This window comes from Sebastes umbrosus, chromosome 16, assembly GCF_015220745.1.
Source record: "Sebastes umbrosus isolate fSebUmb1 chromosome 16, fSebUmb1.pri, whole genome shotgun sequence".
Lineage (NCBI taxonomy): Eukaryota > Metazoa > Chordata > Actinopteri > Perciformes > Sebastidae > Sebastes > Sebastes umbrosus.
The window spans coordinates 446,577-586,056 of record NC_051284.1 but is presented as its reverse complement, the minus strand read 5'-3'; the positions used below and the strand labels follow the sequence as shown (position 1 = coordinate 586,056).

The window sequence follows — 139,480 nt, the reverse complement described above, 5'->3', positions numbered from 1 at the left end:
GTATATTGTGTGAGGTGAGAGATGTAGTTCACTGAGCGCTTTCACACTAAAATAAATGATACTACGAAAAAACAGAGACTTTCTGGACTTGCAAAATCATCTTTCAAATTGACAAACATCATATGTGTGATTCATGGAGCAAGTCAAACAGCATCAACAAAACATTTCTCACCTCAACATCTTTCACCGTTCATATTTTTTCTGAAATAAGGTCCCATGGGTCGAGCGGAAGGGGCGGGACTTCGCTTCTCTGATGGGCATTATTGTGCCTCCGCATAATTCAAAAAACGTTGAATCTATGTTAATGACTGATTTAATGCCCGCCCCGGCGAGCAGTAACGTTTACTCAGAGTACTTTTTTATTTATTTGGTCAGTTTTGTGCCTTTATTCGATAGAGACAGTGACAGTTGTGAAAGGGAGAGAGAGGACTCCGCTCCGCTCTACCAGGTGAGCTACCAGGGCGCCCTCAGAGTACATTTTAACCTGCCTACTTTTTACTTTTACTTAAGTACATTTTTACACAAGTACTTTCACTTGAGTACAATATTCTAGTACTCTTTGCACCTCTTCCATAAAGTTGAATTACCTCCTCTCTAAAACTGTACATTCTAACCTTAATGAAGGGAGGATTTACTGCAGGACTGTTGTTAGACTACATCACTTTTACACAGGTGGATCTAATAAAGTGGCAACTGAGTGTATGAGGAAATACTTCCATTTTACACATTCAAACATTACTAATTGCTCTTTAAATAAATTGACAGTGCTTAAATCATCACTTTACTTTAATCAACTCATTTCATGTTTCAGGCCAGTATAAAAGTAGCAATCATTTTAAAGCATCGGCTACAACAGCAGCTGTAGTGCTTACCTGCACATTTTTAGCTCCAAAAATCCCGCACACATGAGAAGAAGTAACAGCAATAACATTGTTCTTGTACCTTGTTTGCAGCTGTGGATATAATAAGCTAAGACCTTGCATTCAAATGAGTCTTAATTCAGTTTGTTTCATGATTGAGCAGATTCTCAGAGTCAGTGCTACAAGTCATCTCCCCCTTTGCCGATCTGGACCACAGTCTTTCCGCGAGCGTGACCTTTCTCCAACTTCTCGAAGGCCTGAGGAACCTGGGAAAAGCTGAAAGTGTCCTCCACCACTGCCCGAATCTGAGAGAGAGCAGACGGAGGTAGGCAGAGGTCATGCATAGATAGATAGATAGATAGATAGATAGATAGACAGATAGACAGATAGATAGACAGATAGATAGATAGTAACTTTATTGATCCCGAGGGAAATTCAAGGCTGCATACATGCAAGCCTACATACTGTATTTACCCATAAGCCTGATACTTTGTGAATCATGGATTTCCCAAAGTCACTAATGCCTAGAACATTCTTTAACATAATTTTTACGAGAACGTAATGTGCACTAGGGGTTAAATTGGGATTAATGGTGAGGGGTAGCCCTTGTCCAATGAGGTTGGGGATTTGTTGGTTGGTTTCCACCAACCACATTGTCGACACTTTTCATAGGGACTATTCCTTAAACCTGCAGTAGGCAGAATATTTTTGGCATCATTGGGTAAAAAAAAACATAATAACCTTTCAGCAAGTGTTCTGAGAGAAAACTAGACTTCTGTTCCTCCTCATGGCTCTGTTTTCAGACTTTAGAACATCTAGCCCGTGACGGGACACTTTGGTCAATCACAGGTCATTTCAGAGAGAGACATTCCTGTTGGCTGTGCTCCAGCTGGTGGGCGGCGCTTGGTATTTCCTCAGCTGATCTCAACATGGCTGCCGGGTCAAAAATGTTCTCATTTTACAGCTAAACCGTGCCTGCAAGATGTTTCTGAGAACATCTGAGGAGAGAAATAGTCATTACAGTAACAGAATATTGATTGATATTTGATCAGCGCTGCCTAGTTATAGGATATAGGATATAGTGACTGTTTTGTAAAAATAACTTTTTTTAATTATATTTGCTCCATTTCTACCTACTGCTGCTTTAAGTAGTTCCAATGAAAACTGTAGACATTGTGTTGTGTGGATGTGGGCTGTCCAGTGTAACGATGGCAACCTCAAACTAGACTCCATTCATCTCAATGGAACTGGTGACATTTCAGAGACAGATATCTCACTATCTAAATGGCCAGATACCACTAGGGAGAAACAAGAACATTTTACTTATTTATTGGTAATTTGGATGACGCAAAGGACCATTTAATTTTTTTAGCTTTTGCATTGAATTTATGGTTCATGAAACACTGACATTCTTGTCCATGCTAAAAATAGACCACTTTGTTCCCACTGATGTCCCTGAGTAAACTTGGAATCTGTGTACAGATCAGCCTACCTGTTTGCTATGCAGCATATGGAATAAGGCTACTGTAAGACCACAATGTCACAACAGAAGATTTCAATAATGAATGAAGTTACCTCTGCTGTGCCACGGGGCTAAATTACACGCAGCTCATCTCTCCCTTTGGAGACACTGCTGCTTTGTGACGGCCACAGCTACACAATGAAGTCAAGAAAAGGAGCCTACATTCTACATTTGTTTAGTCAGCGTGAGAGAGTGTCTGAAACTGATGTTTCAAGCCAAAATGATGATACTGAAGGTGGGCTCCGGCCCAATTTAACCCCTGATGTGAACACAATGATGCTCACTGTCAGTCCCTTAACAGCTTAGAGAATAAATCGGGTATTGTACCTGTCCTGCATCCACTAGTTCCCTGATTTCATCCAGTGCAGGACCACTAGGTGCAGAAGAATCCCCAGCGGTAGTGTACTCCTTTGACAAGGGTGCTTACAAGAAAACAGAATGAGAAAAAATGCATGAAGCGTCATTAAAACTTGTGTAATTGTATGCATAGCAGAGACTTTACTGTTGATGATGTTGACTTGACAGTGCACGATTGTAAGGTCTGAAGCTGTAGGAAAACAAGTCACATTGAACTGCGGAACATCTCAAATATACTCATTATTTGACTGGCTTCCTACTTCCCAGCATTGTGACTTCATGATGTCAGTGCTGTTAGTTCCTGTCATAAAGGATACAGTAATAGTAGTGAGAACTATAGGTCTAGCTACTGTACTTTACAATGTGTGTCAGATCATTCTGATTGACAGGTTAGAATTGTTTCTCTTCATAATGTGTAATTAATTCTTGCTTTACATTTATAGAGTGCTCCATGGATGAAGTATTTCTGTAGGGCAACCAGGAAGTTAGCATCACCCTGGTTCCCTCGACAAAAAGCTTTTGGATTATTGCAGAAAATCAGCTCTGAGGCAAACACACATTTATGATGCTTATATGTTTTGTTCAGCAAGATAACCTTCACAAATGAACACCAATTTTATGATTTTGAAGTGTGAATGAAATCAGCAGAAGTAAAAAGCTAACTTTAGGCTGTAACCAGCTACACACGGTCGCAATGAACGTGAGTTTACACAACGAGGCTGTAAAGGAGGACGAGTCGGCGTGATGACGTTTAGTAGTCTCATTTAGACACTTGTTAGCAACCGCCTTTTTTAAGACACGTAACAAGCTTCAAAAATCACGACTGGAGTATTTACTAACGCATTTATATCGTAGAACAAAACGTTAAAATCTCTCAGCTTGTGTTAACCACAGACCTGATTTCAGCATCTAACTAAAAACCCTCTGACGTCTAGACATGGGAACCAGAAGTGCTAAATGCTAACTCACTTCTGGGTTTAGGACTCATTCCTGTAGCACTCTATAAAAAATGGCATTACTCAACGTAGTCCTATATCCAAAGTGTCTCACGTGTGTCAGCTGACTGGGTGGAGATGCATCCCATTTTCCCTTAACAGCTGGGTAGGATTCACTGCAACTCATGACAAAAGGAGAAATGAGTTGACTCAGTCTTTTGTTATATTTGCACCTCTGTGTGTGGGGACTTTCGATATCAAGGAGTTACTCAACGTGTTTCCGTATTTAGAAATGAGGACACTGTGACGACCAAGCCAGGTGTCGGCGCTCTAGTTTTCCTTTTACTAACAAAGTATACAGTGTGTGTGTGTGCGTGTGCGTGTGCGTGTGCGTGTGTGTGTGTGTGAGTGAACAAAGAGGTGTGAGACCTGGAGGTGTACAGTGTTTTTTGCTTCCTGTCTATAAACCCTCAGGGTACATCCCTCTTCCATTCTTTTTACTTGCTTTTAGGTGTCATCCTTCTGCTGTGTACAGTATGTATATCAGCTCTACGAGAGAACAGCATGTCAACTCTGACTGAAGACACAGTCATCGCTGAAAACAAGACACCTCTTGTTGCGTCAGTCTGAATAATCGGTGTCAGATTGTAGTTCTGATAGGAGAGATAGTGTGGGTGCTAATGAGAGACAGTCCACTTCTCCTAGTCTTACTTAATATTACATTGTCTGAAGACAATGTGTGACCAGGAAAAAACAAAATCAGCTGAGCCCCTAAACAAGTCTTTTGAGGATTCAAGTCAAGATGTGTAGTGTGGGGTATATGTCTGATATGAACAGCCATGGGCCATTTTCTAAGGCGGCATTAAAGCTGCAGTAGGCAGTATATTTTTGCCATCAATGGGGAAAATTACCATAATAGCTTTAGAACATCTAGCCCTTTGATAGGAGACTTTGACCAATCACAGGTCATTTCAGACAGAGGAGCGTTCTATTGGCTTGAGCTCCAGCTGGTGGGCGGTGCTGGTATTTCCTCAGCTGTTCTCAACATGGCTGCCGGGTCACAAACTTTCTCATTTTATAGCTAAACCGTGGCACTACAAAGATTGATTCTGAGAACATCTGAGGAGAGAAATAGTCATTACAGTACAGAATATTGATTCATATTTATCAGCGCTGCCTAGTTTGACCGTTTGGTCGGAGTTCCTGAGTGATTGACAGCCTGCTCGCGAGACGGCAAGGCTTCCAGCTCGGCTCTGATTGGTTGTTTTCCTCGGTGTGTGAAATCATGCAGATGCCGTTAGGAGCACTGGAGGACACCGGAGGACACAGTGACACATGAATGTTTCAGATTACCTGTCTCATGTACTACTGTCAGGATATAGTGACAGTTTTAAAAAAATAACTTTTTTTTAATCATGTATGCTTCATTTCTACCCACTGCTGTTTAAAGCGTCACACTACATTGACACACTATTAGTTACACCCCAGCAAGAAGAAGGGCCAAAGCGTTCAGGATCGGTAGAAAAGGAAGAAGAAAACTGGACACTAACTCTCTTACATGCTGGAAAGGAAGTGAAGAAATGTAGTAGACTGGTGAAGGAGTATTGTAGTACACAAATATGCAGCTGCTACTAAACTTGTAATCCTATATGTAAATGCTATTCTTTTCCTATCTCTTTCTGTCAACCTTTGGGGCAATAGTCAAATACAAAACTCTACTTTTGGCAAGGAAAAAAAGAAAAGGGCAAGTTTCCCTGGGGCTGATCCCGGCCGTAATAATACCTTTTTCTTAAGTTTCCAGTTCATGACTCAGTCGAGTCCAGCGGCTCTGTGAGGTTTGTACTTGGGCGCGGTGCTACTTTGAGCTAATGCTAACGTCAGCATGCTAACACGTGTTAAAGTTAACAGGTAAGCATGTTCACCATCTTAGTTTTGTGTGTGTTAGCATGCTAACTAGGGCTGTCAAAGTTAAGGCGATAACGCGTTAACGCAAACTCATTTTAAGGCCATTAAACGCATTAACGCGATCGATTCTTTCAGAGGTTGTACCGGGCTCAGTTTTAAAGCTAAAGTGAAGATACTGGCATCATATTAAACTAGTAGTAATCCATTGGTACCAACCATGTCATACTAGCTCGTTGCGAGAGCTTGACTGCTGTTTGGTGCTGGGCAGGTGCATACAGTCGTTCAGAGTTTTTAAGCTTCAAACAGCTGTGTCCTGGGGCTAGAAACAGGGCTACTGAGAGCATTTTTAGTGTGATAAAAGCTGAGAAAAATGTTCCGTAAAGCTAGGACAATTTTTCTGTGGATTGTTCACCAGAAGTGACACCTTTCACATTACTTCCACCTCCACATCCCTGCTTCAGGTCAAATGTGTCAAGACACGGTTTCCCTTGTTTACTGAATGGAATGTAAATAAGTTGCATCATGCTCAAATCACTTGGACTTACCACATAGCACTAGTAGTGCTTTAACTTCCAAACAGTACGAAATGTGTGCTCCATCCACAAAACTGTCCTTACCACTAGATACCATACATCTAGAAAACCTATACTTCTTCAGCAGGTCATTCGTGTAAAACATAATCCTAAATGACCTCAACTGATAAAGTGGGACACACCTTTAGCTTTAGGTGTAACCGATCATTTGAACCAAGAAGAAAGTATAAGTGTTTTGACTTTGAACAACAGCGACACATGCTTGAGTCAGTTCGTACTGTGGTGTGTGGTTGAGACTTGAGTGGAAAGAGGTGGTGACGGTAATGCACAAATGGGACATTACACACGCACTAGCCACAAATGCACTGCATGCAAGCTTTGCTCTGCATGATGTTCACCGCAGCGGGCACGCCGACAGGATGCCAGTGAGTTTGTATGTGTGGGGGTAAATGGTGTCGTATTTTAAATGTGTCCCCTGACTATAACACCATATATGCACTGCGCATGCATTGATTAAGTTATAGCCTCAGGTAAGATGCTGTACTCCAGGTAACACTGTGCGACTGAGACTGACTGAAAAACACTGTAGCCATAGTAACTGCAAGATTATCACAGAGTCTGTGGTATAGATGAACGGTTTCCTCCCTTATCTGAAAGGAAATGACTGACTGTGTGAAAGCTAGTCAGCTGGTATTGGGGACCAGATCACTAGACTATGTGATTAGCTAATCACGGCTGAGTTCTCTGGCTGGGTCATTTGTGTTGGATATTTATCTACTTACAGTAGTTCATTAACACACTATATTTTCAGTTTTAAAGCCAGAGTGGTTTGATTGAGGACCTGGAAGGTATGGCTGTGGGCTGCTTCTCTAAAGGAACTTTGTGCCATTGTTTTGTTAAAGGACAGTGTGTAACATTTCGTAGATCATATTCAGAAACTATGTTTTTTTTTAGGTATAATCAGCTGAACTAAGAATTGAAGTGTTTTCGTTAGAATTGAGTCCATCATATCTACATAGATGAGGCGGGTCCTCTTCATGGAGTCCTCCATGTTGCTCCTCCATGTTCTACAGTAGCCCCAGAACGGACAAACCAAACTCTGGCTCTGGAGAGGAGACTTTCAGCAGTTTTACCGTTACCTGAAGGTCACCGTAGTTCTCTGACCCGCTTGTGAAACTGCGGTAACGTGGGCCGCCGAGTGCTAAACCGTGATGCCGCCAGCCGCCGTCTGACTACCGTTGCTCCTAAAGTAGTGTTATTATGGTATGGATGGCTTATGGATAGCGAGGCGAATGGCGTTACCACGGTTTTACACTCTGCAACTCACATTACCACAGTTTTGGTAAGGCAGGAATGAGCGAAGGGGTTCTCACTTGATTGCAATCTGCAACCACACCACTAGATGCCACCAAATCCTACACACTGTACCTTTAATGTTACAACAGAAATATGTAAAAAGGGCCCAAATGCATTTATTGATTTATTCTCAGACTTACACTATACAGCCAAAAGTATATGGATGCCACTGTCCATGTTCTGTTTCCTAGTTTGCTTTGGGGCTGTTTTTATGGTTTGGTCTAGGCCAGCTATCTCTCCCACTGTTATTGTGTGACTTTAGTGTTTTACAGGGTTAGTTTGGATTAACCAAAGTCACACAATAATACAAACTAACTAACATGATCGAGGTAGCGGTAGGCCAGCTGCTTCCTATGTTCTGTGAGGTAAAATGTCGTGACGATGTCCAGGAATTTGGTGGCTTTGAAGAGAGGCCAGGTAAAGCAGAAAAATATTCTAAATATATGCGTACACTTAAACTGATACTTGATTGTTTTAGGGTCTAAAATCTGTTCTGCTGCTGCCCCCACTGCAGTACATTGCTTTGCTCCAGTGCTGGTACTCCTGTCTGTTTCTTCCTAACTGGGAGCGTGCCGACGGTCATCTACTGATGGTAATACACTGACTATGGAGAAGTACCTCATACAACCCCACTGAAACACCCAAACTATGCCTTTAAGCTGCACAACCAGTCCATTCTTTAATAAATATGTAACTAATCAAAACTTCATCTGTTATTCTACCCATGATTTACCTTGAGGGCTTTGGTTGGCCATTGTGGCAGCAGTCTGCATCTGCCATCAGCAATGCCCAGTCTTTGTCAGTGTTCTGGAGGAACGTGTTACAAGGGTGACATATTTGGCACCACACCAAGGCTAAGCAGATTCAGTGCCCAGCGCGTCCGTGTCCCCCCCCGACATTATCCAGGATCAGGTAAATCTTGAGGAGAGGGGTAGGGTTGGTGAAAACAGGAGACACAAGCAAAGATACATACGTGTGAGGTTTGTTGGGCAAGAAGACAAAGCAAATGAAAGAAGAATCTGTAGGTGTGGAAAGAAAAGGATGATTGGGGTGATGACAGAAAGGGAGAGAGAGAGATTAAGTGTGAGTGTCATTAAGTTCGTTAGAAAAGGGAAGACTAATGAGCCGACTGCAGCTAGAGGGACTGGGTTGCCTTGGTAACAAGTGCAACAAGTTCGCACGCACGCGCGCGCGCACACACACCCACACACACACACAACACACACACACACACACACACACACACACACACACCACACACACACAACACACACACACACACACACACACACACACACACACACACACACACACACACACACACACAGACAGACAGAGAGAGAGAGTCCAATTAAATACCAACATGAATGAAAAATGACTGTGGATGTGTGTGTGTGTGTGTGTGTGTGTGTGTGTGTGTGTGTGTGTGTGTGTGGGGAGTGTGGGGGGATTTCTCCACTTTCTCCAGTGCACTGAGCGGGCTCCTCAACAGGTCCAGCAGTGTAGTCCACCACATGGTCCCGCCCCAGGCCCCTTACGAACCGCTCTGCATTCTGGGAAGCAGGTAACAGTCACATGGGCTCCCCAGGCCTTCAGCATCTGGACACAAATGACAGTAGCAGCTGTTTGTTTGTACCATTTATAGGGCTGTATATATTTAACGCCATAATAAACACATTAACGCAAATTAATTTTAGAACCACTAACTTCATTAACGCATTACACAACTTGTGATTTGTAGGTTGCGCTGGGCTCAGTTTTAAAACTAGAGTGAAGATACTGGTATCATGAAACTAGAAAAAACCTAAGAATCCATCGGTACCAACCATGTCATATTATCCTTACTAGACTAGCTTGTCGCAAAGGAGGTCAAATAACGCTCCAAAGTTATGCTAAATTTTGGTGAGGAAAAACTGGCATGGTCATTTTCAAAGGGGTCCCTTGACCCTCTGACCTCCAGATCAGTGAATGTAAATGGGTTCTATGGGTACCCACCGAGTCCTCCCTTTACAGACATGCCCACTTTATGATAATCACATGCAGTTTGGGGCAAGTCATAGTCAAGTCAGCACACTGACACACTGACAGCTGTTGTTGCCTAGTTGGGCTGCAGTTTGCCATGTTATGATTTGAGCATATTGTTTTATGCTGAACCTGAACCAGGTCGTGTGCCAAGGCCGTCCACACCTGGTTCTTGGCTTCATTATTTTTTAATTGCTGTATTCCTGTGAGGGTTTCTGGACAATATCTGTCATTGTTTTGTGTTTTGTTTATTATTTACCATAATAAATAATATACATACCTTTACATAAAGCAGCATATTTGTCCACTCCATGTTGATAAGAGGATTAAATACTTGACAAATCTCCCTTTAAGGTACATTTAGAACAGATACAAAATGTGCAATTAATCCCCAATTAAATATTTTAATCAATTGGCAGCCCTAATCATTTATGTTCTAATAAAATCAATGTTTGGGTTCTTGTAGGGAGCAGAATGTTACCCAATGTTTGAGAAGCACACTGAATGTATAATTAATGATATATCAAGCTGTGTAATGTGAGCTACAGTTATCAGGTCACCAAGCAAAGTGTGGCACAGACTGAAACCCGACAGGCCAAACAGACTTTTTATAACACCGCTGTTATTTCATGATCAGTGTTCTTGTTTATATTTAGAACAGGCTGTTCTGGGCTTGATGCACTTAATAATGCTACATAATGTGTACGATATGCAGCTTGGCTATCAACATCATCCTCCTCCTCTTCATCCATACCTGTATAGCAAATGTCCCCACTCCCCCCGGATCCCCCGAGGATCAAAATCCTGTGGGAAAGAAGCAAGCAGACATGTACAGTGAGTGTTTTGACAATGTTTTATACGCTATTGTTGCACAGACTCTCCCTCATTAGGATTTCATGTCAAATGCACTCCGGGCTTTAGCGTGTCAAGTTCACTGCAGTGTGAGGGGGGGTCTGAGCAGCTGCCAGAGAACCGCGACACATCACCCAGAGGCTCATACGGAGCGGCTAAGCTTAGAGGGAGTGCCAAGTGGAATAATTGGTTAGATCAAAGACCGGGTGCTTCTTCAGGGTGGACGGGGATTAACAACAAGTGGAAATTCTGTGTGTGTGTGTGTGTGTGTGTGTGTGTGTGTGTGTGTGTGTGTGTGTGTGTAGTAATGTGGCAGTGTTTATCCCCTCAACGCTTCTTAGCACAGTTGTCCTTGTTGAGCCCACGGTGTTGACCAACGCCGACCAGGCAGTGGTTGCCACATAGGGAATGGCTTGCTGCCTCTGTGTGGCTCAGTGACTCTGGTTTGCGGGATACCTGAGCACAACACATATTGATGATAACAGCAGTTATAAAAGTAGCACGGCCTCGAACCACCTGTCAGCAGTACATCTGCTGAGTGCATGATGAAAAAGCATCTGAACTGAACGCAGCACAACCGTATCAATATTGACCTGATCATCACATACTTATAGTTGTGTTTTTTTAGGACTGTCAAAGTTAACGTGTTAATGCAAATTCGTTTTAACGCCAATCAATAATTTATTTAACGCATTTTCTTGCAATTTTTAGGTTTTGTCAGGATCAGTTTTAAAACTAGAGTGAAGATACTAGTATCATATGAAACTACAAAACCTGATGAATCCATCGGTACCAACCATGTCATACTAGCTAGTCAGCTATGAGGTTAAATAACGCTCCAAACGTACACTGAATGTTGGCGAGGAAAAACTGTCATGGCCATTTTCAAAGGAGTACCTTGACCTCTGACCTCCAAATCAGTGAATGTAAATGGGTTCTATGGGTACCCACAAGTCTCCCCTTTACAGACATGCCCACTTTATGATAATCACATGCAGTTTGGGGCAAGTCATAGTCAAGTTAGCACACTGACACACTGACAGCTGTTGTTGCCTGTTGGGCTGCAGTTTGCCATGTTATGATTGGAGCATATTGTTTTATGCTAAATGCAGTACCTGTGAGGGTTTCTGGACAATATCTGTCATTGTTTTGTGTTATTAATTGATTTCCAATAATAAATATATACATACATTTGCATAAAGCAGCATATTTGCCCACTCCCATGTTGATGAGAGTATTGAATACTTGACAAATCTCCCTTTAAGGTACATCTAGAACAGATAAAAATGTGATTAATCGCGATTAACTATTTTAATCGATTGACAGCCCTAGTTTTTTTTTTGCATGCAATAAATAAAAAAAAAATTAAAAATTAAATAAAATACATTTTTGCAAGTAATAAATAAGAAAATTTAGAAGGGGAAAAAACACATTGCTGCTGTTGAAACTGATCAAGTGCGTGACTGAAACAAACCGCAATCAACAAAAATGAAACTCACTGCACAGAACGGATATTGATGAAATTATAAACTTCCACAGAGATAGAAGCACACCTCAACAACAACATTAGCTCAAAGCAACAGTGTAGTCCATCAGATGAACAATACCTCATTGGCACTCAGCACCACAAACTCAGCCAAGCTGCCCTGCTTCCATGGCGGGATGGCTGCCCACACCTGCAGGAGACACACAGCAACACGACACGCATTGACCAAAGACATAAACAACTGTGTGTCTACATTTCTATACAGTTAGTTCACAATAGTTTAGTATGATGAGAGTAATGTATCAAATCAAAAGTAGTACATGTGTAACGTCAAACACTGAGTCACCGTCTATTTTAGCACTGCCTGAATTAGTCAACAAATGTGTGGAGACAAAAAGCTAAATATGACTTCATGAAATGCTGAACCAGTTTAAAGACCCAGTTTGCCTTCACACAAACCTCATGTACGACCTTGATCATATCTGAGATGAAAACTACATTGTAAACGGAAATGAAAGTTGTTTGATGGCAGTTGAGGATGAACTGAAAAAGCCAACAAGAGCTGAAACTCATTTAAAGCAGCAGTGGGTAGAAATGGAGCAAACATGATTTAAAAAAGTTATTTTTATAAAACGGTCACTATGTCCTGACAGTAGTACATGAGACAGGTAATCTGAAAACAATCATGTTCCTCTGTGTCCTCCAGTGCTCCTAACGGCATCTGCAAGATTTCACAGACCGGAGGAAAACAACCAATCAGAGCTGATCTGGAGCCTTGCCGTCTCTGAGCAGCTGTCAATCACTCGCGAACTCCGATCAAACGATCAAACTAGGCAGCGCTGATCAACTATGAATCAATATTCTGTTACTGTAATGCCTATTTCTCTCCTCAGATGTTCTCAGAATCATCTTGTAGTGTACAGTTTAGCTGTAAAATGAGAACATTTTTGACCCGGCAGCCATGTTGAGATCAGCTGAGGAAATACCAAGCGCCGCCCACCAGCCGGAGCTATCTTTCACATTACAGTAACAGAATATTGATTCATATTTGATCAGCGCTGCCTAGTTTGACCGTTTGATTGGAGTTTGTGAGTGATTGACAGCTGCCTCCGTTGAATGAACAGCCAATAGGAGCGCTCTCTCTCTGAACTGACCTGTGATTGGCCAAAGTCTCCCATCACAGGCTAGATGTTCTAAAGCCTGAAAACAGAGCCATGAGGAGAAGTCTAGTTTTCTCTCAGAGCACTTGAATTACAATATGCTGAAAGGTTATTGTGAATTTTTTGCCCAATGATGGCAAAAATATACTGCCTACTGCAGCTTTAAAACCATTAAATAATGGAATTTTTGCTTGAAAAATTGTCTTGATGAAAATGTTTTTGTCTAAATTAAATTTTCAGTTAATTTCATTTTCAGTTTATTTCCAATTGACTTGTCAATCGATGAATCAATAAACTGACTAGTTGCAGCTCTACAATGCATTCTGTTTCTTTGATATATTTTCAATTAAAAATACTGTTAGGAAACAGTTACTAACAAAAGTTGACTCCATCCGTTTTGCCACACTGGTTTAAAATGCTCGACAGCATCTCACAGCCCAATCCTCTTCGACCACAGAAGACTTGAGTCATGTCTTGTTCCTGAGCCAGGTGGAGGTGACGATGCATAATCCTTGTGACAAAGCGTAGACTGTGACCAGGATGGATGAACTAGGTCACACTGTGATCATGATGCTCAGTTTGCACTACAGAGCCTAATATCAGCCAAGAAAACACTCCCACACTATTACACCACCGACTGCTCGCTTGTTTACAGCACCATGACTACATGCTTTATTCATACGTAACTCACTGTGTGCAGGAACAAGTGGTTTTCGTAAACAGGGGGCTACCTGTATGTATAATGAAGTGGTTACTGAATGTGTCTCGTCTGCTATTTGCTTCGTTTACCTCATCCTTTTCACTGAAGTACTTCACATCCAGGCCGCACTCCATGATGACCCCCGACACATCCCTTCCCAGGATGAGAGGGAACTCGCTGCCTGACTGCTTGATATTCAGAGGATCTCTCTTCATAGACAGGGTTGCAGCGCCGTAGCCACCTGACAGGGAGAGAGTTTCGGATTACAGATAATTTGCTGTAACAACAGGACAAGATAAAAAATGTACTTCTGAGGGCTGCTGCATGGACTAACCCAGCTAAACCTAACAAAAAGACAGAAAGAAAGCACGAGATCAGAGACACCAAGAAGAAACCTTTACTTGTCATAGAACATACAGGTACATGGAATTTGACCTCTGCATTTAACCCATCCCAAGTATTTTAGGAGCAGTGGGCTGCTGCAAGCGCCCGGAGAGCAACTTGGGGTTTAGTGTCTCGCTCAAGGACACTTCGACATGCAGTCTGTAGGAGCCGGGGATCGAACCGCCAAACTTGTAGTTAAAGGTCGACCTGCTCTACCCACCGAGCTACAGCTCCAGTTAGTTGAAGAGTATACAGTTGTCAATGCTGTTAAAATATACATTAAGAAGAAGTAACTACAATCAATGATTACTTTAATCTGCTCATTGTTTTCTCAAATCATCGGTTGGTTGTTTGATATATAGAATTTTAGAAAATAGTGAAAAACACCCATCAAAATTCCTAAAGCCTAATGTGTTTAGTAAGTGTCAGTGTAATGATAGGCCCTGAAACCAGCTTCAAATGGTTCAAAAATATTGCTGTTAGATTGGTAGGCCGGAGGTTGTTGAGACACACTCTATCTAGTACTTTTGAGAAGAATGGTAGGTTAGAGACTGGTTTATACTGTCAAATCTGACTTAAGGTCCATGGCAGTCTTCAGTATCCAGCATTGTGGGTCCCAGAATCAGTCAGACTGAAAGCTTTAAAAGATTTGTCTGGTCGGGGATCGAGGAGGCAGGAAATAGGTTTGGCAGTGAACAGCTGCTTAGACAATGTTGCAGATGAAATTTGTGAGAACGGGTATTATCTGGAAGTCATTGTATACATTTAACAAAACAGGGTCTGTACTAGAGTAACCAGTCTTTAATGCACATTTTTGTCCATTTTTAGATTATAACTTACAGTCTTTAATGCACATTCTTTTGCAATATGTACATATCTGTCACTTTATGTACATATTCTATTATGTACATAAATACCTGTCACTGTAAATATAAATCCTGCTCACTGTAGATTCAACATTTAGACATCTCTACATGGAGCCAGTTGAGGTGGATCGGGCATCTAGTAAGGATGCCCCCTGGGCGCCTCCCTTGGGAGGTGTTCCAGGCACGACCAGCTGGGAGGAGACCACGGGGAAGACCCAGGACTAGGTGGAGAGATTATATCTCCACTCTGGCTGGGGAACGCCTGGGGATCCCCCAGTCAGAGCTGGTTAATGTGGCCCGGGAAAGGGAAGTTTGGGGTACCCTGCTGGAGCTGTTGCCCCCGCGACCCGATGCCGGATAAGCAGTTGAAGATGGATGGATGGATGGACATGTGCATACTGTACATTATCATCCAGTCCATATAATGTATATCCATCTAGTATTTATTTCTTTGCACTATTTGTATTGTTTACAACTTCCAGAACGCTTGACTTGTATATGGACACTTTATTTTTATTATTGTATTCTTTTATTCTGCTATTTCTATTCTGTGTAAGTACATTGAGAGAGCTGCATAAAACCGGAGTCAAATTCCATGTATTTATATACTTGGCGAAACAAACCTGATTCTGATTCTAATTTAATCATCAGTCTAATATCATCTATTCTTCTGCAAAAACAACTAAGAAGTCATTGGCAATAAGGTGGGTAGCTAGTGGAGGGTTGCTTTACAGTAAGTCTGGCTACATTATTAAAAAAATAGGATTGTGTTTTTTGTCACAGATTATGCAAAAGAAAACTGTTGCTTTGACAGATAAGACAGATAAGACAGAGCTCAGATAAGACAGAGCTCAGATAAGACAAGCTTCATATAGACATCCCTAGGCTATATGATGACAAACGTGCATGTTAGGGACAAAATAACACTTTTAATATGCAATAATCAAAGTGCAATGCAGCTAGTGAAACATAAATTTCCAAATGAGCAACCTCAAAATCTATCACTGCTTTTGCCCCTTTTCTCCACCCACACACTAACCCACCACCTCCTTCAAGATCACAGAGTGGTTCAACAGGCACTGGCTGAGTGGGGGAAGGATGACGGGCTGCATGATTATAACCACAGCAAACGTCAGTCTTACTCTGTTTCCTCACTGATAGTATCTATTCTGCTCACAGAAAAAAAAATACAAATCAAACTATATTTCATTCTTAAAGCTGCAGTGCGTGGAAATGGTTAAAAAGTGATTTTTTAAAACGGTCACTATATTCTGACAGTAGTACATGAGACAGGTAATCTGAAAACAATCATGTTCCTCTGTGTCCTCAGGTGTCCTCCGGTGTTCCTAAAGGCATCTGCAAGATTTCACAGACCGAAAAAATCAACCAATCAGAGCTGATCTGGAGTCTGCCGTCTCTGAGCAGCTGTCAATCACTGATCTTTGATCAAACGGTCAAACTAGGCAGCGCTGATCAAATATGAATCAATATTCTGTTACTGTAATGACTATTTCTCTCCTCAGATGTTCTCAGAATCATCTTGTAGTGTACTGTTTAATGGTACAATGAGAAAGTTTGTGACCCGGCAGCCATGTTGAGAACAGCTGATGAAATACCAAGCACCGCCCACCAGCCGGAGCACAGCCAATAGGAACGCTCTCTCTGAAATGACCTGTGATTGGCCAAAGTCTCCCCTCCCAGGCTAGATGTTCTAAAGCCTGTAAACAGAGCCATGAGGAGGAGCAGAAGTCTAGTTTTCTCTCAGAACACTTGAATTACAATATGCTGAAAGGTTATTATGGGATTTTTGTCCAATGATGCCAAAAGTATACTGCCTACTGAAACTTTAAGTTTGGAAATGCAGCCACGTGTCAGATGGATTTATTTGTTGAATTCATTGCCATTATACAACACTTTTCTTAATGTCAGTGTGCAGGTTAAAATGTGATGCCACTGTCAAGTCAACCTGCTCACAGGCTCATCACTCACCTCTCATGCTGACATCCAGTGGGTTCAGTCCTGCTGCGTGCACTTTCACTATAACCTCATTGGGGTAGTGGATGACGGGGAAACTGGCATTTTTAGTAAACCTCAGCACATTATTGCTTCCATATTTATCAATGACCCAGGCAGGCATAATAGTCCTGCTGCTGTTGGTAGTGCTGAACAGTCTGGTCTGCCTGCCATGCCAGCACACTGATGTGTTCACACTTGGTGATTTACTGTGGTTTAACAACCAGCGACTGTACACGAAGGATCTCACACAACTCATATTTCAACACTGTTCATTATTGCCATGTAAAACAGTGACTCTGTAATCTAGCAGTGCTTTAAATCCTCCCTGTTACAGACGGGAAGAACTCGACCTGTACAGACACTAGACTGAAGTTCTGTAGAAAGCACGACTACATGCTGACTACCGACATGTACTTCTCTTACATCCACACGGCTAGAGTTAACTAGTGAGCCATTTGGCTAAAGGCTAACGTGTAAATCCAGAGTTTATATCAAACCAGCGTCCTCTTCGTTAACATGCCACCTCCTGGACTGGGCACTGGGACTTCACAGCGCTCGCGCAGCCTCTCCACCAATCACAGCGCGGTTTCCTCAACAGCCGTCCAATCACAGAAAGCGCTGTTAGACGGTGATTATGGAAACCAACATGGCAGCCTGCTGGAGCTGCACACTGTTGGAAGGTTGTTAGTTTAAAGGTTGTCACAGAAAGAGAGTGTAGAGATGCTCAGCCTGACGATCACAGAGGATAAAGGTTGTCACAGAAAGAGACTGTAGAGATGCTCAGCCGGACGATCACAGAGGTGAGTACCACTGCTCCGCTTCTTCGTTTTATTCACTCCTGAGTGTTCAGTGTGTTCACCGCGTTTACCTGCAGCTAAACGGCCTCTGGACCTTTGATGCTGTCAATACACAACTATATACAATATACATACAATGTATAACATACAATAACAATACAATAACATACAATAACATACAATAACATACAATAACATACAATAGCATACAATAAAAATACAATAACATACAATAACAATACAATAACATACAATAACAATACAATAACATACAATAACAATACAATAACATACAATAAAAATACAATAACACAATAACAATACAATAACAATACAATAACATACAATAACAATACAATAAAAAATACAATAACATACAATAACAACACAATAACATACAATAACAATACAATAACATACAATAACATACAATAACAATACAATAAAATACAATAACATACAATAACATACAATAACAATACAATAACAATACAATAACATACAATAACAATACAATAACATACAATAACTACAATAAAAATACAATAACATACAATAACAATACAATACACAACTAGCTGAAGGGAAATAATACACAATGTGTAATACTGTTGCTCCCTAACTAGCAACAGCTCCAACATCTGATCAGGCAACCGTTTTAAAACCTTCTGTCTGCTTATGTGCTTTCTGCATATGATGAGAACTAGTAGAACGTAGTTGTATGTACAGTATGTAGTAGAAGATGATGCAGCTGATGTGAACTAACCAAGTGAGCTAGACTGCTCAACCATCAGGCTTTATAAAGTTACTAACGAGATGTGTTGGTGTGAAGGGAAGCAGTCCCGTCCATCAATGAAACAATGACACCACTGTCTTTCATAGGTGTTGAGGAACTATACAGGTATTTTATTAACTTAAGTAAAATTAGCAATACGTTTATTTAACCTTAAGTAAGTAAAGGTATGCAAGAATTAGCAGATACATGTACTAAGTGTAAAAAATAAGGTATCATTATGCAGAATGACCCCCATTCAGATGTGTAATTTATAATTAATATATTATTGGAATACTGACTGATTGATAGATAGATTGATAAATAGATAGATAGATATACTGTAATGCCTATTTCTCTCCCAGATGTTTCAGAATCACTTTGTAGTGCACGGTTTTAGCTGTAAATGAGAAGTTTGTGACCCGGCAGCCATGTTGAGATCAGTGAGGAAATACCAAGCACCGCCCACCAGCCAGAGCACACTTTCTCATTTTACGGCTAAACCGTGCACTACAAGATGTTTCTAAAAAATCTGAGGAGAGAAATAGGCATTACAGTAACAGAATATTGATCATATTTGATCAGCGCTACCTAGTTTGATCGTTTGGTCAAAGTGGTTGACAGCTGCCTCGTTGAATGAACAGCCAATAGGAACGCTGAAAGGTTATTATGGAATTTTTGACCAATGATGCCAAAAACATTCTGTCTACTGCAGCTTTAAGTGGAGTAGTAATAAAAGTATGATAAAATGTCATCTCAAATAAAGTAACACAAACCTCAAAATTGTACTCAACTACAGTATTATGCCCTTTTCATGGAAGGTATTTTTAAGATAAAAAGTCAAGAAAGCACCGGGATGCTGCGTCAGTGTCCTGGTGTTGTGCATGCTGGCTCGCTGTCATGGCTTACACTTGAATAGTACATGGCCAACCTTAATGTAAGAGTAACACCTGTGCTGTTTCCTACTATGACAAGCTAAAATGTCTGCCTGTGAAAGGGGTCTATTGAGTAAAACTAGAATTGGCACTTGGAGAGCGCAGACCTCCGCCCCCCTCTTCGCGCAGCTTGCGCGCCATCATCCACATGTATTTTAGTTCGTCGAGATCAGCTGTACGTACGTAGCATCGTAAAAACACTTCATTCAAACTGGACAGAAACAAAATAAAACTCACCCTAAACCGTTGTTCTTACTCTTCCAACAATAACCAAGTGTGCTTTGGTTGAACTCATCTGTAATTTACAGAGCTTAGTTGTGAAAAAACGCCGAATCTACAGTTGTCCCCCCCCATCCCCCCACCCCCGCTCTCTCAGGTCATGCGTCATCACGCAGTCATCAGTTACACTGTGCATGGTTATACCCAGAGGTCTTAATGTTCTGATCGGAATCCTTAAAAATATTCCTGAATCCGGATCATGATCCAGATCGCCACCAAAATCTAATGGATTTTCATGTGCCACACCCCACCCCTCCAAAAAATGTCATTCAAATCCATCGCAGACTTTTGGAGTATCCTGCAAACGGACAAACAACAAACCAACCGCCGGTGAAAACATAACTCCTACCTAGGCCTTCGGCCTTGGCGGAGGAAATAAACTGATTGACATTCCCCCACTGGTATTTCATCATTGTTCTTTCTCAGGTGTCTTGGCGCTCAGGAGGGAAGAATCTCTCCAACAGAGCTCTGTAGGAAGTGTCTGAACCACATCAAGAAAACACAACATCTTAATGCTTAATCACTGTGACAGAGGAGGTTGGCACTGAAGCAGGCTCAAGAAGCGAAGAAACCAGACTGCTGAGAGGTGGGGACAGCGTGTATTTCTATATATTCTGCGTTACAGTCGAAGGTGTTACTGATCTTGTTTTTCCCTCAGGTTCCCCCAAAGGTCTACTGGATGGAATCCCATTTACAGTCAAAGACAACTTCTGCCTACAGAAAATATCAAGACTACATTGTGCTTCAGGATGCTTAAAGGTGTGTGTGGAACCTCAGTGAAAGTTGCTGTGTCTTTTATTTTCCAATGATAACCTGCCGTTACTTGTGCTACAGACTACACTCCACACATACAATGCTACAGTGGTCAGAAGCTTTTTTGACCAAGGGGCTGTTCTTATGGGAAGTCCAACATGGATGAGTTTGCTATGGGGTAAGGCCATTATTATCAATGTCAGAATACACAGAAACATGTTAAAAGTTATGCAAGACAGTAAAGGTAAATCTGAACGGTGATGATACGACAATATAGACCCCGTTTATACAGCTCAGCTGTTTATGCATGCCATGATATTTTCACACTTGTCTTGTTGTGTTACTGTATGGAGCCAGGCTTCACAGTCAACTGTCAAACCTGTTGCATCGCTATATAAACAAGCACTGAAAATAATGGATCAAAAACAAAGGAAAAGGCATCACTGTATAATTCTGAAAAAAGTATAATCTGCTCAGTTTTGATAGTTTTATCAAGTTTTCTTTTATCCAATTGATTTTTAAATATGTGAACAATCTCTCCCCAGCTGTACTTTGTCCATATGTCACCGAAATGAATACCAATAGAATAGCCACTAGGGGATCAATGAATGGTAACTGCAGAGTGACACAACGCAAAACTACCTTCCGTCAGTCGTCTTTTAAGTAAAAGGAATAAATATTTGGAACACCCTACCAACGGAAATAAAAATACAACCTGACCTGAAAATGTTTCTTGAAAAGGTGAAACACTGGCTGAAACTAAACCAAAACTGTGATTGCTGATTATTGATTGAGAACAAACATATGTAAATTGATTGTAATATACACATGTTGTATTATATTATTTTTATGTATGATGTGCTATTATATAGCTTATCTTTTTTTAAAAGCCTAACCTGGGACAAGGTCTGCAAATTAGCTACGTCTAGAAGTCCTATATACTGTACATTGCATCGGTTGCACTTAATTAAGTGTAACATCCCCTACATGTATTGTCCCTGTCAAATAAAGAAATAAATAGAGCTGTGTACTCACAGCTTGCCTTTCATTAACAGCTAGTTACAAATCCCAGTCTATTTTACAAATTGCTTGATGAAGCTGTTACTGCTGTGCAAACCTACAGTTAGAGACATTTTTTAGATTACTGGTTGTCATTGTCTTATTATACCCCCGCGACAACGTAGTCGGGTATGCAGCGCTCCGCGTGTCCGTTTCGTTTCCAGAGCAGAACTCAGAAACTATTTAACTAATGAACTCAAATTTGGTGTAATGTTTGACAGTGTGGTCTAGTTGTGCTTTTGGGGATTAGAATTGAGGAACATTCAGGAAGGTGAGCTAATAACAAGCTACATTGTGCTCAGTAGACTAATTCCATTAGTTCATAAAGGGCAAAAACCTTTGGCCCTACTTTAGAGTAGGGGTCAAGCCAGTGATCGGGGGGATGTGAGCCATGCTCACTTTTGCCTTGTGTATTTATTTGTTTATTTGTCTCTCAGTGCAGGCAGTACTGACGGGGCTTTCGGTCCGGTGAGAAACCCCTGGGGCTATGCGGCTCCCTACAGAGAGCAGACCGGGGCAGCGCTAGACTCTGACTGGGTCGTCACTGGAGGAAGTTCAGGAGGAAGTGCTGCAGCTGTGGCCTCACTCACCAGCTACCTGTGAGGGAACACATTCATATGCACTGGTTACAAAGGAAATATTTGATTGAAAAGGGTGATTACAAATCAAAATGTACTGTTTTGGTAATTACTTGGCAGGGCTTTGGGTTCAGACACAGGTGGTTCTACTCGTAACCCCGGAGCACTGTGTGGCGTTGTGGCCCTGAAGCCCACTTATGGTCTGCTGTCCAGACATGGTCTCATCCCCCTGGTCAACTCCATGGACGTCCCCGGCATTATGACCCGCAGCGTCAGTGACGCAGCCATCGTCTTAGGTAGGACACTATTGATGACCTGTCATTAGACGAATGTTGAACGTCATCCGGTCCTACATAAACAAGACTTGGTCAAAACCGAGCATATGTCTGGATTGTGTACGGTCAGTCTATGAATATGTGGCTAAATTGTTACACAAATAGTCAGTGGTCATGTCTGTAATGTTAAATCCAGTACTGGTACATCCACAGCCTCCGTCCTTTTAATGCTTCCCATTCATTGTCTATGTAAGCAGCCGTGCAATGCATTCTGGTAGCGTGGCGGCGTGATTCAAGAGACGGGGCGCCGCAGCCGCTCCTCATTTGCATAAAGTTGAGGTCTAGGCTACTTTATGCAAATTAGGTGCACTCAATCGGCATGACTCTCGGCATGACTCTGGAAACTCCTGAGAAAATTTTAAACTAACCGTTTTTGATCCAAAATAAACCCAATCCAAATTTCTTTTTAAAGCACATTTAAAAAATCAAAAGTTGACCAAAGTGCTTTACAAAATAAAGACAGATTCAGCAACTGCATGGCTTATTTCTGACATAAAATGTTTATTGAACTGTTTTCATGATGTAAGAGAGGAAAGTTTCCTAAGGAGCTGCCATGTTGGTGTCACTCAGTCAACGTCAGGCTGGCCTTCTGCAGTCCAGCCAAAACCCTTTCTTGCTCTTGAATATGGTCATTCTACATTTCCAGCTCTTTGAGGGCTTTGAATTGCACTTATCTGGTTAAAGGGAATGTTTGTAACTTTTTACACGTATAAATCACCCGGGTCGGTTTCCAATGCGCGCGCGCATATGCGCGCTCGCGTGTGGCTACTCTGTTCAGACTCCCTGTGGACACATACCATCAGACTCCAACTGTCGCGGGGTTCTACTTTAAAAAATCGCGTACAACATGAAAACACTGGCGTAGTCGAAAAACGCTGTAGTAGTGCCTTTATTATGCCGGCCTCCCAAAGTGCAATCAGTGCTTAATATTTACAAAAAGTGAAAAAATTGGAAAATAAGCTATGTACACGAAACATCAAATAGCACTGAAAATTGAGTTCCTCAATAACTCCATACTTTCTGTTGGAAACAGGCAAAAAAACAATCCAAATGCAACATATTTATGCTGATCATATGACATCAAAAACGCGCCGAGAGGCGCCCTTTTTAACGGGGGGATTTGGTACGGCCCTGTTTCGCTCGTCAAACCACATGAATGGGACATGACAGGAGGACAGGCAGCATTTCAGCTACTGGTCAGTGAGAATAATGTTGTTTGAATATATGCTTATAGGAAACAGCAGAACAATCAAGTGTGCATGTCGCGGGGTTCTATTTCCAAAACTCCGTACAATATGAAAAACAGTTTAGGGGAGAGGGATATGTCGCGATGGTTTTAACTTCGGAGTTGAATCAGGAAGGCAGCGGAGAAATGTTTGGCGTGTGTGTGTGCTTGCTGCAGCAGCAGGCCAGTGGCGCAGCAGCGCAGCAGCGCAGCAGCGCAGCAGCGCAGCGGAGAAATGTTGGTGTGTGCGGCCTGAGGTGATGTGTGTGCGCTGCCCACAGTCAGTGACGGGCTACTCCGTCACACCAACACAAACTACACGGAAGCACCAAACCCGCCAAGTGTATCTAGTGAAGCCCGTCTGTTAAACAGTGTTGGCCGTGGTCGGAGGACACGGAGGAGACCATATGCTTTGGTCTCCAAGGACCGGAGTCTCTGCTTACTCTGCTCCTCTGCCTGCCTTCACTCACACACCACGCCTGTTCTCGCTCCACCTCACATGCATGTCACGCACAATACACACTGCAGAAGAGTTAGTTTAGCTCGGAGAATATCTAGTGAATGTTCAGTGGCGTTTGTGCAGAAAATAACCTGCTGCAGCTCCTCCAGACCAACAGAGGTTTCCCGTGTCTTGTGAAGTGACGGGGCTCCGCAGAGAGAAACGTTATCGTCTCCGACCGGTTGCCGGTGGCTCCCTCCGGCCGCGGTCGAGAGGCTGAAGCAGGAAAGATAAGATATTCCTTTATTAGTCCCGCAGTGGGGAAATTTGCAAACACTAGGATCAGCATTGATTCATGGAGAGACCTTCGTCTGGTCAGCTAACATTACTGCCAAGCAGCTGAAAAATAGAGTGATATTGTGCTTTTAGCTGACGTGTGTCGCCTCACTGTTTTGAGCGATGCTCGTTCATGTCTATTTAGAGAGAGCAAGCGCGAGCAGCAGGACGCTGACTTTCGTTGACTTAACGACCACAGGTGTCACTGTTAACAAGCATTTCTGATTCTTACAACAGTCCCTTTAAATAAAGCAGAGGTTATCAATCTTTTTTCAGCTAAGGACCCCTTACAAGATAGAGAATATACCGGGGACCCCCCGTCATGTATGTCCCTTGGAATAATTTGACGTAGCCTATTATTTTGCACTTCTATAGTCTTAGTTATGTGAAAGAATACAAGAGAAATGTATTAGAAAGATATTAGACATGTATTAAACATATTTTTTAATCTAAAAGTTATATATTTGTTAGATTAGGATGTAATATAAGAACTATTGTAGATTTAAAAATGAAAATATTATTCTTTGATTTATGAAGCTTATTGTTAAAAAAGAAAATTCTATCATGATAATTTAAATGAATGAATCTGAAAACTTTTCACGGACCCCATGCCACGTTTTTACGATAGTTACAGATCTTGTTTGTAACAAGCACACAGTTCTCATCCTGCAATGTAAACAATGTACAATTTAAAATGTTAAAAAAGAAAAAATGGCTTCGTGAATTTTTCACAAGGAAGGAAGTGCATTCAACACATTTGTTAGACCTCAAGGATACAAACAATGTGTTTTGGTGAGACAACACTCCACAGGGCACCTTTGAATCTATCCATGTAATGGAACAAAATGTGACATTGTTAATGAATCAGTATAGCAGCTCAACAGTGTTGTGCATTTGTCATACTGCGATCAAATAATGGACCTAACCTGGGTTTTGCTATGTCACACAGGTATCCTCCAAGGCCTTGATATTAAAGATTCAACAACAACTCCTGCTCCCTCATCACTGACAGAGTTACCTGAACACTTTGATGTCAGGAACATCTGCGTAGGCATTCCTAAGGTGAGTTTAGCTCAGTATTAAAATCATCTTCTCCACTCTATTATCTCAGCATCACCGGCACCACCTTTTCCTTCAAATTAATTGGAATAGTCAAAGACTTAAGCATTTCAAAGGTAGTTTCCACTTGCAAAGTATTATACAAATCTCATTTTAAATGTAAGATTTTTAAGTTTTGTTGTAAATATGAAAAACTTGAAGAGTACTGCAGTTCTAAAGCTATCAGAAACAAAACTTATGATGCGTAACAGACTTGTACTACATCAAATACGCAACATTACAGTCATCAATCTGACTGGAGAAGAAACTGTTGATATTATGATGATTTTTGTTACATATCTTCTGTTTTTTTTAGATGAAAACTAGGGCTGTCAATCAATTAAAATATTTAATCGTGATTAATCGCATGATGGTTCATAGTTAATCACAACTGATCACAAATTAATCGCACATTTTTTTATCGGTAAAAAATGTACCTTAAAAGGAGATTTGTATATAAATATTTAATACTCTTATCAACATGGGTGGGTAAATATTCTGCTTTATGGAAATGTATGTATATATTTATTATTGTAAATCAATTAACAACACAAAACAATGACAGATATTGATCCAGAAACCCTCACAGGTACTGCATTTAGTATAAAACAATATGCTCAAATCATAACATGGCAAACTGCAGCCCAACAGGCAACAACAGCTGTCAGTGTGTCAGTGTGCTGACTTGACTATGACTTGCCCCAAACTGCATGTGATTATCATAAAGTGGGCATGTCTGTAAAGGGGAGACTCGTGGGTACCCATAGAACCCATTTACATTCACTGATCTGGAGGTCAGAGGTCAAGGGACGCCTTTGAAAATGGCCATGACAGTTTTTCCTCGCCAAATTTAGCGTAAAGTTTGGAGCGTTATTTACCTCACTTCACAACAAAGCTAGTATGTCATGGTTGGTACCGATGGATCCCTTAGGTTTTGTAGTTACATATGATGCCCGCTACAACCTAAAAATTGGCAGTTGTGTTAATGTGTTAAGAAATTAGTGCGTTAAAATAAAGTTGTGATATCGCGTTAACTTTGACAGCCCTGATGAAAAACCATGCATGTCCTGTACTTGAAGTTTGTGTGTCTTAGCAGCGATATCATCAAGATAATTCTTTGTAGAGTATATTATATGTAATGGTTCTGATTAAAAAAAAAAAAAAAAAAATGTAATATCTCTGTGAACACAGATGCATGGCTCAGAGGGGTAGAGCAGTCGTCCAACAATCGTAGGTCGGGGTTTGGTCCCCCGCTGCTCCGGGTCACATGTCAATGTGTCCTTGAGCAAGACACTACCCAAATTGCTCCCGAAGGCATAGCCAATCGGTGTGTGAATGAGTATTTAGATTAGATCCTGATTGAGGTTGGTACTTAGCAGCCTCTGCCATCAGTGTATGAATGTGTGTGTGAATGGGTGAATGCTGACATGTAGTGTAAAGAGTTTTGAGTGGTCGGAAGACTCGAAGGAGCTATATAAATGCAAGTCCAATAACCAGTGATTTCCTAAAGCTGCTTGTCTTTCCTGTCTCCTAATGTGTGTCAGGAGTACCACGCCCCGGGGCTGTCTGAGGAGACTGTAGCACAATGGAGCCGTCTTGCTGACATGTTTGAGAGGGCGGGGGCGCAGGTGAAGCAAGTATCCCTTCCCCACACCCAGTACTCCATTGTGTGTTACCAGCGTTCTGTGCCATGCTGAGGTGGCATCTAACATGGCCCGTTTTGACGTCCTATAATACGGTATGAACCAGTATGCAATATTTCAAGGTTGCAGTGTGGAGCATTTTACACATTATGCACACCTTACTTTACACTGTTGGATTATTTAACTGTAGAAATCAGAAAAGGATTGCTATTGGATTTCCATCCCTCTTCTGTCAGGCCATCGTAGCGAGGTGGACAGCTCGACGGAGGCCATGTCTGCCTCGAGCGCGACACGAGGGCTTCAACGATGTAGTGAGAAGGAGGATAACTGTCTGGAACATACTTCCTGCTCAAACAGTAAGACAACAGATTGACCTGCTTGCACCCTTCTGCTTCAGTTCATTAACTACACACCAGTGTCAAGTGACAGTGTGTTCACTTTATCGCTTGACCTTTTCTCCCTTGACTCTTTTTATGAGCACATTTTGTTATTTGATTCTATTTGAAGAAAAAGTAACGCCTGCACACTACTGTGCCACGATATTTGTATTGATGTTTCAATCCTGCTTGATCTTTGTCAGGTCAAATGTTTAAAAAAGTGGAAACCACATCCATATTTTTACAACAAAGACACCCGATAGGCAAACTAGCTCGATGACGGCAGGTGTAGTTCATCCAAAACACCAGTGTGATAAAACATCCGCCAAACAATTCACAATATTACGTAAAAACAGTAATACAAAAAGCATACTTTAAAAATCATACTTTTAAATATCAAACATGTTATTTATAAACAATTATGTCATATTCATCATCACATATATCAGAAAATCCATCACCTACGTTGAAAAAAGTATTAAATTACGTTGAGTAGAGGAAAAAGGAAAGAGAAATGTTTAATGGTCAGTGTATCATATTGGTCATTCCATTTTCCTTTCGCAAAAGTGATATTAAAATACACAAAATTATGTTATTTGATTTTCATTTTAAAATAAAAATGTAAATAGAAATACAAGGTGTTTTTCATTATCAGGGTCAAAAAGGGATAAACTAAACTTAAAAAACAGGTTGATTGACAATTTGTATTTCTAAAAACAAAAAATAAAATCACTAGAAGACAGAAACAAAAAACGTTTTTATAAGAAGCGCGTATGAGGCACTGTAATAGTACAGGAACCTCTTAATTTTGAAGATTTTTTGCCAAGTTGCTGTACTTATTATTTTGATAATAAATAACATTCGGTAAATTTATATCTATATATTTATTTGCTACTTTTGTTTTACAAAGTTAAGACAGCGATGTTTAAGTCTAGCCTGATGTTTCCTTACCATAAAAGAATGATCCAGTCACCTCCACCAGTGAGGCATACAGCTGAATTAATTAAACTCTGGTATCGGATCAGTACTCAGTATCGACTGATACCCAAAGCCCAGGTATACACTATTGCTATCTGGACTAAAAAAGTCGGATTCGGTGCATCCGTACCTTCTAAATAAGATATCTATATCAAATCCATATATGGAAAAAGACACCCCTGTTGTATACAACATTACAAATATGTATGTCAGAATATATAAATATAACTATATATAGAAAGAGCCCTCATAGACAACCACTGTTAATTGTTTTAGAGAAAAAGTTTGATCTCATCCTCTTGATTCAGACCTCTAGGTGTAAGAGTCCTGGAGATGAATATATAGTAGAACTTTCTCTTTGGAGTAAGACGGTATGTATTTCGCCTCCTCGTCTTGGAGATCTAACTTGCTCGATGTCAATGTATCTGAGAGAAGCTACTGGGTGATTGCCTCTGCCACCCGGCTACGCTGATCCCGGTTCCGGATGCAGCTCCTGTGCTCTGCAAACACACATTTGGTTATTTGCCAAGTTGTCTTTCATGAAATATATGAGAGAATAAAATTGTCCGGTGGAGCTGTAATATTTCTGAAACGGCAAGGTTAACTGTCGGCATCCTCACCCTCATTTTGCCAGGAACTACCAGCACTACTTTCTAAAGGCTCAGAAAGTCCGCCGGTTGATCGCAGACGATTTCAAACGCGTGTTCAGATCGGGCGTGGACGTGCTGCTGACGCCCACCACTCTGACTGATGCAGCCCGTTACTCCGACTTCACACAGGAAGACAACCAAACACGCAGCGCGCAGGAAGACGTCTTCACCCAGCCTGTCAACATTGCAGGTACAGAGAGGAAACTGTTCATGTATAGGATGTGTGGGAGGATTCAGGAACTTTTCACCCCAAAACTACTTCAGTTTTGTTTGTGCTTCTTATTTTAACTCCTATAACAAAGGCTCGTTGGACCACAAATGTCATGGTGAAATGAAAAAGGGAAATGAGTATTTTACTTCTCTGTTTTCTTTGTTGATCTCTGGGTAAATAAACATGACCTGGTCAACACATGTAATACAGGAGTGTGTTTACATCGAGTACCATTTTTTCTCCAAACTAACCTGTAACTAACATTTAGATCCTAATCATTGCCTTTCCCTGAAGTTCCCTCACTCTTTTGTTTTTCTCACCCCAGGTCTCCCTGCTGTTTCTGTGCCAACTGCTTTATCAAGACGGGGCCTCCCTATTGGTTTGCAGCTCATAGCCCCCGCCCTCCAAGACATGAAGCTGCTCAGTGTTGCCCGATGGATCGAGCAAAGGGTTGGGTTTCCCTCCATCAGTGACTATGGAGACTCCAGCAAGAGCAGGTGTGACACAGGAATGTCCAAAAGAGAGCAGACTTCAGCTGTATGAAAAGAACTGTGGACACCAGGGACTGACTGTTGACAAAGGCACATATAATGGACTTTAAAGTAACTACTTTTCTTGACTTGTACGATGCCTTTTCCTTGATGGAATGAAACACAAGGGATGGACTCAGTGCTTTATAACATGCCTCATATTTGAAGTGCAGGGACATTGTGTTTAATCTGCGACATGCTGCTGTATTTGTTGTCTGAAAGTGGTGCTATTAAATATATGCAAAATGGTGATTTATTGATAGAGTGATATTTATTAAATGTCATTTTATTATTTAATTATTATTGAAATTGTTTTCAAGCACTATTGTCTAATCAAGTAGACACACTTCCTGCTAAAATGCTGTTCTTTACCTGCATTTGTTTACTTGTTGATTGAGAGTATTTGGGTCATGCTAGCACGTGGCTCTAAAGGTGGCCAGGTTGCTCTCTTGACGGTCAGTAGGTCCGGCCACTTGGTCTAGACTGAAATATTTCCCCAATGATTGGAGGGATTGCCATGAAACTTTGTACATTCATGAATCATGGAAGGTCCTCAGAGAGAGTGATCTCCTGACTTTTCCTCCCGCACCACCATGGGGTTCACATTTTTGATTTTTAGTGAAATTTCAATTGTCCAATACTTTGTTTTATGACCAAATACCTGTTAAATTAATGAAATAAATTACCATGAGCCTCAGCTGTTCTCTGTTTTTAGTGCTAATGGTGAACATAACACCTGCTAAACATCAGCATGTCGTTGTGAACATGTTAGCATGGTTGCATACTTTTATATTCAATTAAAGCAGCAGTGGTAGAAATGGAGCAAATATGATTTAAAAAAAGTTATTTTATAAAACAGTCACTATATCCTGACAGTAGTGCATCTGGAAGATTTCACAGACCGGAGGAAAACAAGCAATCAGAGCTGATCCTGAGCCTTGTTGTCTCTGAGCAGCTGTCAATCACTCACAAACTCTGATCAAAGGGTCAAACTAGGCAGCACTGATCACATATGAATCAATATTCTGTTACTGTAATGCCATATCTCTCCTCAGATGTTCTCAGAAACATCTTGTAGTGTACTGTTTAGCTGTAAAATGAGAAAGTTTGTGACCTGGCAGCCATGTTGAGATCAGTTGAGGAAATACCAAGCACTGCCCACCAGCCGGGGCAAACTTTCTCATTTTACAGCTAAACAGTACAAGACAGTACACTTGGACAGAGCCAGGCTAGCTGTTTCCCCCTGCTTCCAGGCTTCATGCTAAGCTAGGCTAATTACCATGTTTGCTCACAAAATATTTTTGACCAATTTCACCTTCACTGAAAATCTGACTGATCTCATTTGATCTCAATATCCCGCTCACTGCTGTGACCAGCATTTACTTCTATCTCTTTCTCTTCTCTCTATCAGTCTATACTAAATTCGTTGTACATCTGTAAATTCTACCTATATATATTTCAGTTTCAGTATATTGTTTTGCCCAAAACAACAAAAGCAAACGTTTGCAACAGTCCGACTTCCTTTTGTATTCTGTAGAACAATTTTGACATGATTTACTTTACATGACTTCATATTAAGGAACCACATCATTCTCAGGATAAAGTGCTCTGCAAAAAAAATTAAATGATCATGTTTTTAATATTTTCTACAAATATATTTTTTTAAACAAGAAAGAATAAGGCAGGTTGTTAATAATTAATAATATTTTATCTAAAAAATAAAGGTGAAATATCCTTACTGCACTGGCAGATTTAGTCACTTGTTTTGAGAAATAAATTACAGACAAAAAATGACAGCTAAGGAGATATTTGTAGTGTTTGTGTTATTCAAGACCAAGTCCACCCTTCCCTAATTTTGTTACAATGCCCAGAATCCCCAAATCCTGTTGCTACAATTAGCATCGCAGCTAGCTACCTGCTAAATTTAGCACAAAACCTGTTGTACGTCAGCTGAAGGAGGACACCTCCAGTCTGAGAACAAGCAGCCAGCCACAGCAGGCCACATTAAGACTTAATTAAGAGAAAATGCCTTGTTGATGTCAGAGGTCAGAGGAGAATGGGCAGAGTGGTTCGAGATGATAGAAAGGCAACAGTAACTCAAATAACCATCGGTACAACCAAAGTATGCAGAATACCATCTCTGAACGCACAACACGTCCAACCTTGAGGCAGATGGGCTACAGCAGCAGAAGACCACCCAGTACTAGCAAGGTGTACCTAATAAAGTGGCAGGTGAGTGTATATTAATTTATTAAACTGATAGTGTTTCAGTATATTGTTTTGCCAAAAACGACAAAAGCTGACATTGCAACAGTCATACTTCCTTCTGTATTCTGTAGAACAATTTTGAAATAATTTGACATCACATCACTTCACTTTAAGGAACCATATCATTCTCAGTGAAAAGTGTGCACTGCAAAAAAACTGAAATAATCATCCATCCATCCATCCAACCTTTATCTGTAACCGCTTATCCTTTTCATGGTCGCGGGGGGCTGGAGCCGATCCCAGCTGACATTGGGCAAAGGCTGAAATAATCATGTTTTCTACAAATTAGCCTAAACTTTTCTTGAAACAAGAAAGAATAAGGCATGTTTTCAATAATTAATAACATTTTATTTAAAAAAAAATAAAAAGGTGAATATATTCTTATTCCACTGGGCATTGTCAGTTGTTTTGAGATAATACATTTCCAGACAAAAAATGACTTGATAAGAAGAAGATATGGTGTTATTCAAGACCAGGTCCACCCTTCCCTAATTTTGGGAGTTTAGCCAGCCACAGCAGGCCACATGAAGACTAGAATAGGATTTAGATGCTTGTTAGAGCTGGTGCTCATGTTTCTGTACGTGCATTAGCAATTAAGAGCTCCATCTTTAAAGGAATAGTTAGACATTTTGGGAACTAGGCCTACACTTATTCACATTGTTTTAAGTTTGGACAGAGCCAGGCTAGCTGTTTCCGCCTGGTTCCAGGCTTTATTCTAAGCTAGGCTAATCACCTAGCTTCCAAAATATGGAATTAATAAAACTTTAAAAGATTTTCCTTTTAAAGTTACTTCCGCTCCTCTATGACAAAGGAAGTCATGCCACTGGTCGAAGTCATTCTAAATGGTTACAACATGAAGTAACAGTTAAAAAATGGCTTCTAATCAGTCCATAACGGGGTAGCCTATCTAAAAACGGAATTATGTGAAAAACCGGTGTGGCAACTGAAATGTAGAGCTTTAAGTTTGGTTGTGTCCAATATCTCACACAGCAGAACACATGGAGCCCATGCTGGGCTCCTGTTTCCTCTGACATTCTCCTCTCTGGATGTGTGGATTTGCGTGGTATCTCCTCTCCTCTTTCATCCTTGCTCCATCCCTCCCACCTGCCAGCTCTTTCCAGTGCCTCTCATTTGATCCTGGTCTCTGCGTTCATTATGCAAATGTCGCCATCGTTCATGGTTGACAGAGAAGGACATGCTATTGAAATGAAAGCACAGGCTCCTCACATAAACCATGTACAGTATGTCCATATAAACAGTGAATGCCTATAATCTCTGCTTGACAGTTGCACTCATTGGAAGATTACGACCCTCAGAATATGAATGTAAAGTACTTCAGATTGTACAATGCGCTCACAGTGCTCAGTGCAGAAGGAAGTGCTTTGTGTCATGTTTTGTAACACTGATTGTAAAATGAGATATTAGACACCCACACACACAAAGGCTGTCACAGAGAGGGCAATCTAAACAGTAAATATGTTTGTATTGGTTTGAGAAGGGGAACTTGAATTGCAAAGAAAAGTTTGTGTCTTTCTTGTTAAACATGGAGGTACTGTATATTAAAAGAAAAAAGAAAAACAAGCATCAAGTGTGTGTGTGTGTATGTGCTGTACATACTATCTTTTGAGGACCACTTGAGTTTTAGACCTTTAGAGTGAGGACATTTTAGAAAAGTGAGGACATTTTGGCCGGTCCTCACCTTTGGACAGACCTTCAAAGGCCTGTTTGAGGGTTCAGAACTTGTGTTTAAGGTTCAAGTTAGAATAAGGTTAGGTAGGGTTGGGGTCAGGCATTTAGCTGTGATGGTTAAGGTTAGGGTAAGGGGCTAGGGAATGCATTATGGTAATGGTGTCCTCACAAAGATAGGAAGTACACGGCCTGTGTGTGGATGGCCTGTTCCTCTTTAAACCAGAGGATTACTGCCACAGCTGGGCGTTGCCAGGTGAAGGGATCTCCCAAACCCTGAGGTTGGTTCCTTTACCTTCCACAGATTAACTTCTGGTTGCATGGGCTCAGCTTTCTGTTAAAGACTGTTTTTTGGACCGTTCAAGGTCAAACATCACCATGTGTGTCTATATGTGTAAGTCCTGTGATGGACTTGTGACTCGTCCATGCCTCTTGCCAAGTGCATGCTTGGATAGCATCCAGTTCTCTGCAAGGATGGATGGACTTACTGTAGACTTTCTTTTTGTGAATAATAGTAGCATGTAACTATACAAAACTGGTTTATGTATTTATTTATTTTGTATTAGTGGAATCTAAGTGGATTTTACAGTAGGGTGGATTAAGAACAGAATTTTTACTTAATAAAATAAAATATCCTGTCTCATTTTCCTGATCTTGGTTATACAAGCTCCCACTGTATGCACATTTCTAATAGGACAGACTTGAAACTCTATGAGTCCTCAACCGTGTGAACTGTTTGTAGGACAACAAATCTCTTGCTCAAATACAGGGTTCATTTTTTAGGTAATGTGTTATATATAACTCTGTAAAAAAATAACTATTCTTCACCAATGCTACTGTTACTCATGTGGATTTTTCTGTATCTAAGGTCAAATTTAAATGCAGGACAGGAACCATTTAAATGTCATATTTAAATTTGTATATATGTAGCATGAGTTTTACATAATTGTTCATATATACATACAGTGTATATATATGTATATACACTGTATATATATAAACCGGGGAAAAAAAGTTAGTAAACCTGTGTTTGGTGGATTATTTCTCTGTTGTTCCAATGCTAATTGGGATTGTATTTGACATGGTTGGAAAGCCTGTTTATTTACCTTCACAATGATGTCCAACATGTAAGGATCATGCATTTGTGGGATGAGCAGCACAGCTGATTATGTGGGTAGCTCCCAAGAAACATTTGCCAAAATGCTCTGCCAATGGTAAACAGTTTATTCTCCTGTTGGTGTTGACTCTTGTTTTGAGTTGTTTGGTGGATTGGATGATTGAACTCTCTATCAGTAACAAGGAACAAACAAGACATATTGTCTATTTTACACTTTATTCATTTAATACACCGTCAGGAGCCTCAGTAGCGGTGGAAGATCCATACGCAGCCACAACAGCCTGGCACCTCCTCCTCATGCTGGTCACCAACCTGGTCACACGTTGCTGTGGGATGGCGTTCCATTCCTCAACCAGGATTCGTTGCAGGTCAGTCAGCGTGGTTGTGTTGGTCTCTCTAACACGTACAGCACGCCCAAGCTGATCCCACAAGTGTTGAAATTGGGTTGAGGTCTGGACTCTGGCAGGCCGTTCCATTCTCTCTACTCCCACATTGTGGAGGTAGTCTGTGATAACCCTGGCTCTGTGGGGGTGAGCGTTGTTTCTTGGAGGATGAAGTTAGGTGCCAGATTGTAGAGATATGGGATCAACACTGGCTGCAGAATCTCATCCCGATATCTCCCTGCATTGAGATGGCCTTCAATGATGACAAGCCTTGTTTTGCCGGTGAGGGAGATGCCGCCCCACACCATGACACTGCCCCCACCAAAAGCTGTTACTCCATCGGTGCAACAATCAGCATAGCGTTCTCTGCGTCGTCTCCATACTTTGACCCTGCCGTCCACTTTTGCAGGACAGAACCTGGACTCATCACTGAACATGAACCTTCCCCCACATGTTCAGGTTCCATTGTCTGTGTTGTCGACACCAGCGCAAATGGGCCTGACGGTGAAGGGCAGTCATTGCAGGCTTCCTGGTAGCCTTATGAGAATACACTGTTTACCATTGGCAGAGCATTTTGGAACATTTCTCTGGGCGCTACCCACATAATCAGCTGTGCTGCTCATCCCACAAATGCAGGATCCTTACAAGTTGGAATCATTGCGTGGGTAAATAAAACAGGCTTTCCAACGATTGTACAATACAATGACCATTAGCATTGTAACAACAGAGAAATAATCGACCAAACACAAGTTTCCAAACTTTGTTTTACCAGTATATATATATACATGTATGGTAGCCTAAAAAATTAAGCTATAGCCATGAGCCAACAGCTGGTTAGCTTAGCTTAGCATAAGACTAGGCTACTTGAAACAGGGGGAAAACCGCTAGCCTGGCTTTGTACACCACAAATTGTGTTTTTACACATCAGTTTTGTAAGGATTAAAACAAATTGGAAATAATGTATTATAAGTTTAGTTTTTAGAGGTGCTGGGTTTTATTAGACAGAGCAGGCTAGCTGTTTTCCCCATTTTCCAGTCTCTGTTGCTAAACTAAGCTAAGCTAACCAGCTGCTTGCGGTAGCTTCAGTACAGGCAAAGACTATAGAAGCAAAGAGACAAAACTCTGGTGTTTATTCGGCAACAGCTGCCGCTTGCTGCTGCCGCCCCATTTGGACTGAAAACGCTTATTATATTTATAATATTTTATTGTTCAACACAGGCCATTTAGGGCAGAATAGAAATAACTTTGTTTTAATTTTGTACTATTTAGCCGGACGTTTTACTGTCGTCCGGTATTTGCTTTCGGTCCAAAATGTTGGAAGTGTAGCTCTGCTGCTGGGCGCTGATGTTGCATGGAACAAACTATTGACTTTCACTTCTTGGCAATATATGTTCTTTAGATGGTATATTGATTGATCCTTTCATCTCACTCTCTGCAAACTCTTCCACTATACATGTGTGATGTTATGCCTTTTCAGACATGGAATACGTAACATTGCTGGTTACATCTGTTTGTTAATGTAATGGCTTTTTGTCATTCAGAGATATAGGTGATCATTACAGAATGTTTGTTCACATCAGTTACAGAAAGATCCACAATGCTCGCACATTATTTGGCACCTGGTGGACTTTCCATTGGCATGTCAATCAGCATCAACATCTCATTTCAATGTCCCACTCGTGATAATCTGTGGTAATCTGTATTTCATACAGTAGGTTTGGACCTGGATCCATATTATTTGTGTTTGACAGACGCACAGGCTTCTTGTAGAATGACATGAGAAAACCAAGATGATTTACAGATGGTTGCCACGGTAACCAGACAATTGGTCTTAATTGTCATTAAAGTAATGACAATTAAGACCAATGGTACATATTTGTTCCTCATCCAGAAAGACTGATTTTGATTGACTGAAGTTTTATTGAAAAGTGGCGCTATCCGTTGATGTTTAATACATGAGCCTGAAAAACTATCATTTTGCAGTGTGTTACTATCAAGTTGACAAAAACAGGAACAGGAAAAGAGGATGTGATGACTAATCTGCATGCAGCAGTTGACTACCACCCACAGAGCTCAACACCACCATGCCATATCTGAAACATCACACAACAGAGCCTCACAGCACCCCCGTTCATCCTGATAAAGTGTCTTCCGTTAAGGTGTTGTGTCGCTACCTGCTTGTAGTGAGCTCAGTGTTGAATCTTACCTTGTCAGTCAGATCAGTCAGAAATCATACACCCAGTGTGTATGGGAATTGTTAAATCTTTAGTATCTTTGAACTGAGTGTGAAATTATGCATTTGTACAGGGTGTGATGACAGCATATCTGTACTTCCCTGAAGTGACGATGCATGCAATGATGGCTCGTATCAGTGCAGTAAATGTAATAAGTGAAGGGATATTTATAATTTTATTGATATTAGGGTTATGCAACCTGTATGAAAGTATGATTAATGGTTGTTACTGATGCTATGCTGTTCCAAGTCTCTACTTCCTCTACCTGACTGATATGGGACCAGGGTCAGCATCAGTGTCTTAAGTCATATACTTTGACATAGTGAAGCTACTGAACTCTCCTACTTTGACAGTTTGGATTGTGGTGTGGTTGTATACAGTGCATTGATTTCAATGGTGTGCAGTGTAGTTTCTTTAAAACATGTGAAACCCAACAAAGAGTTCTTCCTGTCCCTTTCCATGGAGACACTGAGCTCACAGCAGACTGAAATTAGATCTCTGTCTCTCTCTCTCTCTCTCTCTCACACACGCACACGCCACACGCACACGCACACGCCACACACACACACACCACACACACACAAGTGTATAATCTTACTACTTCTACAGGGGTTAGGGTTAGAATCTGTGGTGCATCAATTGTTTTAAAAGGTCCCATATTGTAAAAAGTGAGATTTTCATGTCTTTGCACTTTGTGTCCCAGTTTATTTCCTGTTGCAGTGTATGTGAATGACATCAACTGACAGGAAGTAAACATGGGCCCAAGCTGTTGCCTAGCAACGCAATTCCGTTGAAATGTGCTAAAACGAAGTGTTTTAGACAGAGGATAAATACAGATATATTCAGACAGACAGAATGAATAAAGTAACATTAAACATTAAACATGCTTTAAACATTAAGGCATGTAAACATGTTCTAGTAGAAACACAAAATACAACTATGAACCTGAAAATGAGCACGATATGGGACCTTTAACTTAATAAAGCAGCCATGTATTGCTTCAAATTCACATGCTTTATGGTATCTCAGTATGAAATCCTCTTTACACCCCGACAGCAATCAATAAATCAAATGCTCTGATAAAAATAAAAAAAATCTGGTATCTGTGGCTGTCACAGGACTGGGATAGCCCGTCCAATCATTTCATTCGGCCCACATTTTAGCCTGCATTAAACTAATAGAGTGGATGACGTATCGCCCTGGTTTCCTCCACAAAAACCCACGCAATTTTTTCCATTGGGTTTTGTATTATTGCAGAAAATCAGCTCTGTGGCAAACACACGTTTATGATACTTATACATTTTATTCCGTAAAATAATTTTCACAAATGAACACCACTTTTATGATTTTTGAAGTGTGACTACAATTGCCAGAAGTAAAAAGATAACGTTAGGCTATGAACAAACTACATCACAGTAGCATGAACGTGAGTATCCACAACGAGGGCTGTAACGGAGGACGAGTCGGTTGTGATGACGTTTTTGTAGTCTCATTTAGCTACTTGTTAGCAACTGCCTTTTTTACGACACGTAAAAAGCTTCAAAATTCACGAGTGGGATATTTATTGATGTATTCTATATCGTAGAACAAAACGTTAAAATCTCTTCAGCTTGTGTTAACTACAGACCTAATTTCAGGCATCTAACTAAAAGCTCATTAAAAAAACCCATTGACTTCCAGACGAGGGAAGTGCTAAAATGCTAACTCATTTCTGGGTTTTAGGACTCATTGAGTGTGTTCTAATCTGCGTACTTCTGTACTTACACTATTTTGAGTGGATAAGTGCGTTCACACTGGGAAGTACGGCAAATGCAGTGCACTCAAAGTACCCGGATGTTGTACTCAAAACGGTCAGATCGTTGAGTGTGGAACGCTGGACACTTTCCACACTCAACTGCCTCCATCTTGGCTGCGTAGCGGAAGGGGCGGGACCACAACCACTATTCAAACATACGTAGATAACAGAATAAAACAATACAATACGTAAACATACCACTGCATTTTCAGCCAACAGGACACATCGTAGACGTAGGCAACGACGTTGGAAACGTAATTTCCACTCTGCTTTCATTTTTTCTTCAACAAAGCAGGCAGGTATTTTGGCGGGTAGCGAGCCGCGGTGAAATGTTGCGATCATCATTTCCGGTCAGTGCAGCGCAGAGTATTCGATTTGAGACGATCCTACTCCGTTGAAATTTACGCACTACTCAAGTAAGTACAGAGTGCACACAGTGCACTACATTGAAGTGTACTTCAGGAAGTATGTGGATTGGAACACACTCATTCTTTATAATAGCAATAAGAGTCTACAGCCATGCTAACGGCTCTATGCCGCACAGCGGTGGTGAGCTAAATGTTAACTTCAATATTCTAATATGCTCACAATGACAATGCTAGCATGCTTAAGTGCATTAACGCATTTGATCTTTTGGAGGTTGTAGCAGGCTAAATGTTGTCGAGGAAAGACTGTCATGTCCATTTTCAAAGGGGTCCCTTGACCTCTGACCTCCAGATCAGTGAATGTAAATGGGTTTCTGTGGGTACCCACGAGTCTCCCTTTACAGACATGCCCACTTTATGATAATCACATGCAGTTTTGGGGCAAGTCATAGTCAAGTCAGCACACTGACACGCTGACAGCTGTTGTTGCCTGTTGGGCTGCAGTTTGTCATGTTATGATTGGAGCATATTGTTTTATGCTAAATGCAGTACCTGTGAGGGTTTCTGGATCAATATCTGTCATTGTTTTGTGTTGTTCATTGATTTACAATAATAAATATATACATACATTTGCATATAGCAGCATATTTGTCCACTCCCATGTTGATAAGAGGATTAAATACTTGACAAATCTCCCTTTAAGGTACATTTTGAACAGATAAAAAATCGATGAATAATTTGCGATTAATCGCGATTAACTATTGACAATCATGTGATTAAACTTGATTAAATATTTTAATCGATTTACAGCCCTACTAAAAGCATCTACAGTTGTATAGAAATTCTCAGTTGCTCTCAAATGTACTTTCTCACTCAGCAACAAATCATAGCAGCACCTCACTGAGATATACATCTTCTTCATTTCCCTTAGGCAATGACTGGCCAACAACCATTGACTTCGCTGTTTCAGTTCTCCCACAGTCCTCATTTAAAAGCTGCAGCCAATGTAGAAGCTACATAGAAGCTGCATAGCAACCCTCCTTGAAGCTGTCAGGGGCTGTAAGTATCATGCTGGAAAGTTAGAGCGAAGGTGTCGTCAGTGATATCTGTTTCCAGCACATGATAGTCTTTGACTTATTGATAAGCTACAAACCCCGGCCTGTTGTTTTAGGTGGAATGAATGCTGCTGAATAAGTGTTGAGGGATAAAAAAACAAACTTGCTCTTAAAGCTTGAAGCATTCAGGAAAGATGGTTGTAATGGTTAATAAAAGCAGTGTGTAGGGCGCCCTGGTAGCTCACCTGGTAGAGAATCCTTACCACAGCGGCCCGGGTTTCCAATCTGACCTGCGGCCCTTTGCTGCGTGTCATCCCCTCTCTCACCCCCTTTCATAACTACCCCTTTCATAACTATCACTGTCTCTCACTCCATTAAAGGCATAAAAGCCCCAAACATAATCTTTGAGAAAAACAAAAAGCAGTGTGGCCGTTTAGTGGCTGGTGTCAGACACTGATCAGAGGCGTCAGCGTAGTGGTTTGGACTGTTTTGAAATGCAGATTCCTGTTTGGAAAAGAGCAAGAGATGTGTGAGGGGTCATCTACCTCAGCGATGAAAGCTTTGGAGTGTCCTTCACCTGTCCCTGATCCCCCTCTTCTTGCCCTTCCTCTTTTTTATTTGCATGTGCTCCCCCCCTCCCCCGTCTCCACCAGCAAACAAACACCTCTGCCTGAACCCAGGTTTCTCCTTACGCTTCATCAGGTGGACGGGAGGAGATGGGTGGAGTGGCTGGAGGAGGGCCTTAAGTGGTCACACTCTGGCAGTCAACTAAAGGAGAACTCTTCTTCTCGATCACCTGACCGCACTCCAATTGCATTAAAGTTTCACGGCCGAGCTACAGGAATGTGGCTAATGCTCCGTCAGGCCTCTTTAGCTTTGGATTGTGAAGTAGAGACAGAAAGAAAAGAGACAGAGTTAAGATGGAGATCAACATCTTAAAAATAACATGTTTATGAGGAAGAAGCTGATGAAGAAGAGGGGGAGGGAGGCATGAGAGGCAGCCTCGTGGAGCAAAGGTCCTGATCCAAGTCTAGCTTTGGAGCAGATAAGATGAGCTGGACAATACAGCCATTGTCATGTGATCAGGGTGGGATGCATTCTCACACAGATCAAGAGTGGGTGCACGGAGGGAGGGAGGAGGGAGGGATTCCAGCAGTCAGTCTTTCACAGATAGAGAGGCCCTTTGATGCACCAGGTGAAGGAGGAGGCCTGGCTCGCCACCTTTAAATTATTCATCCCTCGCAGTCAATAATTAAAGTATGTTTTATTAGTACTCACATCCTCCCTTTGTTTAGTGAGAAAATAGTTGTAGCTTTTGTGGCCAGCTGATGCTACAAATGGTTTGTGACCCCATAGCTTCAGGTCAGGGTTGACATGAGCTCAAGTTTTCTGGTGTGCCAACAACTGAAGGGAGAATGACTATTGATGTGTTTTAGTAGGGCTGTCAATCGATTCAAATAGATAATCGTGATTAATCACAAATTAATCACCCATTTTTTATCTGTTCAGAACATTAAAGGGAGATTTGTCAAGTATTTAATAATCCACCTAAAACAACAGGCCGGAGTTTGTAGTTTATCAATAAGTCAAAGACTATCATGTGCTGGAAACAGATATCACTGACGATACCTTCGCTGTAACTTTCCAGCATGATACTTACAGCACCTGACAGCTTCAAGGAGGGTTGCTATGCAGCTTCTATGTAGCTGCTTAGCTGCAGCTTTTAAATGAGGACTGTGGGAGAACTGAAACAGTGAAGTCAATGGTTGTTGGCCAGTCATTGCGAAGAAGATGTATATCTCAGTGAGGTGCTGCTATGATTTGTTGCAGAGTGAAAAAGTACATTGAGAACTGAGAATTTCTATACAAATGTAGATGCTTTTAGTAGGGCTGTCAATCGATTAAAATATTTAAACGCGATTAATCACAAATGATTCACATTTATCTGTTCAAAATGTACCTTAAAAGGGAGATTTGTCAAGTATTTAATACTCTTATCAACATGGGAGTGGACAAATATGCTGCTTTATGCAAATGTTGTATATATATATTATTGTAAATCAATGAACACAAAACAATGACAGATATTGTCCAGAAACCCTCACAGGTACTGCATTTAGCATAAAACTATATGCTCAAATCATAAAAACATCTGTAAAGGAGACTCGTGGGTACCCATATAACCCATTCACATATCTGGAGGTCAGAGGTCAAGGGACCCATTTGAAAATGGCTGTCAGTTTTTTCTTGCCGAAATTTAGCACAAGTTGGAGCGTTATTTAACCTCCTTTTCGAAAGCTACAAGCTAGTTTGACATGGTACCGATGGATTCATCAGGTTTTCTAGTTTCATATGATGCCAGTATCTTCACTCTAGCTTTAAAAATGAGCCGCTACAACCTAAAAATCATAAGTTGCTTTAACTCTGCTTTGAATAGTAATTTGTGTTCGATAGGCTTTTGCACTTTGCTATTATGTTGTTTTAAATTGCATCTCCTCACATTGAAAAATCCAGAATCTGAGATGCATCCATTCTCAGTGGATGTGCAGGGGAGGCTCCAAGTTCCCACAGCATACATGTGAGCTGCATACTGGCAATTGCCTTCCAAACTAGTGATACAGAATGTACATGTGCATTGTGAGATTTAATGAGAACACAGAACTTTGCCTCAGCATATGGGTGCAGAAACAGCCTTCTAATGCCAAACTCTGCACTGTGAAGGTCAAACATCCAGGTAAAGCAACAATGAGTGGAGGAGGGTTTTAAGACATGGACTCATGTCAGTGCACAGGGCATATTAGCCATCAGAGGACCTTGCTTTTAAATGGACTAATGAACACAGAGGTTTACTTCATAGTCTACATGCAACAGATTTGTCTAATACAGAGTGAAAACAAGTATTGGGCTACAACAACGCCGTTAGCCTATTCAAATTAAAATGACTGAATTAGCTCGTCTTTCAAGATCAACTGTTGCATTGACAAATATCCGAAATGCAGAGTGCTAAAACAGCTACATGGGTGAGGCAGTTGTAAGACATGCAGACTACAGGAATGAGACTTCCTGGACTCAGAATCTTATCAATTGAGAATTTTGTTTATAAATTGTGACCAACAATATTATGTCAGCATTTAACCCTTCAACTCATCACAGATTAGGATGCTTCAAGTTTAAAGCCAGGCCAGATAATCCCATGTGCAAGTGATGATTCTACAGTAATCAGACCTACCTTGCTTATATACCTCTGGAGTAAGTTATAAATAGGCTAGTGCACAGCTTCAGGTTTGACCATCTCCCCCAATGTTACAATCTTGCCTCATGTGAAGGAAAAAACTGATCCGAGTCCATCTGGTCACTTACAAGTTAAAGCTTTATTGGAATTACAAAATGTATGATCTAAAAATCACATTTACAGCAATCATATTCCCAGAATTTGTAATACAAAATTGTTACAATCACTTTTAGGCCAGTGGAGCCTTTTTTTTTGTTTGTTTTTTTTAAGAGCGCAGTGGGCATACCAGTTATCCCACAAAGATCCTCCCACCCCCACAGACCATGGGCCTAAACCAAGAGACCATGGTTTCCCGGACAAGAGGAACTTTCATATATACTGTATATAGTCCTGCACAGACCAGCAAGACATAACCGTCAAGAGCAGCAGGGCGCGTCCCCGGTGGGTTGGTGCGGAAAAGGTAAAACGGAGACCGCGCTCTGCGCTGCGAAGTGCGCGCTCTTTTCAAAACTAAATCCAAAAATGAGGAAAGTATTTGGTGAAATCCAAAATGTGTCGGAGATAATGAAGTGTGAAAGAACCGCTCTTGGAACAACTTTGCGTGGCCAGTCCAGCCGTGTTGGCAGAGTGCAAAGCGCTGCAGGAGTCCGCTCACTAGGACCAGCCGTGGAGGAGAGAGGCTGCCACCGCCAGCGGCAGCAGCTGCAGCAGGCTGGAGGCGGCGCTCCGACCGCAGCCGTTGTCTTTGGTGGTGTTCATGGTGGAGTTGGGCATCATGGTGACGATCGTCTGGTTCATGTTATCTGTGGTGGTGTTCTGGGCCTGGACCACCTGCAACAGACAAGACATCAGCCCATGTTCTTTTACATATAAAGAACAGTAGCTGGATGCCTACTAGTAGGATTCCTCTCAACACATGGGTACAACATCTGGAAGGACGGAAACCATTTGACCAGTAGGCTATACAATACAAAAATAGTTCCATGAGTAGAGAGCAAGTTAAAGAGTGTCAAACATGCCTACATCACTAAATTAACAGGCTCATGAAAATCAGGCCTCTCGACTTCACCACAAAGCTTTCCGGAGTTTTAAATGTGTGTTTAAGAAAGGAGAAATCTAACACCAAACACTTAATCCTGTTTTAATTAACCTTATTCCCTGTAAAATCCTAATATGTATTTTATTGTATTTATATTTTTAAATTAGCCTACCATTTCTGCCTAGAATCAGTCCATTGCCTACTTAGTGCTACCGTTTAACATGGAAGCTACAGACCACACATTTACGGTTAAATCCCCTTCACTTGGAGAGCCCACCTGGGAGTTTGTCAGGAAGCCGAGGAGACAACTAAGTGAATCAACTTGTTAGTCTCAGCAGAGTTAAACCGGTTGAACCCTCGCCGCAAACTGAGGTTAATATCCACTTGAGGTTTAAGACTAAACAAAGGAGATGAGAGAGTTCACTAACCGGTGATGAGATGAGGTGGACAGCCAGCAGGAAAGCTCCAAGGTAAACTAGACACATCTTGTTATTCATGTCGGAGGGAAGTGTGAACGCTGCTGTCCTCTGGTCCTCTGGTGGGTTCGGTAGTGAAAGGATGAATGAAAGAGGAGATGCAGCTGTGCAATTTATACCCCTGGTGACGTCATCAGCCACTCGGCACCACCTGCTGCAGCCTATGTCGTGATGCATTCAGGTGCTGTCGGAAATATATCGATAGCAAGTTAACCGCATCTAATTTACGAAATCCAGTTATCCTCGCCTATTAATGTCATATTTTTTTTCAAATTGAAGAAAGCTGCTGTTTGTCAGCAGACTGTCAAGACTGGGGAGCAACAGTTCGAACCAAACTTGACCGAACCACAGCGCAACATTAACTCCACAATCTCAGAATATGTATTACAATGGAAATATTAGTATGATAATATGTGACCTGTAGGTATTAGTTTTGCTTAAGAAGGTGGAGTAATAGTTGTGACCACTAGATGGTACTGAAAACATTAGTGTCAAGACGGACTCAAAAGCATAAACACAATTCCGGTGGAAACCTTCCAAATCAAATAACCAAAGCACACTGCTGTGTTTCTTCTATCCAGTCCACTCATGCGAGTGTATATTCTGTATGGAGATACTATCAACACAAGTGCTAACATGCCTATCAATAGAATAAATATTATTATATAAAAATAATACTCATTTGCATTTATAGCAGTAGGACTCCCACTGAAGAGTATGGAGATCCCCAATGTGAACACTCTTTATTCTAAACACACAAGACACAAGTCCACTCCACCAGTGTAAAGATAATCAAAGACATGCACACAGTTTTGGCAACAACTTTAAAACTAAAACAGCTCCTGTTTTGCAAATATTCTGTGTTTCTGATATTCTGTTTATGTTCGTAGAGCAGATACTATCAATCAGAGGTAATATAATCATTAATAGAAATGCTAATTGTTGTTATTGTTTTAATAATAATAAGTATTAATAGTTGTTATAATATTGGTCTTTTTCTCGTTGAAGACTATGGAGCTGGAGAACCATAGTGGGTCTACTGGGGGGGAGTGGAAACTTGAAGTGTATATTATGAATGCAAGATGATGATGATGGTGATTATTATTATTATTATTATTATTATTATTATTATTATTATGCAAATGTATTTTTCCTAAACTGTGGAGTTGTAACCTAGATGGGTTGTAGTTCCTCACTTTGACCACTAGAGGCAGCGGAAACTCAGATTGTCCCCACTTCCGCTAAAAACTTTTCAAAATAAAAACAACTCAATCAGCCAACTATGTTTTTATTCATGTTAATATCACTTTTACCGTGTATTTCCTTCAAAAGAATGCAGTTCAGTCACAATTCTGTTATTCCATTTTGAAGACGGATAATTGACGTCCTCCAGCAACCGCGTGCACCACAATACTGTTATAAACGGTTAGAAATGCGACCGACTTTTATTGACCCAACTTGTTTCCGTAGTTGTCCTCCCTTCAATTTCTTCCGGGAAGAAACACAGCATTCCACCGCACGAAGGGCGTAATCCAACACAAGTCCAAAACGAGCCAACAGTTTCCAGTATTCGTGGTTGTGCTTGGCCACAGAGCTAACGTGACCTCGTCTCTCCATGCTGCTGCTGCTGTGCCGGGGTTCGGCAGTAAGCCAGACGCTAGTGAGATGGAGCCGGAGGTCCCACCTCCTCCACCTCCACCGGGCTCTCTCCTTGAGCTCCGTCCGCCGTCGTGGTGTCAGCTCAGGAGAGGAGGCCGGCTCTGCTCAGGGACTGTACCGAGACACGGTGCTCCTTCCCCGGACTGACTTCCCAATGAAACTGGCTGGACAGAAGCTGCTAGACCGAGAACTCCAGATCCAGCAGGTCCGACTCTCCGCTCAAAAACATGTCAAGTGAATTCTGTCCCCTGCTCGTTGACAGCTGGACACATTGTAGCACATGACTTAACATCTTCTCCATGTCTTTAGGGGTCATTCCTCAGTTCGGCATGCATCAGATGCGTCGGGAGACATTGATTTATTGATTTGCCCCTTTCCCCTCATTGTAAAACAGACAGGCACATTTCTAGATTATGCAGACTGAATACCTGAAGGATCTCGGCTTAAGTATTGACTTGGGTTTGGTGTCACATAACTAAGTGACTTATCACCCTCTAGGTGCGTGTGTTTGTCCATACTTAGATTTGCGCAACTCAAATCTAACCATCTACGATATCCATGGTTATGCACTGTTACAGATAGCTGCTTTTTTATCACATGAGAATAACTTTACTTTTGCAGGAGTGTGGATTTGCAGATTTGTACTCATGGCAAAGAGAGAGGAAGGCCAAGAAGGAGTTCTGCCTGCACGATGGACCCCCCTATGCCAATGGAGACCCTCATGTAGGACATGCACTCAATAAGGTGATTAGTGTGCTCGTCATGTTTCAGCTATTTCCTACTCTTATGGTGCATTATAACAAAAAATAATCATTGACGTATTATTTGACTGCTGTCTAAGCTTTCTGACAGCTCAAACACTGCCAAAACCATCATTCAATTCACTGTGTCTTGTTTGGTCCAGATCCTGAAAGACATCCGTAACCGCTTTGAGATGCTGAGGGGGCGGCAGGTCCACTACATCCCAGGATGGGACTGCCATGGCCAGCCCATCGAGCTGAAGGCTCTGGGGGAGTTGGGGACCAGCGGCCTCAGTCCCTTACAGATCAGACAGAAAGGTAAAGACGGACAGAAAGCTGGGGGAACGTGACTGTTATTAGATTTCCAGCTGCTGTAACGTTTTCATTCCATCCAGCGCGGGAGTTTGCAGAGGGGGCCATAGCTCGTCAGAAGGCTGCTTTCCAGCGCTGGGGGCTGATGGCTGACTGGGACCAGTGCTACTACACGTATGATGGGGCCTATGAGGCTGCTCAGCTGAAAGTCTTCCAAGAGATGCACAGCAAGGTGGGCAATGATGTGCTATTCAGCAAACCTTGTTTTTGGCTTGGTCTCTATCTGAAAAGGATCAATAACTATTAACCTAAATAGTAACATTAGTAGTTATTGCAACAATATAAAACCAACAGGAATTACTGTAGAAACAACAGGAACGGGATTGAAACGGAAGTTTGCCTCTCAGTAGCTTGTGTTTTCCACACAGTCTTATATTTTTAATAGGGCTGTCAATCAATTGAAATATTGAATCGCTATTAATTGCATTTTTGTTCATAGTTAATAATAATCATGATTAATTGCAAATAAATCTTTCATCTGTTCAAAATGTACTTTAAAGGGAGATTTGTCAAGTATTTAATCCTCTTATCAACATGGGAGTGGGCAAATATGCTGCTTTATGCATGTTTGTGTATATTTATTATTGTAAATGAATGAACAACACAAAACAATGACAGAATCCAGAAACCCTCACAGGTACTGCATTTAGCATAAAACAATATGCTCCAATCATAACATGGCAAACTGCAGCCCAACAGGCAACAACAGCTGTCAGTGTGTCAGTGTGCTGACTTGACTATGACTTGCCCCAAACTGCATGTGATTATCATAAAGTGGGCATGTCTGTAAAGGGGAGACTCGTGGGTACCCATAGAACCCATTTACATTCACTGATCTGGAGGTCAGAGGTCAAGGGACCCCTTTGAAAATGGCCATGCCAGTTTTTCCTCGACAAAATTTATAGCAAGTTTGGAGCGTTATTTTGCTCTAAAACTGAGCCCTCTACAACCTCTGAAACATCAAATAGCGGCCGAACCCGATGGCAGCCCGTTTTTAAGAGGTTAAAATAGTAAAGAAATTAGTGGCGTTGGAGCGTTATTTAGCCTCCTTGGTGAAAAGCTAGTGTGACATGGTTGGTACCAATGGATTCCTTCGTTTTTTTTCTAATTTCATATAATACCAGTACCTTCGATTTAAATCTGAGCCCACTACAACCTAAAAATTGCAAGTTAATGCGTTAAAGAAATTAGTGGCGTTAAAACAAACGCGTTATCGCATTAACTTTGACAGCCCTAATTTTTAATATAATTTTTTTGTCTTTGTTGTTCTTCAGGGGTTCATCTACCGGGACTACAAGCCAGTATTCTGGTCTCCTTCATCAAGGTACTGAGTTAGTATGTTTATGCAGAGGTTGCTGCATAGAGGCATCAATATCTTTAATTCATTCTATTCTAGATCAACATATGAATTACTGCTACTGTAGTCTGCTTTAATCCTGTCTCTGGCCCTCTATAGAAGTGCCCTAGCAGAGGCCGAGTTGGAGTACAACCCTGAGCATGTGAGCAGAGCCATCTATGCCACATTCCCCCTGAGCACACCGCCACCTGCGATGGCCTCAGAAGGTAATACAGATGCACACGCATACCGGAAATTCAGCTTCTGACCGGATAAGAAATCTCTTCAATGTATGGGTGCATGTGTGTGTGTGCGTTGTGCACCTCAGCAGGTTTGGAGAGTGTCTCTGTGTTGGTGTGGACCACCCAGCCCTGGACCATACCTGCCAACCAGGCCGTCTGCTACATGCCCAATTCCCAGTAAGCAGCAACACCACAACATGACATTCATACAGAGGCCATCTCCGACTCTCTGCAGACATGGCTCAGCTCTCATTAATGTTTGCAGGTACTCTGTGGTGAAAAGGGAAGACAACTCTCAGCTGCTGTTGGTGGCCACTGAGCGCACAGCAAGCGTGGCAGCACTGCTGGGCACAGAGCTGGAGAGTGTAGGCACCTTCACAGGTAGTGCTTACACACACACACGCACACACGCACACACACACACACACACACACACACACACACACACACACACACACACACACACACACACACACACTCATCGTCATTGTCTTGTCAGTTACAAACATAACCATGCTAACGTCCCCTGTCCTTCTGTGCCAAGGCTACCAACTTGAGGGTGGGATCTGCAAACACCCCACAGTTCCTGACAAGGAAGTGCAGCTATTGCCGGCCAATCATGTGACAATGGCGAAAGGAACAGGACTGGTCCACACAGCGCCAGCTCACGGCATGGAGGATTACAGCGTGGCCTCACAGTTTAAACTGTCTGTGGTACGTTTACATTTTTAAAATGTCAACCTCTCATGAATCAAGATTCATGAAGAGAATAAGAAAGTTGATTAATTGTTTCAGTCATTTATCAAGAAAAAAAGCGAAACATGGTTGACATGACATGGTTAAACTTTGCGTCTCTATTAGGGCTTCCAGTCCATTAAAATATTTTAGCGCATGATTGTCTATACAGTAGTTAATCAGGATTAATCACACATTTTTTATCTGTTCTAAATGTACCTTAGAGGGAGATTTGTCAAGTATTTAATCCTCTTATCAACATGGGAGTGGACAAATATGCTGCTTTATGCAAATGTATGTATATATTTATTACTGGAAATCAATGAACAACACAAAACAATGACAGATATTGTCCAGAAACCCTCACAAGTACTGCATTTAGCATAAAACAATATGCTCCAATCATAACATGGGACAACAGCTGTCAGTGTGTCAGTGTGCTGACTTGACTATGACTTGCCACAAACTGCATGTGATTAACATAAAGGGGAGACTCGTGGGTACCCATAGAACCCATTTACATTCACTGATCTGGAGGTCAGAGGTCAAGGGACCCCTTTGAAAATGGACATGACAGTTTTTCCTCACCAAAATGTAGTGTAAGTTTGGAGCGTTATTTAACCTCATTCGTGATAAGCTAGCATGACATGGTTGGTACCGATGGATTCATCAGGTTTTATAGTTTCATATGATACCAGTATCTTCACTCTAGCTTTGAAACTGAGCCGCTACAACCTCTGAAAGATTGATTGCGTTAATGCGTTGAAGAAATTAGTGGTGTTAAAATGAATTAGCATTAGCGCGTTATTACCGCATTAACTTTGACAGCCTTAAACTCTATGTAACTGTGTGTGTGTGTGTTTCTTCCACCAAAGGAGTGTATGGTGGATGAGGACGGCAAGTTCACTGAGCTGGCGGGCCCTGAGCTGCAGAATCTGTCTGTGATGACAGAAGGCACTGACAAAGGTACAGCATCATGTATGAAAAGGGGGACACACATACTTGGCCCATGTGGACGTGTGAGTGCATATTTTTCATATCTTTGTCTGTGTATCATGTTTGCGTTTGCTGGTGTGTGTTAGTGATTTCCATGCTGAAGGAGTGTGGGGCTTTGGTGAAGGAGGAGCAGTGCGTCCACAGTTACCCGTATGACTGGAGGACGAAGCAGCCCATCGTAATCAGGCCCAGTAAACAGTGGTTTATCAACACGGCGTCACTTAAAGACAAGGCCAAGGTAAAGCTGGAAGACATAAATGGTCAGACTAGTTTTTGTTGAGCTCCTATTTTCTTTTGGAGCTCAACTAGTCCGTTACTGGTGCACATGAAGTGATGCATTGTGCTCTTTAGGAAGGGGTCTGGTTTATGTTTAATGAAAGGGACTCACTTCACTTTTACAGTTTGTTCCAAAGGAAGAAAAAACCTGTGTGTGTGTGTGTGTGTGTGTGTGTGTGTGTGTGTGTGTGTGTGTGTGTGAGACCAGGAGGCGCTACAGAAGGTGCGTGTTTTGCCAGAGTCAGCCAGGGGCAGCCTGGTGACCATGCTGGACAGACGGACGTACTGGTGCATCTCCAGACAGCGAAGCTGGGGCGTTCCAATCCCAGTGTTCTACCACAGAGAGACTGGAGAGGCTCTCATCAACACGTAAGCTGAGACACAACACACATGCAGACAAACTGGCTTGGACACATGCTTGGATACACACACATACTGCATGCACACTCCCATTTTATTATGTTATTGCAGACACACACACAAGTGTCTTTCATACTCAGACACACACAAATATGTTATATACTAACATCCATATATTTTATATTATTTTTGGGTGTTTTATTTCCATTTTATTTAGTATTTCTGTTGTCTGATTTGATTTCATTGCAGTCCTGAAATGTTTTCATTTCTGGTTCAGCCATGTAAAGCTCTTTGTAACTTTGTTTTGAAAAGTGCTGTATAAATAAAGTTTATAATTATTTTTAATTACTAAACATTCCTCCTGTCTCTGCAGACACACGGTATCCCATATAGCAACGCTCTTCAAAGAACAGGGCAGTGACTGCTGGTGGAAGCTTCCTACTGAGACTTTGCTACCAGAAGAGGTGCTCAAGAAGGTGAGTATACTGTATGTGTGTAAGTGTGTGTGTGAGATTAAAATCCCTGAATACATTTAATTCTAAACAGAAATGAAGACTCCCACTCAGCATCAAACCTTTTGTGTACGCCTATTGATTGTGTGTTCTACCAAATGTCGAAAGCTTTAAAAAATGGCCATCACAAGTTAACCAGAGCTCAAAGGGATAATACTTCAAACACACACAGCAGTAAAGCAGGAAAAACAACTAATGATCACTTTGTAAAGCTGTTAAATGTAAATGTATAAAGTAATAGTTTGATATTATTGAATGGGCTCAACATATTTCATATTAACAACAAATAGAATTATTACTAGTAATGAGAACAGATTTTCCCAGTAACAGTTATCTCCCACCCTGCAGCACGGTGGCATCTTTAGTCTCCTGCAGCTCATTGCTTTGGTTAACTCCTCTGATACAGCCAGTGGACACTACTTTACCAGCAGTTTGAGTTTCACTTACTTCTTCTACCCCCTAGTGGCTTAAAAAGTCATCAATATAGCTTTAAACATGATTATTAATTAGGGCTGTTGATCGATTTTAAATATTTAATCATGATTAATCACACATTTTTTTTATCTGTTCTAAATGTTCCTTAAAGGGAGATTAGTCAAGTATTTAATACTCTTATCAACATGGGAGTGGACAAATATGCTGCTTTATGTAAATGTATGTATATATTTATTATTGTAAATCAATTAACAACACAAAACAATGATAGATATTGATCCAGAAACCCTCACAGGTACTGCATTTAGCATAAAACAATATGCTCAAATCATAACATGTCAAACTGCAGCCCAACAGGCAACAACAGCTGTCAGTGTGTCAGTGTGCTGACTTGACTATGACTTGCCCCAAACTGCATGTGATTATCATAAAGTGGGCATGTCTGTAAAGGGGAGACTCGCTGGTACCCATAGAACCCATCAAACAGCTATTGTTGTGAACACTTTCACATATCTGGAGGTCAGAGGCTTTAAAAGCTAGCTAGTTGCATTAATGCGTTTCATGAAATTAGTGGCGTTAAAATGAACTGCGTTAGCTCGTTATTGTCGTGTTAACTTTGACAGCCCTGTTATTATTATTATTATTATTATTATTATTATTATTGTCATCTTAGTTTTCTGTTGGCCAACTAATTAATTAGCTCTTGTTCACTACCGTTCCCTCCATCAGAGTAAAGCAGGTCCAGTGACTGACTACATTCGTGGAGAAGACGTCCTGGACATTTGGTTTGACAGCGGAGCTTCATGGGCTGCTGTACTAGAAGGTACATCAATCTGTCCTATTATGCTGATCATACTAAGTACACATAGATGAGTTCATTTGAATGGGAACTAGCATCTGTGAAATACTGTCAATTCTGATGACCACTACTACAAATTTGACTTCTTTTTATTAATAATGGTAGATCCTGCTAGAGAAGATGTTGACTGTTGAAATCCGTTGTCCATATTTGCAATTGCTTTGCCTGCTGATTCTTATCCAGTTTTCATAACCTACAAGACAGTTGATATTGTCCAGTGATGCGATAATGTTGCTCCTTCACATTTCTTTCTGTCTATGTGTTGACACTCATCAGGGTTGTTCTCAGAGTAGCAGCTGTTAATTCTGCCAGCTTTCAAAATGCCTTTAATCACCTCTCCTTTCATTAGTTTTATTGTAGAGAAAAGCTTCTTACACTTACCTTACACAGTCTGCTAATTAAATTGCTTTGCAATGTGTGTTGTAAGCAAAAGCAGTAGCCCGCTGACCACAAACATGGATTAGAAGGCAGTGCAGCCTCAGCATACTAAGGTCACCGTGCTGGGTGTCTGCAACTCAACATTAGTAGAACAGTAGACAATAAAATCAGTGATTCATTTCTATTGCACATACACTCCCAGAGATATCCACCTTAACCTAATCTTGCAGTAAGTCTTCAAACCATACATACAGAAGTGTGCCAGTATGGGAAAAGATCGATTTATTTTTTTATCTACAGCAGAAACTGTTCCTTTCAACCCTGAAGCAAGTTGTGAGAAATGTTCACTTGTTTTGTGGAATTTTCCAGACACAAGTGCTATTTTTTTAGCCATGCTAGCAGTGTGTATGGAAGCCCTGTGAGGCAAGTGAGAAAAAAAATTGAGGTGATCCATTTTCTAAGTCTGATCTAAATTGTTGAGTGAACAGAAGGTTTTGCCGGTATAATCTTCCTAAATTCTTTCCTTGTCTGCATCATTTTATTAAGTGTGTGTTTTTGTAATACTCATTTTGACCACAAGAGGCTGAAGTGCACCTCTCCCCTGTGTTCTAAATAGGACTAAAAGCATTCATGTTTTCTTCCAGGTGAGTTTTAATTGCTCCATGTACTCTAAACACAAGGTACATATATTGTGTGTTAGCAAGTTATGTAAATTAAAATTCTCCTGGCAGAAAACATGAATGCTTTTAGTCCTATTTATAGAGAGGCCCAACATGCTACCAAGAACCGAATGCAATGGAGAGAGCTCATTGAAGCCTTATGTCCCATAGGGGATGAAGAGGAGTGAGTGAGTGTGAGTTTTAGTCCTATTTAAATCCTGGGGTGATGGTGCACTTCAGCCTCTTGTGGCTGAAATCAGTATTACAACAACACACACTTTTCCACTTGCAAATTTGTTTTTCACCTTTCATTCACAGATAAAAAAAAAGTTATCTAGAAAAATTATCTTGGAAAAACTTTTTTTTCCCCATCTGTTTCACAGATTAATTTATTCTAATTTACTTAGAAAGATTATCCTGGCAAAACCTTTTTCACCTGTTCTTAAAGGTACTAATTTTGAAATTCAGAGCATATATATTGTCTCCACATGGCTCTCAACATGGCGACAGCTGAGCCAGTGGCCAGCAGCTAACAGTGCAAAGAAGGGCAACAGTGCTGACAGAGCTACCAGTGTTAACCTGGGGGGGAAACAGAGGGTGGGTGCTATGCTTCTGTGACGATGCCATCGGCTGGGACGCCGTTATCAGTTGTAACCGCCGTATGAGAGCAGTGGCCATGAGCTAGCCAGTGGGGCACGCTCACATTCACTAACATGCACTAAAAGGCAGGCGCGCCGGCCCATCTATGTCAACAAAGCACGGAGATACTCTGATTCCAACACACACAGAGGGAGAGTGACTTCATTCTCTGCTCAGGTAGACATTACTCCTCTATATCTTTACATAGACTATAGTTGTTTTTTGATGTTATATTAATGCTCTGGATATCGAATTTAGCACCACTAATATAGCAGCTGTGTAAAGATATAGTAGAGTAGGGCTGCACAATTAATCGAATATTAATCGCAATAACGATTTTGGCTTCCCACAAGTCAATGAACATGATCTATAATAGTTTGAAGGAGATGTTTTCACAGCAATATAAAATAGATAATAGAGAGGGAAATATGACCTGTCTTTCTAACACTACCTCTAAACAGCTTCTAATATAGAATTACAACTACTAATTCCGAGATTTTTGTATTAATGAAAATGAAATCATTTATTTCCTAATCATTTGAATTTTGTGTTTTTATGCAAATAACCACTATAGATGACAATAACAAAGTAAAAGGATAACATTTAGAGTTTTTGAAGGTTGGAATGTAGCACTGCATAGAAGTGAAAAGCAGAGCGTCTGTTTATTTAAATGTAAATTTGTAATACAAATATTTTGTCCCTAAAATTTAGGAATAATCGTTATAAATAATTATGATCTCAATATTGATCAAAATAATCGTGATTAGCATTTTGGCCACCCTCCGGTTCCCCCCCAGGTTAACACTGTTAGCTCTGTCAGCACATTCGTCGTTGTTTGCACCGTTAGCACCGTTAGCTGCAGGCCACAGGCTCACCGTCGCCATGTTGAGAACCATTGAGAGACAATAGAAATGCTCCCAAAACAGTATTAAGAACCTTTAATGCTCTGAATGTCATATAGAGCACCTTTAAATCATAAACACAGGAGAGAAAACAATTTAGATCAAACTTAGAAAATCTCCAGAATTATTTTTTTTCCTCACTGGCCTCTCAGAACTTCCATAGGTGGGATTCTATGGATGGCAAATAATTCTGTGTTATGGTCAGCCAGTCTACCACTAGTCGACCAAAACACATACTTCTGAAAATGATTTAGATGAACATTTGTTTGCTTGTGAATCCGAATACAAGACCAAACGACTTGCTAAGGCTGACCTGTTCACTGTCGCTGTTTGGTTGTGTTGTCATTTCCAGAGGAGATGGAGGGAGACACTGAGGAGCCTGAGTCCCGTCTCAGCTGGCTCCCTGCTCCGCTTCGCAAACCTCTGGTCACAGGTCATTTGATCACCCACCTACTGGCCAACACAGCTGCCTCTGTCTCCCAATGTGTCTTTGGCCTTCTCTGTCTTTGTTCTCAGGTTCTTACTCCTGTTGTCTCACTCTGCTTGTCCAATGTTAGTTCACACATTTATTACATGCCAGATGAGCATCTCTCATCTTCACTCTACCACTGAACCACACAGCGCCTCTCCAGTGCCTAAATACTGAAAATAGACATTCAGTCCAAGTCAGTAAATTGATTCAAACTCTTTATAGCACATTTGAATGTGCTGTGAGGAGTATTTATGAATACCAAACGTGGAAGAACTCAGACAGCATGAATCTCAACCCCTCTCTATTGTCTTCCTCTCTTTCTGTCTGTGGAAGTTTGTTTTCTTTTTCCAGGAATGGCCTAAACTCTGCACCTCTTTGCTATTTGTTTTGTCTGTGGATTGATTCAGGTTAGAGATGGACGAGGCTGAAGGTTCTCTGTGCCTGTGGTTCCATGGCTGCAACACCTGTCTGTCTGTATGAAATCTGTCACCATCTTGAGTTAAGATAGATAAAACAGGCTGTTTTGGGTTATTTGGACATGGTATGTTTATGCATATGCTAAATAGTTGAATTTCTCCACTAACACTGGCTGGTCTCTCTTGTCTTTTCTAGACGTTTCTCTCCTCTGGGACAGTCTTCACATACACTAACCGTTTTGTTTACCTAATTCTTTTTGGGGGCATGACTAGAAATAACTGATTGACCTGTTTTCTGTGTTACCCACCGTCCACTCCTCCTCCTCCAGAGTCAGACTCCAGGGCAGATGCATATGTGGAAGGGAAGGACCAGATTGGAGGCTGGTTTCAGTCCTCGCTGCTCACCAGCGTAGCCGTCAGGAACAAGGCTCCATACAAGTGAGTGCCCCATCCTCTCACTGTGGTGTGAGCTAGCTCACACCATATGGAGGTGTAGTGGCCCTTTTACCATGCTCCATTTCCTAGGCCACTATGGCCCTGTTCACACCTGGTATTAACATGCGTCCTCAGTGATCCCATCACAAGTGAACAGCTCTAAGTACAGGTGTGAACACACTCAAGACGCATTGAGGACGCATTGAGATCAGATCTTCCAGACCACATTCAGAGGTGGTCTGGGCCACATATGACCACATTCTTTTAGCAGTGTGTAGTGAATGTGTCCTGGACCACATTAAGGACCTCCTACTCATCTGATGTCCAGCTGGGATCACCGCGCCCCTCAGGTAAATAAACAGGCAGACACGGGCGCTTGTCAGCCAGGAAACGGCCTCTGTGCTCTACTGTCTGTAGACTAGGCATGCAAAGTGCATTATTATCATACTGTCGGAGTTGTGTCAGTGTTTTTGTTCCGCTGCTTTGCGTGGAGCTGACACCCGACCGCCCGCCTGTTCTCTGTCCTCCCCGGCTCTCTGGAGCTCTGTCCCCCTACAGGCTGTTGTCTGGCAAAAGCAGCGGTCCCCGGGGACCGCCGGTACAATAACCTTTTATTTTGATGTTGATACAATGTACCTAAATTAATGAATATACAGAATATTACTACTGACATTCCTGTAATATTAGGTCACAATGGCTGCTAGCCATAGCCATGTGTTTACTACGTGTTTATTTGCATATAGAGCGGGGAAGTGAGATCGGATCACAAGTGGTCACTGAAGACGCATGTGGAGACGCATTCTAATGCCAGGTGTGAACAGACGTACTTAAAGCTGTCCACTTGTGATCGGATCACTGAGGACACATGTTAATACCAGGTGTGAACAGGGCCTTAGTCTGCAAGGTATCTCAGTTCTGACTCATGTTGTGATTCTTTTCAAACCTTTTTTGTGAAGACCTGATGTATTCACAGGAGGCAGGGAAAACTTGAACGAGGGTTTATTTGAGAAGCAATGACAACATTACAGCAGGTGATTTCCATCAAAGTTACATCTCGCCGGGTCCACTACAGACTGGATGTTCCATACATTATCACACTATCACTGTACGCTATAATACGCTAGACATAACACGGTCAAAAACTTGTTGCGATCCACCCCAACGCAGACTTCCCATAATCTTCCGAAAGCCTCCTTTTACCCTGCGCACTGAAGAACTGCCTTATGGCACTATATCCTGTCGTAAATAATCGAATGTCTGATCAACTATAAATATGTGCATAATTGGCTCTTACAGTAGGGCTGCTCCCTCTTAGTTGATTAGTCATCTAATAGGTCATTTTAGTCTTAGTCGACTAACATTTCTTTAGTCGATTTGTCATTTTTTAATGCTTTTTTCATGCTGAATGACTTTTTTCCTTATCAGCACATTTCTGGTAAACACCAGATTTAAAGTGGTGCTTTTGTGTGATTCTTTGTGGAGAAACTCATTTTACAGATCTGTCAATTAAACAACTAATCAATTAGACGACAATACCGTAACAGTGTTAGTCGACTCAAAATTTTGGACTAGGGCAGCCCTGGTCAAATAACTGTGAATGACTGTGAATGTGTGTACCAGATACATAAAGAAATAGACTGAATTGTAACTTACATTGTGATACAAACGACTGTAATCTAGTGGTTACACATTCTTCTAACTGGCGTTTGAATGAAAAAAACAGACATCTGGTAGACATTGCCTTAGCGAGCCTAAAAGCTTGTGATTGGTCATTGGTGTAATCGAAATTGACTCTTATCATCCAGAAGTTTATCAGTTTAGAGTTACTGAAATTGTTTTAGTTTAACAGAGTTTATTTGACAAAAAGGCAAAGAAGGCTCTACTACAATACAGTCACACATATTTCAAAAAGAATGGTCATAACTGAAACAGCAGAGATATTCTGGGTCAACCTTCGGGCTGCACGATTTAGAAAAAATATCTTATTGCTATTATTTTGACTGATATTGCGATATGATTTACAATATTAGAGAGAATGATGATTTTGACATCATTTTCATTGAAAAACATATAAATAAAAACACATAAATATGATAATGAGTACAATATTAACAAATGTTGTGATTTCCTCCTCATCCTGCGATGTGATAATTGCAGGAGGCCATATTGCGATTTCGATAAAATTTCATTTAATTGTGCAGCCCTAGTCAACCTCCGAAAAACACTTGATCCTACATTTCCCATAATGCAACTTTCTTTCAAAATAGACTCCCCTTGCCTCCTAAATGTCCACTTCTTTCAAAGTCCACACTTTTACATTGTAACGCAGGCCTTCTGGTAAATATTTGAAGTCTCAAGCCCAAACTGGAATAACCCCAATGACATCATCAGACTTTAGAAATCTTCTTGAGAGCCACAGAAACCCTTTTACACCTGCTTTCACAGGTTAAGCAGCATGAATACTGAACTGAACTTCATGTGTCAAATTGGCAGCGTTCCCTTTTAAGCAACAATTATGGCACATGCGGCAATAATCAAACAATACACATAAATAACAATATTCTATACCACTAAAAAAATTGTGTGTGTGTTTGCGTGTGCGCGTGCAGGTCTCTGGTGGTCCACGGCTTTGCTGTCAGTGAGAAAGGAGAGAAGATGTCCAAGTCTGTGGGCAATGTTGTGGATCCTGATTCAGTCATTAATGGAGGGAAGGTAAGGTCAGGGCAGAGATGGTGAAAACTGTCCTGTTTGGATTTGGTCATATAAAGAAAAACAATATTTGCATCCATTATAAAATGCAGTCCAAATTTATGTGGACAATTAAACCAAATCCCATCTTTTTCCTACTTAGCGTTTGTGTTGTGTAGCCATGCAGATAGTTGTAATTCTATTGGCCATGGTTTTGATAAATCTGCTGCTGAGACTTTAAAGGGAAAATTCACCACCTTTCATGTGGATGTCCAGCCAGTGTTGATGATAAATGTAGTCAATTGAAGCAATAGTGTGTGCTATATTGACAGAGAAAGCTGAGTTATCCTGCTCACAGAGCGGTGCCAACAGTGCCTACATGTACCAGGATGCATTGCGTGCAAGCGTCTGACGCCTAAATGTAGCTTAATTTTAGAGCGTTATTTAGCCTCCTTCCCGACAAGCTAGTATGATATGGTTGGTACCGATGGATCCTGCTACAGCTTCTGAAAGACAGAAAAGTCATTCGGGATCGCCTGCAACCCTGCGGGTCTCAAGGGGTTAAAGATAAAATGATATTTCTATTGAGGGTGCACTGCATTTACTCTTGAAACTTTCGGCTATTGCAATTTTGAATACCGACCACCCTAACCTCAATGAATTAGTTTAAATCCTAAGTCTCATTACTGACACTTTTTCTCATATGTCCCGTCCTTTTCAGGACCCCAGTACGCCAGCCTATGGGGCAGATGTCCTGCGTTGGTGGGTGGCAGAGTCAAACGTCTTCTCTGAGGTTCAGATTGGACCCACTGCACTCAACTCAGCCAGAGACAGCATCAGCAAGGTAGGTACCAGTGCAGTAAGGACATGGTACAAGTGACTGCTTATCTTCTAGGAATGATACTCACTGCTTTTACACTGTTCCTCCACAAGTTGAGAAACACTCTGAAGTTCCTGCTCGGCAACCTGCAGGGCTTCGACCCACGTGTGCAGGCTGTGGACCCCAAAGAGATGCACTACATTGATCAGTATATGTTGCACCTGCTCCGGGAGTACAGCATCAAGGTGTGTTTAGGTGTATAACCTGTTCATCTCAGTCCAAACAGTATCAGCTGCTGACTGAAATGAGTTTACCTGTGGAAGCCTGAATTGTGTATGTGTCTGCAGGTGACGGACGCCTACAGTGAGTTTGATGCCGGCAGGGCCATCCGCGTCCTCCAAGCCTTCATCACCAGAGACCTCTCCAGCTTTTATTTCAGCATCATCAAAGACAGGTAAAGGTCTGCCACAGCATGAGAACCACAGTTGGTTTAGCTGTGCATGTATTCTTCCGATGGGTTTACTTTGCTTAAAAGGATAGTTTGGGTGTTTCTCAGTGGGGTTGTGAGAGGTTCTTGTCCATAGTCAGTGTATTACCTACAGTAGATGGTTGTCGACACAACCCCAGTTTGAAGAAGCAGACAGAAGTACGGAGCCAAAGACAATTGATTAAATATTGAATCACGATTAGTCAAGTATTCAATACTCTTATCAACATGGGAGTGGACAAATATGCTGCTTTATACAAATGCATGTATATATTTATTATTGTAAATCAATTAACAACACAAAACAATGACAGATATTGATCCAGAAACCCTCACAGGTACTGCATTTAGCATAAAACAATATGCTCCAATCATAACATGGCAAACTGCAGCCCAACAGGCAACAACAGCTGTCAGTGTGTCAGTGTGCTGACTTGACTATGACTTGCCCCAAACTGCATGTGATTATCATAAAGTGGGCATGTCTGTAAAGGGGAGACTCGTGGGTACCCATAGAACCCATTTACATTCACTGATCTGGAGGTCAGAGGTCAAGGGACCCTTTTGAAGATCGACATGACAGTTTTTCCTCACCAAAATTTAGCTCAAGTTTGGAGCGTTATTTAACCTCCTTCACTACCAGCTAGTATGACATGGTTGGTAGTGATGGATTCATCAGGCTTTCTAGTTTCATACGATACCAGTATCTTCACTCTAGAAAAAAATGAGCCCGCTACAACCTAAAAATTCAAACTATCTCTTTATGTACCTTTTAAACTCACACATCTCTTTGTCACTCCCTCCATCTATTTCTTTATTTCTGCCCTTTTTCAATCAGGTTGTACTGTGATCCAGAGGACTCGTTGGGCAGAAGATCATGTCAGACCGTATTAGAGGAAATTCTGGATGGAGTGACCAGATCCATAGCTCCCATCCTGCCACATCTAGCTGAAGAGGTCTATCTACACACACCAGGACATGACGGTACGTGTCATGGTTTGTGTTGTGAGTAGGGGTGGAGCGGTTCACAGAATTCACCGTTGGATTCATATCACGGTTTTGGGGTCACGGTTTTCGGTTCCGTTCTGTACATTTATGTTACAGCGAGGAGATCCTGTTCTGATTTCAACATGCTTTTCATTTATTTGGCAAAAATAAGTTAACAAATGTTTGCCTTAACAAAAGTATGGCTTCCATAAGGAACATAAACACTTCCTCATTGTCAAATCTTAATTGAAAGAATAGGTCTTCTATAGTCATTAGTCCAAACAAAAAATGCAACTTTGTTATTTTCATATAAATATGATGTAATTATAGACTAAGGCCATACATTGAAGCATAAGCTCAACCAGAACGATACAAAAAAAAAGAATAATAGTTTAATATATGTCTCAATTCCCTGATTATCAGCTCTTAATTGAAAGATGAGTTTTTCCACTCACAAAGGGCAGTATTTGGAGGAATACGGTTGGATTTCTTTGCCACTGTGTTATTTAAAAATATTTAATAAATATAAAACACATTACAGGGATTGTGCTGTTGCCCCTCTCCAGTTTCCAATCTGTCACTGCTTGTGTCTTCAGAGAGATGCTCACTGATAAAGGGGGCGCGTCTGCAAGACATAACTTTTTAACTCCCACTCTGAAGTGATGTGGTGGGCAGCCAGTCACAGTTCAGTACCTTCCAGTAGCCCTGGATATCCATCTGTCTGTAGTAAGAACTGCGTAGGCTGTGTTGGATAATTCTTTCACAATTCCTGGTCGTGTCTGTTCAGGAATTACTGTGTTGCTTATAAGTGTATAGCGCGGCTCAAGTAACGTTACGTTAATCAAATGCTGAAATCTAGCGTCCTCCACGACTGCATAAGGCTGCATATCTTTCACTATAAACCTCCCCGATGCTGTAGTTGTGTTTTTTGTCTTGTCTGAGTCTGCATGTAGAGGCTGTTTAAATGCTGCGGGGAGAAGGCACCGCTACTCTTTCCTACCCGACTCTCTCCTCCTTACGCTAACGATGGACACACCGGAGTCTTCATAAATGGTTCATCATATTGGAAGTGTTGCTGCTAGCATAAACCACACGTGTTGCACAGTGCTCACACACTCGCCGTTTTCTCCACCACTTTTTTCTGTAATTTTCATGGTAACACTAAATCCGTAATGCTCCCATACAGTAGAGCCAAACGATGCTGGTGGATCCTCTAACTGGACTTTATCGTGTCCACTCGCCATTTCCTAAACTGACTGACAGCCGCACTCTTCACTTCATCCGTGAAGGAGGCTGGGTCACGCTTCATCAACACATGCGCTGTAAAATCTGGTCTGCAGTCGCCGAAATTGAACCAATAGAAACGCACGACCGCAGCTTCAGTTACACTGCGCATTTGTTAAACCCCATATAGACCCATGTCCAACCGTGTCCCAGTTTCCTTCAATAGGCCTGGATTTCTAGTGTGACAATAAACGGGAGCATAACTCTACATGAAAAAGATACACAATCGGCCTCATAACTTATTTCAAATGAACCGAACAATTCATATACGTCCCGAACCGTGACTAGAGAACCGTGACTAGAGAACATTGACTAGAGAACCGTGACTAGAGAACATTGGCTAGAGAACCTTGACTAGAGAACCATGACTAGAGAACCGTGACTAGAGAACCGTGACTAGAGAACCGTGACTAGAGAACATTGATTAGAGAACCGTGACTAGAGAACCGTGACTAGCGGAGTCCATCCCTAGTTGTGAGGCTATTGAAGTTACTCCATTTGACTGCATGGGTTTTCAACCACACAGTCTCTGTAAATAAACTGGGGAAAAAAGGTTGGTAAACTTGTGTTTGGTGGATTATTTCTCTGTTGTTACAATGTTAATGGTCATTGTATTTTACATCGTTGGAAAGCCTGTTTATTTACCTTCACAATGACATCCAACTTGTAAGGATCATGCATTTGTGGGATGAGCAGCACAGCTGATTATGTGGGGAGCGCCCAAGAAAAATTTACCAAAATGCTCCGTCAATGGTAAACAGTGTATTCTCCTGTTGGTGTTGACTCTTGTTTTGAGTTGTTTGGTGGATTGGATGATTGAACTCTCTATCAGTAACAAGGAACAAACAAGACATATTGATTCATTTAATACACCGTCAGGAGCCTCAGTAGCGGTGGAAGATCCATACGCAGCCACAACAGCCTGGCACCTCCTCCTCATGCTGGTCACCAACCTGGTCACACGTTGCTGTGGGATGGCGTTCCATTCCTCAACCAGGATTTGTTGCAGGTCAGCCAGCGTGGTTGTGTTGGTCACTCTAACATGTACAGCACGCCCAAGCTGATCCTACAAGTGTTAAATTGGGTTGAGGTGTGGACTCTTGGCAGGCCGTTCCATTCTCTCTACTCCCACATTGTGGAGGTAGTCTGTGATAACCCTGGCTTTGTGGGGGTGAGCGTTGTCATCTTGGAGGATGAAGTTAGGTCCCAGATTGTGGAGATATGGGATCGCCACTGGCTGCAGAATCTCATCCCGATATCTCACTGCATTGAGATGGCCTTCAAGCCTTGTTTTGCCAGTGAGGGAGCTGCCTCCCCCACACCATGACACTGCCCCCACCAAAAGCTGTTACTCCATCGGTGCAACAATCAGCATAGCGTTCTCCGCGTCGTCTCCATACTTTGACCCTGCCATCCAATTTTGGCAGACAGAACCTTGACTCATCACTGAACATGACATTCCCCCACATGTTCAGGTTCCATTGTCTGTGTTGTCGACACCAGCGCCAACGGGCCTGACGGTGAAGGGCAGTCATTGCAGGCTTCCTGGTAGCCTTATGAGAATACACTGTTTACCATTGGCAGAGCATTTTGGAACATTTCTCTTGGGCGCTACCCACATAATCAGCTGTGCTGCTCATCCCACAAATGCATGATCCTTACAAGTTGGACATCATTGTGAAGGTAAATAAACAGGCTTTCCAACCATGTAAAATACAATGACCATTAGCATTGTAACAACAGAGAAATAATCCACCAAACACAAGTTTACCAACTTTTCTTTCCCAGTTTATATTGTGTTTGCTCGCTAACGAGAGTATTCACAAACTCTTTGTTTCTGCAGAAGGGGAGACATTATTTAAGAGCGGCTGGATCAAAAGCAGTTCTGTGTGGCGGCGACCAGGATTGGAGGAGGTAGTGGAAGGGGCCTGTGCCATCAGGGACTCCTTCCTGTCTTCCATTCCAGGCAAAAATGCAGCTCAGTACGACCTCACCATCACCATTGAACCCGGTTTGCTGTTTGAACTCATGGAGGTAAATAAACTCACGTATTGACTATTGTTACGTTTCCGACTGAACCGCTAACGTTAGCTAGCAACCAGCAACACGCTATTTAATAGCGAGCCGTCTGATGTTAATGTTCACCTGCCTGACATACAAAGAGCGGCTGTGTGACGGTTGGACTAATAACAAGACTAAAATCCAAGTCTCCAGTTTTATATTAACGTTCTACCTGTTGAGGAATCACTGAGGAAAAAGTGTCTGGCGGCGTCCATCAAGAGGGACTCGCGTAACTTGAACTCCGACCGGAGTGTCAACCAAACAGACCCTAGTCCCCCAAGTCACATCACGCTTAGGTCTGATCTAATGTCAAGAACAAGAATGTACAAACAAAGAGCTTTCTGGCAAACTTTATTCCACCTATTCTCCAGTCCTAAACAGGAGAGCAAACTATTCAGATCAGACTTACCTCTTCTGTAAACACATGTTTACTATCAATATATCATAATTAGATCATCAGTGTGCTACACCCATGTTTGAAATTCCAACTTAATGACATGATGTAATGTTTATGATATTAGGTTGTAAATTGTTAGTCTATTTAAAGGGACAGTCTAAATACTAACTCATACCCTCCTCCACTTCCCTCCTAGTCTCTCCAAGAGGAACCCACCTCCACCTCCTCCCAGCTGGCTGAGCTGATGATGGTAGCGCGGGTCAACCTGACCAGTGAGCTACCCCGCGACCTACCCCCAGATGCCCTGCTGAGCCACGGCACCTTCCTCATCAATCTGGAGGGTGAGGAACGTCAGCACTAAGCTAGTGGTGTATAACGATAATAACGATAGACCAGTCTTAAAGCTAGAGTGAAGATTCTGGTATCATATGAGACTAGAACTTAAGGAATCCATTGGTACCAACCAGGTCATAATGGAGAAATAGGCATTACAGTAACAGAATATTGATTCATATTTGATTAGCGCTGCCTAGTTTGACCGTTTGATCGGAGTTCGCCAGTGATTGACAGCTTCCTCCGTTGAATGAACAGCCAATAGGAACGCTCTCTCTCTGAAATGACCTGTGATTGGTCAAAGTCTCCCGTCACGGGCTAGATATTCTAAAGCCTGTAAACAGAGCCATGAGGAGGAGCAGAAGTCTAGTTTTCTCTCAGAACACTTGAATTACAATATGCTGAAAGGTTATTATGGGATGTCTGCACAATGATAAATAAATATACTGCCTACTGCAGCTTTAACTGAGCCAAGTGATAACCAGTTTCATGATGCCGGTTATCCATCACTAATGTTAGGTTCAGTCAAGCCAGGTAACCCAAAGAGAGCCAAAAGTAGTTGGACTTGGACAAATGAAAATGTCTGCAGTGAAAAAGGGCTATACCATTGTGGACAAAATTGAATAAGCGATGACTGTCAGTATACTCAGTGTGTGTGTGTGTGTGTCTGTGTGTGTGTCTGGTCAGGTGGTGTTATCCGTGAGGACGGTCCCTACAGTATAGCAGTGGTGCCCACTACTGCTGCCCGGTGCCCGCGGTGTCGCCGCTACACTGCTGATTCATCAGACTGCCTATGCCCGCGCTGCCAGACCATCATTTCACAGGCTCACTGATCCACATCCTGTCACCATGACGACCAGCAAACCTCATGTTGAAGTTCCTCTTGAGGGCTGAATAGAAACCAAGTTTTACAATCCCTGTCGCCACCAGCTGAGAGATGTAAAACCGGTTTTCATTCATTTTGCCAGTTAAGAGAACCTGCAGCTTGGCACAGGGCTGGCATTGGGAAAGAATGGCCTAATAGCAGATAACAAAGCATACTGTCACTAAATGCGCTTCAGGCTTCACTGTTTTATGCACTTACACACTTTCCTAGAACAGCAGGTGTGAGCTCTAAAACCAAAATATCTAAGGCTGAATGTCCATATATAATTGTTCCCAATAGAGTGGTGCAGGAATGAGTCCTGAAACCCCGAAATGAGTTAGCATTTAGCACTTCCAGTTCCCTCATCTGGAAGTCAATAGGATTTTTTATGGATATTTAGTAGGGCTGTCAAAGTTTACGCGTTAATGACGAAAAGAGAAGATACTGGCATCATATGAAACTACAAAACCTGATGAATCCATCGGTACCAACCATGTCATACTAGCTTGTTGTGAAGGAGGTTAAATAACGCTCCAAACTTTTGGTGAGGAAAAACTGTCATGTCCATTTTTAAAGGGGTCCCTTGACCTCTGACCTCCAGATCAGTGAATGTAAATGGGTTCTATGGGTACCCACGAGTCTCCCCTTTACAGACATGCCCACTTTATGATAATCACATGCAGTTTGGGGCAAGTCATAGTCAAGTCAGCACACTGACACACTGACAGCTGTTGTTGCCTGTTGGGCTGCAGTTTGCCATGTTATGATTGGAGCATATTGTTTTATGCTAAATGCAGTACCTGTGAGGGTTTCTGGACAATATCTGTCATTGTTTTGTGTTGTTCATTGATTTACAATAATAAATATATACATACATTTACATAAAGCAGCATATTTGTCCACTCCCATGTTGATAAGAGGATTAAATACTTGACAAATCTCCCTTTAAGGTACATTTAGAACAGATACAAAATGTGTGATTAATTTTTAAATATTTTAATCTATTGACAGCCCTAGTTTTTAATTAGAAAACTGAAATAAGGTCTGTGGTTAACACAAGCTTAAGAGATTTTAAGGTTTTGTTATACAACATAAAATACATCAGTAAATATCCCAATCTTGAATTTTGAAGCCTTGATGTGTCTTAAAAAAGATGGTTACCAACAAGTGGCTAAATGAGACTACTAAAAGTCATCACGCCGAGTGTGGTGTTTTATTTGTGAAGATTATCTTGCTGAACAAAATGTGTAAGTATCATAAACGTGTGTTTGCCACAGAGTTTTTTTCTGCTATAATCGTACACCCAATGGAAACATCCCACTGGCTTTTTGTGGAGGGAACCCAGGGCGATGCTAACTTGATTGGACTACAAAAATATGTCCTCCCTGGAGCACTCTGAGAGAGCATATATGGTATGAGAGAAAAAGCGCTGCACCCAGCGTCTTTTATCAGAGCGCTCTGTCTTTGTGTGCAACTGTTTTTAGCGCTTTTAGTTGAAAATTGGTGGCTGCCAGGGCTTTTCTGCCAGAAAAAAAAAGAAGCGCTATATGGGTGTACAAATGTATAACCAGCATGAATGTGCTGGTTATACATTTGATCTTGTACCATCTTATACAGCATGAGCAAGATTGTTGACTGTATATACAGCTGGGAATTGCAGATATTGACTTGTGTTTTCAGTCTAGAAGGGATGCCATTCACTGGGCCTTTCACTTGTTTTTTATTAAATGTGTAAATACATGAGTAGAGAATTTATATTGGGTGTGGATAAGTTCTTGTTAATGCTTACCATTGTGTAATAAATCCTGTTCCTTGTAAACGTCCCATAAAAGTGGTTTATGAAAAAAAAAATTATAGATTATAAACATATACTACGACATTTTTTTAGGAATTTTTATGACATGCTATACTATTACTTTTTTATATAGAATACTATAGTATGACTTTTTAATGACATTTATAGAATACTATACTATGACTTCTTCATGCCATACAAAACTGCGGCTTTTTATGAAATACTATGCTATGAGTATTTTTGACTTTTTATTACTTGTTATGACATACTATACTGTGACTTTTTATTTTTTTTATGGTATACTATGACTTATTGATGACATACTATACTATGACATGTTTCCATTTTGTATGGCATACTATGACTTATTGATGACATACTGTACTATGACATTACATTTTTTATGGCTATTTTTTTGTACTTTTTTACGAAATAATATACTCAAATCTGTCCACCAGCTGAGCTACTGAACCATAAAGAGGCAAAGGGGCATTTGCAAAAACACATAGGGTAGATTATTTATTATTATATTGTATGTCAAAAGGTCATCCTGTGGGCTCACCACCTGCGGGAAGAACCGCTTGGGTCGGGTGCGCTGCCACACGGGTGGCAGTGAAGGCCAGGGACCTCGACGGACTGGACCCGGGCGGCAGAGGCTGGCTCTGGGGACGTGGAACGTCACCTCTCTGTGGGGGAAGGAGCCGGAGCTTGTGCGGGAGGTGGAGCGCTATCAGTTGGATCTGGTAGGGCTTACCTCTACGCACAGCCTCGGTTCTGGAACCGTACTCTTGGATAGGGGTTGGACTCTATTCTTCTCTGGAGTTGCCCATGGTGTGAGGCGCTGGGCGGGTGTGGGGATACTCACAAATCCCCGGCTGAGTGCCGCTATGTTGGAGTTTACCCCGGTGGACAAGAGGGTCGCCTCCCTACGCCTTCGGGTTATGGGGGGGAAAACTCTGACTGTTGTTTGTGCGTATGCACCAAACAGCAGTTCGGAGTATTCGGCCTTCTTGGAGACCCTGAATGGAGTCCTGTATGGGGCTCCAGTAGGGGACTCCATAGTTCTCCTGGGAGACTTCAACGCGCACGTGGGCAACGATGGAGACACCTGGAGTGGCGTGATTGGGAGGAACGGCCTCCCTGATCTAAACCCGAGTGGTCGTTTGTTGTTGGACTTCTGTGCTAGTCATGGATTGTCCATAACGAACACCATGTTCGAACATAAGGATGCTCATAAGTGTACGTGGTACCAGAGCACCCTAGGCCGAAGGTCGATGATCGATTTTGTAATCGTATCATCTGATCTGAGGCCGCATGTTTTGGACACTCGGGTGAAGAGAGGGGCGGAGCTGTCAACTGATCACCATCTGGTGGTGAGTTGGGTCAGAGGGTGGGGGAAGACTCTGGACAGACCTGGTAAGCCCAAACGCGTAGTGAGGGTGAACTGGGAACGTCTGGAGGAGGCCCCTGTCCGAGAGATCTTCAACTTACACCTCCGGCAGAGCTTTTCTGGCATCCCTGTGGAGGTTGGGGGCATTGAACCCGATTGGACGATGTTCAAAGCTTCCATTGCTGAAGCTGCGGCGGTGAGCTGTGGTTTTAAGGTCTTAGGTGCCTCAAGGGGCGGCAACCCTCGAACACCGTGGTGGACACCGGTGGTCAGGGAAGCCGTCCGACTGAAGAAGGAGGCCTTCCGGGATATGTTATCTCGGAGGTCTCCGGAGGCAGTTGCAGGGTACCGACGGGCCTGAAGAGCAGCAGCCACTGCCGTGACGGAGGCAAAGCAGCGGGTGTGGGAGGAGTTCGGAGCAGCCATGGAGAAGGACTTTCGGTCGGCACCAAAGTGCTTCTGGAAAACCATCCGGCACCTTAGGAGGGGGAAACGGGGAACCATCCAAGCTGTGTACAGTAAGGATGGGACACTGTTGACCTCAACTGAGGAGGTAATCGGGCGGTGGAAGGAGCACTTTGAGGAACTTCTGAATCCGACCAATACGCCCTCTATGGTAGAGGCAGAGCTGGAAGCTGATGGGGGACCATCATCAATTACCCTGGTGGAAGTCACTGAGGTAGTCAAACAACTCCACAGTGGCAAAGCCCCGGGGGTTGATGAGATCCGCCCAGAAATGTTGAAGGCTCTGGGTGGGGAGGGGCTGTCTTGGATGACACGTCTCTTCAACACCGCGTGGAAGTCGGTGACAGTGCCTGACCGGGTGGTTCCCCTTTTCAAAAAGGGGGACCAGAGAGTGTGTGCCAATTACAGGGGTATCACACTGCTCAGCCTCCCTGGTAAAGTCTACTCCAAGGTGCTGGAAAGGAGGGTTCGGCCGATAGTCGAACCTCAGATCGAAGAGGAACAATGCGGATTCCGTCCTGGCCGTGGAACAACGGACCAGCTCTTCACTCTCGCAAGGATCCTGGAGGGGGCCTGGGAGTATGCCCATCCAGTCTACATGTGTTTTGTGGACTTGGAGAAGGCATATGACCGGGTCCCCCGGGAGATACTGTGGGGGGTGCTGCGGGAGTATGGGGTGAGGGGGGCACTTCTCAGGGCCATCCAATCCCTGTACGCCCAAAGCGAGAGCTGTGTTCGGATCCTCGGCAGTAAGTCGGACTCGTTTCCGGTGGAGGTTGGCCTCCGCCAGGGCTGCGCTTTGTTACCAATCCTGTTCGTGATATTCATGGACAGGATATCGAGGCGTAGTCGGGTGGAGGAGGGTTTGCAGATCGGTGTGCTGAGGATCTCATCGCTGCTTTTTGCAGATGATGTGGTCCTGTTGGCATCATCGGTCTGCGACCTCCAGCACTCACTGGATCGGTTCGCAGCCGAGTGTGACGCAGTCGGGATGAGAATCAGCACCTCTAAATCTGAGGCCATGGTTCTCAGCAGGAAACCGATGGATTGCCTACTCCGGGTAGGGAATGAGTCCTTACCCCAAGTGAAGGAGTTTAAGTATCTCGGGGTCTTGTTCGCGAGTGAGGGGACGATGGAACGTGAGATTGGTCGGAGAATCGGAGCAGCAGGGGCGGTATTGCATTCGCTTTACCGCACCGTTGTGACGAAAAGAGAACTGAGCCGGAAGGCAAAGCTCTCGATCTACCGGTCAATCTTCGTTCCTACTCTCACCTATGGTCATGAGGGTTGGGTCATGACCGAAAGAACGAGGTCGCGGGTGCAAGCGGCCGAAATGGGTTTCCTCAGGAGGGTGGCTGGCGTCTCCCTTAGAGATAGGGTAAGAAGCTCAGTCATCCGTGAGGGACTCGGAGTAGAGTCCTTGCTCCTTTGCGTCGAAAGGAGCCAGTTGAGGTGGTTCGGGCATCTAGCACGGATGCCTCCTGGGCGCCTCCCTTGGGAGGTATTCCAGGCACGACCAGCTGGGAGGAGACCACGGGGAAGACCCAGGACTAGGTGGAGAGATTATATGGTCTGGGAACGCCTCGGGATCCCCCAGTCAGAGCTGGTTAATGTGGCCCGGGAAAGGGAAGTTTGGGGTCCCCTGCTGGAGCTGTTGCCCCCGCGACCCGATCCCGGATAAGCGGTTGAAGATGGATGGATGGATGTCAAAAGGTTTCATGAAAAAAAGTCATAGTATAGTATGTCGAAAACTTTCCTGAAAAAAAGTCCAGTATATGTCAAAAAACGTTATGAAAAAAAGTCAGAATATAGCATTTCTAAAGATTTAATGAAAAAAAGTCAGAATATAGAATGTCGAAAAATGTAATGAAAAAAATTCATAGAATGTCCAGAAATTTAATGAAAAAAGTCAGAATATAGCATGTCGAAAAATGTAATGAAAAAAAGTAATGGTATTGTATGTCGCAAAATTTTATGAAAAAAAGTCATAGTATAGTATGTCAAAAAACTTTATGAAAAGATGTCAGAGTATAGCATGTCGTAAAATGTAATGAAAAAAAGTCAGTTTAGCATGTTGAAAACTTTCCTGAAAAAAAGTCTAGTATATGTCAAAAAACGTTATGAAAAAAAGTCAGAACAGCATGTCGAAAAATTTTATGAACAAAAGTCAGAATATAGCATGTCGAAAAATGTAATGGAAAGAAGTCATAGTATGTCGAAAAATTTCAATGAAAAAGTCAGTTTAGCATGTCAAAAAATTCCCTGAAAAAGTCATAGTATATGTCGAAAAATGTTATGAAAAAAAGTCATACAAACAATTTCATGAAAAAGTCAGAATATAGCATGTCAAAAAAGTTGATGAAAAAAAGTCATAGTATAGTATGTCGAAAACTTTCCTGAAAAAAAGTCTAGTATAATATGTCAAAAAACATTATGAAAAAAATACAGAATATAGCATTTCTAAAAATTTGATGAAAAAATTCAGAATACAGCATGTTGAAAAATTTGATGAAAAAAAATCATAGAATGTCCAGAAATTTAATGAAAAAAGTCAGAATATAGCATGTCGAAAAATTAAGTGAAAAAAAGTCAAAGTATAGTATGTCGAAAAATGTCATTAAAAAGTCAGTTTAGCATGTCGAAAAATTTCCTGAAAAAAAAGTCTTAGTATAGTATGTCGAAAAATGTAATGAAAAAAAGTCAAAGTATAGCATGTCGAAAAATTTCAATGAAGTCAGTTAAGCATGTTGAAAAATTCCCTGAAAAACAGTCATAGTATAGTATGTCGAAAACTTTCATGAAGAAAAGTCTAGTATAATATGTCAAAAAACATGAAAAGTCAGAATATAGCATTTCTAAAAATTTAATGAAAAAAAGTCAGAATATAGCATTTCTAAAAATTTAATGAAAAAAAGTCAGAATATAGCATGTCGAAAAATTTGATGAAAAAATTCATAGCATGTCCAAAAATGTAATGAAAAAAAGTCAGATTATAGCATGTCGAAAAATTACGTGAAAAAAAGTCAAAGTATAGTATGTCGAAAAATTTCATTAAAAAAAGATAGTTTAGCATGTTGAAAAATTCCCTGAAAAAAATTCATAGTATAGTATGTCGAAAAACTTTATGAAAAAAGTCATAGTATAATATGTCGAAAAACTTTATGAAAAAAGTCATAGTATAGTATGTCCAAATATTTTTATGAAAAAATAGTCATTGCACAGTATGTCAAAAAATTGAATGAAAAGTCAGAATATAGCATGTCGAAAAATTTCATGAAAAAAGGTCATAGTATAGTATGTTGAAAAAGTTTGTGAAAAAAGTCATACTATATTGTATGTCAAAAATTTTCATGAAAAAAAAGTCGTAGTATAGTATGTCCAAAATTTCATGAAAAAAAAGTCAGAATATAGAATGTCGAAAAATGTAATGAAAAAAATTCATAGAATGTCCAGAAATTTAATGAAAAAAGTCAGAATATAGCATGTCGTAAAATGTAATGAAAAAAAGTCAGTTTAGCATGTCGAAAACTTTCCTGAAAAAAAGTCTAGTATATGTCAAAAAACGTTATGAAAAAAAGTCAGAACATAGCATGTCGAAAAATTTTATGAAAAAAAGTCAGAATATAGCATGTCGAAAAATGTAATGAAAAGAAGTCATAGTATGTCGAAAAATTTCATGAAAAAAAAGTCAGAATATAGCATGTCGAAAAATTAAGTGAAAAAAAGTCAAAGTATAGTATGTCGAAAAATGTCATTAAAAAAAGTCAGTTTAGCATGTCAAAAAATTCCCTGAAAAAAAAATCATAGTATAGTATGTCGAAAAATGTAATGAAAAGAAGTCAAAGTATAGCATGTCGAAAAATTTCAATGAAGTCAGTTAAGCATGTTAAAAAATTCCCTGAAAAACAGTCATAGTATAGTATGTTGAAAACTTTCATGAAGAAAAGTCTAGTATAATATGTCAAAAAACATTATGAAAAAAGTCAGAATATAGCATTTCTAAAAATTTAATGAAAAAGTCAGAATATAGCATGTCGAAAAATTTGATGAAAAAATTCATAGCATGTCCAAAAATGTAATGAAAAAAAATTAGATTATAGCATGTCGAAAAATTCCCTGAAAAAAAGTCATAGTATAGTATGTCGAAAAATGTGATGAAAAAAAGTCATAAAAGTCAAAAAAGTAAAAAAAAATCCTGGAAAAAAGTCTTAGTATAGTAAGTCGAAAAAATACGTGACAAAAAATTCTTAGTATAGTATGTCAAAAAAGTTCTTGAAAAAAAGACATAGTGTAGTATGTGGAATAACATCATGAAAAAAAGTCATAGTATAGTATGTCGAAAAATTTTGTGAAAGAAAGTCATAGTGCATGTCGAAAAATGTCCTGAAAACTGAACTAGTCCTTGTTTGAAGTGAGGACTAGCTAAATGTCTTCTCTAAAATTTAGCTGTGTCCCATTTCCATATTAAAGGGTTTGAGTATGTAGTATATTCAAATAAGTCAATATGAAGACTAATTCCACTTGATGTTTGCAAGTCTGTCTCTTAGAAAGTCTGTTTATATACTAATTTAGGAAAGCAAATATATTTAGAAATGTAATGCTGTTCAAATTACCTTTTTTTAATCACCATAATGAGGATAAACTGTTTTTCATGAACAGATCTGAACTGTTGCAAAATATATTAATATTTTGCAACAGTTCAAAGTATTCAAAAATCTTTTAGCGTTTTTCGCTTTTAGTTTTCTTCTAAGTAGGCCTACATTTACTAAAGTAGTACTTATGTACAATTTTGAGGTAATTAACTTGGTATTCCAAAGATTGATTGACATCCGTTGGTGCACATATTGCATAATTTCCTGATAGTACAAAAGTAAATGGACTGTTTATATTCACCTTATTATTATAATATATTATTCTTTCTTCGCTCCTCTAACTCCTCCTCCCGGCCCTCGCTCCTTTAACTCCTTCTCCCAGCCCTCGCTCCTTTAACTCCTCCTCCCATCCCTCGCTCCTTTAACTCCTCCTCCCGGCCCTCGCTCCTTTAACTCCTCCTCCCGGCCCTAGCTCCTTTAGCTCCGCCTCCCATCCCTCACTCCTTTAACTCCTCCTCCCGGCCCTAGCTCCTTTAGCTCCGCCTCCCATCCCTCGCTCCTTTAGCTCCGCCTCCCATCCCTCGCTCCTTTGGCTCCGCCTCCCATCCCTCGCTCCTTTAGCTCCGCCTCCCATCCCTCACTCCTTTAACTCCTCCTCCTCTTGGCCCTAGCTCCTTTAGCTCCGCCTCCCATCCCTTGCTCCTTTAACTCCTCCTCCCGGCCCTAGCTCCTTTAGCTCCGCCTCCCATCCCTTGCTCCTTTAACTCCTCCTCCCGGCCCTAGCTCCTTTAGCTCCGCCTCCCATCCCTCGCTCCTTTAGCTCCACCTCCCATCCCTCGCTCCTTTAACTCCTCTTCCCGGCCCTAGCTCCTTTAGCTCCGCCTCCCATCCCTCGCTCCTTTAACTCCTCCTCCCGGCCCTCGCTCCTTTAACTCCTCCTCCCTCCTAGCAATTTGGGGATAGATAACTATCTTAGCTTGTGGTAGCTTACCAGACGTCCCGGTTTTTCTGGGACAGTCCTGTTTTTTCAGCTTGTAACTCCCTAAGGAGTGCATTCCTGTCAGTCTTTCACCAGGACGGTGTCTCCATCCTGACCATACTGTCATCTGAGCTCCACAATGTTTATTCCAATAGTCTGAGGCTGTGGCGAGCAAACTACAAATATCCTCATATGTGATTTTCAGGACATTTTCGTATGTTGTCCTCACGGTCAATGATGGCTGATGGACGTGGTATTGTAAAACTGTCTCTGGTGAAACCATCCGATCGCCGCAGTGTAACTGCTTACTCGTATGCTTAATAGCACTGCTGGCGCTAAACAAGAAGAACTAACACTTCCACATTCGAACCGTAAGTAAAAAAATGGGCAGGGCAGCATAAGGTGAATAGTAGCTGGTAAAACCCTAAACTAGGACAATTGGCATATAGTCTATACCAGGGGTTCTCAACCTTTTGCAACTGAAGGCCCACTTGTGATTGTCAAAACATTTCCGAGGACCACCTTCCCAAATAAATGAGTAAAAAACCTAACATGTTTATACAACAAATAATAAACTGGGCTGTAGATATGTGTTATGTCACTGTCAGCTGTAAAGACCAAAATACATATTCTGCTTACCCTCAGTGAGACACTTGGGCTTGCCTCTGGGAAATAATGAGATCAAGTCGTGGTGGGATGGGTGGGAGGCTGACACGCAGAGTAGCATTCAAAGTTGCTTTCAGTTTGTTCCTTGCCTTTGATTTGTGACAGTCACAATGGAAAACCCTGACTCACATAAATAGGTGGTGGTGAAAGGCAACAGAAATTTGATTGCCCGTTTTGACAGAAAGGGATATTGACTGGCAGCCAGTATCCAGAATGAAGCAAGGTCTACTTGTGTGAGCTGAAGCTTCAGGCTGCTGTCTGCTGATAGTTCCATCAGTTCATTTTCCAACACAGTGGAGAGAGCTATGTCTTCTGAAGCAGGGTCATATTTCCTCACCACACGCTTCGGAGCTTTTACTGGCGCAGGGTTGTCTCCCACATCACTTTTTTGCTTTAAAAACCGATCCATTTTGTCTCACTGCATCCGAGAACGTTAGCTAGCTAACAGTGGCAAACACGTTTGTCTCTACCTGATGATGTTTGGTGTTTTTACACAAGGCCTATTGAAGGAGGTTGGGTCACACTTAATCAACGCGCCTTCGGGTTACCGCACATGCGCAGTAATATCTGCTCTGCACTCGCCGAAATTGAGCCGATCGCAACGCACGACCGCAGCTCCAGTTACACTGCGCATGTGTTATACCCAATACAAGACCCGTGTCCGCCCGTGTCTCAGCCTCCTTCAATAGGCTTTGGTTTTACGGCAGCTGGCATCTTACCTCCTTTAGGTTTTACCTGTTCACTTTGCTAAATAATAATAAAAAAATAATCTAGTACCACTGCCTCCGCGGCACACTAGATGGCGCTCTGCGGCACACCGGTGGGCCGCAGAGCGCTGGTTGAGAATGGCTGGTCTATACTGTATGCAGTTAGTAAATCATATGGAATTGGGACACAGCTCTAGTTCTCACAAGGATAAAAGTAAAAACACATACACACACACACTTGAGATGTGATTGTGATGCACTGTGCTATAGGGGTGACCCAGTTTGTACTGAGCTGGAATGAATGCCCCTCAGTCAGTGGATGGAGGAGCTGAGTTAACAGAGACTTCACCCATTGGTCGGCTGGTGTGGAAGAATGATCGGATGACGGATGTTGTCATAGTGCTTCATTACAGACAATGTCCAAAAATAACATATAGAAAGATATTTCATTGTAAAGCATTCTCTTTCCATTGGACAAGCTCAAGCATAGCTCAATCACATAAAACATTTCTTTGTCATAAAAGTTTTTAAAAATCCATTATGAGCCATAAAATATTACAAATACATATTCTGCCTCAACTATTTAACAATGTAGAGCTGCTGGGGTGATGCTTTAGTACAAGAGTTATACGAGATGTTCTACGTGTTAAAAACAAGATCTCCATTACTGGGCTTGTGGTGAGTTGTGTACGTTCTGTATTAGCACTTCCACCACTATCTTTGGCAGTTTGTATTATTTTTCAAAAGTGCAACAGATCAAAATTCCCCTTCATTAGTTATCTCTACAACAGTACAGCTCAAAAAGCCTGGCTGTATCATATATATATATATATATATATATATATATATATATATTCTTGCTTTCATTTTCCTGCTTCAGCTCCACTATTTCCATTATTTCCATTATCAGCTTAAAGTAGTGTTACCTTTAAACATCTTCTTAAATGGCTATTCAGATAGGCAACTGTGCATCCATTAATCCATAGCATATATCTCTATCTACAAATCAGAGTGTGCTGTACAGTCATACTGTCTTACAATGTCAACTCTGTCGGCTTCGCATAGCAATAAACCACTAGTTTCTATAGTGTCTTTAAAACAGAATATCAAGGCCACAGCTAGGAGATTTCCAGAATTAAATTGGGACATTTTGAGAAATGTTATGAGAGGGAAGTTGTAATTTTGAGAAAAAGTTATGTTACACAAATAAAGCCATTATTTTATGAGCAAGTAGTCAATATTTGGAGAATAAAGACACAACTTAAAAAGTCTTAATATTGAGAAATAAAGTTGAATTTTGATTTTACAAGGAAGTTATGATTTAATTCTTATACTATTGTGACATTTCGTTAGAATTCCTAGTCTATTATTATAGCACTGACCTTTTAAAAAAATATTATTATTATAACATTATTATTATTATCATGACATTTCCTCAAAAATGTGCAACCTAATTTGTAATAACACAAGTTTTTCCTTTTAAAGTGACTCTCTGTAAATGTACAGGCTAACTCTCAAAGTATTATTACTTTTTATCTCAAAATTGTACAACTTTATTCAACACATTTCATTCTCATAATATCATGAGTTTTTCTCGAAAATCTCAGACTTCATTTTCCCTAGCAGTGGCCCTAACACATTGTCATACAGATTACTTCAAGCCACATCGAAAGCTAAAAAGCAAAAACCTAAAAAATGAGCTCTAGTAGTTAGAAATGTGTATCTTTAAATGCCTTCACTTGATCTAGATGTACAGTCAGTGTGATGGAGAGGAAAGAGGAGTGGCAGTTGAGCTGTATGTGTGTGTATATGTTTGTTTTTGTGGTGGTGCATTGAAGTTTATATATTTGACAAATTTTTATTTTTTTGCCTGTAACATATGTGTGTGTGAGTGTGTGTTCAGTGGTTGAGGTTCAGCAGCAGGCTGGGCAGTGTCTTCAGGTCCATCTGAGGCAGCAGCCAGAAACAGTAGAGCAGCAGCCACAGCAGCAGCAGCACATACAACTCCCAGCTGTCACTCCCCCTACACACACACACACACACACACACACACACACACACACACACACACACACACAAACACACAAACACACACAGGGACAAAGAGAGGAGAGAGAGCCCAATAAGGTCAGCGGAGACACAAAAAGTAGTACTGCAGCAACCAGGTTTCAGTCATTAGTCATAGAGGACAGAAATGTATTCTCACATTTGTTACAATAAAAGTGAAATATTCATGATACACACATTTACTTTGCATGTTATCATGTGTTGTTCTGATTTAAAGACCAGGTCCTCTGCAGTTTGCATTTCAGCACAAAGTCATATTAAATCAGTCCCCATCAACTAAGTTGAAAAAGTTTCTAAATGTGTGAACTTGACATCTATACCAGATGGCTGCCTTAAAGTGATCATCAGTCATTGCTGGGATGAGGGTCAGTGTATATTTTGGTCATTTGATTTACCTTTCACAAACGGATATTAAAAAACAAAAAATGAGTAGTTATTTGATTTTCATTTTAAAATACAAAAATTGAAATTGAAATACAATACATTTTCTTTATCAGGGTCAAAAAGGGATGAACTAGACTTAAAAAAAACGGGTTGATTTTCATTTTCTATTTCTAAAAACAGAAAATAAAATCACTGGAAGACAGAAACGAAAAAAGACTGAGACGAGTGGTCAGGGACTGTCTACAAAGCACAACGCCGAAAAAAGATGCTCTAAAAAAATTCAAGAACTTCACTGTTATAGTACCATCAAAATTACTTCACACATCAATGGTCTCCTCATAGTTGTACTACAACACTTAGTTTGGACAAATACACTTTTGCATAATTTTGGTTAATTTTTATTGGGAGAAATATTCAATAACTTCATGGTTATAAAGTGTAGTGTTAACAGACTGTCTTCACACATCAATGGTCTTCTCCTGGTTATACTACAATTGGTTTAGTTTATACGGAAGTTTGCCCGCAACAATGGTCTTCATGGCAACGATACAATAATTCTTTTTTTCAAAATAAGTATTGCAGCATAACCAGGAAGAGACCATGTGTGGAACCATGTTGGTGGCACTACACTTCATAACCATGAAGTTATTGAATATTTTTCCCATTAAAAATTCACCAAAATTATGCAAAAGTATATTTGTCCAAACTAAGTGTTGTAGTACAACCATGAGGAGATCATTGATGTGTGAAGTAATTGTGATGGTACTACACTGTACAACAGTATATTTGAATATTTTTATAGCATCTCTTTTTGGCATTGCGCTTTGTAGACAGTCCCTGACAGCTCGTCTCACAGCTGTTAGGGACGAGCTGCACATAGAGACCAATGTAATGTGTCCAGCTCAGAGGATGTCTACCTTACTACAACCGTAGTAGAAAGAGCGTTCGTTGGTGTTTTAACATTTTTGAGTTATTGATCCGAAAAGTTAAAATCTGTCAATATTTTTCCAACTTTACCAAAGTTATTCTCCAGTCATGTGATTTTATTTTTTGTTTTTAGATATAGAAAATTAAATGAACCTCAACATTTTTAGGTTTAGTTCATCCCTTTTTGACCCTGATAAAGAAAAACGCCTTGCATTTCAATTTCAATTTTTGTATTTTAAAACGAAAAATCAAGTAACCATTCATTTCTTTCTTTTAATACCTGTTTGTGAAAGGAAAATCAAATGACCAAAAGATACACTGACCGATGAGACTAGTTGGGTGCTCTGGGCAGTATTGCGGACAATAAGATTGCAACACTATGTAAAACACTGATGCCTGCACAGTATTCATGCACATTTGTTCAGTTGTAGAGTCATGGTGATCCTCTATGTATGAAGCCCCGTTTCCACCACAGGAACTAAGAACCTTTTGAGGAACTCATTGCGTTTCGACTGCAGGGACCAGTGTCTAAATTATGTTACAGGGACATTTTATGTGGCCTTTTTACCCCCAAGAAGGCCCTGGTCGGGGGAGTAGTACTTTCTGAAAGTACCAGAACTTTCGGGGTGGAGTTTGCAGGGATGACCATCACTGATTGGCGAAACACACACACACAGCGGCGCTGCTTCAACTGTACCGTTTCATCATAAAACAAGTATTCAATCTAGTATTGATTTAGGATCATTTTAGGACGGAGGGGAGAACATTTTTCTTTGGCTGATAACATTAAAAGTAAAGATAGGCTCTGCTGCCGGCTGTCAGAGAAAGAAAAGTTATTTTCAATTTTTTTCCAGCGTGTTTTTTAGAGTAAACAGGCGACAACAGTTTACTGCTCCGACCCCCAGCAGCCCTCGTCTCATGTCATGTTGCTTTTCATACGTCAGCGGACTAATTTGTCTGATCTTCACAGGTCTTTAGACTGCGGTGGAAACGCAGACAACAGTGGGTTAGTTCCTTGAGGTGGAAACCCAGCTTAATACTGTCCAAACTACTCGTATTTGTAAGCACACTGTCACAGCAGGAGCCCAATTGCTTTCTTTCCTCTGTAAGCTAAAGATAATTTCTACATCTACTACTGATACCAACACAAAACTTCCTGCATGTATTTCATAATAAATGTGTTTTAATATGAAGGCTTTGAATCAACCACAGGACATGTTAAAAATGCCCCATCTGAGCACCTGAGCGGACACCATCCCTTTATCTGTAGCGCCATCTGCTGTAACTCTCTAACATCGCCCCCACAGCTCCCATGGGGTCAGAGACCGTGTCTCAGCCTTCATGTAATAGCCTTGTCAGCACCCTGTCCCCTATAAATTGATGTAGGCTACGGAGTCTTGGGGACTCCGAGAACTGGGCAAGTTGCTGGTGGAGATTGTTGAGAGTGAAGACAAAATAAAGCAAGTTGAAAAAAGGCTCAGTTATCTTCTCCTTTTCAATAATACACATCTAGGAAAGCCATTTCCACTGCAAACCTTCTGTTCACCAAGATCAGCGCTCTCTGTCACAGTGAATGGAACAACGGAAATACAACGGCCGCATGGAATCGGCCCATATTCAGTAGTGAAACAAGGTGACCCTTCCCACCATCACTCATATCACAAAGTAAAAGAAACAATGTAAACACAGCTACTGTGGGGAATATGAGTAAAGCATGACACAGTCTGATCACTGATACATCCATTTAGTGTTGTGGTGGAGATAAAAACAGGTGAAATCCAGCACTGAACTGTAAATCAAAACCTACACCGGTATCTACAGCAGGACTTTGGTTTAGCCCTTGTGTTAAGTAGAAATCCAACTTTAGCGCGGTTTGTAGTGTAGGTTCAGTTTGTTCAAAATACTAATATTCCAACATGAAAAGATGACTACTAGTCCACCGATAGATTGCAAAGCCTTGCGACTAGCAAAAACATGTAGTTGTGAAAGCCCGATGAAGCATACATAACTAAAGCACAGAGGGCAAAGTTCTTACCAAATATCAGAGTCACCTTGGTCAGCTTCTCTGGTCGCTGCAGTCACAGCTGTCCGATTGTCCTGTGAGAGGTCAAACAGAATACAGGGTAAACACTGTCAGTATACAGTATCAGAGACAACATGAATCCAGAAGGAAACGTAGTGTCAAACCGACCGTGGACTCAGTGAAGCGAGCCCCCTTTCTGTGACGGAGAACTGGAGCGATCTGGCTTTCATCCCGTCTCTTGAGACTTTTACTGTCACTCCTGAAAAGACAAAATCCATTAGTTTAGGGCTTAACAAGAGAGAGCAAGACCAGGAAATGCAGTGGGAAAAGCCATTATGAATACTTTGGACCTTTTCCAAATACTAAGAGTAAGAAACCCAAACTAGAAAGCTACTTTCCCATTTTTTGGCCACAGAACTCCATAATAAGCTGAAATTCACACGTGTTTGACATATTGTGGCTTTATAAAGTTCATATGGCTAACATGTTAGCAACTTTATACCATGGGTGTATAAAGAGAACTGGATACAGCTTTGGAGTGGGGGTGTGGTTCATTCCTATGAAAGTTGCTCAGTGGCACATCAAGCCAAAAAAAGATGTAAAATGCACTAATAGCTGAATCCAGAGTTATTTCCCTTCCTCCGTTCTACTGCTCCTGCTCTATGGGCAATGGATGAGGAAGATCGCCGGATGATTCGGGTACTTAATCACTCAGCAGTCGAGCCATTTTGGCTTCATGCAACTCTCATAGGAATGAGTGGGAGCCTCCAACGCTTTGTCCAGTTCTCTTTATACATCCATGGGTATATGTGGTAGGGCTAGCTAGCTAGCTAGTTAGCCTTTGGACTGTGAGAGGGAACTGTCTTAGAGAGAGAGAGAGAGAGAGAGAGAGAGAGAGAGAGAGAGAGACCACATGTGTGTAGCTACACAATTTGACTCCCACATGAAAAAATAAATTCAGTGAAAACTATTACATATAGAGGCAATTACAGAATGTATTAGAAAGAAATGCTGAGCAGAAGTATTATCAAAAATGGGGTTTAATATATGAAAGTCTGAAGGTTTATACCTTTAATTCCACTGCTGAACATGAACAGAATCAAGCTGTCTTGTATTAATGGATTCAACCACATTACTGTCTGTAACCCCCGTCCCCTTTCTTCTCAACCTTCATAAGGCCTGTCTTCATTCCCATCAGCAGCCCACACATAGAGAACTTTGTTCTGTACATTTCAGGAAATATGTGAGCAAAGTGAGAGAGACCAGGTCAGACCAGCCCCATCCATTGCCATAACACTGGTTTCCCCCAGGGTACCAGGGAGCCGACTAAGAATAGAAAGCCTACCTCACAGGCTCTGTGTTTTCCCTGGCAGAGCCTGAGCTGTGCTGCTCAGCCACACTGAGATCACTGCCGTCTGCTGGAACATCACCGCCCCAGACTCCTCCTATCTGCTCCTCGGGCAACAAACAGTGCTCCTGGGATTTAGATGCTTTCTCTGTCTCCTGGTTGGTCTTCATGATCGCCGAGCAAAAAACAAAGAGAGATAAATCTTTCAGCTGCTTAGTAACGTACAGGAGGGAAAGACATTTCAACAACTACTGGCCAAATGCCAGAAGTCCACAACAATGTATCTCAAAAACCCATTTTAGAACATTGATGAAATTTAATGTATATTAAAAAAACACGGCGGATCATTTGCCGACAGGAGCAAGTATCAGCGCAGCTGTCCAGTCCAAATAAATGTACAGGTTTGTTTGTTATGAATCATTTGTAAGACTATAGGGATGGCAACCAGCATGGCTTGCTATCCAGCAAACGATTGCGTAACAATCGCTAATTAAGCTTAGGTCATGCTAACAGGAGCTAACTTGGTTCCATTGACTTCTATGGTAAGTAGCTAGCGGGTAACGAGCTAGCTGGCTTTGTCGATCATGTAATATATGTTATTACTTGATATTTGGTACAAATGAAGCCTAGGTTATTTGTTAATCTATGTCAAATCCAACTATGAGGTGGGATCCAAATTATCCTGAATTTTGGGATCAAATTTATCCAAATTTCTGCCTTAATTTTTGAAATACCCAAATGCAGCATTTTGTCCAGTTTAAAGGTTGGATTGGATCTCCAAATTGTCAGGATCAGAAATCTTTGGATCTGCTTTGAAATACCCAATTTTCAGATCAAATCAGAATTTAATCCAATCCAACCACTATAAAAATAAATACCGGCCCTAGAGGAAGAATCGTAATGCTTTGTTGGACCTTTTCTCTAGCACCACCTTCAGGCCAAAACTTCTAAGAATTTAAAATGAAAACTTCATTTTAATGGGCAGATTGCCATAAAAGTTACTGAGCACATTCATGCTCTGTAGAGGATAAACCCTCTCCATTTTGGGCACTCTATGAGCTTTCTTGTAGTGCCACCCTCAGGCCAAAATGTCAGTAGTGCAATAAATTACCAAAGAATTTTACTGACCGCATTCATGCTTCCCAGAGGATGAACCCCTGTGCATATAATGACATCTTAACATTTCGTCTGGCATCATCCTTAGGACAAATGTGACATTTGTAGCCCTACAACGGATAAAGCTCTAAAGGCTGGCCCACACTAGAAGATTTTTCAAATCTTAACAGATGTGTAAAATGTGAGAGCCCACACATAACAACATGTTCTGTTCAATTGAACAGTTTTGGTCCTATAGTGTTTGGAGAGCAACGATTTGGCCAAAACAGCACAAAACACACTAACAGATTCATTCATGAACAACAAGAGTCCCCACTTTAAAAAACGGAAATCTCGCAAAATCTCTCACGATCAAACGTGTAACAAAGATGGCGGACGATGGGCAGGAAGAATTAGCGAAGTTTTGCACTACTTTGTACTGAAAATTCAATAAAAAAAGGACAAATAATGGATGAAGTCATGGAGACATGTTAAATAAATAAACACTCATGTTGTTGCCCTAATCTACATTTCTGAGCTCCATCTTACTACTACTTTATGCTTCGTGTTTAGCATTAGATCATGCATTAGCTGCGGCCGCCAAGACGACGCTGGTTGTCCTTCCTTCTTCAGTTGACTTGGCTTTTAACTGGCTATCGTTCTTTCCCACAAAGTTGATGTATGATAGTGTAGCTAAGTTTGCTCTGAAGAATCTGTTCAGCTATTCTTCCAGTCCTCTGTAGACAAAACCCCACAATTAAGATTGGGTGATAATTCAATATTAATGTCTGCATTTAATCGTACTGCAACACAATCCTCTTTCTAGGATATTTTTACAATTCACATGTCATAATTTCAGTTCAATTTCTACCACAATCTATCACAGTGTGACATCTTTAATGAATATTTATCTGTAGTTTATTCCGTTTTTTCCCAATAAATAATTCATAATTTCAGAGAACATTAGCATGAGTACATCTCAGTGACAAGCTTTCAGAGAGCATCAGTAGAACAGACTGGATGATAACTGTCAACAGGTCATCTGGTCATTAGGTGAGATATTGTGGAAGTGTGAAATGTCACATTGCTTCATGTTCCTGTTGGACCGTTAGACACACACATACACAGACACACACATACACACACACACACACACACACACACACACACACACACACACACACACGGACACACATACACAGACACACACATACAGACACATACACACACAGACACACATACACATACACATACACAGACACACACATACAGACACACACATACACAGACACACACATACACAGACATACACACACACACACACACACACACACACACACACACACATACACATACACACACATACACAGACACAGACACACACATACACAGACACACACATACTCAGACATACACATACACAGACACACATACTCAGACACACACATACACAGACACACACACACACACACACACATACACATACTCAGACACACACACACACACACACTGTGTTTGGTTGTTTAGTTTAGTTATTTAGTTAGATTAATATTGTGTTTTGAACCTTTATTATCTTGTAAATAAATGTTTGTGGAATATACATGCTGGTCTCTTTAATGTTGCACAAGAGTGAATAATGCCAACCTCTGCTATGTCAAGAACTCCGATATCCTTCAACCTTTACTATCTATTTTGGTTATAGTTATTAATTTAATTATTAATCAACGTTCCAAATTGATAGTTTAGCATATATAATGAGACTATATCAACGTTTTGGTCATTGGTCCCTGATTCCAGGGTGGTGCCCCGTTTATTATTAATGTTTATTGATAATCTTTATTAATATTAATAATTCTATTATTATTTATTAATTATTTTGCTAATAACCAAAACCTACTACAGTAGAATCCCTACAAAAATAAGATACTTGAATATGTTGTCATTAGCTCTTGGGAACTTGTATTAGGCATTTAAAAAATGTTTTATATATTAAACGATGATGAAAAAATCAGTACATCAATCAAAAATGGTAATAAGTGCAGTTTCATTTTTCCAAACTTGAGTAACACTAAAATGAAATACTTCAGGTTCACATGCTGAGGTTTAACAGGTATTCGCCCTCTTAATTCAGTGTATTCTGTAACACATGGACTACTACTTCCTATAATAACCATCATTTATCAGTGGTAAATTGATTTTTGTATAAATTTTAGTTATAGTTATTTGACAATGAATGATAATATTTTGCTTATAATAATAATGCTATAATTTATGTTATTTTAACAGTTTATAAACATTACATAGATAGATGGACCACATATTTTAACACTTTGTTAATAACTGTCATAACTGTAATAAACCGTCTATAAACATTTTTTGGCTGGCTATTATAAAGATGCAACTGATGATTATAATACCTTGTTAAATGCATAATAAATATTTTGTAAAGCATCTATAATTATCAATTATTTAGAAAAGTTTACAAATCATTTGGTAACCATTAATGAATATTTAATATAGTATATCAAATGTTATGTGTCCAACAATAAACTGATAATAAGTAGTTTACTAATGTAATCAGAATGTAATTGTTATCGTCTCTTATCAGCTATGATACAATATAGAATTTACAAACTAATTATTTCACATTACACAAACAACAACAACAACAACAAATTATAGCATTACTAATATTTAGTAAATGTTATTAATTATTTAATTGTTTGTTAACAGTAAAATAACTATTAACTAAGTTTAATTAACTATCAATCTACCATTTATAAATGATGGTTATTATAAAGTGTTACTGTGTTCTTATGCAAACGTGTGCTAATTAGCACTAAACATAGTACAAGTACAGCTGAGTGCAGACCCCTAACAATAAGATTTAACAAACAGTAGGGGCTCCATAGCTGAGACTGATGGGAATGTCAATCAGTTTTGCGTGTATCTGGTCATAAACCAAAGTTTTGGACAAATTTACTTTTAGACTAGGCCTGTCATCGACTTATCGTACGATATATGGACAGGACCTCGATATTGCCCGTTGTGTTTACATGTGTCAACATTTTAGCCTTCATGATGCCATAATAAACAGCAGGGTTTCCCTACCATTAGAAGAATTGGGCATTGAGCAGACATTGCACATTTTAGTTAACAGAGCCAGAGAGTCCATCTTAGTTATTGTTTTGGTTGTGTGGTTTTATTGTATTTATGTTTTATTTATTTAGAGTATTTTTATATATTTTCACATTACAATTCCAACATCTGAATATTCTTAAGAATTGTTCAAGTTCATTCCTCTTTGAAAGGTTATACTTGCATTATTATGCTATTATATTATCATTATATCAGTAGCCATCATTGGGCAAAAATTCCATAATAACCTTTCAGCATATTGTAAGTCAAGTGTTCTGAGAGAAAACTAGACTTCTGCTCCTCCTCATGGCTCTGTTTTCAGCCTTTAGAACATCTAGCCCACGACGGGAGACTTTGACCAATCACAGGTCATTTCAGAGAGAGAGCATTCCTATTGAGCGTTCCTATTGGTTGTTTATTCAATGGAGCCGGCTGTCAATCACTCACAAACTCCGATCAAATGGTCAAACTAGGCAGCGCTGATCAAATATGAATCAATATTCTGTTACTGTAATGTCTATATCTCTCCTCAGATGTTCTCAGAATCATCTTGTAGTGTACTGTTTAGCTGTAAAATGAGAACATTTGTGATGCCACCAGAAATAGGCATTACTGCCTAATTTGAGCGTTTGATCAGAGTTCATGAGTGATTGACAGCTGCTCAGAGACGGCAAGGCTCCAACTCGGCTCCGATTGGTTGTTTTCCTCCGGTCTGTGAAATCTTGCAGATGCCATTAGGAGCACCGGAGGACACAGAGACACATGATATTTTTCAGATTGTGATGGTGGACCGTCCAACTGACAAACCAACATTGCCATCGCTAAAGCCACGCCGCTAGCGTGGCCAATAAAAACTGGTCCGATTGTACTGAGGCACTGCTGAATAAACATACATTTACCTTGTCATTCTCTTGTATCGCATCCACTCCGTCCTTGAAGTCCTCACCCAGCAGGCCCAGCAGTTGGTCAGGTTGAGTCTCTGAAGCTGGCGCTGGCTGGAGAGCAGATACACTCAAAACTGAAGGCCAACTCTGCATTTCAGTATCAGGTGGCTCTGTAAACATGGACTCCTCTTTGTCAGGGTAGAACAGATCCATGGGTTCGATGGGGTCCCCAACCACATCTTCTGTGGGAGAATTTTGATCAAAGTCTGTAAAAAACAAGTCCACGTCTCTGGAAACACTAGCTGGTTCATGACACGAGATCCCTGTCGTACCATTCAGCTTTGAGTTGACTGGATCTAATGTGTTCTGATGTGTGGACGCAGTTTCATTGTCAGAAAAGGTGTCCCCCAGTTTGCGCGGGCATCCATTCGGTTGATCAGTTGAATCTGTTTCCTGACCCGTCTTCACAGGTTGAGATTTAGCATCCGTAGAAGAAGTCTGAGATTTTGAGTCCTTCTCAGTGTTACCTGTCTCAGAGTCATAGTGAGGAGACTCACATTTGGCTTCACTCGTTGCTGTGGTATCTCTTGTGTCTGACCCACATATGTCTGCATTAGATGATCTGCTGACATCATCTTCATCCAAATGCCGGCTTTCTATGTCCCTTATTTGTTCTGAAGCTGTTGGTTTAACATTTTCTGATACCGGGCAGGAAGGAATGTCAACATTGTCATTGAAGTCACAGCTCAATTCATGAGGACTGTTGACATCTGTGTCAGCTCCCTCTGGCTGATGTACCTCATCAACCCTAGCATGATCTTGTCTTTCTGGGTCACATGTCCCCTCTTTGTCCTGCTCTTCTGGTTCACTGGAAATAGAGATCAGAGGAATATTTATGCCCGAGCTTGGGTCCAGACTTGTTTTTGAAGCTTGGCTGTCGTGGTTGGTTGGATGTGTGTTTGCTGAAGTCTCGGAGCTAAAACTCTGTTGAGCATCTAGGTAGTCTCTTAGAACACCTTCACTTGCTTCATCTACAACCCCTTCACGCCCTTCCTTTAAAATCCCTGACTCCTCTGACAAAGAATCTTTTTTCCCCTCAGACTCCTCAGAGTTATTTCTCTCATTCTGACTTTCAGTTCGACCATTAATTTGTCCTTCATGGTCCTGTGCATTCCAAACGACGTCCACAGCTTTCTTTAAACATTCCGGTTCCCTGCAAGTACTCTCTTCAACACTGGTTTGCTTGACTTGGGACTGGTTTGATTTATCACTTTCAAGGATATTTTCAGCACCACAGCTGGTCAGTTCTTCTGCATCAAACGGTCCAATAGAAGGTTTTTGCTCTCTGCTCTGACTCATATGCATCTGTTTAGAGTCTACTTCTTCTGTAATCTCAGCTTTGCTATGATCAGGCACATGCTCTAGTGCCATATCCTGGTTGTCATTCTCATGGTTTGCCTCTTTCTCTTTCACTACTTCTGCTTGCCTTTTCTCAGAGAGCCCTTGAATTCTCTCCTGAGTGCTCTCCAGTGAGCTCAGTGAGTAAATCCCTTCATCGATATATGACTCAGTAATCGACTGCTCATCAGCGGATCTATCCTCTATGGATAGGACAAGTCCTTCATCAAGAGTCGTGACCTCCACCGGGGTGGCACGATACACATCCCAGGCTGTCCCACTGTCGCACAAAGAACTGTCACTTCGGCTTTCACAAAACTTCTCTGGCATCACCCCACACTCACTCTCCATCCAGGAGTCCGGTGAGCTGATTGCAGAGTCGCCAATTACTGACTCAGTGTTTACAGACTCGGGCAATGATGAGCCCGTGGGCGAGTGAGTGTAAGACAGTTGTGGGGAGTTAGAGGTTGAGTTGGTTAAGACCTCACTGGCAGACTCCTTGGGCTCTTCAACTACACTGCTGGAGATGTCTCCCATGTGGGGGGAATCTGCTAAGAAGTCTTCGCTGGACCACGAGCGAGCTGCAGCCGGCCTGAAGGGGGGTGACTTGGCGCTCCGGTCCTCCGACACAGAGGAAATTAAGATTTTGGGTGGGGGATGGGCACAAGCCCTCTGGAACATGTAGGACCTCTCCTTCACTCTGCTTCGGTGAGCGCTATTCCTTATGTGGGTGGAGTCACTGTCGCGGAAGTTGATTCGGCCCATAGAGACACTTCGTTCAATCAGCTGGCAGGGCTCCTCCGGCTGAAGGAGGAACAAACAAGTTGGTAGAAATCTATCCGTGCTCATATTCAGGGATCTGATGTCAGACACATATCATCCATGCTCTGTAAGGAGGTATTCTTACCTCCTCTATGCCAGGGAAGTGCTCCAGGAACTGTGATACATACATCATGATGGACTGCTCATCTGGGGAATTGATAGACACATCTGGACATGGGCAGATAAAGAATAAAAAACATTGGGGCATTTTACAACATGTTAATTAGGCTGCCTCCTAACAGCTATGACTTACACTTTATAACATAAAAGGGTCGGGATGCACTGATCCGACTTTTTCAGTCCCGATAGCGATAGCGATAGCGATAGCGATATCTGGGCTGTGGGTCGGCCGATACCGAGTACTGATCCGATACCAGTGTTTAATTAATGAGCTGTATATCTCACTGTGTCGAAGTGACTAGGATCATTCTGTTAAAGGCAACATCAGGTCTGACTCCAATATTGCTTTCATAAGTTTGTAAAACAAAATGTAACAAATAAATACACATTTTGTAAATTGTTCTTTATTACTAAAATAATAAATCATACACCAACAACTTGGCAAAAGAAATCTTAAAAATTAACAGAAATTACAATTCAGGTGTAAACCTTTTTAATGCAGCAACAAATTGGTCAAAACTTAAACAGCAATTACAATATCAATACATAACGTATATAGTATATAAACGTAGAATTGAATTGAATAGATTGGCCCCATTGTCACCGATGTTTGATCCAGCTATTTGAGTCAGCATCGGCCGGATATCTGATCCGGAATCGTATCATTGCATCCCTGTAAAAGGGCCGGCAATTTTACATGGTCAAGTCTGAATTAAGGCTGCACGATATATCGTTTTAGTGTCGACATCACGATGTGCGCATGCGCAATAGTCACATCGAGGTGATGTCAGCAAATTAACTCAAACACGTCACGCTACAACTTTTTTGCTGCTTGATTCAAAAGGAAAATTCCCCCGGTTCTCATTTTCCATGAGTGATCCAGTGTTTCTCATTAATCACCTAGAGTCTGTGGTCCCACCACAGTTTCATAATGAACCGGATACAGTTTTACAAGGGCTGTCAAAGTTAATGCCACTCATTTTTTTTAACGCATTAATGCAATTTCGCAATTTTTAGGTTGTAGCGAGCTCAGTTTTAAAACTAGAGACCTAAAGAATCAATTGGTACCAACATGTCATAATAACTTGTCGCAAAGGAGGTTAAATAACACTCCAAACTTACGCTAAATTTTGGAGAGGAAAAACCGTCATGGCCATTTTGAAAGGGGTCCCTTGACCTCTGACCTCCAGATCAGTGAATGTAAATGGGTTCTATGGGTACCCACGAGTCTCCCCTTTACAGACATGCCCACTTTATGATAATCACATGCAGTTTGGGGCAATTCATAGTCAAGTCAGCACACTGACACACTGACAGCTGTTGTTGCCTGTTGGGCTGCAGTTTGCCATGTTATGAGTTGAGCATATTTTTATGCTAAATGCAGTACCTGTGAGGGTTTCTGGATCAATATCTGTCATTGTTTTGTGTTGTTAATTGATTTACAATAATAAATATATACATAAATTTGAATACAGCAGCCTATTTGATAAGAGTATTAAATACCTGACTAATCTCCCTCGGTTAAAATATTTTTTATAATTAAAAAAAATAAAATAAAAAATATGGGATTGATTTGTGATTAATCGCGATTTAAATATTTTAAGTGATTGACTGCACTAATCGCAATATATATCACAGAAAAAAAATATTGCAAAGTCATTTTTTTCGCCAATATCGTGCAGCCCTAATCTGAATAAAACCATAGGTCTCTTTTCTGTAAAATGCACATTTGGTTTTGCCTTTTTATATTGTTGAACAGATGTCTCATGTCAGATGAGCCTTTATAAAAATGGTGTCGCTATTTTTCTCCTCACAGTGCAAGGCAATAGGGGAAAACTCATCTGGAAACTTCATTTATCATAAGACAGTCTCCCTAAATCTTTAACTTTCGTCCATACAAACTGCTAACGAAATGAATATCCATCCAAGTAGTTTACATACAATATGTGAGCAAATGGGACTTAAATGAGAGTCACAACTAACATCCAGTAATTTTCTTGACTATGCCAGGGCACCATTGGACTGTAGAAAAAGGCAGCAGAATTATACAAGGCATACCTAGTAAATTATGAAATTGGAGCAAAAAGATCATCGGGCAATCTAGGGAGCAGCTGCTGGGAAGTGAAAGGGGCCTCTTGCATACCAGATGCCAAAAATTGAATGAGCACTGCAGTTCCATAATGGTCATAACTTTTTTAGATCGATGAAGCCAGAAATGTTTCATAGTCTGAAAGGGGCCACGTATAGCTAGTACATGTCGAAGCACTGCTCAAATAGGTAAATACCACTGAGCCAATTTGAACTGATTTCTAAAGTTCAATTTAAAGAGAGAAAAAGTCATAATATAACCATGTAATAGTAGTCTGTACCTTTTTGCCAAGAATACCACCACTAAAACCACAGCATCTTCTGGCAGTTAGTTTAAATACATAAAGGAATATGCAGGAAGCTAGTCTAGCATTAGCTAATGATATGAATTACCCTCTGCTTCATACATTGGGTGGCTTATCAGAAGGTTCCCATGGCTTGATCCCTACCTCATCCTGGTTTCACATAGAGGCACAACATGACATTTGAATGGGAATAACTATGTGGCTGTTTCCAATGCACGAAGACTACCACTCTTGGGCTTCTTACTCTACAACGTTTTGGTTGCACCAATGCAAATATTACAAATGGGCTAGAATGTCCTGGTTAAGCTAATGATCTAATTATCCGAAACCTGTTGCAGAGGTCTAGCTGACGGCCATGTTAAACATGTTACTGTAAAATAGGAACACCTTTCACTTCTACGTTTTACCATCAAGCAAGTACTTCAACATTTTGTACATTGAAACATTTCGATGATCAACTACTAATGTAATGTAATTAGAGCTGTCAATCCATTACAATAGTTCATCGTGATTAAACGCAAATTAATCACACATTTTTCATCTGTTCTAAATGAACCTTAAAGGGAGATTTGTCAAGTATTTAATACTCTTATCAACATGGGAGTGGACAAATATGCTGCTTTATGCAAATGTATGTATATATTTATTATTGTAAATCAATTAGCAACACAAAACAATGACAGATATTGTCCAGAAACCCTCACAGGTACTGCATTTAGCATAAAACAATATGCTCAGATCATAACATAGCAAACTGCAGCCCAACAGGCAACAACAGCTGTCAGTGTGTCAGTGTGCTGACTTGACTATGACTTGCCTCAAACTGCATGTGATTATCATAAAGTGGGCATGTCTGTAAAGGGGAGACTCGTGGGTACCCATAGAACCCATTTACATTCACTGATCTGGAGGTCAGAGGTCAACGGACCCCTTTGAAAATGGACATGGAGTGTTATTTAACCTCCTAACCACCTCTTGAATGCATATAAAAAGTCAACTGTTTTTTACTCAGACTTTATGCATATGGTGGTGTGTTCTTCATACTATGACAGTTTAACCCCTGTATCATGATACTTGTCGTATTGCCAGATTCTTTTCAATACACAGCCCTAGTAAAGTAAAGCATTTTCTTGTTACCCTCAGGCTCCAGGAGGCGTGGGATACCCAGGCTGTAGTGGGCTATCCTGAAGCCGTCCTCCAGATTCTCCTTGGCGGTCCTCAGCAGTGCCTTCCTCATGTCCACCAGGCTGGGGTCAATGGACTTAATGACAGCCAGGAAGGCCAGACCACTCTTCCAGCTCTTCCCAAAGTCCTGCACTGCCACACCATACCTATGACAGGACATATTCAATGGTCAGGGTCAGTCCAGAAAAACCACAAGCAAACTCTAAGAGGCAGACTGCAAGTACACACCAACGGAGCCTGTAAATCATTAGTGGTGGGAAAAAAAATTGTATGATCTTGAAATCCATTTTTTACTGCCAGAATCGATATGTTTGCTTCATTTGAGTTTATGCGGAGGTAGAAGGAAGTTACGGCTTTTATTGTTGTAGTCTGAGTAACGTGACGTCATATCCGTTCTGTATCCGTCAACCAGACCAGACAAACCAGCCGGCCGCCGCGAGCCAAAACGAAAAAGTAGAAAAAGTTGGAGGGTCGTCGTGGATACGACCTGCACCCTCACATGTTAAATCCAGCGTGGTAAACACTACACATCCAGTAAAGGATGGAAACACTTTGGGTTTCACACATTGACAGGAAAAGCAGAGCTGCATGCTAACTCTGTCACGGACAGGAAACGTTATCGTATGGCGGTAACGTGCAGTCGAGCCGGCCGCCGCTCTCGTCTCCGTGGTCAAATGGGCCGACGCTACAACTGTAGAGCACCCAGATACTGACATTTCTGTTCTCTGCATTCAAACGGCCCCGATGGAGCTGACCATGGATGGATAAAGAGAACGGAGCTGAATGGAGAGCTAGAGACCACCTTGGAGAAGTTAGAGGAAGTTGACACGTGGGACTACGTTTGGTTTTCAAAATAAGGTGTTAACAAAGGGAACTGTATTTACAAAATACATCTATGGAAATAAGATTGATTGGATTATATTCACTAGAAGTATTTAAAACATTACATGTCCCTTATAAATTAAAAAGATAATATCACTAATCAGTGAGGGAAATGTCTTTATTCTTTGATTTTTGGGTTACTGGAATAATAATACAAATAATAATAATAATAATAATAATAATAATAATAATAATAAATAATTCCTGACAATGACTGATATATTTGACTTCAGGACATCTCTGACTACAGACGTGCTGAAAATTAAACATTTTAATGTATTAATTTAGATTTTTTTTCCAAAGTAAAAGTCCCTAGAAGTGTATGATTCAACTTTTTTCTCATAGTCTAGTGTTAAAAAAGTTAACAAAAATCATAATAAATTGCAACAATGAATTGCATTACTTAAAAATCGTAATACATATCGAATCGGCACCCAAGCATCGTGATAGTATCGAATCGGGAAATGACTTGTCCCTTCTTACTGTTTTGGTGAGGCAGAGCTTGCACTCCATTGTTTGTACCGTATATTCACCATGAAATAATTATTATTGGAGACATTTTATTCAGATTTCTAAGATTAAATGAAACAATCGTGATTGAAAATGGCAGACCACACTCACTTGCGTGTTCGCTTCTGTACCCACTGCAGCAGTTTCTTAATGGCCCTACTGTGTTCTCGCATGGCCGCCGACGCCGACTGTCTCTCGTCTGACGGCGTGCTGCAGTAGGTTGCGTCGGAGTCCGAGCTGGTGGGGATGGACGACAGGCTGGAGGAGGAGGGGAACTGGCTCCTGATGTTCCCAGTGAGCTCCTTAATCTGGAAGGAGACAGAGAGTTGGATTATATTCCCCTTTGGTCAACTGTTTTAATCCGTCGATTCAGCTGTTGAGTATCAAATTCAGCCATGTCTCTCAATCAGATTATTTTCCCAAGTGGTTTATGCTGACACTCCGTTGTACTAAACACAAGATCAATCAAACCGTGTTAGAAACTATCCCAGGTATAAAGTAGAATCTGTTCTGGCTTAAGACTCAGTGAAAAGACAACAAACAGGTAAAAGGCCCAGTCAGTAACAGGATTTATTACACCATGGCAACCATGACACCTGATGTAATCAGTTCAACAGATGACCAGCAGAGTTACGTGAGAATCTAAGACCTTAAACCACTCGGAGGATCTTTTCGGAGATGGAATTCCAGAGCAGTTTACTGGTCACGGTTAGTCCAACTCAGCCTGTGAAAACACATGTAACGTCTTCTGTGGCTCCGGACGAGCTTTCTAAAGTCTGACAAAATAACCCTAATGATGTCAGACTACAAATTTAGAACTGAAAGCCTGCATAACAAACGTGTATCGCAAACCAGTTAGCCAAAATGATGTCGTTTCTTATACGTGTTATCATGCAAGATCTTTATATCTTTACACATCAAGTTGTAGAGTCTGAACAGGTTAAAATCTGACGTCTTAAGATGTTCAATATTTACACATTTACTGGAAGCAAACACTTTCCCTGTGAATGAAGGGGGAACAAGACCACTTTCTACATGAATGAGTCCTAAAACCCAGAAGTGAGTCAGCATTTTAGCACTTCCTGTTCCCTTGTCTGGAAGTCGATGGGTTTTTAGTTAGATGTCTGAAATCAGCTGATGAAATTTTAACATTTTGTTCTATGATATAAAATATGTCAATAAATAGCCCACTCATGAATTTTGTAGCATTTACGTGTCTTACAAAAGGCGGTTGCTATCAAGTGTCTAAATGAGACTACCGCCGACTCGTCCTCCTTTACAGCCTCGTTGTGGATACTCACGTTCAACTAAATATATAACAGGGGTTACTAGCACTAGCCCGGCCAGAAAGAAAGAACAATGAAAGCACTGCAAATGAAAACTAGTAATAGTAAGAGTAATAGGGAATGGGAATAGAATGGGATCGCAGAGCATTCTGGGGTGCTGCCGCCATTTTTGGAGGGTAGTGTGGTAGCTATGGTGGCTGTCATTATCTGTCACCGGTCTATTCATCTGTCAATCATTCATCATCAGAAATGTATAAAGTACCCGCAGAAGACAAATGCCCATATAAAGAGAAGCTGACAGGAACAAACAGGCAATATATTACAAAACTGAAGTTCATTTATGATACCGATCCTTACACATTAGGTGGACCTTGACAGCTTGCCAAGGCTTTGGCGTTGGCGCCTCTACAGCAATTCAAAAAATGTAAATCTTTGGAGGCCCATGTCCAATTTACAAACAAGTGGGTATAGGAACTTCAGATCTACAAGCCACATGTCAACTACACAATCATCAGGACAAAGATTAACCGAATGCTAACAAACATCGGCTAATCCCACATAATTAATCTACCGGTATCTTGTAAAATGAAATCCATAACATCAGCCTACCTTTGTGTCTGACTGTATACTATATATAGTACATTCCGTCTTTTGAATCCTAGTCACTGTGTAGTGTTTTGTGATCAGCAGTACTTTTGACACTTGAAGTAAACAGCTGCTATCTGCTACTGCTACTAGCAACTCCTATCGACATGAGAAGATATCCTCAGTAGTAGTCAATGCTCAATTCAGTTTGTCATTGGCTAAGCGCTTCATTTAAACTTGACAGGACCAAAAGAAAAGTCAAAAGCGTCTTGGTTCGTCTGTCCACTGTTCCAAGGCTGATGGGTGCAGTAGTATGTGAGATTAGTCGAGGACAGAGAGTAAATGGTGGAGCTGAAGTTACATTTAGGGAAGTGCTGAATTGTTGCCGTTAACTGTTAAAGGCAAGGCTTACAGTAGCTATTACTGTGCTTTATTTCTAACTGGGATGATTACATTCTATCAGACACTGGTAGATTTACCCATCAGTTCTTCTGAGCAGACCAAAGACCAAACCTCTGGAAAAGACCATCAAAGACGATCAGTGGATCTTGTCCATTATTCCCATTCATCCCAGCTCAGACCTGGCAGTGTAGACAGCTTCATAGAGCTGAAAGCCTCCACAATGAGAGGACAGTCTGTGTGAACTGCACAGATAATTGTTTCCTCATGGTGTCTGTCCGAGGCATTGAACCGCAGTGTGGATTACATAAAACTACCCAGAGAGCCGCACTTTGTGAATGGAAAGTCCAAAGGCTGTGAAGCAGACACTTTATTCTTACTCTTGACCTAATTTTGAGTGAAAAGAGAAGCATAGGAAAGGAGGGGGAATGGAAACTTAAAGTACAAATGAGAGAGGATGAATTAAATAGGAGGATAGATCAAAAACTTGGCAGAGAAAATGAGATTACCTGGAAGAAGAGAATGATGTTCCAGATGAGTCCCAGGATGATGGAGGAGTTTCCATCAGCAACATCAGCTGCATCGATGCTGACCAGCTTTACCTGGGGACACATGCATATACAGTATGTGTCAATCAACCAGCAGTAGGTGGACATGTCTTCATGCTTCCTGTTGTGGTACTCACATTTCTCTCCTCCAGGAAAGACAGGACCTTGGCGATGTTGTTGAGTCTGAAAATTCGATGGGAGGACCTCTTGAACCCGTGAAGCTGGAAGATGATTCAGAATGAGAAAAGTGTTATTGAATAGTATCAAAACTGACACAACTACACTTAATACCAGTACTGCTACAGGAGCTGCTACTAGGAGTCTTATACACAACACTGTACACTTCCACATGTGAAATGATCTGGCACTAAAGACAAAGTGTGAGAGTCTGACCAGCTTGCAGCCAGAGAGCTCCTCCAGCAGTGCCATGAGGATGTGTCCATCCTGTATGTCCCGGAAAAGGTCCTGGACCTCAATGGGAGGGTCACACTGAAGATGGAGGGAAAGAAAGATGGAAGAGAAGAGAAGAGGAGAGGAGAGGAGAGGAGAGGAGAGGAGAGGAGAGGAGGAGAGAGGAGAGAGGAGAGAGGAGAGAGGAGAGAGGAGAGGAGAGGAGAGGAGAGGAGGAGAGGAGAGGAAAGGACAGGAGAGAAGAGGAGAGGAGAGAATTAGAGCTGCATCGATGAGTCAATTAATCAATAAGTAGTATTAATATTTTAATAATTGATTAATGGTTTTAGCATTTTAAGCAAATATTTGCTGTTTCTAATTTCTTAAATGAAATGATTTAATGTTTTTCTTCATCATACATAGCAGTATAGTGAATATCTTTCTTTTTTTTTTCAAATTAATGGATAATGAAAATCGTTAGCTGCAGCCCAAGTGAGAATATAGGATATTTCACAGAAATGGATACCATGAATAACATGTATTTTTTTTTAACCCTCTGAGACCCACAATAGACCCGTTTTTATCTTTTTTTCAGGGGGGCCCAGGGGGTCTTTAGGGGGAGATAGCAGGTCAACAGTAGATGTCACATAGAAGGGGTGTACATCATCTGAAAGCTGGAACCTGCAGATTAATCTGAGATGCAGCTCAGCACTGTGTGTCAAGTTGTTCTAGTCATAAATCAGAAATAAACATGAATGAATTGAAGTGTGTAGAACATTATGATAAAAGTATATGATGGTCATCCCCATGCTCTATTATGTCTCATAATAATGTCTCTATTTTTGGGTTGATACCATTTGTTAAACAGATTGGGTGCTAAATTTAACCATTTTTTACCACTCGAGAATTGATAAAAATTATCAATAATCCCTCCAGAATACCCCATTAAGACACCGAGACCTTGAGGAACACCATAGAAAAAGCCATGCTGTGATTTGGGATCAAAAACTTTTTGAGATTTCTGCAAGAATTGTATTTTTTCGGTGATTGGATGGCAAGCATTTCTGTTGTGTAAACTGCTCAGAAACCCCCTTATTGTCAATCTAGCCAGGAAAGCCATCCATCCTCTGAATGCTCTAGGTCTCTAGTTTGATCCATCCATCCTCTGAATGCTCTAGGTCTCTAGTTTGTGGCTGTAAAGTTTCATGAGGCTGTGATTATCCTAGAGGTCACCACAGGTCATTTTATACAGGGAGGTCAATGAAATGTCTCCTATGGGGACTAACATCATCACACATGAATACAGTTGGGCTCATTGGATCCACCAGAGTCTCAGCTTTACAGTGATACCCAATTTATGGAATTCAAGACTGTTTAGGGACCCCAGTATGCAGAAATATTCAGATACACCATTTTAGAATAGAAAATAACCCATTTATACTGCATTAACAAAACTGCATGTGATTATCATAAAGTGGGCATGTATGTAAAGGGGAGACTTGTGGGTACCCATAGAACCCATTTACATTCACATATCTGGAGGTCAGAGGTCAACGGAACACTTTGAAAATGGCCATGCTAGTTTTCCTCGCCAAAATTTAGTTTAAGTTTGGAGCGTTATTTAACCTCCTTCACGACAAGCTAGTATGACATGGTTGGTACCGATGAATTCCAGTTTCATATGAGATCTTCACTCTAGCTCTAAAACTGAACCTGCTACAGCCTCTGAAAGACAGTAAAGTCGGTCGGGATCGCCCCCGATCCCACGGGTCTCAGGGTATTGACCAAGATGTATACACTTTACATGTCTTGGACATTTGGATATTAAAATCAAAATGTGAAATCAAACACACTGACAGTAAACTATGCACATTTCTCATTTATCACTAGTCCCACAGCATGCACTGCCTGAGCCAACATTTAGCCCTGTTATCACAACAAGTCAGTACCAACTCAGGCATTTGTGAACTTGTCTGGACATGATGAATGGGTGAACGGTGGCAGGAGGAGGGGGGGTGAAGTGACTGGAACTTTCCAAGATGACAGAAGACAAATGTATGATTGTTAATTAGTGGGTCAGAGATTTGATGTAGGGCCAAACAGTGAGTAAGAGAAGAGAGGCTCATTGTGTGAGAGAAAACAAAAGGTTTGATCAGACGCTCAGACTCTCAGCTCACCCGGACTCACCCCTGGTCTGGGACTGAAAACACAGAGCAGAGACAGGCTTTCAGTTCATAGAGCAGTCATGTGATATGAGTGGCCTATCAATGTACAGGTGTGTGTTGACATACAGTAAAGCATGACAAGGTGGAGGTAGACTGTACAGAAGTGTGAGGGTTTCTGGACAATATCTGTCATTGTTTTATGTTGTTAATTGATTTCCAATAATAAATATATACATGCATTTGCATAAAGCAGCATATTGGTCCACTCCCATGTTGATAAGAATATTAAATACTTGACTAATCTCCCTTTAAGGTTCATTTTGAAAAGATAAAAAAATATTTGATTAAATATTTCAATCGATTGACAGCCATAATAAACACATAACATAAACAAATATTTTGATAAGGATGCCCCTTGTTTTGAAGAATTATGACAAAGACATTCAATTCAATTTCAATTCAATTCAATTTATTTTTATATAGCGTCAAATCACAACAGAATTTATCTCAAGACGCTTTATATATAGAGCAGGTCTATGACCGTACACCATAGTTTAGAGACCCAACAGCAACAGGAACACCAAGCGCACTGTGGCCAGGAAAAACTCCCCGATTACTGGGAAGAAACCTGGAGCAGAACCGGGCTCTGGGTGGGCGGCCTGAGCCCGGGCAGTCCAGTTAAACTATGTAATGACACTGTTTCTAATTTCCCTCAAACACATCTTTGCCATTTGAGTACTGCAATTTATTGTTATTTAATAGCCCATATATATATATATACCAATAACCTCCAGTTAATTAATATTGACCAATGGATAGGCTGGGATCCAATTTCCACATTAATTTATTTTATTATATTTTATATTTATTTATGTATATTTTCTCCTTCATGATAACGAGAGATGCTGTCACACATTTCAATAAATGTTAAAATAAATAATTAAAGATCTTTATTTACTTATTATATTATTATTATTCTTTTGACAAAATATTGTTTATATGATGGTAATTTATTTATTTCTAATTTATCAATCACATCTGTGTATTTATTAGGAGTGTCAAAGTTACCGCGCTAATAACGCGTTAACGCAAATTCGTTTTAACGCCACTAATTTCTTCAACACATTATCTTCTTCATCTTGCGATGTTACGGTTGTTGCGGGCTCAGTTTTAAAGCCCCATTCGCACCAGATGAAACTAAAAATAATAATAATAAATTCAAATTATATACCGCCTTTCAGGACCTCAAAGACGCTTAACAATATAGACGGGATGCTGTGTGAAACAAACAGCAGAAAAACAACACACACGGGCGCACACTCATATACACACACACACAGACAAATGGGTAAGGGTGGGGGGGCTAGGAGTAGGCAGAGGAGAAGAGATGGGTCTTGAGGCGGGACTGAAATAGTGAGAGGGAATCTAGAAAACCTAAGGAATCTATTGGTATCGAACATGTCATGCTAGCTTGTCGGGAAGGAGGTTAAATAACGCTCCAAATTTACGCTAAATTTTGAGGGAGAAAAACTGTCATGTCCATTTTCAAAGTGTTCCGTTGACCTCTGACCTCCAGATCAGTGAATGTAAATGGGTTCTATGGGTACCCACAAGTCTCCCCTTTACAGACATGCCCACTTTATGATAATCACATGCAGTTTGGGGGAAGTCAGTCAAGTCAACTGACAGCTGTTGTTGCCTGTTGGGCTGCAGTTTGACATGTTATGATTGGAGCATATTGTTTTATGCTAAATGCAGTACCTGTGAGGGTTTCTGGATCAATATCTGTCATTGTTTTGTGTTGTTAATTGATTTACAATAATAAATATATACAAACATTTACATAAAGCAGCATATTTGTCCACTCCCATGTTGATAAGAGGATTAAATACTTGACAAATCTCCCTTTAAGGTACATTTTGAACAGATAAAAAAATGTGAGATTAATGTGCGATTAATTATGCAAAATCATGTGATTAATTGCGATTAAATATTTTAATCGATTGACAGCCCTAGTATTTATGCATTTATTTGTGTGTCCCCTTTGGGCCTCCATACAACCATAGTTTCCAGTCCCTTTCATTAGTTACGTCGGAGCCCACAGCTCATAGTAGCAGAGGAGGGGCCCCTCATCTACCCAGTCATTGTTCACATACAGCAGCTAGCTGGGTGGTTTGGGGAGGAAAACGACCACCATGGGCTAGCTAGACCTGTAACATCACCACCGTTCTCTCAGATTAACACTTTACAGCCTAATGAAACTTTAATGCTGCACACAGGCAGCTCCACACAACCCCATGTATAATTCATAGGGTGAGATGGAGAGACTGCAACTGTTGTTGGATGTACAGCCGCAGTGTAAAACACGTACAGTGAGCCTGGTTGGGCAATCCCAGCTTCATGATACAGTCTGTGGTGAAGACGGAGCTACCCTGGGATGGTGGTAGATGAGAGCTCAAGGAGTATGGAGACCCTCATTATGGTTTCTCCTCGTGTATTTTCTGCAGCCAACATTTCATGAAGCTATCCACAAACCTTTTCTAAATGTAGGTTGATCCATCGGGTGAAAGTCCTCTTCTGAACCAGTTCTCTTTCAACTGCAACACAGAAAGAAAGAGAAGAAAAACAGATTTCAGTCATCAGGAAACTGAAGCCGAGGCCACAGTACTCATCAGTCTGAGGAAGCATGCGAGCATGACTCACCCCCCCGGCTCGCCAAAGGCACATCACCATCACGTATTCCAACAGATAACTGAGATTTTTAACAAGACGCACTCTGCTGCAGTTATCTCCAAACCTTAAACATTAAAGGGCCTGTACACCCACACAGGTGTTTCCACTTATTCTGGCTGATGCAACCCTATACATGCAAATACATGGGGCACAACGTGAATGTGGAACATGCTGACCATGATGTGATGGTGCTGTATATCAAATACAGACGGAACTTTAAAGCATTACATGTTAATGTGTTATATGTCAAGTTATTACAGGAGCCTCCAACGCTGTATCCAGTTCTCTTAATACATCCATGGTGAAAACCCGCTGCACAGGACTAAACATAACAGGACTAACATACTAAAAGATAAGTAGAAATGTATTGTTTGTATTTACAGGGGTAAATAACATGATATTGTTTCTGGATGGGGAGGGGGACATGTTTACTGTGGACTTCACTCTGCCCTCCTGAAGGAGCTCTAGTGTGCTAATTCCACACTGACCATATTGGAGAGCCCGGCCACTGATTTGTTAATGTGCCCCATCAATGGAATAGCAGCCTGTCCTGTATAGTGCTCACTCACAGGGGAATGCAGACGACGACTCCCCCCCCCCCCCCCCCCCCCGCATTTCGCAGACAATGCTGGAGTCGGGTTGGTATTCAAGAGACGTAGCTTTAATGCATGAATCTTTGTCAGACAAAGGGAGGTGGTGGAGGAGGGAGGTGAGAGAAGATAAAGAGGATGACAAGAAGAGGAGATGACAGCTGGGGAAGGAGTGAGAGAGCCCGGGGGGAGATGAACAAGATGAGAGATGAAATGAAGAGTATGTTCAAGAACAATATTAGAAACAACATCGCTACAAACTAAAGGGAAAATTCAACCAATTGTTGGCATCAGGTATCCGATGATGCAAACTTCAATAGACCAGAGTGTGATACAGCGAAATGACTACATGGCATGGCTTCAATCATAAACACTTTCTGTATAACCCATGCCAAATGATCAAGCTTTCAAGCAACTTATCTACAAATAAATCCATCTTTGACTAATAGCAACAAGTTGACCATCCTTCATAATGGAAAGTACGGAAGCCCTGAAAGCCAGAATCTTTTTTTTTCTGGTGATCCATTTTCTAAGTCTGATCTAAAATATTTTCTCTCCTGTGTTTATGACTGAAGAACAGCTGAAAACCTGTTTTGTATTGCCAGGAGAATCTTTCAAAGTTCCTTTTTTTCTTTGAAACAGGTGGAAATTTTTTAGGCTGATTTTAGTTGTTTGTTTTTTTCTTTGCCTTTCAGTGAAAACAGGTGGAAGATTTTTTTCTTTTAAGGCTGATTTTTCTAAGCATTTGTTGTTGAAAAAGAGAAAAATCAGCCTAAAAAAAAAAAAATCTTCCACCTATTTTCACTAAGAAGAAAAGAAAAGAAAAGTAACTTAAAAAAATCAGCCTAAATTTTTTTTCGCTATATCGTGACAGTAGTACATGAAACAGGTAACCTGAAAATAATCATATGCCTCCGGTGTCCTCCGGTGTCCTCCGGTGCTCCTAACAGCATCTTCAAGATTTCACAGACCGGGGGAAAACTAGCAGTCAGAGCTGATCTGAGGTCTGCTGTCCATCTGCTGTCTATGAGAGCCGGCTGTCAATCACTCGCTAACTCCGATCCAACGGTCAAACTAGGCAGCGCTGATTAAATATGAATCAATATTCTGTTACTGTAATGCCTATTTCTCACCTCACATGTTCTCAGAATCATCTTGTAGTGCACGGTTTAGCTGTAAAATGAGAAAGTTTGTGACGCCGCCGCCATTGAGGAGTCTGTTGAAGGAACGCCAAGTTCCGCTCACATAACCGGAGCACAGCCAATAGGAACGCTCTCTCAATGAAATGATCAGTGATTGGTCAAAGTCTCCCGTCACGGGCTAAGTGTTTTAAAGTCTGAAAACAGAGCCATGAGGAGGAGCAGAAGTCTAGTTTTCTCTCAGAACACTTGAATTACAATATGCTGAAAGGTCATTTTGGGGATTTTTGCCCAATGATGCCAAAAATATACTGCCTACTGCCACTTTAAGTCATAAACACAGGGGAGAAAATCATTTAGATCAGACTTAGGAAATGGATCACCAGAAAAAAAATTCTCGCTTGCCTTTCAGGTCTTCCGTAGAAAGTCTATGTGCACAACACAAAATGACGAAGAAATATTTTAAGCATAATGCCCCGCTACAGCAACCAGAACAGACATGTCAAAGTCGGGCTGCAGCTTCGCCCGCCAGCACTGCCAAACACAATTAATAAATCATAAATCGATCAAGTTCACGTTGTGATTTCTCTCTCTCTTCACCATGGAGAGGGACCATTCTGTAGCTCAGCTTCGGTGGATTGTTTTTGCCATAACTACTGCAGCTAAAGAGAGAAATGTTGATAATGAAGGGTGCCGCTTCCAGAAGTGGAAATTACAATATTCTTTCACTGAAAGCCAAAACAAATGTGTTTGCCTGATTAGCCAACAGTGTTGCTGTGGCTAAGTCAATGTAAAGAGACACTATCAGACAAATCGGGAGCGACCGTGCAGAGAAAGTGAAGCAGCTGGAAGCTGTCTCTGCCTCACAGGTTTGTAAGTCAAATGAAACCAGCACTAAATCAAGCTATGACGTGGCCGTAGCCAAACGTGGCAAACCTTTTATAAAGTATGAGTTTATTATCAAAGACTGTGTGATGAAGATGGTGGATAACATTTGCTCCAAAAAAAGCAAGAGTTTGGCTCGTAACACAGTGGCCCAGAGAATAGAAGACATATCATCAGACACTAAGACACAAGTGGGTGACGGGAGTGAATGTTAGCCTGCGATAAAAGCACAGATACCTCAAACACTGCCCAGTTATTCATTTCTTTGAGAGGAGTTGATGATGACATGAACATAACAGAAGAGCTGCTTGGAGTGGATGTATTCATCTTGAACCTACCATGGAGTAAAGTTAACAACAAAAGCCAGACTTTTAATCAGGAGACCCGTGTTCCAGACCGTTGGTGACGTTACGTTACGTTACGTTACGTTACGTTACGTTGCGTTACGTTGCGTTACGTTACGTTACGTTACGTTAGTGACATCTGTCCCGTGACCATTGTTATGTGTTTTTTAGTGACGTTTGTGATGTGTTTTCCGTAGTTGTGTTACGTTGTTTCTGTACGTGTTTTACTTGGTTTACAGACTTATTTTAAGCCCATCCATGATGTTTTCCCTTACCCTAACTAGTGGTTTTCTTGCCTAAACTGCCTAATCTGCAGACATTTGCTTGGCGTACAAATGACACACATAGAGGCTAAAATTCGTACTCATGATATGTGGAATGTTGGTGTAATGTTGTATTTATAAGCGTTCCTGTGAGATCAGGTTGGAAAAAGATAGCTGTTAGTGGACAACACCTGTTCTTTCAATGTGTCACATACGTATTTAATCAACATTTCAGATCTAAAGGTCTTATGGAAGGCTACAGGTTGTCAGCATGAATTAGTTTGCCACTCAGAACTGTAGTGTCTCTCCCTTCTGAGCCAACAATTGGTAATTACATACTCTGCAGTACCTCAACTGCAGCTGTGACTTTTTAATTTGAGTTACTTACAAATGTTGATGCTGCAACTGATTGATAAGGGATCCAAAAGGATCCGGATTTGAAAAAAGGATTAGATACTGGCTTTGAATTAGATAAGATGCTATCAAACCTACACTGCACTGCAACACAAAGGGTAAAGTGTTGGGACTTAGCTCTGTTTAGAGCCTTACCATCACTAAAGCTATAAATGTACCATTTTTCCTGAGCATAGCAATCAATTTGATTTTGATATATTTAATGTATACAAGCTTAAGTTGTTTGTTGATGGTGGCACTACAGGCATCATTAAGGATTAATCCACTGGAGACCATGAATATTATCAATCCAGACATTTTTAAGGTACTTTCTCAAAGTATTGGTCAAGGGGAAAGCTTGACTTGATGATGGTGCACAACGAAAGGTCAAGGAGTCATCAGCATCATTAGGGACATGGGACATGTTTTAATGCTAGTGCTGACAGGATACCTGAGTTCAGGTACTGAATGCTGCGTTCTAGGACGGGGAGGTGTCAAAAAGACAGTAAAAAAGTGCGGTAGGAATTGAGGTATGACTGGCTAGAACAGCATGAGACCAGAACAGGCAACCGACAGTAGAGTGCCAACGTGAAATGACTACTCTCTTGGCCACTTGCATAAAATCCATCACCAGAGCTCACAATATGGCACATTCATAAGGATACACTCTGAGGTGTCCGAGCGAGTCCGGATACGGTGACCAAATCTTTCATAAAAGTGTCAAACACTCTGAAGCCACTGTGCACTGAGCGGTCCCTCCCTAACAGAAACCAGAGCTTTGCTTTATATATAATATACCTGGAAAAATGACATCAGCTTACTGCTCATACTAGGCCTCTTTCAAAGTTATGCACAGTTTTATTTTACAAGTCTGACTCTGTGTGTGTTTCCACACGGTGACTAATTATGTAATTACTTCCAAAATAGGTGTTGATAATGTAATATGGAAAATGTCAGCTTTGCAAAAAGGCAAATAAAGCACTTGTATGTGCTGCAGAGGATCTGTGATCATCATTTCTTAAACTAGGGTATGCCTAGTAGAAAGGAAAGCCTGTAAAAGGGTGTTAGCGGTACTGTTTGATCGTTTATTCTGAGGCCCAGCAACATGACGGGGGAGTCCTAATGATACCTCTGTTTACTGCCCTGTTAGCATGTACAGTATGTGCCACTGTATACTAACTTACTATGCATGCTAAGTGAAATTCAAACATTCATCTATTTTTGTTGATTCTGTAGTTTTCTACACATCAGCCCATTCTTCCGAATGTCCAGCTAAGAGATAATAACTCTGAACATTGTTATATGAAAGCAAACAGCATCAGTGTACATCAGTGTCTCATACCAGCTGCAGGAGAACAACAGATATTGGTTGACGGGAGTCCCCAGTTCACCGTCCGGGAGCATTAACTTAGCAGCTATGATGCTGCGTGTAGTGTTGCAGACATGGTAAATGTAATTGTATTTATATAGTGCTTTTCTAGTCTTCCGACCACTCAAAGCTCTTTACACTACATGTCAGTATTCACCCATTCACACACACATTCACACACTGATGGCAGAGGCTGCTAAGGAGCCAACTTTGCCCATCAGTATCTAATCTATGCCTTCGGGAGCAATTTGGCGTTAAGTGTCTTGCTCAAGGACACATCAAGATGTGACCCAGGCCGGGGATCGAGCCACCGACCTTCCGATTGGAGGACAACCTGCTCTATCCTCTGAGCCACAGCCGCTTTCCCAGTAAAAGTTTCCACCGCACATTTAGTTTAGTTTAGCAGGTTGTCAGCTGTGTGTCAGCTGTGTGTCGGCGTGGTTGTGCTACGTTAGCAGCTCTAGCATTGCCGGAGGCTTCGTGCTCGCCGTAGTCTGCGTAACATTAGCGATATCCAACAGTGTGTGTGTGTGTGTTGGCGGTGAGTGTGAGGTTGTTGGTGGCGTTCTAGTTGTGATCATAGGTGTAGCAGTGTGTGTACAGTTTATTTGTCGGTGAATAAATGCTACGAAACTACAACTCCTCCGCTCCGCTCAAGCGAGCCGGAGAGACTGGAGACGACTTCCTGTATCCTACAACTCCGGCTCCGCCTCTTAAGGTGGGCTGTTAAGGTGGACCAGCTTTTCTCCTTAAAGTCACGAGCCACTCCTCTGAGCCGCTCAGTTTTTGAGTTAATTATTAACATTTCTTTTAACCGTTTTAACCGATAGCATTAATCGGTTAAAATGCTTAATGTCGGTTAACGGTTACACGGTTAATTATGGACATCCCTAATATACATGTACAGTATATATGCATATGCACTCAGTCCTCTGGAGAACTGTAGGTCCTTCATCCTCACTTTCTAATGTATGTGGCAATATTCATCTGCATACCCACACGTATACATGGCCATGCATACTTCTCTGGAATATATGGAAATGATTTGCCTCCATTGAGCCACATCGTCTCCAACACGTCCAGATTGTATTCTGGTATTCTTGTTGGGTCTTAAAATATCCTTCAACGAGAGGATGAGTCTGTATAAAAGAGGTAACCCGTGAATTGTACTGCTGTAAAACCTAAAAGGTGGTTTTGAACCTTTAGTTTAAATTAAAGAATTGACCTTTTCCTTCGACTCTGAGTGCTCTGCTTGGTCTTATTTGCTTGCCATGCAAACAGAGGAGACTCAGCTGAGTACACCAAATCTACATGGACACGTTTAGCATGACAACTCTTTTATTACATTTCTGGGTGGAGGGGAGGACACTATCGGAACAAGCAAATATAATTAAGTGGCAATTAGCTCTGGAGGCTATAAATGTACACACATCTATAAAAATAACTAGACAGGCTCTTTGTGGGGGTTTTGTGGCGTCAGTGTCTCTTTGCTTTGTGAATCCAACCAAAGCACACAAGTTACCAGTGTTGTATTCCCTCAGAGGGACGGTTAATGGATATGGGACACACAGCATGCATTGTATTCACTATAGCTCCTTCAGACCACATTTACACAGACAAACATTCCCAGCAAAAAGTTGGATCTGGTATTAGTTGAATCCTAAACTTGATTTAATTAGGTAGTCTCGTTCAGATTGAACATATTGTGATAACATTTTTGGTCATATCGTCCACCCCCAGGACCGCCATATACAGAACACCAGGTGAAACCAGTGGAGGATATCTTTGACGTTGATCAATCAAATTGAATGAATGCACCGTTCAGCAGCTGAGAGTTTGGGAGGCACAAGGGGAAGATTTCCATAATAATTCTATTTTGATGGGAGATCCTACTTATGATATAGTTTCTTTCCTTCAAAGTTGCTGTATGCCAGCCTTCAGCAATTTGGGTACGGCTCAGGGATTCAGCAGAGTTCTGGGCTCGCTCAGAATTCAGCTGGGCAGCGGAAAAGCGGTATAGGAGCATCAATAAGAAGAGGAACAGAAGAGAAGGGCGTTCAGGGGGCACGACCAGAGATATGAGAAAAGAAGAGGGGTACTTCTCGGGTGTCAATGGTGCGAAACTTCAGCCCTCCCATCAATACACTGCCCTGTCTGACTCTTTCATTTGAACCTTTCTTTCTAAAGAATTAATAACATTCATCACTAGGGATGTCACGATACCAGTAATCTAGTAGTCAATACCAATACCAGTGAATTTCCACAACTCTCGACACCAACTTCGATACCACGGTAAAAAAAAAAAAAAAAAAGGAAAATGATGAGACTATTCCTCAGGTATAGCGCAATGACTGCAAGAAAACAGCAGAGGCTGTACACGCACACACACACACACACACACACACACTCTCTATATATATCCTCAGATTGCAAGCAGAAGTTCAAATTCACTGACATGGTGACAGACCATTAGAACATTAAATATTCAGTTCAGTTTGTTCAGTTTTTTCCCCCACGAGTGGGTCCTCTTCTCAGGCAAATCAATGAAGGATCTCTGATCAGTTTTCAGGTCAGTTATTTCCACAAGAGTGAGTCATCTTCTCGAACAAATTAATAAAGGATCTCTGAAAAAGTAAACAAACCCAACGGCTGTTTTCGAAACCGCATACTATACTAGTAGTACGTACTGATTTGGCCAAAATGTAGTATGTAGTATGCAGTATGCGAACAAAAGCAAAATCTCCAGTATGCCAAAAATACCCGGATGACGTACTGATTTGGAAAAATTCTCCAGTATGCATCAGACCAGTCTACCTCGCCTACTGTATCCCACAATGCAATGCGCTGCGACGGTCACTTTTTGGAAATTTTTGTAATGGCGGAAATGACGGACGTCAACATCCCGGTGACAGCGGTGGACAGGGAGGAATATAAATGTAAAAATAGCATATTATTTTTAATATAATATAAATGTAAAAATAGCATATTATTTTTCTAATTTAATGTAAGGACAGCAATTCATAAGTGCTACTGTCTATCTGTAACGAACGTAATCTGTCCTACTAACGTTAACTTTACCCATAGCAAAGCTGTAACTTTTAAGTTTTTTATAAGCTTTCCAAAACCGGAAGCCCGCGAAACTCGGCCTCGCGTACTACAAAATAAACCGATTTACGTTCCATACTGCATACTACTGAGGATGCGCAGTATGTACTGCATACTGCGCTCCTCAGTAGTATGCAGTATGCGGTTTCGAAAACAGCCAATATCTCCACGGCGCTGTGTGTGTGTGTGCGTGCGTGCGTGCGTGCGTGCGTGCGTGCGTGCGTGCGTGCGTGTGTGTGTGTATGTGTCGCGCTCCGACACACAGAGGACACACATGGATTCAAATTTCATATGTCAGCCTGAAATCCATGATAACAGTTAGGTTCTTTACTTGTGCTTGCAGTCCAGTCTGACTGGAGTTACACAGGACACTCTCTTTGTGTACCGCAGTGTTTGAGAGTGACCCAGTTCTGGGTTCTGTCTACCCGGGTGCCAATTAGAACCATGGAGACGACTTCTTCCACTCGGATAAAACAGTAAAAAAGGAACGCCTGCAGATGTTCTGGAACCACCCACGCAAACCCCAGGCTCACTCTGATCACAGACTCAGGGGATGAAAGACACCAGTGATAGATGTTCCCTGATTATTTTGTATTTCAGCTTCGTTATTCCACCGCACATCATAATCAGACTGGGTGTCTGAATGTAGCCCACGGTAACAGTTAGAATATGAAAAATACAGAAGAGCTCTTTTACTGAAATATTCATGCAGCAGGCAGCTGTGACAGGGGCATCCCTTCAGAGTGCAGCGCTGCATCATCCAGAGGGGTTACATAACTGAAGAGTTCACAGACAGGCTCTTCCTCCTCTTGCCTTTTGGGCTAAATCACCATCTTAACAGTTTGTCATCACCATTTCAGATCTGTAAGGATGGAGGAAAATCCTTGTTTTCAAAAAATCCTTAAAATAATATATATATATAAATTAATGTTGTTAAATGATAAACATTGCTAAAAATTAAACTTTTCATATAGATATAACTGTAAAATGCAATATCTGCATGAGATTTTTCTCATAATGTGTCTATATAACAAAACAAAAACAGAATTTTTATTTTGTTATTCATTGATTAAAATATTGAATCACAATTAATCTCATGATTGTCCATAGTCAACTGCAATTAATCGCAAATTAATCGTACATTTTTTCTCTGCTCTAAATGTACCTTAGAAAGGGAGATTTGTCAAGTATTTAATCCTCTTATCAACATGGGAGTGGACAAATATGCTGCTTTATGCAAATGTATGTATATATTTATTATTGGACATCAATTAACAACACAAAACATTGACAGATATTGATCCAGAAACCCTCACAGGTACTGCATTTAGGCATAAAAACAATATGCTCCAATCATAACATGTCAAACTGCAGCCCAACAGGCAACAACAGCTGTCAGTGTGTCAGTGTGCTGACTTGACTATGACTTGCCCCAAACTGCATGTGATTATCATAAAGTGGGCATGTCTGTAAAGGGGAGACTCGTGGGTACCCATAGAACCCATTTACATTCACTGATCTAGGAGGTCAGAGGTCAAGGGACCCCTTTGAAAATGGCCATGACAGTTTTTTCCTCACCAACATTTAGGGGAAACTTTGGAGCGTTATTTCAATTCAACTCAGACCAACTGACATTGCAAGAATAAATGTTTAGATGGAACAATATCTGAAAAAGCATGATTACATAACCTGACTCCCAAAGCACTTTATAGAATAACAGCCGTGACGAGACAGAAAGACTCTGGATGGTTAATGGATCATTTACAGGAGAGTCATTGACTCTGTTTCATGTCTTTCTCACTCGACAATGTTCAGTCACAACTACAGAAAATCAAATAAACAAATACAGTTGTTCACACTTTTCTATGCTCACAGTATGATCAATTAAACGTCTCTCACAAAAGCTTTTTTCTTCTTTTAACAAGAACAACCTCAACTTCGGATAAAGAAGTAGTTCACCTCAGGTAATTTATGTGTGGTCACATGACTACCATTATGTTCACCTGTTAAAGTTGTTTATAAAGCTATAAAGAACCATTCTAGTGGTTCATGTCTACAAATGATTAGGTGGAATGAAAACTGAAAGATAAGGCGAGGGCCAATTACCATATGATCAGCTGAGGTTACTCCTCAGCTTATCCGTTGGAAAGGGTTAATAAGTCATGGGACGAGAGGAGGAGACTAAACAATATGCTAAGTTTAAAACTCAGAAAGTAACATTTACTTTACATAATCAAACAGTCTGATCTGTCCAGCTTTGAGTGTTATTTTTGTGCTTAAAGCACAAACTTGGATAATAACTTCCAAACTGTCCCAGTGATGGTGTGTGCTCACACAAACCAACATTTTATCCAGGTTACGTAAACCACCTAACTGGTTTAGATAATCTACCCACAACACAAATTTGGTGAATCTGATGCTTTGTTACCTGTCTGATCGTCGGGCTGCTCGTGTTTCTCGCCCCCTTCTGACTTCTTAAGCCATGTTGCTTCAGATCTCAGCTTTTAACTTGGTGAGTACAGTGTTATTTTACTAAAAGTCCCAAGTTGTATACAAATCTGAACTTCCCTCCAAGTCCATGTTCAGACTAATATTAGTATTGTGTGAAAAAACACAGCACCATTCATTTCAACGAAGCCACTAATGCAGTGCAGAGTGAAGTAATGCAGCGCAACCCAAAGCCATGCAACGTAATGCCACGAAAAACAATGCAGTACGACGCAACATTACGTAATATAAAGTAACACAACGCAAAGCAACACAATGTAAAAAAACACAGGGTGAAGCAATATAATGTAGAGCAACACACCCACACACTTAATGCAACATAATCAAAGCCATGCAATATAATGCCATGCTTCACGTTAGTGAAGCAACACAAACAATGTAAGCACTGCAACGTAAAGCAACACAATTTAAAGAAACACGACATGAAGCAACACAACATAAGGCAGCATAACCAAAGCCACGCAATGCTACTTAACATAAAGCAACACAATACAATGTAAAGCACTGCAAGGTAAAGCAATGTAACATGAAGCAATGTAAAGCAAAGCAATGTAAAGCAATGCAATGAAAAGAAAAGCAATGTAAAGCAATGCAATGTAAAACAACGCAACGTAAAGCAACGCAACGTAAAGCAACGCAACGTAAAGCAACGCAATGCAGCATAACCAAAGGTAAACAACGCAATGAAATACTACAATAGGTAAAGCAACACAATACAATGTTTGCAATGCAACGTAATGCAGCATAACCAACGTAACACGACGTAAAGGAAAGCAAGGTAAAGCAACACAACGTAAAGCACTGTAAGGTAAAGCAACACAACATAAGGCAAAGCAAGGTAAAGCAACACAACGTAAAGCAAAGCAAAGCAAGGTAAAGCAACGCAACGTAAAACAAAGCAAGGTAAAAGCAAAGCAAGGTAAAGCAACACAATGTAAAGCAAAGCAAAGCAAGGTAAAGCAACGCAACGTAAAGCAAAGCAAGGTAAAGCAAAGCAAGGTAAAGCAACGCAACGTAAAGCTAAGCAAGGTAAGGCAAAGCAAGGTAAAGCAACACAACGTAAAGCAACGCAATGCAGCATAACCAAAGGTAAACAACGCAATGAAATACTACAATAGGTAAAGCAACACAATACAATGTTTGCAATGCAAAGTAATGCAGCATAACCAATGTAACACGACGTAAAGGAAAGCAAGGTAAAGCAACACAACGTAAAGCACTGTAAGGTAAAGCAACACAACGTAAAGCAAAGCAAAGCAAGGTAAAGCAACACAACGTAAAGCAAAGCAAAGCAGGTAAAGCAACGCAACGTAAAGCAAAGCAAGGTAAAGCAAAGCAAGGTAAAGCAACACAATGTAAAGCAAAGCAAAGCAAGGTAAAGCAACGCAACGTAAAGCAAAGCAAGGTAAAGCAAAGCAAGGTAAAGCAACGCAACGTAAAGCTAAGCAAGGTAAAGCAACACAATGTAAAGCAACACAACATAGCGTAACGTTAAGCAGCGTAAAGCAGCGCAACGTAAAGCAGCGCAACGTAAAGCAGCGCAACGTAAAGCAACGCAACGTAAAGCAACGCAACGTAAAGTAACGCAACGTAAAGCAAAGCAAAGCAACTCAAAGCGAAGCAAAGCAACGCAATGCAAAGCAACGCAACGCAACGCAACGCAACGCAAACGCAACGCAAAGCAACGTAAAGCAATGCACTGCACCTGCAAATCAAATCCAGCGCATATCGGTTATTCCTCAGAGACAGATTATTCGACAGCAAAGATACATAGAGAGGTAAGCTTAACCTTTCTTTTTCTGAATCATCTCTTAATAGTTGGACAACAGAAACAGGCAGATCCTTGTAATCCACTCAGCATGTTTGTGTAACCACTGGTCAATGGACAGAGGGAAGTGCTTGTCCTTGTGTCATTGCCCCTGGACCACACACTGCCTGTTAGCACACACTCACCACTGAAACTCAATGTGCCTTGTTTTCTGCAATCACCATGTCAAAAGCATTTAAATGTATGAGGGTCTATTAACAGCAGCACTATAAACCCTGACCAAGAGTCCTTGAGCAGGGACCATATTCAACATTTGCAAACTAACTGCTTCTTTGCACACAGAAACAATTACATCTTTTTGTTTGGAGGATCAGCAGATACAGGAGACTGACTAAAATGATGAATGAGTTGTGCACAAACAAGCGACATTCAACATTAGATAAAAGCTTCGGTTACATCAGAGCAATCTCTCAGAGTAGGTTTGATGAGAGAATAATAGCATGCTTTAGCGCATTCCATTAGTGTGGGTGTACTGAACCATCACAATATACAGTAGAGTGCTGTAGTTTGGCTTTAGAACACATTTAAGGACATCACAGACATGTTTCCAGGTAATGCTGTGTGAGAAAGAGCGCTTCTATTAATCACTGGTATGTTGGCAGTCAGAGTGCATTTACATGTACAGAGCTGAGTGGCAGGGGAACACCTGAAACCTTGATGTCCGATTCCAAGGTGGGGCTCATGAAAGGTCAAAATGTAAAAAACAAAAATAGGATATGACCTGCAGTAGAGGTGATTTATGTTTTAATCCCAAAATTCATAAATCATGATTCTGCAACAAAGTAACCGTTTCACAATGGTTCCTACCGAGCAGCAGCAGCCGTGGCTGAAAGCTGGAGCCGGTCACAAAGTGCTTCAGGCTGCAAATTTTATGGCCAACGAGTGGCTTCAGAGTGTCAACATACAAGACCACGATTTTTCCACAAGACATTAAGCACTCAATAGTTATTTTCACATGTGCTGTAGGGATGATTTTAAGAAATCCAAGTCAAACTAAAACGCACTCGGAGAGTGCAGACCTCCGCCAAGGGTGCGTAACTTTAAAACAGCTCCCAGCTGGCGGTACCGGTGAGGTGGTCGGCCTGTTTATTAACACGGTGTGTTACACTACGTTGTCTCTCATCCCGTCATCTACCGCTTTGTTCTTTCTCACCGCGGACGGACAGCAGCTTGCCCTCTGGCAGGCGCTACAGCTCAAATGAAAGCCCACACCTCCAGACTTGCAAACAGTTTTCTTTCCCTGGGCCATATGGACACTAAACAAACAATAAATCTGTGCAATATTAATACACTGAATATGAAATACATTTGACTGTGCAATATATTCTCTGATGCAATATATACCTCACGTGCTACTACCTCTGTTTATATTTTACTTATTACATCTACTTTACCTGTTTTTATTCCTTTTATATTTATTTATAACTGTGTGTTTTACCTGTTATATGTTTTACCTGCCTACGTTTAACCTGGTCAAGTATCTGTTTAAAGCATTGAACAGGAGGGGCAACTGTGAATCTCCTTGTATTTTAATACGATGACAATAAAGCTTCTATTTTATATTATTATTATTATTTAACAGCTGTTTACTACTGACCATGTATGGACGTGATATGATTACTATCTTAAGAGAGACTGTTTGTACCTTCTTACATGTATAAAATCACCCGGGTCGGTGTCCCATGCGCGCTCCGCAAATGGTCGCTCGCGTGTGTCTCCGCTGTTCAGACTCAGACTCCAACACAAACTACAGTGAAGCACCAAAACCTCTTGGTTGTATCTAGTGAAGCCCGTCTGTTAAACAGTGTTGGCCGCGGTCGGAGACGCGGTCCGGAGGACGCGGGTCGAGGACCGTAGCTTTGGTCTCCAGGACCGGAGTCTCTGCTGTACTCTGCTCCTCTGCCTGCCTTCACTCAGCTTGCTCCACTCTCACGTGCATGCTGCTCACTCCACACTGCAGAAGAGTTATTTTAGCTCTGAGAATATCTAGTGAATGTTCAGTGGAACGTTTGTGCAGAAACAACTGCTGCAGCTCCTCCAGACCAACAGAGGTTTCCCATGTCTTCTGAAGTGACGGAGTCCACAGAGAGAAACGTTATCCTCTCTGACCGGGTTCCAGTGTCTCCCCTGTTCCCTCCAACCGCGGTCGGGAGGCTGAGGCAGGAAAAGCCAACACTAGATCAGCATTGATTCATGGAGAGACCTTCGTTTGGTCAGCTAACATTACTGCCAAGCAGCTGAAATATAGAGTGATTATTGTGCTTTTAGCTGACGTGTGTCTCCTCACTGTGTTGAGCGATGCTCCTTCATGTCTATTTAGAGCAGAGCACAAGCGGGAGCAACAGGACGCTGACTTTAGTTGATTAACGGCCACAGGTGTCGCTGTTAACAAGACATTTCTGATTCTTACAGACAGTCCCTTTAGAGGGTTTACTATCTTAAAGTCTTTGTAAAACATATTTACTTGTTGGATTTTCCACTGTGAAATGTTTCCAAACGGCTGACCTTTTCCTCGCTCTGACTACCGCTACACTCTCCACTAGTACCACACTGTGGTTGTTGGCTATCGTCACGTGACAAACTAGCTGCAATCAGTTCGTCTTCGCTGCTCTCAAACAGTAGTTACCTGCGGCCATGACACATTCCGGGGCGACAGCACAGTGTTGGAGTGGCGAAGAGAAATTGATTTTCAGTTAAACAAGTTGATTTTTTTCTGGATTAATAAAGTATTGGATCAGTGCATAAGCTGGCGTACTCGCCGATACCTGATCCCGAATTTAAGGCAGCATCAGACGTATTTCGGATACGGCTATTGGTATCAATATAATATAATGGGAGTATACTTGCTTGACAGGAGTCAGTTAAGATGAAGGTCACTTGTTTTTCCCCGTGCACCCAGGCCCAACCTCCTTACCAAAATATGGATTTCTGTGGATGATGTCAGCGACTCTACATCCATGTGTTTCTACAGCCTGTGGTTCAGGGCTCAGTTAAATCCACTGAGTGTTATTGTATCCTCAGAAGCATGATGGTGTGTGTTTACAGTGAGGGGAGAAGACAAAGATCTTCTGAGCTCCTTGACTTGCAGACACAGCATACAACACGTGATAATGGCTTTCTGATCCCTGAGATCAAATCAGAGAGACCGCCTTCCAGAAAGTTCCTGTCTGAACTGTTTAACTGACTGAACAGAGAGCTCAAACTCAATACACGCTGAATGATGTCATCCTGCATCAAACATCAGCCCATTCCAGCAGATTACACAAACCAGCAGCTTGTAAAAGGAAGTTCATGGGTACGATTTAACTGATAAGCTCACACAACACCTGAGGACATGGAAAAAAGGGAAAATAAATAAGTGACTTTTTACCAGGAGCTTAAAGGGAAACGGAGCACTTTGAAACCGCTGCGCTCCCTTTGAATCAGAGAAAAACATGATGGTGTAAAAGCTTTTGTGACTGCGAGGGGAAACAAAGTGAAACATCAGGAGAGAGACTAACAGCAGCTCCGCTTGTACCGGTGGGAAAATGAAAAGCAATCCCTGGCGGGTGGTGTGTTTCTCTACCTGCTCAGTGAACGCCCCCCCCCGGGGGCCGCGGGTCAACCTGAGAGCACCGTCGCTTAGAAACACTGCGTGGTGAGGCGCATGGCTCTCTGTCAACACTGCTGTTAACCCTTTGAAGGCAGCTGCAGTGCCAGCAGCAACATTAAATATGATAAACTTGTATGGATAAATAAATAAAACTCTTCATTTGCAAACAAATAAGTTCAAAATACATATAATAAAATCATGGCCAGGTCGGCATCAGGTAGGCTTACCTCCCTAACTGCACCTTCTGCAGAATCTAATTTGACAGCGCTTCCCTCCGGTTACATCAGACACGTCATCATCACGGAGTGAGTTTCGGGTGAATCAGAAAGCTCCAGTGTTTTCCACCTCTGAAGAAGAGCAGCGCTGAAGGGGATACTATCATAACAGCAGATGTAAGGACAGGAAGATTCTTTTTATTCTAATTAAATAACTTTATTCTTGTAATATTACAACTTTTTTTTCTTGAAATATGATGACTTTATTCTCATTAAAGTGTGTCTTTATAACAGTATGGATACTTGAAATGTTCAGAGATGTCAGAACTTGTTGGTGTTGAAACTGAAAAAAATAATAGAATTTCATTCACTTCTGTTTAGGGTTGAAAATAAGAATTATTTTCTCGATTAATCAATGGATCGTTCCATCTATGAAATGTTTAAAAAAGTGTTTGAAATTTTCTCAGAGGCCACGGTTATGTCTTCAATTTGCTTGTGTTGTCTTACCAACAGTCTAAACCTTAAGCTATTCAATTTACAGTCATATATGACAAAAACAAACAGAAGATCCTCACAAATAAGAAGCTGAATCAGAGAATGTTTGAGGGGCTGGGAAATATAGTAAAAATAAATCCTATCCAGAGTCGATAGGGATTGTAACGGGGCTGTTCTGGGTATACTTTAATACATCAGAATCAGCTCAAATAAAGCCGATCAGATGCCAGTCCTTTCTTAACTGTACTCCAGGCCCGTGACCTGGACAGCTCACTGACCCGGAGTGTCAGTTCAGTATTAAAACTGAAAAATGAAACAAGTAAATCAAAGCCAGAAGACACGGGGCAGCTACAGTCAGCCCCCCCGCCTGCTTTAACCTGATGGTATGATCTCTAACATGCATTCAGTTGCATGTCCACATCAACATAACGTTCAGTTGTTGCATGCAGTGCTCAGGACCGATCAGTGTGGAGAAAAGAACTAGAGGAAAATGACACTAAACGCTGCAGAATTACAGATTATGATCACAACATGGTTAGTGTTTCAAAAAAACCTCCCTCAGCACATCATAATATCAAAACTACCATTCCTTAGTTGACTCTATGGTTTTAAGAAGAAGTAATAACTGGCATCAACAGTTAATCATGCTCGGTAGGAGCGCAGGATGACAGAATAGAAAAGAAAGAGTTGTAGTCTCTCTTCTGTCAGGTGGAAGGAGCTCCAGTTACTCAGAGCTACCAGAGCTTCATGATGCAGGAGACTACTTCACCGGGAGGAGAGGAGGGGCAGCTCCAGGAGACAGACCTTCACTTAGCTGAGCTGTAGGACAAACCCCAGCGCCGGGGGTTTGATCCCGGGGGTCTGATCCCGTGGGACTGCCCTGACTCCCCGATCGGATCCGTTACACGAGTTAGATCCAGAGCTGCCGCCGTCCACGGCCCGCTGGCCAGGGCCCGCTGTGACTCACAGTGCTGACGTTTGCGCTGGCTGAATGCTAGCTGCTACAGCTAACCGCTGACTAAAGGCCCGTCTCCCAGAGCCACCGCCCGCCCTGCTCCCGGCAAAGTAGTCTCCTGGTGGCGGGAGTAGTTTTCTTGTTTAAGTCACTTTGGATTTAAACAAACTATCAAAACCTACACGGAGCCTGTACCCTTAAACGCAATTCAAAAGCCCTCAGGGCAGCTCTACTTCTTCGTCCCACAGGTTCGTTTTGGACTGAGGACAGACAGGACGCTACAGTAGCTGTGTTTCCATTCAGTTGTCAAGCAAATTTTAAGCAAACCTTTAAAATGTCACAAAAAAATAAATGCTAGTTAGGCGTGTTTCCATCAACTGGTTTGGAGCGAATAAACTGGGCTTGTCGGTTACAGCGTAGTTTGGTCAGAAATTGGCACTATAGGCTGCACATGGCTGTAATCTGCCAGTAAACAGAGTAGAAGAAGAAGTAGAGGTGGTGAAACTGGAAACAAAACAAGTCGGCTTGGTCATCTAGCCATCTACGAGAGAAAAATGGAGAGAGGGCTTCAGGAATTTGTTTCAGTTTGGCAAGTTTTAATTGTTCTTTCATATAAGCTGGTATTAGCAATGTTTCATGTTGTTCGGAGACAGAGACAACATATGCTGTATATTAGGGCTGTGTAACCCTAACCCTTAATGCAAATTTGTTTTAACGCCACTAATTTCTTTAACACATTAACACAACTATTTTTAGGTTGTAGAGGCTCAGTTTGAACGAGTGAAGATACTGGTATCATGTGAAACTAGTAAACCTGATGAATCCATCGGTACCAACCATGTCATACCAGCTTGTAGTAAAGGAGGTTAATAACGCTCAGAACTTACGCTACATTTTGGCGAGGAAAAACTCATGTCCATTTCCAAAGGGGTCCCTTGACCTCTGACCTCCAGATGTGTGAATGTAAATGGGTTCTATGGGTACCCACGAGTCTCCCCTTTACAGACATGCCCACTTTATGATAATCACATGCAGTTTGGGGCAAGTCATAGTCAAGTCAGCACACTGACACACTGACAGCTGTTGTTGCCTGTTGGGCTGCAGTTTGCCATGTTATGATTGGAGCATATTGCTTTATGCTAAATGCAGTACCTGTGAGGGTTTCTGGATCAATATCTGTCATTGTTTTGTGTTGTTCATTGATTTACAATAATAAATATATACATACATTTGCATAAAGCAGCATATTTGTCCACTCCCATGTTGATAAGAGTATTAAATACTTGAAAAGTCTCCCATTAAGGTACATTTTGAACAGATAAAAAATGTGTGATTAATTTGCATGATTAAATATTTTAATCAATTGACGGCCCTTATAAATATATATCTGAGAAGATGCCGACAGTGGAAAACAGCTGATCAGTGATGTGAGTCAAATGTTCGCTACGTCAGAATTTATTCAACAAAGGCGTTTCCATGATCCATAATCCATAATTAGTGCATCAGCTCTTTTCTGATGAGGGCAAAAACCACATCAAGCGAGCGTAAAAACTTTTTTCGCAATCGAGGACGTTTCATAAAATGTTGCTGTTTTCATACAGCTTTTCTAATGTGATACTTCAAAATGTGCATAAACATATGTGAATGGAAACATGGCTATTGACTCACCATCACCTCTAGAGGTACAAGTGGTATTACAAGACAGGACGGGCCGGGGCTAGCTGGTTAGCATGCTAATATCAGTAGATATCTCTGCAGCACAATGCATAGACGTCTTTGACATAACATCAACACTGTGACCTCTTCACATTCCGTTGATAATGGTAGTTCATTTTTTGAATGTTTTAAACTAAAATTCTGGCCAGATCTTCCACATTGCACCTTTGAATACTTTGACTGTTCCTGTCTTTGGTTTGGATCTTCTTCAGCTCTGTTCAGCTCACAGTGATGTAGACAGATCATTTTGGTGTATGTGTATATTTGATATACCGTAGTTTCCCTCTGAATTCAATTACTCACTATGACATAAATCAAATACAGACACTAAAATGAAAGCAGCTGTCGGTTGTTTGTCGACGTTCAGTAAAGGGACAGATCTGCTCCCTGCTTCCTGCTATGTTAGAAGCAGCGTACCTGCAGAATACTGAATCTCTCTCTCTCTCTCTCTCTCAACTAATTCATGAAAGATTGTGCTGAGGAATGTGTCAGTGAGGACATTAAAATCACTCATTCCACCATCCAATCGCTGCAGGAAAGAGGCCCGCTGTGAAGTGAAGATCATGAGTTGTTGGAAGTAAAGAAAAGACTTTGTGATCAGGATACCTTCAGCAGGATCTCTGGAGCACAGTCCCCTCCATGCAGGGCCTTATTGCTGGGTGCCACTGATCTTTCATCTCCTCCTCCACAGAAACCAGCTGCTTACTCATCATCGGCTTGTTCATCATGCGGCCTGTCAGCCCACACCTCAACACGCCTACACTGAGACACAGTTATTATAACTCACTCTACAGTTCCACTTCACAGAAGGGATCTTATACAATCTGAATACAGTGTCTACAGTTTTCCAAAGCATACAATAGAGTTGCAGATTGTTGAATGTGTTTTTACTATTGGTTTCCATTCATTTAACCCTGTGTTTCAAAATCCACTTACAGACACTTGGCTGGGCTGGAGCTTAAAACACCATGTAGACTAGTTGATAAAGGGACAAAAGTACCAAACATTAACCAATGATACGTACTGCATGGATGTATTACAGTGTGACGTTCTGCAGTCACTGATGTCAGGCACGGAAGTCCAAAAACACTTTATATTTTTTTGAGAGAAAAACATATTTATTAAAATATTTGATTATGATTAATCGCATGATTTTCCATAGTTAATCCCGATTAATCGAAAAAGAATCGCACATTTTTTATCTGTTCAAAATGTACCTTAAATGGAGATTCTTTATGCAAATGTATATATTTATTATTATAAATCAATTAACAACACAAAACAATGACAGATATTGTCCAGAAACCTTCACAGGTATTTAGCATAAAACAATATGCTCCAATCATAACATGGCAAACTGCAGCCCAACAGGCAACAACAGCTGTCAGTGTGCTGACTTGGGGAAGGGGAGACTCGTGGATACTCATAGAACCCATTTACTTTCACTGATCTGGAGGTCAGAGGTCAAGGAACCCCTTTGAGAATGGCAAAAATTTGGAGCGTTATTTAGCCTCCATGCAACAAGCTAGTATGACATGGTGAGTACCAATGGATTCCTTAGGTTTTCTAGTATATATATATATATATATATATATATATACTGTATATATATGCAGCTGTGATGTCATCAAAGTTTAGTCCTTACAACAACACGTTCTCACTCCCAACTCGTCAGATACCAGCGCTTGGTCAGTGGCCCTTCGCTTCAACCTATGACGCTCTACAGTAGTTACCCTCTAGAGTCAGTTTAGGACGTGTCAGGGACGGCGTGTCAGTTTCCATTTGTTACATGCATAAAGTCTCTTTTCTAAATAAACTTCCACTGTAGGTTTACTTAGTTTTGGGGTTTACTTACACAACCAAACTACTTGGGTAGGTTTAGGCTCTCCTGGGTGAAAGTCCTGTGTTTGTCTGACCCATCCATCCTACAGGGACCTTGAAGCTCTTTATACTTTTGTCAGTTGCTCTGACCGTCTAATAATGAAGTGAATGGGTTTACATTGGAGTTAGTTGAAAGCCTGGTGCGTCTCATACAGACGCTAAAGGGTGCCTCGCTGTGTCGTTATCAGACGCCTGACCAAGCGTCGGTATCAGACGAGTTGGGAGTACAGAGAAAGTGAGCAGAATGTATTATCAATGGTTCATCAGAACATTGTCACTGAACAATAGACTGAGTCTACAGCCATGCTAGCAGCTCTGTGAGGCTGTACTTAGACAGCCATGCTTTGAGCTAACTGCTAACATTAGCTTGGTAACATGCTCACAATGACCATGCTAACATGTTGATTTCTACCATAATGTTAAACATAACTACCAGCATGTTAGCATGCTAGCACTTGCTAGCATTTGGTAGTTAGCACTAATAGTACATCTTAAGATGGTGTGAATGCCATTAGCTTCACAGCTATGGTCATGAACCACAGTATTGGATATATTGAAGTTTTGACCTGATGATGGCGCTAGATGCAATGTTAATGGATCAAGTGGTGGACTGACAGGCCAACAGACAGACCGACACTGCAATGCAATGCGTATAGCCAGCTTTTGCAGGGCCATCCTCCATTATTATTGGCCTATATACATATTTTAACTCTGGTGACTATCTTGCACTACAATTTTGAATGTGTTGAAATTAAAACCCATCTGTGGCGATGACAGAGTGACTCAGTAGCTTTTGTGGTGAACGGTGGACTGATGGTGTGTGTGAAGTCAACAGGTGATGGATGAGTGAATCACTCTCTGAGAATGAATGGATACCTTGGATGGAATGAAAGAAAAAAGAACCAATGGCAGAATAAATGACAGAATAAATCTTGATAAAACTATACAGGATTATACTGAAGCTCTCAGCCATTACAAGAAACAGAAAGTGGGAATCTTGTCATCATAAAAGCAGAATGAATCAAAAGAAGTTTCCCAACAACAGCTGTTATGAAATGAGTCCATGGAGCTCTCCTGTTGTTTTGACCTGAACCTGCTGAGGCAATCCTCTGCTACTGAGCCTAAAGGGGAGCCGGAGCAGAGACTGAGGAAGAGCTACTGACAGACTTCTGTCTCTCTGCACTAACATCACCAGAGAGGAGCTACACTTACTTTGTCTAAGCAAATGAGTGTTACACAAAGCCTGAGCAGACTGCTGCAGTATTTTGCATAAAATCCTTCAACTTGTTCTGTGTACAGTATGTAGATTGTACAGCTGTACATACACTACCAGATCTTTCACCAGGAGGAATCCCCGATGAGGTCTCCAAACTACGTTTTGTCCCGAAAACACACATGATGACCTGATAGCATACGCGAGACACATTGCTGATGTTGTTGTTGGCACTTTTTACAAAATAGCCTGTTTCCACCTTATTCCTCTAGGTGCAACAACAACTTTGCTCCGTGTTGCAAATGCAGCACATACAGGAAGTTCCTGTTGTTACAGGCGACCCCTCCTCCCCCAGGTTTCCCCTCCTGCGATCTCATTGGCTGTAGCTCGTGGCCGGAGTCTCCAACAGATCCAGATATTTAACATGCTAGATATCTGGAATGTGTCTGTGAGGCGTCGTCGAGCCTCTCGGCTCGCTTCTTTGAACAGTTCGCACATGACGTCGGAGCGCCGATGTGCGAGTGGCGAGCCAACGCCGATTTGCCTCTGATCTGGGGCTTTTGTTGGGGAGCCCCAAAAACTGCAGACAGCAGCATCGGTTAGATTGAGAGCGTGTCGGTTTCGTGAGACGTGCGAGTGAGAACGCTTGCGGTATAGATGCGTGGCTCGTATTGTGTTTGAATTCTAGTTTGTATTCATTCAATCAAACATTCCAGCAGTGGTCGTTGCAGACACACCAGGTGGAGATCTGTTCTCTACTGAGGCACTGTTCTAGTGTTTCTTCTGTTAGGACTTTTGGTCAGCTACAGGGATTTCCAGGGATCTACTGTCTGAGTTACTGTCAGTCGGACTTAAAGAGAAACATTTGAGCTGATTTCTGTTGAATCATCTGCATGTTATACTGTGATTACTTTCCCAGTTGCATTTGGTGATTAACTTACTGACCTGTTGAACAAAGTGGGGTCAGAAGAGAATTTTTGGTTTGATGCAAATCATACGGTATTACTTAAAGAGGACCTATTATGTAGCTCCTGGGGGCAAAACCTTAGGAGCTACTGTAGGTCTGTTTAGTTAAGACTAACACAAGTTGGGACAGACACCCCCTTTACTGGGCCACTTAGGAGCTTCATTAACTGTTACAGTGTTTTGTGAATATAGCCCGGGACTAGAGGTGCAGTATGAGCACTAGCATCTTCACACAGCACTATATTTGAAAGCATGTAAAATGCTATTTCTTTAGTAGCACACTGCAGTCTTTAGAGCACAGTCTTCTGCCATGGTGTGTGTGTGTGTGTGTGTGTGTGTGTGTGTGTGTGTGTGTGTGTGTGTGTAACATGTGCTGCCTCATCACTATGGCCCTGTTCATACCTGGTATTAACATGCGTCCTCAGTGATCGGATCATAAGTGAACAGCTCTAAGTACAGGTGTGAACACACTCAAGATGCATTGAGATCAGATCTTTCAGACCACATTCAGAGGTGGTCTGGGCCACATATGACCACATTCTTTTAGCAGTGTGTAGTGAATGTGTCCTGGACCACATTATGGACCTCCTACTCATCTGATGTCCAGCTGGGATCCGTGGGATCACCGCGCCCCTCAGGTGAATAAACAGGCAGACACGGGCGCTTGTCAGCCAGGAAACGGCCTCTGTGCTCTACTGTCTGTAGACTAGGCACGCAAAGTGCATTATTATCATACTGTCGGAGTTGTGTCGGTGTTTTTGTTCCGCTGCTTTGCAGGGACCGCCGGTACAATAACCTTTTATTTTGATGTTAATACAATGTACCTGAATTAAAGAATATGTCGGATATTACTACTGACATTCCTGTAATATTAGGTCACAACGGCTGCTGTATTAGCCGTGTGTTTACTACGTGTTTATTTGCATATAGAGCGGGGAAGTGAGATCGGATCACAAGTGGTCACTGAAGACGCATGTGGAGACGCATTTTAATGCCAGGTGTGAACAGGGCCTTAGTCTGCTGTTCCTCAGTCAATATCAGCCTGAGGGTTGGTGCAGAGAAAGCTTATTTGCAGTGAATCAAGTGGACACCTGAAACAGTTTAAAGACGCTTTACTGCAGGAACGACTGGAGGACGGAGTTCTAAAACACTGAAGGGATGAGCTCAAGAGAAGGGACCATTGTTGCCTCTAACCTCCAGGAAACTCCTAGCAGAGCTTGTGAAGGCTGAGCCTCTTTGCCATCCACCCTGCTGCTGGATGTGGGGGGACTGGGCACCAGTTCAGGAACGCCACATTCAGCCCCATGTGAGCAGCAGAGGCTGTTCGGTCACTGCTGTTTGCAGACAGTCTCACTTAGTCAATGGAGAGTCAACAGAGCGCAATGGGGGAAGCCTCTCTGCTTGGCTTGTCTGAACTCTGCTTGACACGCAGCAGTGCAGCACCGGGCTGGTTTACAGGGAATCCTTTACACATGTTCCTGCCTCGCATGACAGACACAGATATGATGTCTCTACTAAGCAGGAATGGACATGTTCACACTGACAGATGGTGGCTGAACATACCTTTACACAGTCTCAGAGAGCATACACGCACGCACACACGCACACGCACACGCACACACACACACAGAGAAAGAGATTGTGAATTTTGCAAGACAATTTTGGCCAGAGAGGTGTCTCAAGAACGTATGTGACTAATAGTAACCACACAACTATTAATTGAGCACGGGATCAATTTGTTTCCTCAACTAAAATTATTTCCTTGTGAAGAGAATGTCTATTAAATATAAATCTCCCATCACATGCTCTGAACTACAGACACACAGAGTGGGGGAATTACATTTTCTGTCTTCCTAGAAAACAAGTTTGAAACTGTGAGGTGAATCAAGAATTGTTCTCCTTGTCTGAGTCATACCTCAGTCAAATCTGAACACACACACACACACACACACACACACACACACACACACACACACACACACACACACACACACACACACACACACTTCTGGGACGACTGTCAATTGATTAAAATATAAAATCGTGATTAATTGCAAATTTTGTATGTGTTCAAAATGTACCTTAAAGGGAGATTTGTCAAGTATTTAATCCTCTCATCAACATGGGAGTGGGCAAATATGCTGCTTTATGCAAATGTATGTATATATTTATTAATGGAAATCAATTAACAACACAAAACAATGACAGATATTGTCCAGAAACCCTCACAGGTACTGCATTTAGCATAAAACAATATGCTCCAATCATAAGATGGCAAACTGCAGCCCAACAGGCAACAACAGCTGTCAGTGTGTCAGTGTGCTGACTTGACTATGACTTACCCCAAATTGCATGTGATTATCATAAAGTGGGTATGTCTGTAAAGGGGAGACTCGTGGGTACCCATAGAACCCATTTACATTCACTGATCTGGAGGTCAGAGGTCAAGGGACCCCTTTGAAAATGGACATGACAGTTTTTCAATTGCCAAAATTTAGCACAAGTTTGGAGCGTTATTTAGACAAGCTAGTATAACCTGGTTGGTTCCGATGGATTCATCAGGTGTTCTAGTTTCATATGATATCTTCACTCTAGCTTTAAAACTGAGACGCTACAACCTAAAAAATCAAAGTTGCTTTAATGCGTTAAAGAAATGAGTGGCTCTAAAATGAATTTGCGTTAATGCGTTATTATCGCGTTAACTTTGACAGCCCTAGAAATAAACAATACTTTTATATATAGCAAGTGGTCATTGTGTAACAAAAGGATAATGCACTGTAACCTTTATGGTTAACACAAAATAATACCTCCGCTTTATGGGTTATTTTACAAAACCAGTGTGTTGTGGATAATCTACTTCTTACAATGGCAGAAAACATGAGAGACAGATCAGAGAGGGAGGCAGCAGGCAGAGATAGTACACTGTGTTCACTGGAGCCATTAGAAGCAAAGAGTCAAGTACAGGACAGTACACCACGAGCCACGCTCTTATCAAAAACAAACACCTGACGCTACTTTCAAAAGTGTTCTGTCTCACATTCCAGCATCGTGTTTCCCACCCTTTCCAAACAGAATCAAGTCCTGGAAGGTTTCCACTTTGGTCAGTTCCTCTTCTATCAAATGGACTTTTCAGATTCTGAGGATTCTTCATTCATTTTCCATCTTCATTTGCTTCCTGACATTTCATATTTCCAATAAAGGTTGAATTTAAAGTTGGCATTACACTTCCCTAAAGATTTTGGACTAAGAAGGTTCATACACACAATGCGTTGGTTCAGGGGGCTCACTAAACCCCCTAGTGGCCGTAAACAAAAATGCACGCAGGGATTTAAATATTATCTATATATTTTTTTAATAATAATATAGAATAAGAAACCAACAGCATAACTTTTTCTGTTGTTTTTATTTACCTGGTGGAGATCTCTCTCTCTCTGTCTTTTAACGAATATGCTAAGGTTCATATCGAACGCAATATTCCAGCACAAAAAAGTCGCAGCGCTTTTTCTCTAGGCGGCCGCATACGCCTTCTCCTCATTGGGAACATTGAAAAAGTCACTGGCGCTCAGAAAAAAGCCTGTTAGTGTGGATATGAAAACACACCTGCTGGTATCCTGATTATTAATTTTCTTGTAAACGAAGCCTCTGTCATACACATTACATTACCTCTATTTTTGTACTGTGACAAACTGCACCTAAGGACCTATGCCTACGTCTTTCAAACTCCACACCCACCATCTGACATGCAGGCTTTCTGTTCAAATCACGAAGTCTCTGAGCCCAAAAGAATCATCATGACATCATCAGAGTCATACAATCATCTGAAAATAATGCACATTCTCCATCCGTAGTGGGAGGCAGTGTGTGGTTGTGTGTGTGTGTGAGAGAGAGCTGTGTGGGATGTGTGTTCTCTCTCTCTCTCTCTCATATCATGTGTTATGTAACAGCCTTCAGGCCATTGTTTTAAACCACTAGCTGCTCTTCCAGCGTTCATTTCATGCAGAGTATCATTCAGGGTCCTCGGTGAGCGTTGAAGAGAATATGGACAAAAGCACTGAACTTCTGCATTTTTTTCCCAAGAGGCTGGTAAAAGTCCATGTTCACAGGAAAAGCTCTGTTTCATGCCAAGAGGGAATGTGCGGAGCTGAGGCCCGTGCAGCTAACATGCAGCGAGACTCTGCAACCTACTCATTAGTACACATACTCCAGACACCACAGGTTGTGGCGCTGCAGTAGTAAGTTTATCACATTCTTCTGGGCTTGACACACACTGGCTCAGTTTATGGCCCGCGGGCCAAAGGGTGCAGAGTGGTCATTTGACTGTACATAAGGTGACAGAGTGTATAAGAACCCGAAGGGTTGCCGTAATGCTTCGGCGCCAAAGCGGTCCCGCAACCGTGGGTCGAGGTATGGCGTTATTAGCGCTGTGCAGTGCGGCGCGATTAGCTAGCCAATGGGACACACACAGCGTCCATTGACATGATGGTATTGAATGAAGTGCTCTGTTGGTATCGGTAACACTTTAAGGCAAAGCAAGTTGAGTGTCCCTGCACTAGCTCATATACTGCCTCTGTCCAATCCAATGTATCCTGTGTAAAAATGTGATACTTACAAGTCCACTGGCTGTGACACCCAATGCCCAAAGTGTACAGTTCTGTGCTGATACACATTCATATGAACATGTAAATACATGAAACTGGTTATATGGGCGAACCAATAGGATACCTACATCGCAAGTGTGCAATGTGCGAATGCAGACCTATACTTGACGAAAAAGGACTAGGATCATTTTAGGATTGTTATATTATAACTTATATTCTTGTTTTTGTATTTCTATTTGTCAATCTATTGTTTGTACTCACCAAAGTAATTTCTGAGATCTGGGAACATCACTACAACAAAATCCAAAAGACAAAGCATGAGCGGTCAGGTCAATACAATGTCATTAGTCAAAATAGGAATACTGGAATAACCACAAAATAAGATTTGTTGTAATAAACCAGAATTCTCCCTTAATCTGGACTGATTCTGACTTTAAAACCTAGAAATCCCTCTCAACTCCACCCAATCAAATACTGGCCTTTAACAGAATTTGTTATTAGTATCACATTCCAATACATTTGTATCTTCCTTGTGTTGTCTCTGACTTCTAAGCAAAGATTGTGTGGCACAGTTGTGTGTTTCCAGGGCAACAGTTGCTCACCAAGTGTAATAAGATACACAGTTCACTGTAATCCACATCTGTGTGTTGTTTTGGCCCACTTTATCATGAGAAGCATCACACTGATCTTCCTTAGAAGGTTTGGATATCTAAAGTGAGACTATGTGACTTTCCAAAGAAGAAATTGTACATATATTTATCATACTAATGAAAATTTTAATTCATCAGCATTAAAATGCACCCTTCGGTATCATAGACTGTATATAAAGATGGACGACACGTCTCCACCTCCTCCCACTGTACAGAGGTGAAGCCAAAATATCCTGATTCGGGAGCCAATACGGGAGGTTTTGACGCCAGAGTCGGTGCAGTAGTGATCGGGCGGCGGAACTGCGTTATCGAGGCTATGGAGGCTGATTTCATTAGTGTTGGCAAACTTTAGATAGAGATGTTAGGATACCAGTAATTTAGTAGTTGATACCAATACCTGAATGAAGCTTGAAAGCGTCATAATGTAATCAATGTAACCTCCGTTAACGTTAGCTGTTAGCTCCTGCCGATTTCAACACGGATTTGTTGTTCACAATGTAACATTATCAGGGAAATGTTCTATCTTCCCCGGGACGCCGTTAGTCTCGAGCCTTGACGGTACCTGTGGTACTGTAGAAAAACAAGTACCGTCACGTTTTCAGAATTTTGCCATCGACTAGGCTTGTCACGGTAGTCGGTGTTACCGGTGTTACACGGTGGTCGGGCTCACACTGATTACATTACGTGCCCACCGCACGCTGGTTCAGTCTCACTGCTCTCATCAACCTGGTTTCCAGCAGCAGCTGTTTTCAGTGAAAAAGCTCTGATAAACCCACTGTACACTACCAGCACCAAATACTAGTGACTAGCTGGTGAACATGGCGGAGCATTTAGCAGTTAACGAGACCGAGATTTTTCTCAGAAGTTGTTGGAGACCAAAAGCAGAACTAAAAGGAGAGTGAATATTGGACTTATCTTCATCACACGTGGACACAAACATGAATCCAAAGATAATGTATCTCTGTCTGCTGGATGTGGAAATAGGCAACTGTTTGCCAAATGTGTTGGCCATATCAGCTTTATAAGGTTGATACATACATTTTATCTATGCTAGTCTTATCTATGCTAGTGTTATCTATGCTAGTCTTATCTATGCTAGTGTTATCTATGCTAGTGTTATCGTGATCACTGACCAGCAGGCCTTGTATTTAATACACATGCTGGTCCACTCTTCTTACTTGTATTCTTACTTGTATTCATACTTGTATTCTTACTTGTATTCTTACTTGTATTCATACGTGTATTCTTACTTGTATTTTTACTTGTATTCTTACTTGTATTCATACTTGTATTTTTACTTGTATTCTTACTTGTATTCATACTTGTATTCTTACTTGTATTCTTACTTGTATTTTTACTTGTATTCATACTTGTATTCTTACTTGTATTCATACTTGTATTCATACTTGTATTCTTACTTGTATTCTTACTTGTATTCTTACTTGTATTTTTACTTGTATTCATACTTGTATTCTTACTTGTATTCATACTTGTATTCTTACTTGTATTCATACTTGTATTCTTACTTGTATTCTTACTTGTATTTTTACTTTTATTCATACTTGTATTCTTACTTGTATTCATACTTGTATTCTTACTTGTATTCATACTTGTATTCTTACCTGTATTCTTACTTGTATTCATACTTGTATTTTTACTTGTATTCTTACTTGTATTCTTACTTGTATTCTTACTTGTATTTTTACTTGTATTCATACTTGTATTCTTACTTGTATTCATACTTGTATTCTTACTTGTATTCTTACTTGTATTTTTACTTGTATTCATACTTGTATTCTTACTTGTATTTTTACTTGTATTCATACTTGTATTCATACTTGTATTCTTACTTGTATTTTTACTTGTATTCATACTTGTATTCTTACTTGTATTCATACTTGTATTCATACTTGTATTCATACTTGTATTCATACTTATATTCTTACTTGTATTCTTACTTGTATTCTTACTTGTATTCTTACTTGTATTCATACTTGTATTCTTACTTGTATTCTTACTTGTATTCTTACTTGTATTCTTACTTGTATTCTTCCTTGTATAGCCAACATATAATATGAAGTGATGGTTTGAATGCATCGGGAGCTTTCTAGTTCTTCTCTTTACAGGCTTTGGGATAAACTGGGTTAGAACTGAACAAAGCTTTCATTCTCATCACACTCATTAAATCAATTACTTCCACTTTAAAGAGCAATTGTTGTTAGTCTGCTCCTCTAATCTCCCCAAAGCCCTGTTCGGCTGACTCACAGCACTTACAGTATACTCCAGTTCAAACAGCAGAGCAAGTCAGAGGCCATATCTCAAACTTGTTGCTCATTACTTAACTGTTTCTTGTGAGTCCCACAACTTCATGGAAAATGACGAAAGCACTCCTAACGCTTTTTGCAAAGACACATATAGCCTGACCAAAATTAGATTTTTGAGGCTGATACTGATATTAGGATTTAGGAGTTAAAATAAATCTTATAACAATATATTGGTTGATTGTAATTTTTTAACAAATCATCTTGATTGTAACCAAAGAGAGACAGTTTATGCAGATGTTTTTTAAATAGTAAGGTTTTAGCAAAGATGCATGTGTTTAGGAAGTAGTGAGCATACCACTGGATAAATGAGACTTGGATTATTCTGCACGAGTTGTGTGAGAGTAAGTGAAATATTTTTTATTATAGTTTTGCTGTTGCTCATTTACTTCAATTCATCAAGACTTTTCTCCGTTTTTTTATTCTTCGTTCAGCGTGAAGGCATGAGAGAAAAACGAAGAACTGATGGAGTATACTGGCGCCTTAAGTCGCTTTGACCAAAATGGTTTGCCAAATGAATGGAATGTAATGACCGTGCTGTTGATTTGACAGTTGTATTCACAGACATAAACCCATTAAACACACATACACACACATTATCCATAATCTGTGGAATATAAAGACTAACAACAATATGTGAATCATGCCTCTAAAACAGTGGTTCTCAAGGTGGGGTCCAGGGACCCCCAGGCGTCCGTGGCACAAAGTTTTCAGATTCATTTATTTAAATCATCATGATATAATGTTTTTAACAAAAGACTTCATAGTTCCATAAATAACATTTACATTTTTAAATCTACTGTATAATAGTTAATAAATTATGCTCTAATCTAACAAATCTATAACTCCATTATAATCTGCAAATATGTTAAATATGTGAAATAGGGGTGTCGCGATATACCGGTATTGAAGATAACTGTGATATTTAAAAATTAAATATTGATATCATGTTAATAATCCACATGTGAATAAATGTAATATAAATAGATCCAGCACTTCTTAAATCAGGCTTTTGTACAGTTATGGTTACAGACCCTCTCTCCACCTTCCTACACTTGTACTTCATTTGCCAAAAAGGAAACAAAACACACAATAAACAAAGTTTAAGATGAATTTGACTGATGGATAGCATTCTATTTTCTTTAGATATCGTGATAATAACGTTATCGTGAATTCTTTTGGCCACGATAATCGTGTAGTGAAAATCTAATATTGCGACAGCCCTAATGTCTAATATCTTTCTAGCACATTTCTCCTGTGTTGTTCTTCACATTACTAAGACTATAGAAGTGTAAAAAAAATAGGCTACGTCAAATTATTCAAAGGGACATACATGAGGGGGTCCCCAGTGTATTGTATTCAGGTCTGTGGCTGAGGAAGGATCGAGAAGCCGTGCTCTGAAAGCACAGACACACAGATATGTGATGCATGTAATGAGATTCTTTCTGAATCCTGGATTGCTGCAGGATGTAACAGAGGAGCTGATTGATGGACAGCAATTCATAAACTGTCCCAAACCCAAAGTCTTCAATGATGAATCGATTATCAGGAGTATTGACCATTAGACTCATTTTCTGTCAGTCAGTTGACAATGAAACCACTAATCATTTCATCTCGAAAACCTGTGCCCACAGCCTGTCAGCTTGTTGTAGAGCTTCACTTTGGGCTACTATTTGACAGTGAGACCCAGAGAGCCCTCCAGGGACCAGAAACACTGTTTCGGCTGCATGCTTTGCTCTTTCCACACAGTCCTGTAACAGCCTGCAGGGTTCCTGAAGTCCTGTGTGCTCATCACAGTAGTAGCTGCTGAGATCAGCCTGTGATAGAGCTCTGTGCTACAATGCCCTGTTTAACAGCTCCACATGGAAACTTTGGGACTGTGTGCGTCCTGAGCAGGACCCAAACACCAAAACACCCAAACACCCAAACACCAAAACACTGTCCCGAGGAACTTCCCCAAATCCGAAGCAAACCAGGTAGTGCACGCGCGGCCAGGCCACTCAGCGCGCTCCCGCAGTTCTCTGTGGTTGTTATCAAACAGCAGTCATATATCCATAAATAGATATATATACATATACATACATATATATATGAATGATGCTCCTACCTTGCAGGTTCTGCACTCGGATGTCGCTGATCTGTCCGATAAATTCCTCCCGCTCGAACCAGTCCTCCAACTCGTGTCCAGCCATTTGGAGCTGCGGAGAGTGCTGCAGGGATCCGGCCAGGAACACTCACACAGCTCCACAAGGCTGGAGGAAGAGGAGGAGGAGGACAGGCTGCTGCTGCTGCTGCAGCGGGCAGGCGGGCTGGCTACTGTCCGGCCGGCCGACAGAGAGCCATGCTAGCTGGGTACACACGGGAGGGTTCCGCTCACTGGCTGGACAGAGCTGCTGTTTACTGCGGCTTTCTGCCGTCACATCGCATCAGAGGATGATGGAGCTCCGAGAGCAGAGCAGAGCAGAGCAGAGCAGGAAGGAGCCGCAGCACCTGGTGGTAGTTCCGAGGTGGGATGGAGCTGATCCAGGACCCGCCCACCTCTCTCTCTCTCTCTCTCTCTCTCTCTCTCTCTTTCTCTTTCTCTCTCTCTCTCTCTCTCTCTCTAACACACACACACACACACACACACACACT

The 139,480-nt window shown here is 41.2% G+C and overlaps 4 protein-coding genes across 9 annotated transcripts; 2 read left to right on the top strand and 2 right to left on the bottom strand.

Annotated features, from left to right (window-relative positions):
• Nucleotides 1-362: 362 nt before the first annotated feature.
• Nucleotides 363-17,754, bottom strand: rtn4ip1 (reticulon 4 interacting protein 1). Its single transcript, XM_037747416.1, is given in 16 exon segments — nucleotides 363-1,165; nucleotides 2,710-2,763; nucleotides 2,765-2,808; nucleotides 8,208-8,324; nucleotides 8,327-8,360; nucleotides 8,363-8,386; nucleotides 8,928-8,948; nucleotides 8,950-9,027; nucleotides 9,029-9,067; nucleotides 10,245-10,294; nucleotides 10,675-10,707; nucleotides 10,710-10,755; nucleotides 10,757-10,798; nucleotides 11,950-12,018; nucleotides 13,778-13,929; nucleotides 16,928-17,754. Coding segments are annotated over 16 exon segments (1,212 nt in total). The 5' UTR covers nucleotides 17,211-17,754; the 3' UTR covers nucleotides 363-1,039.
• Nucleotides 17,471-30,206, top strand: qrsl1 (glutaminyl-tRNA amidotransferase subunit QRSL1). The gene is given in 17 exon segments (XM_037746424.1): nucleotides 17,471-17,626; nucleotides 17,729-17,754; nucleotides 20,164-20,252; nucleotides 20,255-20,323; nucleotides 20,396-20,496; nucleotides 20,572-20,632; nucleotides 20,635-20,668; nucleotides 21,987-22,148; nucleotides 22,248-22,423; nucleotides 25,412-25,524; nucleotides 27,105-27,239; nucleotides 27,241-27,298; nucleotides 27,440-27,489; nucleotides 27,491-27,529; nucleotides 27,531-27,559; nucleotides 29,193-29,398; nucleotides 29,745-30,206. Coding segments are annotated over 17 exon segments (1,722 nt in total). The 3' UTR covers nucleotides 29,963-30,206.
• Nucleotides 30,207-47,089: 16,883 nt separating this feature from the next.
• On the top strand, nucleotides 47,090-68,365 carry iars2 (isoleucyl-tRNA synthetase 2, mitochondrial). 5 transcript variants are annotated; one of them, XM_037746447.1, is made up of 24 exons: nucleotides 47,090-47,463; nucleotides 47,880-48,002; nucleotides 48,163-48,316; nucleotides 48,394-48,542; nucleotides 49,645-49,694; nucleotides 49,827-49,933; nucleotides 50,038-50,125; nucleotides 50,214-50,329; nucleotides 50,493-50,662; nucleotides 51,559-51,649; nucleotides 51,766-51,917; nucleotides 52,164-52,324; nucleotides 52,689-52,791; nucleotides 53,992-54,085; nucleotides 57,052-57,132; nucleotides 57,917-58,025; nucleotides 60,632-60,734; nucleotides 61,432-61,554; nucleotides 61,644-61,775; nucleotides 61,878-61,984; nucleotides 62,856-63,001; nucleotides 66,132-66,322; nucleotides 66,943-67,087; nucleotides 67,767-68,365. In XM_037746447.1, the coding sequence occupies exons 1-24, from the start codon at nucleotides 47,215-47,217 to the stop codon at nucleotides 67,910-67,912; spliced, it is 3,090 nt and encodes a 1,029-aa protein (XP_037602375.1). In that variant the 5' UTR covers nucleotides 47,090-47,214; the 3' UTR covers nucleotides 67,913-68,365. The 5 variants fall into 5 exon arrangements, 4 of the variants coding, with proteins under 4 accessions (XP_037602375.1, XP_037602374.1, XP_037602377.1 ...); XM_037746446.1 differs by having other exon boundaries at nucleotides 50,035-50,125; XR_005203570.1 differs by lacking the exon at nucleotides 66,132-66,322 and having other exon boundaries at nucleotides 50,035-50,125; nucleotides 67,767-67,907.
• A 10,560-nt stretch (nucleotides 68,366-78,925) lies between these two features.
• Nucleotides 78,926-139,271, bottom strand: clmn (calmin). 2 transcript variants are annotated; one of them, XM_037746385.1, is made up of 14 exons: nucleotides 138,954-139,271; nucleotides 105,623-105,684; nucleotides 100,926-101,021; nucleotides 100,670-100,753; nucleotides 100,494-100,586; nucleotides 97,826-98,022; nucleotides 96,275-96,468; nucleotides 92,710-92,792; nucleotides 90,737-92,606; nucleotides 90,420-90,646; nucleotides 85,285-85,451; nucleotides 84,108-84,198; nucleotides 83,952-84,013; nucleotides 78,926-80,561 (listed from the first exon to the last, which is right to left on the bottom strand). In XM_037746385.1, exons 1-14 carry the CDS (start codon nucleotides 139,036-139,038, stop codon nucleotides 80,438-80,440), a joined length of 3,435 nt encoding a protein of 1,144 aa, XP_037602313.1. In that variant the 5' UTR covers nucleotides 139,039-139,271; the 3' UTR covers nucleotides 78,926-80,437. The 2 variants fall into 2 exon arrangements, with proteins under 2 accessions (XP_037602313.1, XP_037602312.1); XM_037746384.1 differs by having other exon boundaries at nucleotides 90,420-92,606; nucleotides 138,954-139,270.
• Nucleotides 139,272-139,480: the final 209 nt, after the last annotated feature.

Excerpts from the sequence above, each read along its gene's own strand:
- iars2 (XM_037746446.1), top strand. The coding sequence starts at position 47,215 with ATGCTGCTGCTGCTGTGCCGGGGTTCGGCAGTAAGCCAGACGCTAGTG. Across the intron at positions 48,543-49,644 it reads TCCAAGAGATGCACAGCAAG|GGGTTCATCTACCGGGACTA; the intron begins GTGGGCAATGAT and ends GTTGTTCTTCAG. Across the intron at positions 52,792-53,991 it reads CAGAAGAGGTGCTCAAGAAG|AGTAAAGCAGGTCCAGTGAC; the intron begins GTGAGTATACTG and ends TCCCTCCATCAG.
- clmn (XM_037746384.1), bottom strand. The coding sequence starts at position 139,038 with ATGGCTGGACACGAGTTGGAGGACTGGTTCGAGCGGGAGGAATTTATC. Across the intron at positions 96,469-97,825 it reads GTACAGAAGCGAACACGCAA|GTATGGTGTGGCAGTGCAGG; the intron begins GTGAGTGTGGTC and ends GTCCTGTCATAG. Across the intron at positions 85,452-90,419 it reads CGATACAAGAGAATGACAAG|ACCAACCAGGAGACAGAGAA; the intron begins GTAAATGTATGT and ends GCGATCATGAAG.